Source organism: Adiantum capillus-veneris, chromosome 26 (assembly GCF_014529385.1).
Source record: "Adiantum capillus-veneris isolate H3 chromosome 26, ASM1452938v2, whole genome shotgun sequence".
Taxonomy (NCBI): Eukaryota; Viridiplantae; Streptophyta; class Polypodiopsida; order Polypodiales; family Pteridaceae; genus Adiantum; species Adiantum capillus-veneris.
Genome location: NC_140956.1, coordinates 66,687,689 through 66,795,661, shown reverse-complemented (window position 1 = coordinate 66,795,661; position 107,973 = coordinate 66,687,689). Strand labels below are relative to the sequence as shown.

The following is a 107,973-nucleotide window of genomic DNA, read 5'->3' as shown; positions in this document are numbered from 1 at the left end:
TATCCTTCAATATCCATATTTGTCACCTTGAGGGTGTTTGGTGCTGTGTTGGTGTGACCTTGGCTATCTCTTCTTTGATACCTAAATTTGTTTGGGATGGTTGACTTGAGTAGGCTGTTTTGATGTCCCCGAGTCTCTCATGGTTAATTGAGGATGTGTAGCAGGTAGAATTGTCTCAAGGGTTTGTACTAAAGAGAGTGGATCAACTACAAATGCACAATTATGTTTGTCAATAGATTCTGTAGGTGTCATTTTTGTCATGACAGCTATAATGTATCGTTGTGTGTCTGTTGCATTGAAGATATCCTCTAATTTCTTCTTCCCTTTATCACTATCCTTGAAGAGATACCTGGTATCTTCCATGGAAGCAAATGTTAGTTGTCGTACATGACATCCAATGTAAATAAACTTTGTATTTGCATTGCCATGGTGTTCCCAGTAGTAGCTAATTATTAAGGGAGTGTGAAGGAAGTCCAAAGAAGTTATGGGGACATAGTAATCCTTTGATGTGTAGCATGAGCTCCACATAACTTGGGGCAACACTAATAGACCCATTGAGTTCTATGAACTTCCGTTCCAGTGATTGTAGAACCAAATCTAGCATTCTCTAAAATTTTCAACTAATTGTATTCAAATATGCACCGGAATCTAATAGTGCATGAATAGATAACATGTTGGCTCCTAACTCTGTAGAGATGTAAGGATCTAAACTATCTTCGTCCTCCTCGATACTCGTTAAGTGGTAAATCTGGATAGCTTTTTGCTTTTTGAAATCTTCTTCCTCTTTGAAGTTCGGTGTTTGGCTTCTTGCTATGCGTGTTGAATGGCTTTGTCATGCTTGTCGTTCTTGTTCTTAGTTGCACATGCCCTTTCAAGCATTTTTTGAGTTAATGGCAACTAATACTTTTTTAATCTACAACCATTAATCCACATGGACATTTCTTGTCTATCCAATGTAGCAAGCCTTATAGCCCCACTTGGTGGTATAGACTGAATCACAAATGGTCCCATACCTCGCTTTCTCAATTTCTTTGTCTTTTGTTTAAGAGTAGATAAAAGCACATAATCTCTCAGTGCAAAGTTTCAACTTGATACACTAAGGTCATCTTGTAATACATTGACTTCCATGGCACTCTGTTAAAAAATCCACTGTAAAAACCAAAAGACTCTGAAATCATATCAGACACGTAGTCCTCAATGACAAGTTCTAGGACTTCCATAAGCTCTGCTATAAGTATGTTTTTACGCAATGTTGTATCGAAAACCCAACTCTAGTTTGTTCCTAAGGTCTTCTCTCAGTTGTTCCAAGTGGTCCACATAGAAAAAAAATAAAACTATGTCCAAAACTTTGACCCTTTTCTCCCAAAATTACCAAAAGCTAGCTTTAGACACCCATGATCGAAAATGGCATTTTGAGGCCTTCTAGTTCAAGTTTTATCTAGTTTGGAGTTTTGATTTGGCCACAAGGTCCAATTACCTATTGTTTTCGGTTTGTTCTTGTACTAACATGCACACAACTTGTTAACAAAATGTCAAAATTGATATCTAAAACGACCACTAAGCACAAAATGCAATCAAGAATGAGCACAACAAATTTCACAAGTTTTGTATTTGGAAAACAAAATGCAATTCTCTCTCAAGTTGCTCTCTTTTTAACATTATTCAAAAAAATTCACTTAGGCTAGGTTTCACACCTTATGAATAACCTACTCTCCAATTTTGGTCCAATTTCGAGTTTCAAAAGGTTCCTTCAACTCTGTTTTGGTAGTTTCAAAGTCCCTTTCTGACTCCATTTTGAGCTTAACATGTGATTTTAAAAAGACTAATGAGTTTCACACCCAAGGCCCACGAGCACACCAAGCTTCAACTATTTCTAAGGTCAAGGAAAAAATGCAATTTTCTTCCTAAGATCAACACAGAGGTGTTCAAATACATTTTTTCCCGTTTTGTTAGGTTCCCCAGTCTCTATAGATCTTGCGTAGCAATTTTGGTTCAGTTTTGACCTCTTTCGAGTGTTCTAAGACACTTTTAGTGTTTTCTGGCACTTCTTACTTGGATTTGGTCTAGCATGATGTGTAAATTCCCAATTTTAATTTTTTCCAGTGTGATCCTTGCATCAAGATCCCCCTCTTGTCCAAAGCTTGGTAAAAAATTCTTCTTCTTGCATGTAGCTAGGAAGAAAGTGTGATTTTCTCTCTCTACTCTTTTTTAAATTTTGACTTGATAGGGGTGATCCTTGCTTCAAGGTGTACTACTTATCACCAAGAGAGACTCTGCATAGCATTCCACAAAAACACAACTTGATAGGATAGTCATGCATCACAAACATTCAAAATGTACCAAAACTCTACAACCATTTACCAACATAGATGCAAAAAAAAATAAAATGATTTTCACAATCCCTCAGCTACTACAACTTAAAAGCAAGTGAGAGAAGAAGGGGGGGGAGGGGGGGTCTGTCAGTAGGACCAATAGGACATGTTGGTGAGTAGAGAGGGGGTTGCTACGTCATAGACGAATGTTTCCTCCTCTCTCTGTGTGACACTTCATAAGACGATTCCTTCCCCGCCCACCCTTGTATTGTACCCTCTCCCTCCTTTATTGTTCTTGTATCGTAGCCTCCCCTTATTGTTTGATGCCCCATTGTCACACCAGTTGTATATATCCATTTTCCTTGTTTCTGGGTCATCTTTTATTCACTTTTGTTTCAAACCATGGTATCACATATAATGGTTGTAACTTCTGGTCTCATAGGTCATTTTGGCCTTTTGCAGAAGTTACTAGTCCATTTCATCTCATTTTCTCTCCAGAAAGCAGAGCTGTATTTCTATTAATAGAATTTCCTTAAAAAATGGGCCTTTCGCTATGGACAGGGCAGGTATCAAAACCTGTATACAATCGTCAATGGCCACCAACTGTTGGAAAATATACCGACAAACAATACTTTTCCATGTTCCCTTTACAAGACCAATATACATTACTTACAAATCGATTCTAAATGTCATGGCTGTATGTTGTATGTTATTTAACATTACCACCCACAGCATTTAGGATGTCAATTTAAACTGCTGATTGTTAGAACATAGAGTTCTAGGAAGAGGCAACATCATTTATTTATTAACATCAGAAAACTGCAATAGACCAAATCCTGTATCCAATCCAAATCCAAGGCCAGCAGCAAAGATATCTGAGCATAAACTTGGCATTTCTGCAAAAAAACACTTTTAGCTTTGATCGACTCAAAATAAACTCAAGGATTTTGCACTCATTTCTTTTTTCTTTGAAATTTGAAAACAAGTAGCTTACCTTTTAAACATCACTTGAAAGAGAAAGAAGGGACAAAGCAAGAACTTTTACGCCATTCGAAAGATTTTCTTCAGATGTGAACTCATCTGGCCTATGGCTATAACCTGACCAAGATCCGAAACATTTGAAATGCTCAAGGTTCAAAATATTTAGACAAAACACTTAACACACACTTTCTTTCCCATTGGCATGCTTTTGTCTTCAATCAAATTCTATGAAAAAAAAACTGTGTTTGCGCATACACGCTTGCAAAGCAGATGTGCATGTGTTTTGATGGGGTTTGCTTTCTTTGTGTGCATGTTTTGACAAGGATTTTTTTCTGTGGCTTCCATCTGTTGTTGTTCTTGGTTTACAAATCTCCTACTACACCCAAATTACAAGGGCTTTCATGGTGGCAAATGTATTGTTCTCAATGCTTACTCTTTGCATGGAAGTTTGTCGAACTTGTAATCTTGTAATCTCCTAAGTACGAGTCCATAAAGGACCACAAGGCACACAGATCTCTACTCCTTGTGCGAGCTATGCATGGAAAGCTGTACTGTCGTATCAGAAATACAAGACACCAACCAATGTGTCTAAGAGATTGCCCTCTACGTTGGCAATGTGGTAGGAGCTTCATGAGCCCTTTCTTTAGGCTTTCGTCTTGCCACGTGCAAGACAGATCCTAGGTGGGCATTGCAAAAGAATCCACTCTCTACACTAAAGGAGCTGGGGTCATTAGGCCATGGGATCTATGGTCGACAATAATAAGTGAATTTCTCAAGGCGAACCAAAGGCAGAAAAGAAGGTTAGCAAATGTGCCTCCATGACATGAGCCCAGTACCCTCCGACCTTAGGAGGCTCCCCTGAGCAATCACTTTTCAAAACATGTTCCTAACCACGTGGATTAACCGGAAAGGATAAAGGGCTTAAAAAAGGTGTACATTATATACATAACAGGAAGGTGACAGTTTTAAAAGACACTGTAAATATAGCATGTGTATAGCGCTATTATTAATAATCTCTTTCAACGTATGTGATATAGGGAACTTTTTTTTGAGTGATACCTTAAGGGAGGCTCATGATCTGACCAAACTCAGACCTAGACCCAACACATCAGCCGATGTTGCAATCCTGACTTTTGCACATGAGTTGGCTGCTGTTCATCCCACCACTTGCTCATTATTGGTGGTGGAGATCTGAGTTAGTTCACAGGAGAGTGTGGTTGGCAACTTGTTGCCAACCGGCAACTGGGCTTGGTAAGTTCACATGGAGAAATTCTGAAAACGTGAGTGAGTGGGAGAAATTTCTTTTTAAGAAATATGACAGGAAAAAGTATGTGAGAGAAGAGAGAAGAGCAAAAAAGGTTTGCCTTTTCCTCCAATTAATGAGGAACACTTTTTCCTCTTTGTCTTTACTTGTGGTTGCCATCTTGCTCCCCCTTTGGCATGGAGCCGTTTGGAAACTTGTTGGCAACATGTTGCCAATTTTTTAGTGGAAACATTCCATGTGAACACAAAAAGTTGGCAACATGTTGCAACCCAGGCGTCCATGTGAACTGGCTCTCCCATGCCCCATTGCGGAAGGTTGCTTCCTTTTACATGCCACGAGGACGCATTCCTAAAATTGCAATAACGTGTGCGACAAAAAATCTTCAGGATAAACTCTCGTATAGAATATATGAGATGCAACCAAGAAGTGATCACAATAACATTTGACCTTTTATTTACTAGAGCATGCATTAACGTCCCAGAAACCCTCCAGGCCTGCCACTACAAGACCCAACCCTGGGTGCCTTTCCAATGAGTACAAGCTGCTTGTTAGGGCTGCAGAAGGCCAAGAGACAGAGAAGCGTCCAAAAAATATGTTGTGTAGGTGTGTGAGCACTTGCTGACAGAAGTATATGTAACCAATACATGTGATGAAGAAAACAATCAATAAGAGTGAAAAGCAAATGCAGGTCAAATGCCTGTCCATGTTATGAAGATTATAGCCACTGAATACAGCAACCTACAACAAGTTAGTAAGCATCCAACACGAGCTTATCCTTCCAAAAGCACTAGACAATGTGTATACGAACACACTATTTTTGTCCCAATAGTGCCGTTGCAAGTGTATTGTGCTATGTACTAGACCATTGCAAGTCCACAAGTCTTGCCCGAATAGTAGCTTGTGTACTGTGTGCTGCTCCCACCCCACCTAAAGCCCCTCCCCTGCACTCATGCCCCCCCTCCTCATGCACTCTTGCTACCCTGCCAGCTTCAGCCAGCAGCTTGGCCCTGAACCTCCACATCCCCCATTACCTAGCCCACCTCTTGCTGCACTCGCCTCCCTGCTGCTGTTTTCCTCCACCATCATGATTGCCCCCTTCCCTCTCCTCTCCCGCTCAACCCCCTTATTCCCTCCACTCGCTCACCTGCACCCTCCCCCCACCCCCCCTCCTCATTCCCCTCCATTGCTCACCTGCAGCCTATAAAGCACATGGATAATGGCAGAGCGGAGGTGTGCCACGGCAGGTTACGGATGACATGCGTACTCCGTTTGAGAGAGATCTCTCTGAATCTAAGTTTCTCGATGCACTACGGGCTTTATCTTGCCAGAGCTAATGAAACCGGCCCGTGGGGCGGTAGGCTTTGGCTCTCACCCAAAATTCTTTACTTTAGACAAACACAGAGAGAACGTGTTGTTGGTAAGCACAATCAAGTGGCCGATGCACTTTCACGATGATCAAAAGTTAATGCGGTGTCTATAGCTACTCACAATGATCTATCTTCTATGATAGATGAGTATGCTACTGAACCTGACTTTAGAGATATAACCCTTGCTTTGGAAAAGAAAGAGGAACCATTCACCTTGCAGGATGGTTATCTTCTCCACGGCAATAGGCTATGTGTTACACATTCCCCTCGTGAGAAAGTTATGTATGAATCCCATGCTCCTCCATATGCGGGGCATAGAGGTATTCAACCTACTCTCCGAGGAATAGAGACATACTTCTATTGGCCTACCATGAAAGTGGACATACAAGAGAAACCTGCAACGGGAATTAACACTTAAGCACACACACGGCTCGGAAGCTAGAATATGCTCCGAGCAGACGCCGACAACCTGTAGGCCCCAAAATTGGCGCCTCTTTTGGTATTTCTTTATTCTTTGAGAGGGTAAATTACAAAGTACAATCCTGGGAATTCTTCATCTGTATCCAGCTAGATACCACCTATTTTGGCCAAATTTCGGCAGCATAACAACCCCAAAACTTGCGCGAAACCAATTCCCCTGTTGGAACTCACTTCCACTGGCATAAACCCTCTGATTCCTGCCCAAAAACAGTAAATTCAGCTCGTTGTATTTACTGGTTTTTGCCCTGTTTTCAGCCCTAAACAGTCCCCGAACTGTCCTCTGTCAGTGGAGCACTGTTCCCAATGGTTCTGGCGTCCGTATGGCTGAAAAACAGTCAAAATACATCGCATACACAGCGCTGAAAACGCACCTGTTTGGTGAGGTTATGACCCTCACAGGTGCTTGCTTTGGAGTAGCAATTAGCTACTCATGTTCCTGCTCAAGGAGGTCTTGCCTCAGCACAAAAGCATGAAACCACACAGTTGTACATCAGTCAAATGAAGAGCCCTCTTGTGGGGCATCACATAACTGCACGTAGGAGGCAGAGAGAGCAGTGTGTATTGTCCAGATCATCACTCCTAGCACCACACTATACATAGAGTGGAAAGGAAGCACTCCATAGCTCTTAACCTGTGGACAGGTTCTCAATGAAGCATCCTCCCAGCATAAATCGAGCGCCCCCTCTTCTGCCCTTGACCTGTAATGCATCTGTGAACAAATAAATGCAAAAGGGGAAGATTTTCATGGCTGTCAAAACCTACATATCGCTGAAAACGCAACAAAAACAGCCCTGTAAACACGCATCTGATGCCTTCCAATACTGAAAATGAGCTCCTTGGTCCTAGCTAAAGTCATGGGAAGCCCAAAAATGGAGAGAAATGGATGCTTCCGTTGGACTCCCATTGGTCATCTGACCATCAATGCCCACTAGGACCGCATGCAAAAATGCAATTTAGCCGAGCTGTCGCGTACTTTCCTTTGGTGACCCCACCTTGACATTGTACCTTTATTGAGTTCACTTCCTAGTATCCACCAACTTGCTAAGTGCAACGGGGGGGCCTACATGATCTTGAACTGAGCCTAGACATCCTTTTACTTTACGAGTTCCAGTGCCGACCAACTTCCCGTCTGCGGTAGAAACTACCGTTCCACACAATGTCCAACCATTTGCAACTTCAAAAAGAGGGTCACAAAAATTAAACAAAAATCATTGGAAAGAAACTAACAACTAAGGTTAGCAGTTGCCATGTCCTCGTGACGGCTAACCTAGAGAGAATGAATTGACCTCTGGTTTTTTCTTGAGATAGCGGGAGCTGCTAGCACGTGGCTTATGCAATCAATTTGCAGCATGCATTTGAACACAGGTGTGATACCTCAGAGTGAAACCGGCCCATGGGGCGGTAGGAGTTGGCTTTCACCCAAAATTCTTTACTTTAGACACACACAGAGCACTTTGCAAAGGTAACCGATTAACACCTAAGTACACACACAGCTCGGAAGCTAGAATGCTCCGAGCAAACACCAACAACCTGTACGCCCCAAAATTGGCGCCCCTTTCGGTATTTCTTTATTCTTTAAAAGAGGGAATAAAACCTGTGATCTCCTACGAGCTGCCCCGCACAATCCAGGCTAAGAAACACCTGTTCTGGTCCGATTTCGGCAACATAACTGTACTAGGACGCTTCACAGTCAGTATCCCCACGCAATAGATGACTTTCCCGATGCATACGGACACTTTGCAAAACCTGGCAAGAATCTGCAGCACGCTGAATTCTCTGTTTTCTGCCCCGAAAATGCGCCAGATCACCTGTACAGCAATCCCCTCGCGTCCCGAACTTCATGGGGGTATTAGGGACCGTTTAGGGCCGAAACCCTAAACCTGCAAAAATACACAGCAGGCTGTAATTCCCTGTTTTAGGCTCCGTTTCGCGTGAAGATCACATCTGTAGCAAGACCTCGATTTCCCGCACCTGTAGGGCTACTTGCCCTTTGAATCGGACGAGATTTCTCACGTGAAACCTCTCCGAATTCACATGTACCTACGAGGGATTAGCCACTAGCTAACCCAGTACCTGTGCAAGAGGCTCTTGCCTCGGCAATCGCGCATGAAGCCACACAACTATACATCAGTCAAATGAAAAGCCCTCTTATGGGGCATCACATAACTGCACATAAGGGGGAGAGAGAGCAGTGTGTAGCGTGCAGGGCATCACTCCTGGCACCACGCTATACATAGAGGGAAAGGAAGCACTCCATAGCTCTTAACCTGTGGGGCAGGGAACTTGCAAATGAGCCTCCCAGTTATAAATTCAGCGCCACTTCTTCTTTGCATTAAGCAAGTGCACAAAAATGTGCCACTTGGCGCATTTACAAGCATTTTCCTGTTTCGAGTTTGCTGCTTAAAAATCTCCCGACTCGTTGCTCAGTTGACTTCGCGGCAGAGTTGTAAAATGTTCCCCTAGTCATACCGGAGGTAATGACGCGAACACATTTCACGGCCCAAAATAGCAGTTCCGTAAATTTTAGGAAATGATTCCGTTGGGCTCCCATTGGTCATCTGACCATCTATCCTCATTGGGACCGCATCCAAAAGTGCAATGTGGCCCAACTGTCGGATACTTTCTGTTGGTAGTCACACCTTGACTTTAGGCCTTTATTGAGTTCACTTCCTAGTATCCACCAACTTGCTAAGTGCGACAGGGGGACCTATATGATCTTGCTCTGAGCCTAGACATCCTCTTACTATACGAATTCCAATACCGACCACTTCCCGTCTGCGGGTGAAATTACCGTTCACATTGGCCATACAATGTCCGACCGTTTGCTATTTCAAAAAGAGGGTCTCAAAAATAAAACAAAACCCATTGGAAAGAAACCAACAACTAAAGTTAGCAGTTGCCACGTCCTCGTGACATAGTTAACAGCTGCCACGTCCCCGTGACATACCCCCCTCTTGAAATCGCAAACGTCCTCGATTGCATACCAGAAATACACGCCACTGATGATCTTGTGCTATTAACACTCTTTTATCATCGCATGTATCCTCAAGAAAGGTCGTTACATAGATACAAATGACTTAATGAGACCTTCATACTTTTGTCATTTCCATCTATTAAGCTGAATTCATATGTACATTTGATGTACTAGCTCTATCATTACCCCTCCTTTGCACACGTTGGGTTGAGGCATAAGTAGGCTGTAACCCAAAGGCTTCAAGGTAAAGCTGCGATACATTTGGTGACTCTGACATTTCATGCTCTTCCATCCACTTTGCATCCATAGGCAAATAGTTTTTGAACTTCACCAAATAGCGTCTTGCAACCTGTCCTTTAAACTTTTCTGTCCTTATGTGCCAAAACTTACTCAGGTACCAGATTTCATCAAGTTCCTCAACTTCTGGCTGATCCTCATCTCGCATATCTTCTGGCACATCACCCACGAAGGGTCTTAGAAGACTCATGTGAAACGCATTATGAATCTTCCATGCATCAGGCAATTTCAGCCTGTAAGCCACATCGCTGATCTTGTCAAGCACTTGAAAAGGCCCATGGTAGCGCATACTGAGCTTAGGAAACAGCCGTTCCTTGCCCTTCATTTTCTTTAACCTTGCCTTTTCGAACCTTAACAGAACCCAATCACCAAGTGATAACAGCAATTCACGACGGTGATGATCAACAGCCTTTTTCTGCTTTGCCTGAGTTTTCTCCAAGGCAACTTTAATTTTCTTATACATCTCATCCATGTTCTCAAAATATCGATCTGCCTCAAAGATTTTGTCCTTTGTATGCAAAATGGGAGGAACCTTTTTGCCGCCTTCAGCAATCTCAAAAGATACTTTGCCAGTAGACGAATGCACCGTATTATTGTACGCATACTCAAGCATAGGCAAATACTGCTCCCACTTGCCTTTATTATCTGACACATAGCATTTCAACAGATCTAAGACAGTAGAATTAGCCTCTTCTGACTGTCCATCAGTTTGTGGATGAAACGAAGACGAGAACTTGAGCATAGTGCCCATGTTCTCAAATAATTCTCTTCAGAACAAACTGGTTATGCGAGGATCACGATCATTGATAATCGATTGTGGCATACCATGGTACTTAAACACATTGTACATGAACAAGCGTGCCATCTGATCAGATTTTATCTTCTTCCTGACAGGGATAAAATGGGCCTGCTTGCTGAACCTACAGATAATGGTCCATATACCATCATTCCCTGTTGGCGTTCTTGGAAGATCAAAGATAAAATCCATAGCAATGCTTTCCCATGGCTTATCCGGAATCGGCAGTGGTTCTAACAACCCTGGTGTCTTTTGCCTGTCAAACTTGACCTTTTGGCAAACTATGCATGCTCGCACAAAGGAATCCACATCTCTCCTCAAGGTAGGCCAATAGAAGAATGTCTCTACCGCTTTAACTGTTGCATCAATGCCACGATGCCCTGCATACGGTGGGACATGACTCTCTTCCATGACCTTATGTCGCAGTGGCCTAGTGACACAAAGTCTGCCATGCATCATCATAAAACCATCTCTGAGGAGGTAGTGCTCGTGATGTTTCCCCTCTTGTAATTGTTCAAAGATCCTTGCAAAATCTTCATCAACAGTATACTGTTCCTTCATGTCATCTAGCTCATGATGATGAGGAATTGACACAGCTGAAATTTGTGGCTTTCTTGATAACGCATCAGCCACAACATTCTTCTTGCCTTCCACATGCATAATCTGGAAGTGGAACATGGAAAGAATGTTTGCCCATCGCATATGCTTTTCGGATAACTTTGACTGTGTCAAGAAGTATCGCAAGGTCTGATGATCTGTTTGGACAACAAAATCAGCACCCAAGAGGTAGTGCTTCCAGCTAGAAAGCGCATGAATCACGGCCAAGAGCTCTTTTTCATAGACTTGCATACTCCTCTCTGGCCCTTGCAAAATTCGGCTTGCATAAGCTACTACCCGTCCATCTTGCATTAGCACTGCTTCGATGCTACAGCCACACGCGTCACACTAGACCACAAATGACTTCCAGAGATCTGGCAAAACAATAACCGGATGTGAAGTCAACTTTTCCTTTAAGAGACTAAAAGCTAAAATCTCTTTTTGGGTCCATCTGAAAGTGACCTCTTTCTTTTGCAAAGCGTGAAGAGGCGATGCTATCTCTGCAAGATTTCTGATAAACCTTCTATAGTAGGAACACAATCCCAAGAAGCTTCTGACATCGTGCACAGTCTTCAAGTCTGGCCATGTCTTGATAGCTTCGACCTTTGCGGGATCCATTGTAACACCATCCTGAGACTATGTAGCCAAGAAAGTGGATCTCTTCGAGGAAGAATTCACTTTTCTTAGGATTGACAAGCAACCTGTGTGACTGCGCAGCTCTTCGAACACAATGGTCAAGTGACGCCTATGCTCCTCTTCATTCTTCAAATACACTATCATGTCATCGAAGAACGTCCCAACAAACTGTTGATGCGAGCAGAAAATCCGGTCCATCATTCTGTTGAACGTGGCAGGAGCATTTGTTAGCCCAAACAGCATCACTAGGAACTCATAAAGACCAAATGTCATTCTAAACGCAGTCTTGTGCACATCCTTTGGCCTTATACAAATATGATGGTACCCACTCTTAAGGTCTATCCTGCTGAAAATTGCAGCACCCTCTAAACGATCGAGAATATCATCAATTCTAGGAATAGGAAACCTATTCTTGATGGTATTCTTATTCAACGCACGGTAATCAATAGACATGCGCCATGAGCCAGCCTTCTTTTGCACTAGGAGCACTGGGGAGCAAAAGGGTGAAGAACTAGGCTGAATCAGCCCCTTCTCTAATAACTCCTCAACCTAGCCCATAATCTCTTTCTGCTGCGCCGCACTAACCCGGTAGGGAGGTCTATTTGGTGGGCTACACCCTGGCACCAAATCTATCCGATGGTCCTCAGGTCTCTCTGGCGGTAATTGCGACGGTAATGAATAAGAAAAACGGTCACTAAACTTTTGCAAAAATGCTGACCTTTCTTTATCTAACAGAGATAAATTTGATTGATCACTATCAAAGACATCACGTGCAAAAATCAAGTACACACAAAGATGATTCTTTATTACAGAAATGATAGCAGAAGCAGATACAATAGGGACTGACTCTCCTTTAAGCTTTACATCCAAGATGTGAGTTTTGCCCCTATACAGTACAGTGATCTTTTTGTTGTAGGCATCCAAGACTCCATGGACTCAGAACATCCACGAGATCCCCAACAAGATGTCACATCCTCCCAGAGGCATGATGGAGAACTCTTCTGTGTCCACATACGACTGAATATGCAGACGCAGCTTTCCAATGATGGTAGTAACACACTCTGAGTAGTCAGGACATGCCAACGCTGCCTCTGCTGTGTACCCCATCTCTTCAGCTCTGATGCCCAACTTCATAGCTAACTCTGGTGAGATAAAGTTGGCTTTGGCACCTGGGTCAAAGAAGATGAGTGCCGTCTAATCCCTAACTTTACCCCATGCCCTGCATAACTCACTGGCATCTGTGCTGGGCCTGTCACCCACCATGTCTGGCACTAAACCTGCAGTGGGTTTAGGCTTCTTGCCTTTCTGGTCTTCTTTATCCTTTGAGTCAGCTGGTCTTTTCCTTTGTGGACAATTGGTAGCAAAGTGACCCGGCTGCTCACATATAAAGCATTTGTTCTCAGTCATTAGGACCTTTTCCTCGAGCGACTTGCGCACAAAAGGCTTCCTTTTCTGTTTCTTTGCCTGCGCTCCAGAAGTCCCGGCTGAATCCTTGGCTTTGGTGGCCTTTTTCACAAAGGGCTTCTTTGCTGAATTTTTCTTTTGCTGCTCTCCTTGTCGTTGCTCAGAAATCCACTGTCCTCTCCTTTCAACAAGGCAAGACCAGTGTTCGCAACTTCCATTAGCTGAGTGAGGGTAGCCACTCTGTTCTTGGTACAATAATTGCGAAGCCCTTGAGGCAACCCACAACAGTACTTCTATATCTGCTCTGTCAATGGCACAAATCTATAGGAGGTCACTGAGAGTAACGCTTTACAAAACCTCCTATTGTACTCCAGCAAGCTCTTGCACGAAGCTGAAGTAAGCTGGTGCCAATCTGTCATGACGTCAGCTTCAAATTCATTTGACAGCCAAGCAGATGCAAACATTTGCTTGAAGTAAACCCAAGTGGTGGGTGCCTGTCCTTGCATTAACAATGTCGTCCACCAAGTAAGCGCATCGTCCTTTAAGAAAGTGGCAGCTTTTCTGACTTTCGAGGCCTCTGTAAAATTCCCTCCTGCATATGTTGTATCAAACTGCTGGAGGAAGGTAAGAGCCTTTGTCTTATCCTCGAAACCGCTGAAGGTACTGAACTTTACAGTTGCACCACCTTCTTTGTAAGCCTTCGGCTTCTCTAGTGCCCCCAAGTTGTCATAAGGGATGGTCTGCAACATGGGCATTGTAGTAGGCATGATCGGCACATCTTGGCCATTGACATTTTGCGTCAAAGATGCGATATCTAGCTGCTGTCCACAAAAACCAGCCATGCCAAAATGACCCTGTGGCACCCCAAATTGGCCCTGGTTGCAGTGAAAACCTTGTTGCATGCCGATACTACCATACATGGGGTTTGGCATGATGCCTTGCATACCCCCAAACACTGTTCCTGGCATGTACGGCTGACTTCCAGGTGCATAACCAGCCATACTTTGGAACACTGATCCACCCCCGAAATACCCAGGATGTACCGTGGGTGGTGGAAAAACTAGGTGCATAGCTTGGTATCCAGTTCCCTGTCCATTCAAGACAGCATGCTGGCTCTGAAAGGTGGCGGGACTGAACTGGAATAACCTGTGGAATAGGCGTTCTAGCCACCTATTCAAGGACGGGAGGAACCTGTTTTGGAGCCCCTGACTCCGCAACATGCGAGTGTTCCCTATCCTCGTGAGCCGCATGAAGTATCTGGGCTTGAGCCTCAACAAGCTCCGTACGCGACGTAGGTTGCCTATTTTGCTGTTGCACTGGTGGCGCTTGGAAGAACTCCATAAACCTTGGATTCTGCACCAGTTGCGAAAAGACATTCACCGCGGCAACTAACTGAGTCTTGAACGCATCATCCTCAAGTTGCCCAGTCATAAAGCCCTGTACTACTAGAGGGACATTCACATTGACTGGAGGTACAGATTGACGTGGCCGTGAGCTCTCGCCAATCTCAAAAACCATAGGGATCTCCTTCCCGTCCTTGGAAGAGGAACCCTCTTCCATAATGCCCTTCCCCTTCTCGGCCATAGTGTAATCCCGCGTTCCTGCACTCTGTGTCTTTACCTAAAACAACCGAGGCTCACTCTTAGAGGAAAAACTGATTGATATCTCGGCAATAGAACCTTGAAACCGGCCCGTGGGGCGGTAGGCATTGGTTTTCACCCGAAATTCTTTACTTTAGACACACACAGAGCAGTTTGCAAAGGTAACCTGTAACGGGGATGAACACCTAAGTACATACACAGCTCAGAAGCTAGAATGCTCCGAGCAGACGCCGACAACCTGTACGCCCCAAAATTGGCGCCCCTTTCGGTATTTCTTTATTCTTTAACAGAGGGAATAAAACCTGTGATCTCCTACGAGCTGCCCCGCACAATCCAAGCTAAGAAACACCTGTTCTGGCCCGATTTCGGCAACATAACTGTATTAGGACGCTTTAGAGTCAGTATCCCCACGCAATAGATGACTTTCCTGACGCATACGGCCACTTTGCAAAACCTGGCGAGAATCTGCAGCACGCTGAATTATCTGTTTTCTGCCCCGAAAATGCGCCAGATCACCTGTACAGCGGTCCCCTCGCGTCCCAAACTTCCTGGGGGTATTAGGGACCGTTTAGGGCCGAAACCCTAAACCTGCAAAAATACACAGCAGGCTGTAATTCCCTGTTTTAGGCTTTGTTTCACGTGTCGGTCGCATCTGTAGCAAGACCTCGAGCTCCCGCACCTGCAGGGCTAGTTGCCCTTTGAATCGGACGAGATTTCTCACGTGAAACCTCTCTGAATTCACATGTACCTGCGGGGGATTAGCCACTAGCTAACCCAGTACCTGTGCAAGAGACTCTTGCCTCGGCAATCGTGCATGAAGCCACACAACTGTACATCAGTCAAATGAAAAGCCCTCTTATGGGGCATCAAATAACTGCACGTAAGGGAGAGAGAGAGAGCAGTGTCTAGCGTACAGGGCATTACTTCTGGCACCACACTGTACATAGAGGGAAAGGAAGCACTCCATAGCTCTTAACCTGTGGGGCAGGAAACTTGCAAATGAGCCTCCCAGCTATAAATTCAGCGCCACTTCTTCTTTGCATTAAGCAAGTGCACAGAAATGTGCCACTTGGCGCATTTACAAGCATTTTCCCGTTTCGGATTTGTCGCTTAAAAATCTCCCGACTGGTTGCTCATTTGACTTCGCGGCAGAGTTGTAAAATGTTCCCCTAGTCATACCGGAGGTAATGACGCGAACACATTTCACGGCCCAAAATAGCAGTTCCGTAAATTTTAGGAAATGATTCCGTTGGGCTCCCATTGGTCATCTGACCATCTATCCTCATTGGGACCGCATCCAAAAGTGCAATGTGACCCAACTGTCGGATACTTTCTGTTGGTAGTCACACCTTGACTTTAGGCCTTTATTGAGTTCACTTCCTAGTATCCACCAACTTGCTAAGTGCGACAGGGGGACCTATATGATCTTGCTCTGAGCCTAGACATCCTCTTACTATACGAATTCCAATACCGACCACTTCCCGTCTGCGGGTGAAATTACCGTTCACATTGGCCATAGTACCATATTGGGCAATCGGGCTTCCGAGCGCGTCTGCGTATGATTGCCGCATGATTGCCGTTTATGGACTTGAGCAAGGCGATTTTGACGAGCTGGTAAAATTTCCCCCAAATTGTCAAATGTGCCCCAAAACGTCTCTACGTGAGTTTATTAAAAACTGCAGCGTTGCCGTTTCTACACACAAAGACTCGATTGAGGGTTGAGAATCACGACCGCGAGCCGGGAGCCCTACCCACACACTCCCGCGCGAAGCTGATTCTTCACCTACGCCCTCCGTTACCGGTGGGCCGTGGGCTGCTCTTGAGTCTTGACTCATGAGGCCTCCACTTTGTCAAGGTTTGCAGTGTGCACCTTGCAAGTTTGCAGAATCCAGATGGGCCGAGTGAAGCATCCCGAATGGCAGTATGTAGAACAACTGAAGCCTCAAAAGAAAGCGCAATTTACATGTAAATGCAAGTATCGTGGGCATACTTGGGACGGTGGTCCCTCCCGTATTCGTGCACATTCATTGTCCCTCTCTGGCTGTGGTGTAGGCCCATGTGACGGTGTGCCACAGGACGTCAAAGAGGTGGTCACAAGATTGCATGTAGATGTACAGAATGATGGGAAGAATCCAAATGCATTTGTAGATGCCTTGGTGGATGATTTGGGAGGTAATGCCTCTCTATCTCAAGGAGGTGCCTCACGCTCAACGAGTACACATGCATCAGGGAGTGCTCATGTAAGTTCCACTCGGACTTCGGCTTCCAAATCAAATGTGGGGTCCTCGAGCAAGAAGAGGAAGGTTGCACAAGGGCCTTTGGCAAGTGCATTTAGCTTGCAAGCACGCAAGCAAGCAGATCAAGCCTTGCGCAGGTTTTTTTATGCAGAGGCCATTCCTGAATGGAAAGTGCGGAGTCCTTTCTTTTTGGAAATGGTCACGGCAATTCGACAAGTTGGTCCATCTTATGTACCTCCCACATACAATGCTTTGCGCACCACAGAGTTAAATGATGATGTCAAATGCATTGGTCATGAGATCATGGGTGTGCGAGAGAAATGGAAAAAACATGGATGCACAATTGTATGTTGTCACAAAAATACGGAAGCGTAAACTAACGTTTAATTGCACTTCAAATACTCAAGAGAATTAGAGGGAGAGAGAAAACTTGACACTCCATTGGGGACCAGAAGATGGGTTGGTCCCCCCCCCATAAAGAGAATATTTTTATTACTAAGGGAGAATCTTTACAAGCACAGGAACGGGGCATACGCCCGTCCTCTATTCTTTCTTCTGTTCTGTTCTGACTACTGACTGAGAAAGTGTTTCCACTTTCTTTCTGCTTAGGGGATTTCCCTCTTCTGCGAGACTGGTTGGAAGCTCTCGAAAAGAGAGTCTATCTTCCAAAACAGCTCATCGAAAGCTCTCACAGAGGAGAGTCCATCTTCCCTTATGTGTTGCCTTCATGCTCATTCATTCATGCATCGAACACAAAAGAGAAACAAGCAAAATGCACACGCACATGCTTGCTGTAATTTTCTGCACATAACCTGAAATTCTTACCTGTGCACACCCCTACGCCGAAACAAAGGTCTTCTTCGCGATGGAATCGTGCCAAACTTGATGTAGACTTAGGATAAGGAGAGAGAAGAGAATTTCTATGGCTGACCTGCTGAAAACAGCCCTAATCGAGGTGATTAGGGGCTGAAAACAGAGAATTACAGCAGCCGCACTCTGCTAAGAGAGCGTCTACGACAGCTTCTCGCGATGAAACTTCACCAGAAGGTGTCTATGACTGTGAGATCCCTTGTTCTTGACAATGGGAGCACAAGGCTACCACATATGTCGCAAGGGGCTGCTCTCAAGCTTCAATGGAGGGCTCCACCGCGTAAGCACGCTCACATTAGGGGGGGTAGGTGCACTGCCAGCCCTGAAAATGGGGGAGGGGGGCTCCTAAATAGCCATCAGGGAGAGGGGACGCTAGGACGAGAGAGAGGGTGAGAGTGAGAGTAAGAGAGAGTTAGTTTGCATTGGTAAGTGTGCCACTTGGCACACTTACTTTAAAAACTTAAAAACCATTCAACTTTTGACTTTAAAAACTTCTAGCTCATTAATTAAAAATGTACAACTAACTAACAAATGCTACCAATGATTCTTTTATGAGAACACCAAAGGTCTGCCGTCGCAATGCCGCACTTGCACTGCACCCACCGCCTTTACCTGTTCACACTTGTCCGGCCGTCTGCCCGGGCACGGACCGTTAATTTAATTTAACGAAACTTACCATAAGGCTTTATTAGCTTTAGGGTCACTGTTCTAAGGACCCCATCTCATTCATGTGCTTGTACTGACGCGCGTATTTTTCCTGAGCCTAAAATCTGAGGCTACTGCTTACCCCTTTCTGAAGACCCGATTTCCCAATCACTAGGGCTTCAGGGTAATTTTTGCTAAGGTCCCTCTGAGGTGTTGTGGCCCGCATTTAGGCTCACCTGAGGCCTTAGAACTGCTAGGTCTATTCTGGTGTGCACACAACTAATTAGATAATTCTTTTCTCGTAAATAAATTAATTATTTACAAAGTCTAACTTAGTTACATCCCCATTGGTTCTAAACACTTGACCTCAACTGTAGAGCGTCAACATAACTGTGCAAGATGTCAAGGTAGTCCTTGAGATCGGATTCAGTCATCCACTTTGCATCTAAAGGAGTGTAATTCTTGAACTTGACTAAATACTTTCGATGTAGACTCCTCGACTTGAGTTGTCTCTCCGAGTGGTGTATTATCTGTTCAGGTTGAAGGATTTCCTCAGTCTCTTCGACTTCTGGAGGATCTTCTTGTATGGGCACCACTGGAGGAGGTCCAACATATGGTCGGAGGAGACTGACATGAAAAGCATTGTGGATGCGCCAGTTAGAAGGCAAATCCAATCTGAAAGTCACATCATTGACTTTATCTGTAATTTTGAAAGGGCCGTAAAATCTATGGGAATGTTTGACAACTTTCCCTTTGCCAACCCGCTTTTTCAATCTAGCTTTCTCAAACCGAAGCAGGACATATTGTCCTTTTTCAAGATTGAGATTCCTTCTGTGCTTGTCTGCTTTTCTCTTCTGTTGCTCTTGAGTACGAAGAATCGCTTGCTTTACTTGTTGATGGGCAATATCAATATTGCGCACAAATTCATCTGCGGCGAAGATGTTTTCTTTGGTCACCATAATAGGAAGTAAGAGTGGCTTCCCATAAATAATTTCGAAAGGGGCTTTACCAGTTGAGGAATGTATGGTATTATTATACGCAAACTCAACTATTGGTAAGTATTGTTCCCATTCGGATTGTCGTTCCGAAACATAGCACTTGAGGAGATCTAAAACAGTGGCATTAGCGATTTCGCTTTGACCATATGTTTGAGGGTGATAAGCTGATGAAAAATCAAGCTTAGTTCCCAAGTTTTCAAACAATGCCTGCCAAAATAGACTAGTCATGCGGGGATCTCTATCGCTGACAATAGTCTTTGGCAATCCATGGTGTTTAAAAATCTGAGCTAGAAATATTCTAGCCATGTGATCAGCTTTGATCGTCTTCTTTACTGGAAGAAAATGGGCTTGCTTACTGAATCTGTCTACTATAGTCCAGATTGCATCATTTCCATTCTTGGATCGAGGAAGATCCGTAATAAAATCCATGGTAATACTTTCCCATGGCGTGTTAGGCACAGGGAGCGGCTGAAGCTTGCCATAAACTTTATGTCTGTCATATTTTACCTTTTGGCAGACTAAACACTCACGTACATATTTTTCAATGTCCGCACGGAGTGTTGGCCAAAAGAAATACCTTTCGAGGGCACTAGTGGTGGAAGCAATTCCCCGATGCCCGGCATAAGGAGAATTATGTGCTTCATCCATCACCTTTTGTCGTAAGGGCTGAGCTATGCATATTGCTTGTTGACGATAGAGTGTATTATCCCTGATAGAATAAGGTGGCTTTGAGTGACCAGCTTGAAGATCTGCCCAAATTGTGGCGAAGTCTGGATCTTGAGGATACATCTCGCTGAGAGATTCTAGTTCCTCATGATAAATTGTTGTTAGTGCATTGATCTTTGGACGCCTGGAGAGAGCATCTGCAACTGCATTCTTTGTTCCAGAAGTGTGTAAAATCTGAAAATGAAACATTGAAAGAAAGTTGGCCCATCTCATCTGCTTTTCTGATAACTTTCTCTGTGTGAGAAAGTAGCGAAGACTTTGATGATCTGTCTTGATAATAAAATCAGCTCCTAATAGATAGTGTTTCCAAATGGAAAGAGCATGAATTACTGCCATTAGCTCTTTTTCGTATATGGAGGCATGCAACTCTGCATCTTTAAGGCGCCGACTTTCATAGGCTATCGCGTGACCCTCTTGGTTCAAAACTGCTCCTACACAATCTCCAGATGCATCGCAGTATACCTCGAAAGGTTTGCGACGATCAGGGACGGTGAGAACAGGTCCGTGACTGAGTAGATACTTAAGCTTTTCGAAAGCTTGTTTTGACCCCCAATGGAATGGAATCCGCTTCTTTGTCAGGTCATGGAGGGGACCTGCTATCGCGGCAAAAGCTCGAATGAAACGCCAATAATAAGAACAGAGGCCAAGGAAACTTCGTGCATCATGTACTGTAGTTGGCGTAGGCCATTCTACAACTGCTTGAATCTTATCAGGGTCCATTCTCACCTGGTTGTGAGATACTATATGGCCCAAATAGTGGATTTCTTTTATAAAGAACTCGCTCTTCTTAGCATTCACAAATAATTTGTGTTTGCGTAATCCTTCAAACACTAAGGCAAGATGCTTATAGTGTTCGTCTTCCGTCTCTGAGAAGATTAAGACGTCATCAAAGAAAACGCCTGTAAAGCTTCTGTATGAGTGGAAGATTCTATCCATCATTCTGTTGAATGTAGCTGGTGCATTAGTGAGCCCAAAAGGCATCACTAGAAATTCATACAACCCGAAGGTTGTTCTAAATGAAGTCTTATGCACATCCTGAGAAGCTATGCGCATTTGATGATAACCGCTCTTCAAGTCTATACGACTAAAGACATTGGCTCCTTGTAACTTATCAAGAATGTCGTCAATCCAAGGGATTGGAAATCGATTCTTGATTGTGATCTTGTTTAGAGATCTATAGTCTATGCACATGCGGAATGTGCCATCCTTTTTCTGTACTAGCAAGACAGGTGAACAATATGGAGAAGTACTAGGCCTTATTAAGCCCTTCTCCAAAAGTTCGTTAACCTGCTTGAGAATTTCCTCTTGCTGCATTAGACTAACTCGATAAGGGGGCTGATTTGGAGGAGAACTTCCTGGGATCAAATCAATTGTATGATCCTCAGGTCGCGAAGGTGGGAGTTCATTTGGAAGTTCATCTGCAAAACAATCTTTATATCTTTCTATTAACTTAAGTCTTTTTTGCTCTAAAGAGAAAGAAAGTTGTGAAACAGACACATCTCTCTCTCTTGCAAAAATCAAGTACGCTGAAACACACTTTTTCATTTCTTTCTTGATGGCAATGTTATTGGCGATAGGAATACGCCAATCACCTGCATCTGCAAGTACAAGATACTCCTTTCCTTTATGAGCAAAAGATAAGGTTTTCTGAACATAGTCAGGAATGGGATGCATCTTGTAGTGCCAAGGCATTCCCAAGATAACATCGGATCCTTCAAGTGAAGCTAGTAAGAAAGACTCTTGATCCTTGTAGTCGTCGACCTTTAGATTCAACTTCCCTATGATTGGAGTAGAGTTTGAGTTCTGCCCTTTGAAAGCAGATTGCGCTTGAATAGAGACTCCAAAACGATTGGGCTGCAAGTTCAAGTCGTCAGCTAGCTTGGTAGAGATGAAGTTGTCTGTACTACCAGGGTCAAACAAAATAAGAGCCCACTGGTTGTTGATACTACCCCATGCTTTGAGAAGAGCTCTTTCTTTTCCATCCTTGGTTGTATTTCCCTGTACATCTGGGGCTACATTGGAAGAGGGTGGTTGTGGAGGTTTGGTAGGACAGTCACCCTTCATATGACCAACTTGTCCGCACTTGAAGCATCTTCCTTCACTAATGTATGTTCGCAACTCAGCAGGAGAGAGATATCTCCCTTTCTTGGGCTGATTTGGCTTTGCTTCTGCTTCGGAGGCGGTTCTTTTCTTCTTTTGACAAGAAGTAGAAGAGGTAGGCTGCTCATGGAGAGCCTTCTCCTTAGCATGGTAAGTGCTTTGCTCCATCTTCCTGGGAGTACCCTTGTCATGTATTCCATCAGATATGCGGGCTGATTCCATAAGTATCTGCAAGTTACCTCGAGGGTAAAGCTTCATAGCCTTTTGCAAGGCTTCATGCAAACCTGCTTCAAACTTGCGCATCTTCTCCGAATCGTCAATCTTCTTGAATGGAGTGACTTTCAAGAGAACGTCCCAAAACCTATTCACATAGCGTGGAACAGTTTCGTTCTTTGACTGTGAAAGTCGATCCCATTCTTTCTTTACCTCTTCCTCATGGTCTCGAGGAAGGAACTGTGCGTAGAACTCCTTCTTGAAAGCGGTCCAATCTTGGGGTTTGCGATCTTCCAGGATGAGGGTTAACCACCAATTGCTGGCGGTGCCTTTCAGGTACAAACTAACATGGCGAAGCTTGGATCTTTCTTTAAAATTCCCTTCAGCAAATGCAACTTCAAATTGGCGGATGAAAGCCAAAGCTTTGTCATTATCACGCCGTCCATTGTAGGTGGCAAATTTCACATCTCTATCTCCCGACTTGAATGTTTTCTGCCTGTGGTGCTTCTTCTTATGGTGCTCCTTCTTTCTATGCTTAGACTCCTTGGGGACAGGAGTCCTTTCCCTTGAATGTACTTCTTGCTGCGACGGATCGTCGAGAAACATGTCTTCCGGAGAGAACTGTCTTCCAGATCCTTCATGAAAGAGAACTGAGGGGAATCAGGGGGATCCTGCTCTTGAACTTTTGGATTAAACCGCATATGAAGTTCTCGAGATTTCTTCTGCCTCTCGTGCATGCGGGAAGTTCCAACCAAAGGATCTTTTCTTGGTTGTGGCGCCTTTGGGTTCTGCGGAATTTCTCCCGACCCCATCGGCATTTTCTCCTTCCCTTTTTCAAGAGTATGGAGAATCTTTTGGACTTCTGGATGGGAGAGAGCTTTCTCCAACTCTTCCACCAGCTGTTGAAGGAGAGAGAACTCTATCTCGCGTCCTCCTATTTCTGCAGTCTGCCAAGAGTCGTCAATCCCTTCAGGAAGAGAGAGAGGACCTTGCTCTGATACCACTGTCACAAAAATACGGAAGCGTAAACTGACGTTTAATTGCACTTCAAATACTCAAGAGAATTAGAGGGAGAGAGAAAACTTGACACTCCATTGGGGACCAGAAGATGGGCTGGTCCCCCCCCCCCCATAAAGAGAATATCTTTATTACTAAGGGAGAATCCTTACAAGCACAGGAACGGGGCATACGCCCGTCCTCTATTCTTTCTTCTGTTCTGTTCTGACTACTGACTGAGAAAGTGTTTCCACTTTCTTTCTGCTTAGGGGATTTCCCTCTTCTGCGAGACTGGTTGGAAGCTCTCGAAAAGAGAGTCTATCTTCCAAAACAGCTCATCGAAAGCTCTCACAGAGGAGAGTCCATCTTCCCTTATGTGTTGCCTTCATGCTCATTCATTCATGCATCGAACACAAAAGAGAAACAAGCAAAATGCACACGCACATGCTTGCTGTAATTTTCTGCACATAACCTGAAATTCTTACCTGTGCACACCCCTACGCCGAAACAAAGGTCTTCTTCGCGATGGAATCGCGCCAAACTTGATGTAGACTTAGGATAAGGAGAGAGAAGAGAATTTCTATGGCTGACCTGCTGAAAACAGCCCTAATCGAGGTGATTAGGGGCTGAAAACAGAGAATTACAGCAGCCGCACTCTGCTAAGAGAGCGTCTACGGCAGCTTCTCGCGATGAAACTTCACCAGAAGGTGTCTATGACTGTGAGATCCCTTGTTCTTGACAATGGGAGCACAAGGCTACCACATATGTCGCAAGGGGCTGCTCTCAAGCTTCAATGGAGGGCTCCACCGCGTAGAGCACGCTCACATTAGGGGGGGTAGGTGCACTGCCAGCCCTGAAAATGGGGGAGGGGGGCTCCTAAATAGCCATCAGGGAGAGGGGGCGCTAGGACGAGAGAGAGGGTGAGAGTGAGAGTAAGAGAGAGTTAGTTTGCATTGGTAAGTGTGCCACTTGGCACACTTACTTTAAAAACTTAAAAACCATTCAACTTTTGACTTTAAAAACTTCTAGCTCATTAATTAAAAATGTGCAACTAACTAACAAATGCTACCAATGATTCTTTTATGAGAACACCAAAGGTCTGCCGTCGCAATGCCGCACTTGCACTGCACCCACCGCCTTTACCTGTTCACACTTGTCCGGCCGCCTGCTCGGGCACGGACCGTTAATTTAATTTAACGAAACTTACCATAAGGCTTTATTAGCTTTAGGGTCACTGTTCTAAGGACCCCATCTCATTCATGTGCTTGTACTGACGCGCGTATTTTTCCTGAGCCTAAAATCTGAGGCTACTGCTTACCCCTTTTTGAAGACCCGATTTCCCAATCACTAGGGCTTCAGGGTAATTTCTGCTAAGGTCCCTCTGAGGTGTTGTGGCCCGCATTTAGGCTTACCTGAGGCCTTAGAACTGCTAGGTCTATTCTGGTGTGCACACAACTAATTAGATAATTCTTTTCTCGTAAATAAATTAATTATTTACAAAGTCTAACTTAGTTACATATGTGATGGATGGTCTGACACTAGACGCAGGTCTATCATTAACTTTCTTGCATGCTCTATACATGGTTCTATGTTTTTGAAATCTGTGGACGCATGTGGGGAGACAAAGACATCAGAATTTATTTTCAAGCAGCTTAAGGATGTGATTATTGGGATAGGACCCTCCAATGTTGTGCAGGTATGCATGGACAATGCAACTAATTGTGTTAGGGCCGGGCAAATGGTGGAAGAGAAATGGAAACACATTTTTTTCACGAGATGTGCATGCCATTGCTTGGACCTCTTGTTTGAGGATATTGGGAAGCTCCCTTGGATTGCAAAAATTCTTTAAGATGCAACAAAGGTTGTCACATTTGTCACAAGGAAGTCCACTGTCTTGGCATTGTTTCGAATGCTTAGCAAGAAGGAATTGTTGAAGCCATCGGCCGCTCGATTTGCCTACTACTTCATCATGTTGGCTAGTCTTGTGGATGAGAGATGTATGCAAGGTGTGCGTAGGCTTATGATTGATGCAAAATTTGTGAAAATGAAGGCAGGGTAGTTTTCGTACGACGTACGGAACGAGACATTCCATACTGCGGGTCACAATTGTGAGTGGATTATATTGAGCAGCCCAAAAAATTTTAAATGGTTGTTTATAGCCATTGACAGCTCTTGACTGTTGACCAAGGGCCATCATTGAGGGCAACTTTTGGGGCCGTTTTGGAGCGCCAATTCAAGCACTTAAGCCACATTCAAACATTGGATTCTATGTGCTAGGGCTCCACTTCTCTTATGCTCTCCCTCTCCCCCACGCTCTCCCTCTCTCATCAAGAGTCATCATCCATGCTCTCTCTCTCATGCTCTAGCCTCTTCCTATTTAAGCAATGCCTCTCCCATCTTGTTCTCCAACACTTCCAAGCTCTCAATGCTCATTGCTCTCAAGCTCTCAATGCTCTCACTACTCAATGCTTCCATGTTCTAGCTCTCAAGTGACAAGCTCTAGAGATTAGAGTCTTGCCTCTCCATCTTCTCTCCATTGGGTCTCTCCCTCTCAAGCTCCCATTGAAGATCTCATAACGTCAAGTTTCTTTAAGTGTAAAGTTTAAACCCAAGGGCCTAAGCCTTAGACGTAAGAATTCTTTGTTTTTATGAAGGCATCCAGGACTGCAAAGGCCATAGTGGTCTCGGACATTGTGTTTAATGCATCCTTTTGGCGAGAGGTTAAGTTGATTTTGAAGATTTGTGCTTCCATCTTGAAGATACTTAGTTTGGCTGATAGGGAAGGAGCCACCATGGGGCTTGTGTATGAGCTTACGGATCGCATGGTTGAGCAAATTCAAAACATGCAAGGTATTGCTGCGGCAAGGATGCAAGAGATCAAGGACCTATGCGTTGATAGATGGAATATGATGCACACACCATTGCATGTTGTGGGATACTTGTTGCATCCTATATGGCGAGGAAGAGGGCAATTCAATGATAGTGAGGTTCATGACGGGTGGATGACATTTTTGGACAGGTATACCAAGGGTGATTTGACCATGCAGGATACCCTCATTGATGAGTTGGACACTTTCCTCACTGAAAGAAAGTCATTTGCTCATCCTATTGCAAAGGATCCAAAGAGAATGCAAGAGGGTGTAGAGTGGTGGAAGACTTTTGGGGCTTGCACACCCACATTGCAGACTCTTGCACTTAAGGTGCTTTCTCAAGGGACGTGCCTCTCCATGTGAGAGAAATTGGAGCACCTTCTCTCTCATTCACACCAAGAGAAGAAATAGGCTACTTCCTGCTCATACCAAGAAGCTTGTCTACATACACACCAACTTGAGGCTCTTATGCAAGATCAAAGAGCGCGACTATGAGAGATGGAGGTGACATTGGAGATGCTTAACAAAGAGAAGGATGAGGAGCGCTTGCTTGAGTTGCAGGAGATTCAGGAGGCTATTGCACAGAGCACTGATGATGTTATGGAGTCTCTTCCGATTAGCATGCCCAGTGATATTGGGACTTCATGCTCCGTTGCTGAGGATGAGGATGAGGATGATGAGGGTGATGATGAGGAGGTGGCCTTTGATGAGAGTTAGAGCTCATTGCATTTTGCTCTAGCCTCGGTCCTGACTCCTCTTAGCTCTACTTATGTTTTGGATTCACTATTTAGCATCGAGCGGCTGGACTCCACCCTCTAGGCTCTATTTATGTTTTGTCATTTGAATTTTGGAGTACTCAGTATACAGTCTTGTTGGTTTTGGAGGCTCCATATTTTGCCATCTCCTCTGCTTTGCTATAGCCTCTAGTATGATCATGATTCATTGATGTATCTATCTATTGATCAGAGATCTTGATTTGTTCCTCGGCTCTCGACTCCTTGATTTAGCTAGATTCTACATTTTCTATGATGTTTTAATGCATTATGTGGCTTTGGGCTGCTCTCTAGAGTCTAGTGTTTTAAATTTAATTGCTATTTGTTATGAGATATATATATATATATATATATATACACACACACACACACACACACGCTAATTTTTTAGTGCCGTATGGTATTCCATGTATGGAATCTTCGGGGGGTCTGAATCGGGCTTATATCGGGCTTCCATACCCGCCCGAGTGAGACGCATGGTTGCCGCATGAAAAAACTATGGGCCATACAATGTCCGACCATTTGCTATTTCAAAAAGAAGGTCTCAAAAATAAAACAAAACCCATTGGAAAGAAACCAACAACTAAAGTTAGCAGTTGCCATGTCCTCATGACATAGTTAACAACTGCCACGTCCCCGTGACACAGAGCCTGGTAGAGGGCTTGATATATCTCTCCTCCAACGAGGGTGGTTCTTTAGATGACATCCAGTAGTGGAGGCCCATCAGGATCCTCAACTCAAAATTCTTGCAAAGGCTTTGGTTGAGAACCCAGTAGCATGGTCAGCATCTTCAGGGCCAGCACGTGGATATGAGACCGAGCATGATAGTTTCAGGAGCCTACAGGACGGCCAGGGAGGTTAAGAAGGGCAGTTAAAAAGTCCTATAAATAGGACTTAGGTCTCATTTTTGAGCATCTACACGCAGGGTCGGTTCACATTGGCCGAACATAGCTTAGAAGCCCATCCTGATGTTTGAGGGCGAAGTTGTAACACCTCGGAAGTGCTCGATGCCTGATTTCTTGATAGCAGCTTGGACACGAGTCGGACTGCAGTTGGGAGCTGATCATTAGCCTGGGCTAGGGGTTTCTATGGCGGGTCCACTGCTACAGAGTTTTTGAAAGCAGATAAGAGCCTCCAATAATGCCAAGACTTGCCTTCTGGTTAGAGATTTTGCAAAGTTTTCTGAACCAAAGTTTTAGCAAAAAATAATAATTGTGATTCTTGAGTCGTCGTTAGGGTGAAGTTCAAATTCGCTCTTCCCCCCCTTGCTATACAGAAGCAGACTTCAATTTCATCATTAAGTCGCTCCTCGTTTTATGCTCATGGACAATCACAACAAGTGTATCTTGGACTTGCCCAATATTAGTGCTCCCCAAGAATCTATCATGTACACATGACATGACAAAAGCCAAACACACTCATAAAACAATATTAAGGAATAGACATTTGACTCACCTCCAAGACATGGCTCACCCCCGCGCCTGGGAGCCTGCAACTAGTTCAATGTAGTGCCTCACCTCAAGGACTGGCGTCCCATACCACCAGCCCACACCCTAGCTTGAGTGCTTGAGAAACCATTGCAAAATACACGCATGGTGACCACACAAGATAGCTGACAAAAGAGCTCAAGGTCCTATTCAAAGGAACCGACTCTTCAACAATCTCAATAACCTCAAGTCGCAGCCAACCCATATTTATACTTCCACTTGAGATACTCTGGCAAAAAGGTTGGCAAGACCGCTTTACCCTTTGGTCAAGGACCGACTCTGGATCAAGTGGAAAATTGACACAAAAAAGATTTGCGAACGTAAAGATGGTAGACAAACTCTCCCCAAAAGAGATTTATGTCTATGATAAACTGGTTTACAATTTTCTGAATACCAGAAGAGAAGGCAATTAGTGGAACCTCAATTGTTTTGCATTCCCTTGCCATCAGTTTTGTCCTTCATTAACAGTCAGCTAAAAATAAGTCGATGTACTTCTTCATTTTATGAAGACAACAAAATCTAGGTCAACCCTTTGACCTATGTTTTGGCATGTTGAAGCAGCCCCCCTTCGTCCCTCCTCCCTATCTCCCCTCGTTGACCTCAGTATACCTTCATTAGGTCAGAATAGTTTGAATTTGCGAAGTATAAGAGAGGATAAAACACTCACAAAAATACAAAAGCAAGGAACACAAGAAAACACCAAAGGAAAAACTAAAGTACTATGTTCGTTACTAAACAAAACTAGATGAAAACAAACCATTAATCACTTGAAATGCTTTTAGAAAAGGCATAAGCAAAATAAGTCAAAGAAGCTTACTTGACTAAAACTTGTGTGAGAACATAGGAAATGGCCCCCAGATTCACCACCCAACCTCCCCTATATAGCCACCTTTGGTTATATAAGGCCCCTTTTCCTAGCCGTCGGCTCATAACCCCTGTGTCTGTTGCCCTCGGAGTAGTGTAAGGGCAAGGGACAAGCAACTGTGAGGGCAAGGGACAAGCAAGACACACGGGTTACGAGCCGATGGCCAGGGAAAAGGGCATTATATAGCCAAAGATAGCTATATTAGAGTTCATTCATGATTTGAACGTACTCTACAGAACCAACAAACTAAGTTTCTATCACCCACAAGAGGTGATGGCCATACTCAATCATGATAAAGGCTAGCATTTGTCAACTAAGAGCAAAAATAGTAACTACACTACAATAAGTTAAACAAAAAGTGGGCTTTTGAGCTCCCCACTTTTATTGAATTTACTACCGATTGTTCCAAAGGAAGAGACATTGAAAATAAACTTACTACAATGCAGAAATGAACAAACCATTTTCATTATTCTTTTGAATGTGTATCCTTTCTCAACAAGTAAAGAAAGAAGATAGCACGACTGAGCAACAAAAGCAGATTTACTAGAACAAAGACGAGAAAATCTAAATAGTTTAGGCAAATGACACCATATTTAGCAAAAAGAGAGAAATGCGAGGCATACAATTGATTTTTAGAATGGCATGCTTCTTCAAGGCATTTATCATAGATATCTACTTCCAAACCCAAGGAAGTTTGAAATATCTTACGGTCTGCTCTTGTGGTGTGGGGGAATGTTAGTGGCACTGGCACAAGTCTGCCGGTGTGAAAGCATGGTGTTAAGAATTTAGATTTGTTTGAATGTCAATCTTAATCAGTCAATTATATTGGTTTTTGAGGCTGGTCTCCCCTTTTCCACTAGCTGGTTGTACCTTAGCACTTGGGAGCCTCTTAGATCCTGTTCACAAAGCTCGTGTTCTAGTTAAGTCTTTGAGTTTGTATCCTACATGTGCATGGATTGACCATTGAAATGTGCCTAATGCATGTGCCTAATGGTGATATACCCTAGAAAGTTCAAGAGCAGCTCGGTCTCTTGTATGGGTTCTTTCTCTCTCGTCTATCTAGCGGTTCCAAAAACATTGTTTGCCCTCATTTGGTATAGTTTTCATTACCAATCAGCTCACATGCACGCATGCACCCGCTTTGGGGGAGAAAGGGGGGGGGGGGGGGGGGGGGGGGGAGGGGGGGGTTAGTTAGGTATGTAGAAGTTATATCCTACCTTTGTAACAAGGAATAAAGATCATCCCCATCGGAGATACCCTGAAAGCCAAAAGAACACAAAAACAGTTTCAGTGCTGTTTATATTTACTCACGTTAAATCTGAAACACTAATAAAGATGACAAACCTTGCCATAAACAATGAATCGTGATAGGCTCTGCTCTTCATGTGTCTGAACTTCAGGCCAAGCTGCTGCGAAGAAGATTCAATGGATTTTACAACCCATCCAGAACTCTCTGCGGGTGGATCTTGTGTCAAGATTTCAAAATCTAAATGAACACCGCGTCTTGCAGCAATTTCTGAGGCAGATCCCTTGATATTTTGAATTACAGTGTTCCTTCTTTGTTCATCGATGTCTCTTACATCTGGATTCCGCATATATAAAGTTAAATTAGGAACAAGTTACAACAAACAAGCAAGCAGACCCCTGTGCAGACACATGTTACACGATTTTTCAGACCGAGTTTAAAGAGCAGTTCCTCTTTGTAATTCTAGAATAGAGAGAACTGAAAACACAAAATCAAGGGTTGTCTAGAGTATGTCGACATGCAGCAAGGTCATTTGCAGTTAGATGGCCCCATCAATGAAGACAGAATTTCTAACTTTATTATCTCTTCTTAAGTTTTGTCCACATGCAGTGATGATTAGCTCCCAGCTCCTCATTTGACACAGGGAAAGGGCATCCAAAAAACTTGAAGTGACCTAACTGGTATACCATCGAAAGAATTAAATCAATCTGTTGTGCTAGTCAAATTTGGAGACCTCCCACATCTTAATCATGCATGTAAAATGATGATGAACTATTTTTCCTTTGGTGGGGCAGGGTGCCTTAAGCCCCAAATCCACATGCATTTGATTATATGCAACATCCTTGACCCCAGCTGGCATCAAGACAATGATATCCTCTAGAACCATGTTTTTGAGTCACCAAAGCAATAAGAAAACCTATAAGATGAGCGAGAAAGATCCTCACATTCTTCAGAGATCATTGATTTTAATCTCTTAATACTTTCTTCAAGGAAGGACTCGGAGGCCCCGAATCTTACAGACTTGGACACCCCAAGTCGGAAATCTGGCACGAAACACGTGAGAATCACTAGAAATACTTCATAACTTTATCACACTTTTAAAATAGAGTCGACGCGGCCCGGCATAGTTTCATGCCCAGAGGTATTGGCCCCAAAATCTGTCGCCCCTTTCGGTAGTTATTTTCATATTAATACTTGAGCAAAGTTACTACTCCCGCGGGCCCTCTCTGCTCAGATGCTCGTCAGCACACTGAGAGGGAGAGTGGCCTTGGGTTCAATTTAAGGCCCTTGGCGATCAAGCTCAAAATCTAGTTCATATGAAAAGCTTCTAACTCAAAAGTTGCTGGCCCAAAAGCAACTAGCATGATTCATGGAAATCTGTACACCCTACCACATGGCACAGCGCGAATCGCGGAAGTCCGTACTATTGCCACGTCAGCATGCCAACGCAATTGCGAAGATCTGTATAGCTGTCTACGTCGTCAGCTGGTCCGGATGGTCATGCCACATCATCAGTCTGTGACATACCCCCCTCTTGAAAGAACTATAATCGCCCTCGATTACGCCTGCAAAATCAGACATAAGCCATAAACTAGTTTGGTAGAGACCGACTCTTAAGTACCGACGCACTAGACGACACAAATTCATCACTTGTACAAAGATGACAGTCACGTCACATCACATCACATTCAAATCATATCACATAAAATCGATCCAAATCTAGGACCATGATTCCTGGCAACGCATTTAGTAATCGCATCTATATCCACACCGGACCTCACTTCTGTCGGGTTAACTAATCCTTATTGCTGATCTGCCGCTGTCACTGGATCTCTCATTGTGCCCCTCTTCAAGAGACCCTCTCTGTGTTTGTGAATCTCCAGTAAGTATAATCCGAGGCATCTCTGATCCTGGTATCTCATGACTTTAGAAAGTGGTCCAAAACCCTCTGAGCTCTCTGAATAGGCAGTGAAAGCGGCCTCGTATCTCATAGTATACTGGGCAATGACATATGTAATGTAGCTCTGTCTCGCGCTCTATGTGGCACACCTAACAAATCCTGGACTCAATGGATACTCCTCTAAATCTGCCTGTCTCGATCTCTAGCTGATGTGAGGATGTGCATATCTGACCAATAGCACATCGTATCGCGTGGGATAGTTGAGTATCCATCTATCCTTGTCTGATCTCAAAACCATCCTCTGTAAGCTGAAGAAGATGCTCTCTATAGAAAGCCATCTTCGTACCCAACTCACGTGTAGGTTGTATCCATGTCCTCTTCGTATCTAGCTGAATCAAGTCCTGTATGATGAGCCTGGTAATCTCTACCCTAGTGAGGGAGATGGAGGGCGCATCCAAAGAGTACTGAAATGGGGGTAGCCGATCCATACTAAAGCCATGTAACTGAAACCAAGACGCCATCTCTGCATACCAACATGATCTATCTCTCTACAATGCCAGTTGTCGCGAAGACTCTAGTGCTAATCGAGCATATCTGTCTCTAGGGAGAGCCCAGGTGCTATGCATAAATGAAACTGATCGAGTGAGTGCCTCCACTACCAATGGAGAAGCAACGAGCTCTACCCTAACAATGTCATGTGTGGTGTTGAGGCCTTGGCCCTAATCATCCGAAAAATCATAGACACCAAGGTCCTCTCCATACATCTCCATCCATCAGTACTGCCAGCTCTGCTATGATGATCAACTGAGGGGCCCCATATCTCCATTCCGTACAGCATGGCCGAAGTGACCAGAGTGTCAAAGAGCCAAAGCTTTGTCCGAGGTTCCTGGAACTGAACCTGCGAATATATCCTCTCAAGTCTCCCCAATGCTGCATAGGCTCTAGTCAATCTTGTATTTGTTGCACGCCTCAGGGGAAATACTGGACCATTGAAAACCGCCCCAAGATAAGTATATGCATTTGCATACTCCACAATCTCTCGACCATATGTAAAAGTGGGGGCGAACCTCCTTACCCATTGCACCGTAGTGTTAAAGACCATTACCTTGGTCTCACCAAGGTTCACAAACAATCCACTGTCCTGTGCAAATACATGCAATGCATCCAAATGACGTTGCATCCCCTCTGGAGAATCTGAGATCAGCACAATATCATGAGAGAGAGAGAGAGAGAGAGAGAGATGAAATGAAATAAAATGAAATGAACTGTTATATTAAACGCCTTCAAACGGCCAAAATGATGAGACCAAAAGTTACATCCCAATCGAATGTGATACTTTGTCTGGAAGCTATGAAAATAGAAAATGAATAGAAAATCTAAAATCTAGGTCTATCATACATTGAGTAGGTGGCAGGGGTAACAGAGTAAACATGATGAACAAGGTAGGGGAGGTGTGTGTGTGTGTGTGTGTGTGTGTGTGTGTGTGTGTGTGTGTGTGTGTGTGTGTGTGTGTGTGTGCGCGTGTGAGAGAGAGAGAGAGAGGGACCTATTTCAAGATGTGCAAAACTTGGTATGCTATTCACTGCACCCGGGAACAATTTCAGAACCCCTGTCAGCATAAACTCAAGGGTTTACACCGATCACCAATAAAAAATCAACAAAAAAACACCACAACCTGCACATGCATAAATAGTAACTACTGACACATGCACACACAGTGCAGTCAAACCTGTCGTGCCAACTGTGTCTAAAGAGTTTGTTTCGAGGACGTGATTTTCAACAGCCAAAGCCAACTCTGCAGCTGCTAAGCCTGCGTCATTTCTGGAAACCCAAAATCATACAGACTAATGGTCTTGTTTACTAAAACCTGGCAGCATAAAATTCTGAGAGTTTAAGTTGCACCTGGATGGCATCAGCACTGCTCCAGCATGTCCACCACTGCCCTTGAAATCTACCTTTAAGCTTGCAGGTGCAGCAATGGCTGTCACAATCCCAATCGCTACACCTGCAAAGAAGGTAAAGTGAAACCCAAGAAGGAACTTGATTAATCTCATGTGGACTCAATACGTGTGTAAGAGAGAAGGAACTTGATTAATCTCATGTGGACTCAACATGTGTGTAAGAGAGAAGGTGAGGCTCTATCCGCATTCTCAGGTGCTCTTCTCAGGTTTCAAGTTAAACAATCTCTAGGTGCATTCACAAACTTGACTCAACCTGTTCCACCTCACCAAAGCATAATGTCAACAGCTTACCATAATGAGAACACCACAAGATCTCTTTCACATTCCTCTCACATAAGTTTTATAGCTAGCACCCAATCAAGCACAAATATTTCAAAGCCGGACTAGCACAATCAGTAGAGAAAGTTGGACATCAGCAATTTGTCAAAGAAAGGAGTAGTAATCCTCATAGGTATTCTTTAGCAATTTCACATGCAGATGCTCTGTAAAACTTGCAGCTTGCACAGAGAACAGAATCACAACAGCTCAGAACATTTTTGGGAGAAACATAACAGAAGCATCAAGATAGGGTCACCACCTTTTTCTTCTAGAATGGGACCCTGTTCAATATGAAGTTCGACAAAAGCAGCATATGAATTTTTCTCCAGTGGTACTTCAAGGAGAGTTTCAAGAGCAAACTCGTACCCCGCCACAGCTGCTGCGTCTGAAAAAGAGACATTCTCCTTGTCTACTGCCTTTTCAAGTAAAGCCTTCATATTAGGAACCCCTGCCAGGAGTCGGCTGAAGATACTCAAACTATAAGAAATGGGCAATTGAAATTTCTCGACGAAAGCTTTCAGGAATAGAATCCACCTTCCCAAGCAGCTTATCCCAAATCTTGTAGGCTCCTCTGACGTAAACATAATAATGTCTATGGACCTCTGAGGCTTGAATCCAGTCCTACAAATGGAATTGTTGTCAGAGCCAGTGCAATACCTTTGCTCGTGCCAAAAGAGCAAAGCTAAGAGTGTTATACCTGTTCAAAACATTTATCGCCTCAATGGCCCCCAAAACCCCGACTACTCCATCATATTTTCCTGAGAAAGGAATTGCATCTATGTGCGATCCAGTAGCAATCCCAGCAGCTAGAGCGTCACTCCCTTCCCTGTAGAATAGCACTAAATAATTGACCTACTTGTGACATAAGCATCAAGAGGACAATTAGCAATTCATGCATATTATTGGCATGGGGAAACAAAAGCATCTTATTGGCATGGGGAAACAAAATCTGCACCTATGCTGAGGAAAACAATGCACCAAGCTTCAAGCCAAGGCACCTCATGTAGCTTGACATGTCTCTTACATACAGCATCAAACCTACAAAAAAGGCTCTAAAAAATTGCATATGGTTGCTCTTTTGATTCTTACCAGCGACCAAAAATATTCCCAACTCCATCCTCCCTTACTTTTAGTCCAGAGGCATCCATGAGATTTTTAATATACCTGAGAAATAAACAATTGAGAATCTGAAAGATGAACCTGAAAAGAAAGCATGTTTATTTGAATCTACTTTGAGACCTCACAGCCTCTAAATGATCTGAAGCACATATATGCTATTCAAGCCTCTAAATACAAAAGACATAATAAAAGAAAAGTTTTACTTCAACGAGAACCTTCTGGCAGTAACGTCTGCTTCAGTATACAAAACGCGTGTAACTGATGGAGATGGCGAGTCGGAAAAAGATGCAAGCTCATCAATCTGCAATAAAAGGTAACAGCAAGGCGCTGCCTCAACATGCCAACAGTAACAGACACTCTCTCTCAAAGTAATAGCTGCCTGGCAAGGGAAATTCAAAAGCCTGCAAGCGCAGGTAATCTACACACCATGCATCCTGACCTTGCAACCTGCGCTTAGAGGTGCCCTGAACAGCCCGACTTAATGCCACAAGTCGTGAACCATAAAAGACACATTTCTAAATTCATATGCCTGTTGTTCAACATTTAGTAAACTGCTGTAAGGTATTTCTCACCAAAGTACTAGAAGATGATGTACACAATGCAAATCCTACAGATATTCGGTGCAGAAGTTAAGCATAGAAAAGCAGAGGCAATAAAATTATGCTCTATGAGCAGACCCGACAAGTACGGTATGGACAGCCTGACTTCTTTGCCATGTCAAATGCATATCTGATTCCTGCCAGAAATATGAGAATTCATGAAAGCATGCTTTTCTTTTAATTTTATTTTTGCGAGAAGAAGATCCTTCTATTAGTCAATAAAACTGCCCATAGGGCTACAACCACCTCTACTAGAGAGGGCTACATCAATCATAAGGGGAGACTCTCCCAATGAAAAACAGCATATGTACAATGAGGGCTAAATCAGGAGATGGGAGGAGGGAAAAGCCACACAAGTGGACGGGTAGTGCCATTCAAGCTCAGTGCTCACCCCGGACCATGGTGAAGAAAGGCCCAGGGCGCCATAGTCGAAGGAACGCCTCTCTGCTCTCCCGCATACGGTCCGAGCTGCCCAGAAGTCTCACAAACTGTCCCCTGAGAGTATGGATCAACTCCAACCAAAAATCTCGAACAGTCTCCGCTGGTGGCACAAGCGAGCCTCGAAGACGCGGAAGCAGCGGGCTCACCAAATGAACCAGAGTGTCAAGCCACAGACGAGCTCCCAACACACCTCTCTCACTGCACCTGTGGGGTAAGCTCTGTAGCAGGCTGGAGTGTAGGTCGAGCCCCCTGTATCAATAACATCCTGTCGGTGGAGGATCGCTCAAACTGTAGTGCAGGGCCCGTGAGAGTGGACCAAGCAGCTGCCCCCCAAGTGTACGTGCTGTGGAAAGTGCTGGCATCAGCCGAAGGACACGAAGCCAAACCTGATGTGCCATAGGGCAGTCCCACAGACAATGACGCTGACTCACCAAAGGATGGTCACAAGCTGCGCATGCTATCGAAAGGCCACTATGTACTAGCCAGCTCCCCACTGCTGTAGCTCTATGTGCAACTAGTCACTGAAACAAAGTGATTCGCCGTGGCTGTCTGGCGTCCCACAACCTCGCCCAAAAGGCTGACAAGAACTCAGTTGTGAGACCCTCCTCCTGCCAATGAGGTGCTGCTGCCTGCAGCAGCACGACGAGCCTCTCTCCGTGTTGCCAATATGTGACGTCCCACTCGAACAGTGTACTGAAAGACCCCTGGATGGTCTGCTAAAGAAAAGGGTGCCTCCAAAACCACTCTCCAGGATCCCACTGCACTCGTTCCAGTGGACAGCTCTCCCAAGCCCAAAGCCTCCAATGGCCTGTCTCAAGAGTTGTTGGGTCAGGATCGATGACACAAGTCCTCCCGCAGATACTGTTAGGGAATAAAGGCCTAAGTGCCTTGTACTTATTAACTTATAAGTTAAAAGACTTATAAGTGAGGGGGCCCAAGTGTGAATGGCCCCCTAGTCACTTACTCATATACTCAAAGGTCAAGCCCAAAATGTAACTATCGTGACTTTTCCCAAACTTCTACAAGTTCTCTCTCTCTCTCACGTATTTTTCTCTGCGTGTGCTTCTTCTGCGCCACTCTCCTCTTCTCCTTCACTCTCATTGCATAGAGTAGCAAGTGGGCTCTCTCTCCTGCTCCCCAACACATGGTATCAGAGCTTTAGGGTTTCCAAGAGAGCCATTTTCGCAACACAGATCAGAATTCTGTTCTTGCTCGCTGCGGGAAGGATATTCAACCGTTTTCGATCAACTCTGTCGCGAAGGGATCCTCTCACCGTGTAGAATCGACCTCCGGTGACAGTTTCCCCAAAATTAGGGTTTCAAAAACTGACGAACAGCAGCCTATTTCTGCTAAAATTGACCAATTTCGGGGTCAATTTGATGCAATTTCATTAGGGCAAGTCTCACAGGTCAATCTTACAGGTGTTTCCACCAACGAGGTTCTGAAAATTCAGCAAAACAGGTGTTTACAGGTCTGATTTTTGCCCTAAAACAGGGAATTTCAGCAAGCAAATGATGTATACACCTTGTGGAAACCTTTGGTAAGGGTTTGGCAGTGAATGTACGCCGTTTTGGGGTGATTCGCGTGAAATTTGCTCGCTGTTTTTCTGTAACAGCAAGCTGTTTTTTCCCCGATTGCGCACATTTGGGCGTGTTTAGGTCGGCAAAACAGGGTTTCAGTGTTTGCAATCACTCAGAATGGCTTCTAGCAGTGAAAGTGGCAATTTGTTGCACATTCGCAAGCTTGAAGGTGCCCATAACTTTGCTATATGGAAGAAGCAATGTTATAATGTGATGTTGCAGAAGAAACAGGCGAAACCTATTAAGTTACAGGGTGTGAAACCGGATGATATGGAGGTTGAAGAATGGGAAGAAGTGGACGAGTTGGCTCGCTCTACGATCATGCTTTCGGTGTTTGACAATTTACTCTTCAATGTAGAGAATGAGCAGACAACATGGGGCATGTGGAAGCGTTTAGACGAGTTGTATGCACAGCAGAGTGCTGCCAGTAAAGTGTATTGGCTTAAGAAGCTTATGGATCTCCGCATGAAGGAGGGCACGCACATGTCAGTGCACCTCAATGAATTCAATTCTATTTTCAGCCAACTGACAGAGCTGAAATTCACGATTGATGAGGAGTTCAAAGCTACTTTTCTGCTATGCACATTGCCCGAGAGTTGGGATGTATTCCGGACAGCTCTTAGTAACTCAAGTGCGTCACTTAAGTATGCAGATGTAGAGAGTTCTCTCTTGATGGAAGAGATGAACAGGAAGAACACCACAGGTGGGTCTTTTAATGCATTGCACTTGAGAGGCAGGTCTCAACAGAGGGAGAAATCTGACAGTAAGGACAGGGCACGCAGCAAATCTCGTAGGAAAGATGTTGTGTGTCATCATTGTGGAAAGAAAGGGCATTATAAACGGGAATGCTATGAGTGGAAGAAAGAGAAGAACAAGGGTGCTGAAACTGATGCAAAGGACAAGGGAAATGCCAAGAAGAGCACTGTGTTGATTGAGGAAATCAATGTTGCTAGTAGTTGTGACAGTGACAGCAACACTGATGTACTCAATGCCTCTTCTGTGGATGCACATACCCTTGCTATGGGTTCTGATGTGGACATGCATACTTGGATTCTTGATTCAGGTGCCTCCTTTCATGTAACACCTCATAGGGATTGGTTTACACAGTACTCAGGTGAGGTGCAGGGCACTGTTTATTTGGGAGATAACTATGCATGTGACATTGCAGGTATTGGCAGTGTCCAGTTTTCCTTTGCTGATGGTATGACTTTTGTTTTGCACAAAGTGCGCCATGTGCCACAACTCAAGAAGAGTTTGATTAGTACAGGGCAGCTAGATGATGCAGGCTATCACACCACTTTTGGTGATAGCAAGTGGAAAATTTGTAAAGGGGCCCGGATTGTAGCCAAGGGTTGTAAATCAGACACTTTGTATCCTTTGCATGTATCTAGTGTGCGTGACCATGTTGTCGCCGTAACCGAGCAGCCAAGTGTTTCTTTGTGGCATGGCCGGTTGGGACACATGAGTAAAAGAGGAATGGAAACTCTGTCTCGTTGTGGTTATTTGCCGTGTTTGAGGTATGCTGATTTTTCTCATTGTGAGCACTGTATTTATGGTAAGCACAGTCAAACACCGCACAAGAGGTCTCTTTCTTTGAAGTCTGACAGGTTAGACTTAGTGCATTCCGATGTATGTGAAATGCCACAGTTGTCCTTAGGGGGAAAGAAATATTTTGTCTCGTTTATCGATGATGCTACACGTAAGGTGTGGGTGTATCCAATACGTGCTAAAAGCGATGTTTTGGATACTTTCAAGAAGTTTCTTGCGTTTGTTGAGAATCAAACTGACAAGAAGCTTAGGTCTTTGCGCTCAGACAATGGGGGGGAGTATGATCAAAAGCATTTATTGACTTTTGTGCTACTAAAGGTATTAAAAGAGAGCTCACGGCTCTTTTTAATCCCTCTCAGAATGGAGTTGCAGAGAGGTTGAACCGGACTATCCAAGAGAAAGTTCGGAGTATGCTGTCACATGCTGCATTACCTCATGGTTTTTGGGCAGAAGCTGTGCAAACAGCTACTCACTTGATTAATCGCTCACCTAGCAAGGCTTTGGGTGGAAAGGTGCCTGAGGAGGTGTGGTCTGGCAAGCCACCCTCATATGCACATTTAAGAGTGTTTGGTTGTGAGGCCTATGTTCACATCCGGAGTGAACTGCGCACCAAACTAGAACCAAAGTCTCATAAATGCATTTTCCTAGGATATGGTGAGGATGGTGAAATGGGGTATAGATTATGGGATCCCGCATTACGGAAAATCATACGCAGCAATGATGTCATCTTCAATGAGAATTGCATGCACAAACAGCCCACAAAGGTCGAGGAAGTGCGCCGGGTTGTTTTTCGTGAAGATGTTACATATGGACAGCCAAGAAGGCCCAATGTTCAGCAGCCTTTACATGCTGAAAATGGTGCTGAAAATCAACCATTAGCTGCTGAAAATCAGCCCCAACAAGTTGCCATTGATGCACCACAGGTAGGGGAACAGGTTGATGCTCCTAGACCGCCCGTTGTTGCGATGCAACCGGCTGAACAGCCTGCTGTTTTTGATGGTTTACAGGCTGAAAATCCACCTGTTATGGATCATTGGGTGCGTAGGTCTACTCGGGTGACAAGGCCCCCCGATAGATATGAACCGTCTTTGGACTATGTCATGCTTACTGATTGTGGTGAGCCGTCTTGCTATAAAGAGGCTATGCAACGGGAAGACAGTAAGAAATGGTTCAAAGCAATGGTTTCGGAAATGCAGTCTTTGGAGAAAAACCATACATGGGACTTGGTTGATTTGCCTAAAGGGCATAAGGCTCTGCCATGTAAATGGGTTTACAAGACCAAGGTCACATCTGATGCTTCTTCTAAGTACAAGGCACGTTTGGTTGCTAAAGGGTACAAGCAAAAGCATGGTGTGGATTTTGATGAGATTTTTTCTCCTGTTGTAAAGCTTGCCACATTACGTCTTGTTTTAGGCCTGGTTGCTTCTGAAGATATGGAGTTAAAGCAAATGGATGTCAAAACAGCGTTTTTGCATGGCGATTTGCTTGAGATGATCTATATGATGCAGCCAGAAGGTTTTGTGTCAAAGGGGAAAGAGAAGAAAGTATGTAGACTCTTGAAGAGCTTGTATGGTTTGAAACAGTCTCCCCGTGCATGGTATCACAAGTTTGATACATTCATGAGGTCTCAAGGATACAAAAGAAGTAATTCTGATCACTGTTTGTATATCAAAACGGCAAGTGATGGATCTCTTCTATTGCTGATTTTGTATGTTGATGACATGCTTATTGCGGGTAAAAATGTCACGGAGTTGGATGCATTACAGCAAAGCTTAAAGAATCGCTTTGACATGAAGGATCTTGGTGATGCTAATCATATTTTGGACATGCGTATCTCTCGAGATAGACCCAACAGGCGTCTGTATCTATCTCAACGAGATTATGTTAATAAGGTGCTACATCGTTTTCATATGGATGGGGGAAAGGCACTTGGTACTCCGCTGCCTCCATATGTAAAACTGACTGCACATGACTGCCCAAACACAGATGATATGCGGGCTGAAATGGCCAAGATTCCTTATGCATCAGCCGTTGGCAGTTTGATGTATGCTATGGTTGCTACACGTCCGGACATTGCATTTGCGGTGGGAGTGGTAAGCAGGTACATGAGCAATCCTGGCAAAAAGCATTGGGAAGCAGTGAAGTGTATCTTGAGATACTTGAAAGACACTAAAGACTTGTGCATTTGTTTTGGGAAGAGTGAGACATCTGTGCATGGCTTTACAGATGCAGATTTTGCTGGACATCCAGATTGCAGGAAGTCTACCTCTGGATACGTGTTTACATTCACAGGAGGTGCAGTTTCTTGGATTTCTAGACTGCAAAAATGTGTTGCTTTGTCTACCACTGATGCTGAGTATGTGGCTACCACTGAGGCATGCAAAGAAGCTTTGTGGCTCATGCGTTTGGTAGAAGAGCTTGGCATTAAGTCACCGGTTCCTGTGCTACACTGTGATAGTCAGAGTGCTATTATGCTTGCAAGGAATCCTGTTTTTCATGCCAAGACAAAGCACATAGAGGTGAAGTATCATTTTATCAGGAGTGTGCTTGATGACAAGAGCATTACACTTGTCAAGGTGCACACAAATGACAATCCTGCAGATCTTTTGACCAAGAGTCTTCCAGCAGAGCGGTTTGCATATTGCCGTCAGATGATGGGTGTTGGATGAGTAAGTGCATGATCAGCTGATGTATCATAGTTAGCTGATTCTTTGATCTCCCAAGGTACATTGCCTTTAGGTGGGAGGTTGTTAGGGAATAAAGGCCTAAGTGCCTTGTACTTATTAACTTATAAGTTAAAAGACTTATAAGTGAGGGGGCCCAAGTGTGAATGGCCCCCTAGTCACTTACTCATATACTCAAAGGTCAAGCCCAAAATGTAACTATCGTGACTTTTCCCAAACTTCTACGAGTTCTCTCTCTCTCTCACGTATTTTTCTCTGCGTGTGCTTCTTCTGCGCCACTCTCCTCTTCTCCTTCACTCTCATTGCATAGAGTAGCAAGTGGGCTCTCTCTCCTGCTCCCCAACAGATACCCACTACTTGGATCCTCTGAAAACAACACTTTGCAACTTGTGGAGCCTCGACTGAGACTGTGTAATCAACCCTCGCCCTGTATCTCGAAGAACATGGAGGGTACAGTCTTTGAGCAAGCTTGGACTGCGATGAGGACCTCCAGTCACGTGAAGACCTCCATCCATCTGGGAGCTGATGTCTCTAGAGGTGTGAGCCACTCACACCAGGCCCAAATGCAACTGACCAAAATGTCTCATATCGCCCACGCAAAAGCTGACAACATCGTTAAATGTGGCTCTCACAAAGATGATGCTCCTGCAGCATAAGAAGATCAATCTCTCTGCTCACAAGGCATCGCTGAAGCTCCTCACGCAATTGACCCCGTTGGCACTGAAATTGGGGCCCACCTAATCCATGCACGTTCCATGAGACAATCCTCATGGAAAACGAGAAAGAACTGATGCTGCAACAGCAGCTAACCGTGCTATCTTCGAGGCTGGCTTGGATGGGGAATGATCCGCATCCGAGCGTCCCCGAGATAGGCGTGACTGCAAAGAATGTCTAGCCCGCGCCTAAGAAGAGCATGTCATGCGCAAGGCAACCTCCTCTGTCCACGAGTCCTCATGTATGTATACATAGCATGGTGGGCTCTGCGTGTCAGTAAAGAAGTGTACCACAACGTGTCTACATCCTGCCGAGTCTGGAGGTGTCACTGAGAACTTGGCCAACGGCCACAAAGTCTGTAACAGGTCTCTAACCCCCAGGTCTCCCATGTGGTGCGAGAACTCGAGAACCTGTGCATGCAGCCACTCCATCACTGAGTTCAGAGTCCACTCAGACTGGTCCCTGTCACATAAGGGAAAAGAGAAGCCAACCACTGTGTCCAGGGCCTCCATCCCTCTAGCTGCAAGGAATAGTACATGAACTTTGAAGCAAGTTGTCTCAAAGTCTGGTGAAGGGTCGCCGAGAAACCGTGTGAAGTCGTAGACGAAGAAGTTCCACCTACGACGAATGTCGAAGCTTGACAATCCACAAGGAACGGCTGCAATGGGAGACGTCTGCACCAGAAGGGGGTTTCGCAAGAAAGGTTGTTCCTCTCTCGCCAAGCGACTCGTGGCAAAAGCGCTGCCAAGAGATCTCCTAGCAGTCGAGGAAGGTCCCACCCCATGGGTCGGCTACGAGGTAGGAACGGGAGAAGTGGAAGCAGGGGGGCTAGTGCGGGATGGAGGAGTGGGGGGCGGGGGTGGGAGGGGGGAGGGGGGAGGCGGAGGAGGAAGGAGGCGGGGTGGAGGGGGGGAGGGGGGAGGGGGGAGGCGGAGGAGAACTCGGAGGGAGGAGGGGCTGTCGAAGGTGAGGCTGAGGTGGAGGGTGGAGCTGGAGCCTCGTCCTGTTGAAGAGGGTCAAAACGGTTTCCTGTGGGAACCCACTACTGCTGGCCTAGAGCCTAACGACCACCCGGAGGGCCAGGCTGATGTGGTGGCCCCTGTCGACACCGACCACGAACCTGCTACCAGCCCTCCTCTGCCTGAGTCCCAGGCTCGAAGGGTGAGTCTGCCTGAGTACCCAGTGAAACTTAGTGAAACTGTTTGCTGCTGTTGGCAGCCCTAGGAGTAAGGGCTGAGTTGAGCCTGAGGTGACGGTCGAGGCCTCCCTCGTGGACAGGTCTTCGCAAGATGGCCCATATGTCGACAAATGGAACATTGATTCGGAAGGCCTGAATACTCCACGCTCTGGCGGAGCCAACCACCACTCACCCGAGGTAGTAGAATGACCTTCGGGAGTGTGTGGGTATCCCGAACCAAAACACGTACTGTGGGAATGCCAGCTGCCTTACAGAGGCTGCCGTATGAGGTGTCTCCAGGACGGTGTCACAAGACGGGCACCACGTGCCAATAGAAAAGAGCAAACCGAACAGACTTTTAGCACTTCAATAACAACTAAACTAAAATAGAGAGACGACACGCGACACGGAGTGGCAGAATTCCACCCGAGAGAGTATTGGCCCCAAACCTTGGCGCCCCTTTCGATGTTTCTTTATATTGCATCAACACAGTACAAGCCGGTACTCCAGACTCTACACCTTCTCCAGGAAGCATGCCATAGAATGAGCCCATGGCCTCATATTTGAAGGCTAGGCCCCCAAAGCAGTTTACATGAAAAGCCTTCAAACTCAAAGCTTCTGGTCCAAAACTAATGCCAAAAAGCTGCCAACGTCAATCACGCAATTCTGTACAACTGCCACATCAACAATCAATGCAAAACGCGAAAATCCGTACAGTCTGCCACGTCATCATGTCAGCGGAAAATTCGGAGCGTCCATACGGCTGCCACATCATCAATTGCTACGCAAGCCTTTTGTGTGTGTGTGGGGTCCTGCTTTATTTTAATTCCTTTATGTCTCTTGGGCCCCATCGGACGGGTCCCATAAGTTGGTAGGACTTCTTCTTCTGTTGTTGTGCATGTTCTTCTTAGGGTTTAAGCCCCTCGGCCGTGATCTGAAGGTTGGCTCTGCTCTTTACTGACTTGACACATCACAAACTAGGCACCACGTGTCAATACAAAAGAACAAACTGAACAGACTTTTAGCACTTCAATAACAACTGAACTGAAATAGAGAGACGACACGAGACAGGGAGTGGCGGAATTCCACCCCAGAGAGTATTGGCCCCAAACCTTGGCGCCCCTTTCGGTATTTCTTTATATTACATCAACACAGTACAAGCCGGTAGCCAGTACTCCAAACTCTGTACCTTCTCGAGGAAGCATGCCATAGAATGAGCCCATGGCCTCGATTTTAAAGGCCCTAGGCCCCAAAAGCAATTTACGTGAAAAGCCTTCAAACTCAAAAGGTTCTGGTCCAAAAGCAATGCCAAAAAGCTGCCAACGTAAATCGCGGAATTCCGTACAACTGCCACATCATCAGTCAACGCAATACGCAGAAATTCGTACAGTCTGCCACGTCATGTCACCGAAAAATACGAAGCGTCCGTACGACTGCCGCGTCATCCGTTGCTACGCAAGCCTTTTTTTTGTGTGTGTGTGTGTATGGGTCCTGCTTTATTTTAATTCCTTTATGTCTCTTGGGCCCCATCGGGCGGGGTCCAATAATTTGGTAGGACGACTTCTTCTGTTGTTGCATGTTCTTCTTAGGGTTTGGGCCCCTCAGCCGTGATCTGAAGGTTGGCTTTGCTCTTTACTGACTTGACACGTCAGCAGTTTGTGACATCCCCCCTTCTTGAAAGAGAGTAATCGTCCGCGATTACAGCATATCTGCAAAACAACTCAAGTTAGCTCAAAAATTTCCGAGGGACAATCAGTTTGCTCTTTTTTTTGTTAAGGAGTTAGCTTCTCCTCTCGGCTCTTTTGATCAAGGAGTTGGCTTCTCCTTTCGGCTCTTTTGTTAAGGAGTTGGCTTCTCCTTTCATCCAGATCGGAACTCTTGATATACTAGCGTAGTAAAATTAGCCATCACACCCAGCCGCACTGATTTTCCACGGGTGTTTTGATGCACTAAGATTATATAACCAGGCAATCTCATCCAATTAGGAATATTCAGTAGTTGGCACATCACAATGCAGCACAAATGCTCACATATGCATGTTACAAGACACAAAAAACAGCGCCACTAAGCACTCCCCTGAGACAAACGGTCTGCAATATGAAGCTACTCAACGACTACCTCGTCACTCCCCCCGCAAATAACCTAAAAAAGGTCCGGGCCATGAGCTCAGAGGACTGTAGAAACCAAACGCTCCCCAGATCACACGCCGCGTCGCTTGGAGATTCAAGCATACAACCAAACGCTCCCCAGGCTTCGGCCTGCGTCGTTCGGAGGTTTTCTAGCATACAACGGAACTCTTAGGGTTTAGTCCCTTCGACCGTGATCTGAAGGTTGGCTCTGCTCTTTACTAACTTGACACGTCAGTAGTTTTGTGACAGACGGTCCCAAACTCTGAGCCAATCCTGGACAAGAGCGGAAGGTACTCTCTCCTCAGGCCGTAGAAGCAGACCGAGATGGGAAGGTCTGCCTCCTCGACAAGAACATCGGTAGCTGGGTCGAAACCGTGGCGCCATTAACGAAAATTAGCTCGAATTGTTGGGCTCATCGCAATGACCTTGGACGCCACCTCGGGAATCTCAAACTCTATCTGGTAGTAACCACATCCGAGAAGCTGAACATCGAGAATCTTGCCCACCTCTGCGAGAAGGCGGGCCTGGAGGAGATCACGCACCTCCCCTCTGCTCGGTATGGTGCCGAGAATCTTGCAGATAACAAAGGTGGCCTGAAGGCGCGCCACCCCTGCCTCTAAGCTCACTTGCTCTGTCTCGACGAAAGAGTAAGTCTTCGGATGGTGGGTTCTGCGGGGTCGGGCGAGGGGGCTTCAATGGAGTTTATCTGTGGCGGAGCAGAATCCTCCATCTTTGTCTATTGCCACGAAGGCGAGCGACGGGGAATCAAGGGCGTCGAGGAGAGCGAGGTGAAGGGACAAGGCGAGTCGATGTCGTAGGGAAACAACACCGAAGGATAGCATGAGGAGGGAGTGGGGGAATGGTAGGCATGTTGCGGGCAGCGCAAGGAGAAAGTGTGGGGCGGGCGGGCAGCTTAGGGCAACATTGGGGGCGGGGAGGGGGGGGGGGGGGGGGGAGGGGCGACGGAGAGATGGGGCGGGGGCAGGCAGGTTTAGGGCAGCGCGAGGGGGCGCAGGGAGGAGTGCAGCGATGGCAAGCGCGTGAGAGCAGCAGCAGCGAGCGTTGTTGGATGAAGGATTTTCTTTTCTTTTCTTTTTATTATTTCCTTTTATTCAGAATCTTCATCTATGACTCCCCTCTCTTTCCTTCTTGATCTTGTCTTTCTTTCTAAGATCTTGATCCGACTCCCCCATCTCCACAAATCAATATGTTAAAAAAATGTGTGGACCAGAGTGTAGGCCCCACTTACCTCCCAGCCATTCAATAATTCCATGTTGCAACATACCCCCAAGCCAATAGTTAAGTTCCCATACACACTTTGGTCACTGCTCTCCTAACTTTCCGCATCACTGGAAACCCTGGAGCCTACAGCTGTATGGAGGAGTGGTAGTGTAGCGAGTGTACATTTTTACGAGACTCAACCTATAATCCTATTAGCTCTACTTGGATGCACACTTATGAATCAGCCAACTGCACTTCTCTAGCCAACACTCTATTAGACCCATGTATTTGTGTTGTGCACGGAGGAAAGTGCACAGGCTTTCTCCATTTCGTGTAAGAGCTCTTTTTTGTTCAATCCCTCCTCTTGTAGGAGCTTTTCATTTTATCTTGTTATCATTCATATAAGGCTTATTCTAAGAAATCTATCACAAACACCAAAAATCATTTTCAGTTCATGCAAAAGAGAAGTTAACTCTCAAATCCTTAAAGGATCTAAACCACTGAACACTTTTTCCCGAGCGACTAGTATAAAAATTGGGTGCCCAATTTGGGTAGTTTGGCATGAAGTTGTCTATGGCTAGCATTGCCAATCTGTTTATACCCTAGCCCCAGACACCCCTAGCATTCACTTGACAAACCCCATGCACACCCCAGTTGCACATAGAGACTTTAGTGAGCACATGAAAATCAAGGCTTCCTGTATCTATTTGAAGAGGGAGGCGTCCACAATCACAGGGACCTCACTTACCACTTTCTCACCATCAGCTGATTTAAGCCATCATAGCCCACTAGAGCAATAATTTTCCCATTCAACATGTTCTCCCTCAAGAGCAAAGAATTGATGGGAGGCACTATACTACTACAACTTGCTTCTTTTTCTTTTCTTTTCTAGCTAGGGACTTAATGCTTTCATTTGCTATGATTCTATGATGAGTGATATCATCATCAACGGCAGCCTATTCAAGAATAATGCACCCGTTCCAACATGATATCCCTGAGAGCCAAGAATCGATGAAGTTATTGTGCTACTCTTACAACTTGCCAATTTCTGGGAGCTTTTTCTTTTCTTTTCAAAATGACACTATGATGAGTGACACCATCATCAATGGTACCCTGTTTGGGTATCAAGGACGAGTCTGCTAGCTTTTAAGAGACGCTAACATATGTTTCTTTCATTCTTTCTTACAACAATCATACAAAAAAGTATTGATATATACATGGTTTAGACACCTAAGGCATGCCACCAACTGTGAGGCTAAACTTCAAGGAAACCAGCTAGAAACTTAAACCAGGTAGAAACTCCAGCAAGTACATAACTTTTTCGTGCCAAATTGGCCATACTTTTTTGGTTTCTTAAATGATTTTAAAATCGTATACTAATGTTATAATCACTCTAGTACTTGGGAGGGCAACGAAATACATGGAACGTGATTGTCTAATGTCCGACTTTTAGAACAATTTCGGAAAGGAGAAAGGGGCGGCAAGGCCGCGTGCGGCGTGGGCGGCGGCCCCCGGGGGGGGGGGGGTAAGAGAACGGGGAAACCGCCAAGGATCCGGACTGGGAACGGCACAGTACGGGAGGCATAAAAAACACCTAAATAATACAATTTTTAGCTCTGTATTAGTGTAACGGGATGGCACCACATACCAACGGAAAAGAACCAACTAAACAAACTTTTAAGCACTTCAAAATAGCTGAACCGATAGAGATGCACGGCACACAAGACACGGAGTGGCTGAGTTCCACCCCAAGAGAGCATTGGCCCCAAACCATGGGGCACCTTTTGGTATTTCTTTATATTTCTTCAACTCAATACAACAGCGGCATACCTACTCTGCATCTTCGCGCGGGAGCATGCCAGAGAGAGAGCTCTCAGGATATATTTAAAGGCCCCTTGGCCAAGAGCAGAATACATGAAAAACTTCAAGTTCCAAACGCATTTGGTCCAAAAGCTCACACAATGGGCAGCCAGCGCAAAATCAAGGAATCCGTACAGTTCTGCCATGTCACCTCCTGTCAATGCAATTCGCGGAAGCATACCACATCAGCCGTGTGCGTACAGTCTGCCACGTCATCAGCCAACGCAGTTTTCAAAACATCCGTACAGCAGACAGGTCATCATCTCTTGCGCAATGTTAATTTGTGTGTGTGGGTGCTTTACTCTAGGCCCAATCCGGACGGGGTCCTATAAGTTAGCTCGGAAGACTTTTGATATTTGGCCCACTCAGCGAGGTTGGGAACTTCGTCTTCTTCTGCTTCTTCCAGGGTTTAGGTCCCTCAACCAGGATCTACAAGTTGGCTACGGTTAGGCTCGGGGAGCCCTAACCCGCTAGGTCTTCAACGGGTTGACACGTCAACAATTTGTGACATCTTCCTTCTTGAAAGAAGAGTAATCATCCGCGATTACAGTATATCTGCAAAACGACTCAATTTACGTCAAAAATATTCGATGGTCATTCCAAGGGCCATTCAGTTTTCCTCATTCCAAATCAAAGCTCTTGATATTTCGGCGTAGCAAAATTAGCCATCACACCCTTAAACGAAAGAGGAGAATGGATCTCCCGGCTCCACAGACCGCCTACAGATACGCGTCGGACGAACCACCCGACCATAGCCACCATCCGGCAGCTCCCCGTGCTGGGGCCAGCGTCCGAGGACGTAGGCGTGCACCTGTAACATCGAGCATCCCATACCACCCGGCCTCACCTCCTCGAGGTGACCTCGCGCACTCCTAGCCTCGCGGGAACCACTGGCACTCCAAAAAGCAATGCCAAAAGTTGCCAGCTTTTTGTAAATCGCGCTGGTGTCCGTACAACAGGCCATGTGTCAGCCCGCCACATCAGCAAATCAAGGTTAGGGTTAGGGTTAGGGTTTTTGATTTTAGGGTTAGGGTTTCAACAAAATTAGGGTTTTTGATTTTAGGGTTAGGGTTTCAACAGAATTAGGGTTTCTGATTTTAGGGTTAGGGTTTTAGCAAAATTAGGGTTTCGACACGTCAGCAGTTTGTTACATCTCCCCTTCTTGAAAGAGAGTAATCGTCCGCGATTACAACATATCTGCAAAACAACTCAAGTTAGCTCAAAAATTTCTGAGGGTCATTCCGAGGGACAATCAATTTGCTCTTTTTATTAAGGAGTTAGCTTCTCCTTTCTTCTCTTTTGATCAAGTAGTTAGCTTCTCCTTTCGCCTGTTTTGATCAAGGAGTTAGCTTCTCGTTTTGTCCAGATCGAAACTCTTGATATTCCGGCGTAGTAAAATTAGCCATCACACCCAGACCATACTACTCTTCCACGGGTGTCTTGATGCACTAAAATTACATACCCAGGCAATCTCATCCAATTAGGAATATTCAGTGGTTGGCACATCACAATGCAACACAAATGCTTACATATGCATGTTACAAGACACAACAAACAGCGCCGCTGAGCACTCCCCCAAGACAAACAGTCTGCGGTATGAAGCTACTCAACGACTACCTCTTCACTCCCCCCGCAAATAACCTAAAAAGGTCCGAGCCATGAGCTAAAAAGACTGTACAACCAAACACTCCCCAGACCGCAATCTGCATCGCTTGGAGGTTCAAGCATACAACCAAACGCTCCATAGGCATCGGCCTGCGTCGTTCGGAGGTTTTCTAGCATACAACGGAACGCTCCCCAGGCATCGGCCTGCGTCGTTCCGAGGTTTTCAAACATACAACGAAACGCTCTCCAAGCATCGGCCTGCGTCGTTCCGAGTACCAAAACAATATTTCTCACTACTCCACCCGGGAGTAAAATCACCAATCATTGAAACCAGTATCAAACCAGAGAAACAATTCAAATCGGCACCAAAAGAGGTTCAAAACAGATACCATCCATTTCAAACAAATTCCAAACAGGATCACCAAACAAGTTCTCAAACAGATTTCAAACGTAAAAAGCAATCTCGACATCAATCGAGCTCGAAAAGTCGACTGACTTTCCATCTTGAAACCTGCACCAAAAATTAGGGTTAGGTTCCTTCCATGAGGTCGTAGCCGAGCACAGCATGGTCCATCAGCTCTTGGACACACATCAGCTCTTGGACACACAGTGTTTCTTCGGCGGCGATGGTAGTCCCAAGAGATAGTAATCACACTGAAACTCCAAGGTCATCTGCTCGTGAGGAGACATCTACTGAGAGATGTCGAGGAATTTCAAGTTATAATCTGCTAGGGTTGCCATGGCAAGCATTTCAGAATACCCCACTCTGCCAGAAGTTGCACTCCAAAGGAAGATGTCAGAAACCATATAACTTCGGGCAAAAAAATTTCTTGAAAGCTTGCCAAGTACTTGGAGTATACTGCTTGGTAGCTGTAGACATCAACATCTGCATGGCACTGCTTCTGAGGAAAAAAAACAGTGACTTGAAACAAATCTGGATCCTTTTCTTGCAAGAGATCTTTATTGGCTTATGCCCTGTAAGACACTGCGACGAAGACGGAAGCGTGCCCGATGCGTGATGAAGTAAGGGTGGGAGTGGCTAATAGGTCCGGGTTGGAGGGCCAAGATGCTTCAAATAAAATTCCAAAAGCTTTGCTCTTTTGTAGGAAAGGTATGCTTTCAGATATGCTGTAATCGCGGACGATTACTCTCTTTCAAAAAGGGAAGATGTAACAAACTGCTGACGTGTCAAAGCCTAAACAACGGAGCCAACTTACAGATGCCGGCCGAGGGGCCTGAACCCTAAGAAGAACAAGTAACAGAAGAAGTGTCACATAGTGATGACGTGGTTGCCTGAGAGCAGAAACCCTAACCCTAATTTCTACCAAAAACCCAAACTACTGAAACCCTAATTTTGGAAACCCTAACCCTAAAACCTGCAGAAACCCTAACCCTAAGGGCAAATTTCCGTGTTTTGCGCTGGCTGATGACGTGGCAGGCTGTACGGATTTCCGTGATTTACGCTGGCAGTTTTTGGCTTTGCTTTTGGACCAGAAGCTTTTGAGTTTTAAAGGCTTTTCACTGTAATTGCTTTTTAGGCCAAGGGCCTTTAAATATGAGGTTAGGGCTCATTCTTTGGCATGCTTCAAGGAGAAGGTGCAAAGTCTAGAGTAGTACCGGCTTGAACTGTGTTGATGCAATATAAAGAAATTCCGAAAGGGGCGCCAACATTTGGGACCAATACTCTCTGGGGTGGACTTCCGGTACTCCGTGTCGCGTGTCGTCTCTCTCTTTCAGTTCAATTGTTAATGAAGTGCTAAAAGTCCAGACTCTGCACCTTCTCCAGGAAGCATGCCAGAGAATGAGCCCTAACCTCATATTTAAAGGCCCTGAATGAGTCCTAACCTCATATTTAAAGGCCCTTGGCCTAAAAAGCAATTACAGTGAAAAGCCTTCAAACTTAAAAGCTCCTGGTCCAACAAGCAATGCCAAAAGCAACCAACTTTTCATAAATCGCGTTGGTGTCCATACAGCAGGCCATGTGTCAGCCCGCCACGTCAACAAATCAGGGTTAGGGTTAGGGTTAGGGTTTTTGATTTTAGAGTTACGATTCCAACAAAATTAGGGTTTTTGATTTTAGGGTTAGGGTTTCAACAGAATTAAGGTTTTGGATAGAATTAGCGTTTTTTTTTAGGGTTAGGGTTTCAACAGAATTAGGGTTTCGAGCATAATTAGGGTTTTTGATTTTAGGGTTAGGGTTTCAACAGAATTAGGGTTTCGACACGTCAGCAGTTTGTTACATCTCCCCTTCTAGAAAGAGAGTAATCGTCCGCGATTACAACATATCTGCAAAACAACTCAAGTTAGCTCAAAAAATTCCGAGCGTCATTCCGAGGGACATTCCGAGGGACAATAAGTTTGCTCTTTTTATTAAGGAGTTAGCTTCTCCTTTCTGATCTTTTGATCAAGGAGTTAGCTTCTCCTTTCGGCTGTTTTGATCAAGGAGTTAGCTTCTCCTTTCGTCCAGATCGGAACTATTGATATTCCGGCGTAGTAAAATTAGCCATCACACCCAGACCGTACTACTCTTCCACGAGTGTCTTGATGCACTAAAATTACATACCCAGGCAATCTCATCCAATTAGGAATATTCAGTGGTTGGCACATGTCACCAGCCAGTGGCAATTCCATTTTTGTTTATTTTCTCTTTCTTTGGGGAATTTCGTCTGTTTTACCTTTTGGAAACACCCCTCTGGAAATCTAACTACCCTGCATTGCATAGCCAGTGTGGAACTGTTCAGAGAGAGTCCAGGCCTGAGGGCTAAAGAGCACTAAGGTTGGACAAGGACTATGGTTAGCCAAAGTGGGGTCATTGGCCAGCCAAAGCGGAATCCTTTGCTACATAGGCTACATTTCAGTTCTGGGTGTGGCTGCAGTGTACAAAGAGGGTCAGATGACCTAATGGCAGAAACTCCTAAATTTTAGGGACTGCTATTTTTGGACGGCAAAATATCTTCGCGTCATTACGTGCAGTTTGACACGGGGATCATTTTGTTACTCTGTGGTCAAGTCAACAGAGGCTGCAGGTGAGATATTTTTAGACCCAAGGATCTAAAGCGGGAAAATGCATAAATGAGTGACACTTGGCACTCTGAGGCCAGTTTACTACTAAAAGAGAAGGCAAAAACGCGATTTTCAGGTGTGAGCTCATTTTTGAGTGCTGTCACAGGTGGGAGAGCTTCAATGGAGTGTTGGCTTACCCTCTATGTACAGTGAGGTGCAGGATGTCATGACTTGCACACCTCTCACTGCTCTCTCTCTCCCCTATTCTTTATGGTTATGCCCCTCTAGTGGGCTCATCAGATTGACCAATGTATAGTTGTGTGGAATCATGCGCGATTGCCGAGGCAAGAGCCTCTTGCACAGGTACTAGATTAGCTAGCGGCTAATCCCCCGCAGGTACAGGTGATTCGGAGAGGTTTCACGTGCGAAATCTCGTCCGATTCAAAGGGCAAGTAGCCCTACAGGTGCGTGAGCTCCAGGACTTGCTACGGATGCGACTGGCACGCGAAACGGAGCCCGAAACAGTGAATTACAGCCTGCTGTGTATTTTTGCAGGTTTAGGGTTTTGGCCCTAAACGGACCCTAATATCCCCAGGAGGTTCGGGGACGCAAGGGGACCGCTGTACAGGTGATCTGGCGCATTTTCGGGGCAGAAAACAGAGAATTCAGCATGCTGCAGATTCTCGCCAGGTTTTGCAAAGTGTCCGTATGCGTCGGGAAAGTCATCCAATGCGTAGGAATACTGACTGTGAAGGGTCCTAGTACAGTTATGCTGCCGAAGTCAGGCCAGAACGGTTGAAATTCAGCCAAGATTGTGCGGGGCAGCTTGTAGGGAACCACAGCTTTTATTCCCTCTGTTAAAGAATAAAGAAATACCAAAAGGAGCGCCTAATTTAGGGGCCAGTCTGGTGTCTGACTCACATACAGATGCATTCTAGCATCTGTATCCCATTCCCCTCTCTTGTGTCATTATAGCACAGGTAGAATAGACGACTAATAATGGATGAAAGTTAAATCAAGGTTTGAAGTAAAGTCTACCACCCTTTTTGAAGTTAATAGGCCGGTTACATGGTTCCATCGACGGGATTAAATCACTTTTTCCTCAAAAAGTGAGCCTTGGTCAGTTTGGGTTAAAGACACAGAGAGAGTTTGGGATGACCTTGAAAACACAGAGAGTTTGAAAGTAAATCGAGTGGATTTACAGGTGAGAAAGGCTACGAGAGTCTTTCTTTGGATACAGGTGAGAAAGGCTACGAGTCTTTCTTTGGATTTACAGGTGAGAAAGGCTACGAGAATCTTTCTTTGGATATAGGTGAGAAAGGCTACGAGTCTTTCTTTTGGATACAGGATGGATCGCAACAAGGAAGAGGGTTCCTCTTCAGAGGATAGACAGCCTATTCCAACTGCACATGAAATTGGGCGAGAGTTCACGCCAAGCAGAGAAAGCTTTGCAGGTTGTTACTGCTGACCATGTTCAAGCAATTGATGGAGAATCCAAGATTTATGGAGTTCATACAATCTTCATCAATAGCACATCAAGTTCAAGGCAGTTTTGGCATGCCAGGAACAGTGTTTAGGGGTATGCAAGGCATGGTGCCCAACCCCATGTATGCAAACATTGGTTTGCACCCAGGATTTCAAGGTACACAAGGTCAGTTTAGGGTGTCACAAGGCAACTTGGGTATGGCTCGTTTTTCAATCCCATCAGTGGATATGACACCTAGACATCAACATGTTACTGGCCAGGGAGTACAGATGACTCCCACAGGTGTACCCATTATGCAAACTGCCTCTTTTGACAATTTGGAGTCAATGGATAAGCTAAAGCCATACAAAGAAGATGATCAGTGAGTCCATTGACACATTCAATGGCTTTGATGAGAGGACAGAGGTTTTCTCTTTCCTCGAACAATTTGACAAAGCATTTGTTGGAAGGAGCATTTAAAGTCAGGAAAGCTGTCACTTTTCTATAAAAAAAAATGCAAGTCACTGGTGGAATACACTATTGTTACAAGGACAGACTCCTTCCACTTGGAATGATTTCATACAGGTACCGAATTAGCTAAGGGCTAATTCAAAACAGGTAAAGGATGACTTAACAAGATTTCTTGCGAGAAATCTCGTGTAAATCAAAGGGCAAGTAGTCCTACTGCTGCAAAAGATCAAAGGCTACGAATTGGTGCGATTGGCACGCAAAACAGAGCCCGAAAGAAGAAAATACAGCTTGCTGTATTTTTCTGCAGATTTAGGGTTTTGACCCTATTTGATGCCTTTTTGTCCCAAGAGCTTCGGGGAAGCAAGAGGACAGTAATACAAGTGATCTGGAGCATTTTAGGAGCTAAAAACAGAGAATTCAGCGTGCTGAATTTCCAGGACAGGTTTGCTATTATGCGTGGATAATCACTTGGATATGTGGATTTTTTGTTGTGAAGGTTTCTACTACAGTTATACTGCCACAATTCGGTCAAAAAGAGAATTCTCAGCCCAATAAAAGTGACAGCATAAGGTAGATCACAGGTTAATCTCCAGAGATCAAGATGAAGAGCAGAGAAAGATTGTTTTCGATGCTCAGTATGCAAATCAATGATATTGCATAAAGGCTGAAATTGCCTGAGAGTTGGAAGATTCACAATGCGTTTCACATGAGTCTTCTCCGACCCTACGTTGGTAATGTGCCAGAAGATATGCCAACTGAAGATCAGCCGGAAGTCGAGAAACTTGACGAGATCTTGATCCCGGAACAGATTTTGACACATAAAGAAAGAAAAGAAAAGGCAAGGTTGCAAGGTGCTGTTTGGTAAAGTTCAAAAGCTATTCACCTCTGGATGTCAAGTGGATGGAAAAAAGTGAACTTGCAGAGTCACTAAAAGTATGGGAACTTAAAACCTTGGTTTGCAACCTACCTTGACCCCTTGAGATTCAGAGCTACATGGATTGTCAGTGTGACAATGGCTTCTGAAAGAAATGATATACATGTTACTTACAGTGAGCTCAAATGAAGTGCATGTTACATGAATGTTAGAGCTGTACAGATTGTCAGTTTCTTATGGAATGTCCAAAAGTTTGTTTAGTGCTATAGAAGTGAGTATTTCTTGTCAGTTTGTCAAGGGTACAACAATTATTTCTATTGAAGAGTACATGTGTAACTGCATTCTTAAACTGTCGGTTTGGGTATGCTCGAAAGGTTACTGGATCCAACGTGTACTAAAAGACAGTGGCAAAATGTAACGCTTCCATTTTGTCATTGGAAAGTTATGGACTCAAAGCAATGGCAGAGTGTGACTCTTCCACTGTGTCATTGGGACAAGGTTTACACGCAGGCAATACATGTGTCAACGAGGTGTTGACGGTGAGCATGTATGTGTCGTACATGTGTCGACACGGTGTCCGGACACCCGAGTACTGACTGTAAGCATGCACGTCATAGGTGCAAACGAGGACGTTTGAGATTTCAAGAGGGGGGTATGTCACCAGCCAGTGGCAATTCCATTTTTGTTTATTTTCTCTTTCTTTGCGGAATTTCGTTTGTTTTATCTTTTGAAAACACCCCTCTGGAAATCTAACTGCCCTGCATTGCATAGGTAGTGTGGAACTGTTCACAGGCCTGAGGGCTAAAGAGCACTAAGGTTGGACAAGGACTATGGTTAGCTAAAGTGGGGTCATCGGCCAGCCAAAGCGGAATCCTTTGCTACATAGGCTACATTTCAGTTCTGGGTGTGGCTGCAGTGTACAAAAAAGGTTAGATGACCTAGAAGAATGTAATGGCAGAAACTCCTAAATTTCAGGGACAACTATTTTTGGACGGCAAAATGTCTTTGCGTCATTACGTGCAGTTTGACATGGGGATCATTTTGTTACTCTGTGGTCAAGTCAACAGAGGCTGCAGGTGAGATATTTTTAGACTCGAGGATCTAAAGCGGGAAAATGCACAAATGAGTGACACTTGGCACTCTGAGGCCAGTTTACTACTTAAAGAGAAGGCAAAAACGTGATTTTCAAGTGTGAGCTCGTTTTTGAGTGCTGTCACAGGTGGGAGAGCTTCAATGGAGTGTTGGCTTACCCTCTATGTACAATGAGGTGCAGGATGTCATGACTTGCACACCTCTCACTGCTCTCTCTCTCTCCCCTATTCTTTATGGTTATGCCCCTCTAGTGGGCTCATCAGATTGACCAATGTATAGTTGTGTGGGTTTATGCGCGATTGCCGAGGCAAGAGTCTCTTGCACAGGTACTGGATTAGCTAGCAGCTAATTCCCCGCAGTTACATGTGATTCGGAGAGGTTTCACGTGCGAAATCTCGTCTGATTCAAAGGACAAGTAGCCCTACAGGTGCGAGAGCTCGAGGAATTGCTACGGATGCGACCGGCACGCGAAACGGAGCCCGAAACAGTGAATTACAGCCTGCTGTGTATTTTTGCAGGTTTAGGGTTTTGGCCCTAAACGGACCCTAATACCCCCAGGAGGTTCGGGGACGCAAGGGGACCGCTATACAGGTGATCTAGCGCATTTTCGGGGCAGAAAACAGAGAATTCAGCGTGCTGCAGATTCTCGCCAGGTTTTGCAAAGTGTCCGTATGCGTCGGGAAAGTCATCCAATGCGTGGGAATACTGACTGTGAAGGGTCCTAGTACAGTTATGTTGCCGAAATCAAGCCAGAACAGTTGAAATTCAGCCAAGATTGTGTGGGGCAGCTTGTAGGGAACCACAACTTTTATTCCCTTTGTTAAAGAATAAAGAAATACCAAAAGGGGCGCCTAATTTAGGGGCCAGTCTGGTGTCTGACTCACATACAGATGCATTCTAGCATTTGTATCCCATTCCCCTCTCTTGTGTCATTATAGCACAGGTAGAATAGACGACTAATAATGGGTGAAAGCTAAATCAAGGTTTGAAGCAAAGTCTACCGCCCTTTTTGAAGTTAATAGGCCGGTTACAGCACATCACAATGCAACACAAATGCTTACATATGCATGTTACAAGACACAACAAACAGCACCGCTGAGCACTCCCCCGAGACAAACGGTCTACGGTATGAAGCTACTCAACGACTACCTCGTCACTCCCCCCGCAAATAACCTAAAAAGGTCCGGGCCATGAGCTTAGAGGACTGTACAACCAAACGCTCCCCAGACCGCAGCCTGCGTCGCTTGGAGGTTCAAGCATACAACCAAACACTCCCCAGGCATCGGCCTGCGTCGTTCGGAGGTTTTCTAGCATACAACGGAGCACCCCCCAGGCATCGTCCTGCGTCGTTTCGAGGTTTTCAAACATACAACGAAACGCTCCCCAAGCATCGGCCTGCGTCGTTCCGAGGTTCAAACAATACCAAAACAGTATTTCTCACTTCTCCACCCGGGAGTAAAATCACCAATCATTGAAAATAGTATCAAACCAGAGTCAAACAATTCAAATCGGCACCAAAAGAGGTTCAAAACAGATACCATTCATTTCAAACAATTCCAAACAGGATCACCAAACAAGTTCTCAAACAGATTTCAAATGTAAAAAGAAATCTCGACAACAGTCGAGCTCGAAAAGTCGACCGACTTTCCATCTTGAAACCTGCACCAAAAATTAGGGTTAGGTTCCTTCCATGAGGTCGTAGCCGAGCACAACATGGTCTATCAACTCTTGGACAGACAGTGTTTCTTTGGCGGCGATGGTAGTCCCAAGAGATAGTAACCACACTAAACCTCCAAGGTCATCTGCTCGTGAAGAGACATCTACTGAGAGATGTCGAGAAATTTCAAGTTATAATCTGCTAGGGTTTCCATGGCAAGCATTTCAAGATACCCCACTCTGCCAGACGTTGCACTCCGAAGGAAGATGTCAGAAACCATATAACTTCGAGCAAAAAAAATTCTTGAAAGCTTGCCAAGTACTTGGAGTATGCTGCTTGGTAGCTGTAGACATCAACATCTGCATGGCACTGCTTCTGAGGAAAAAAAAACAGTGACTTGAAACAAATCTGGATCCTTCTTTTGCAAGTGATCTTAATTGGCTTATGCCCTGCAAGACACTGCGATGAAGACAGGAGCGCGCCCGATGCGCGATGAAGGATGGGAGTGGCTATTAGGTCCGGGTTGGAGGGCCAAGATGCTTCAAATAAAATTCCAAAAGCTCTTCTCTTTTGTAGGACTGGTATGCTTTCAGAAAAGCACACGCCTGATGCTCTGATACCACTGTCACAAGATGGGCACCACGTGCCAATAGAAAAGAGCAGACTGAACAGACTTTCAACACTTCAATAACAACTGAACAAAAAGAGAGACGACACGTGACACGGAGTGGTGTGGAATTCCACCCCGGAGAGTATTGGCCCCAAACCTTGGCGCCCCTTTCGGTATTTCTTTATATTGCATCAACACAGTACAAGCCGGTACTCCAGACTCTGCACCTTCTCCAGGAAGCATGCCAAAGAATGAGCCCTAACCTCATATTTAAAGGCCCTTGGCCTAAAAAGCAATTACAGTGAAAAGCCTTCAAACTTAAAAGCTCCTGGTCCAAAAAGCAATGCCAAGCAACTTTTCGTAAATCGCGTTGGTGTCCGTACAACAGGCCATGTGTCAGCCCGCCACGTCAGCAAATCAGGGTTAGTGTTTTTGTTTTTAGGGTTAGGGTTTCAGCAAAATAGGGTTTTTGATTTTAGGGTTAGGGTTTCAACAAAATTAGGGTTTTGGGCAAAATTAGGGTTTCTTATTTTAGGGTTAGGGTTTCAACAAAATTAGGGTTTCGGGTAGAATTAGGGTTTCTGATTTTAGGGTTAGGGTTTTAGCAAAATTAGGGTTTCGACACGTCAACAGTTTGTTACACTGATCTACCTCATTCCCAAGGAGGGTGGCTCCTTGGATGAGATTCGACAATGGCGTCTCGTCACCATCCTCAACTCAGCCTACAAAATTCTTGCCAAAGCTCTGAGTTTGAGGATCCAACCACTTCTTGAGAGCCTTATACATGGGACTCACACAGGTTTTGTCAAGGAGCGCAGTATCCTTGACAACATCTTTACTTTTTGGGAGGCTTCTGTCCTAGCGCGGCTCCGTGGTGAGGATCTGGTGATTCTTCTTCTCGATTTTGAGAAGGCCTATGACAGAGTTGACTGGGACTTTCTAGAGGGCACTCTACGCAGGATGGGCTTCTCAGATGCTTGGATCAGAGGGGTGTCAGCTTTGTACAAACGGACACACAGTCGGGTACTTTTGTCAGGAGGTAGAGGTGATCGTTTCATGCTCACACGTTCGGTCAGACAGAGTTGCCCTCTTGCCCCCTTCCTCTTTCTACTCTATGCTGAGGAGATGAGCAGGTTTTTGGTGTCGCAATGGTTTACGGGGCTTAGCATTCCCTATTCGGGGAGATGAGCTACTGGACGCTGAGTTTGGTGACGACTCAGCCTTGTACTTGGATGGCCAGGAGGCCAACCTTCACAGGTGCGAGCAGGCTCTTGAGACCTTCTGTTGTGCATCTGGCGCACTGATCAACTGGAGAAAGACAGTGGTTTTCTCGGTTGGTAGTGCTCCTATGCCCGACTGGATGCCACGCGAGGGTTTTAGGTGGATTCCCTCAAGGACTGTAGTTCGGTACTTGGGCAGTCAGGTTGGTTTAAACTTGTCTCCCGAGCAGCACATTGCTCCCCTCCTCCTGTCTATCAGGAGGAAGTTATTATATTGGAGCTCCCCATGACTTTCTTTGGCTGGCAGAGTTGTAGTGGCCAACCAGGTGTTGTTGGCTACTATGTGGTACATCACTTCTTGTTGAATCTTCTCAAGTTCTTGTATCATCCGGAATTTCCTTTGGTCAGGGCGAGACACTCTGACAGCCTGGGCCAAAGTGGCTTGGTAGGTCATCATTCTTCCTTGTTCACAGGGAGGGCTTGGGATCATAGACCTAGCACAGCAGAGCAGAGCCCTTCTTGGGAAGTTCATCGTCCGAGGTCTTCTTCCAAGTGAGGAGCCCTGGAAGGAGTTCTTGTTACAACGGCTTCGTGCTAGGGTGCCTCAAGCATGAGGCCCCTGGCAACCTTCGACCAGATGGATAGAGTTGGTTTGAGCAGGAGACTAGAGGATCGCTTCGTTGTGGGGTTGCTTCAATCTTGGGAGCACTTGCGGCGAGGCCTGGAGCAGCGTCAGCCTACTTGCACAGAGGAGCGCCTGCGACAGCCCCTTGTTTGGAACCCCATGGTTAGCACTCAGAGAGGTCACTTGGTTGGTAGTCGGCCTCATGTTTCCTAGGGTTCCATGGCAACGGGTCCAGCACGCTCTTTAGGTGACTGGTTACAGTTTTCAGACTTGTCAGAGGAGCTACAAGGCCTTCAGCTACTACAGGGCATGAGAGGGGTGCAGAGCATGTGCCGGGACATCTCAGAGGCAGTACCAGCTGAGTGGTTCACGCCTCTCAAAGACTTTGGATTATGCTTTCGATGTGGAGAGCAAGGCTACTGGACTTTCGAACATCCGAACAAAGTAATCGATAAGACAATATATGGTCCTCAAGTCTCCTGCTCAAACCAACTCTGCACATCTTTGTAAAGATCCATCTGGTCGAAGGTTGCCAAGGGCCTCCTGACTGAGGCACCCTGGCACGAAGCCTCTGCAGCAAGAACTACTTCCAGGGCTCCTCTCCTGGAAGTCTTCCTCTAACTATGAACTTCCCAAGAAGGGCTCTGCTCTGCTGTGCTTAAAAAATGATCCCAAGCCCTCCCTGAGAACAAGGAAGCGTGATGACCTGCCAAGCCACATTGGCTCGGGCTATCTGAGTGTCACGTCTTGACCAAAGGAAGTTCCTGATCAGCCTCTCTATTTGGCTGATACAAGAACTCCAGAAGATCCAGCACGAAGTGATATACCACATAGTCGCCAACAACACCTGGTTGGCAACTGCTACTCTACCAGCCAAAGAAAGTCGTGTTGAGCTCCAGTGTAACAACTTTCTCCTTATGGATAGGAGGAGGGAAGCAATCTGCTGCTCGGGAGACAAGTCCAGACCAACCTAACAACCCAAGTATCGAACTGCAGTCCCTGGGGAATCCACCTGAAACCCTCTCCTGGCATCCAATCTGGCACAGGAGCACTACCAACCGAGAAAGCTTCTTCAGTTGATCAGTGCGCCCGATGCACAACAGAAGGTCTCCAAAGCCTGCTCACATCTGTGGAGATTGGCCTCCTTGCCATCCAAGTACAAGGCTGAGTCATCGGCAAACTCAGTGTCCAGTAGCTCATCTCCCCGAATAGGGAGTGCTAAGCCCCGTAGACCAACCTGCTGTGACACCAAAAATCTTCTCATCGCCTCCGCATAGAACAGAAAGAGAAAGGGGGCAAGAGGACAGCCCTGTCTGACTGAGCGTGTAAGCATGAAGCGGTCACCTCTACCTCTTGCCAAAAGCACCTGACTGTGAGCCTATCTGTACAGGGCTGACACCCCTCTAATCCAAGCATCTGAGAAGCCCATCCTACGCAGAGTGCCCTCTAGAAAGTCCCAGTCAACTCTGTCGTATGCCTTCTCAAAATTGAGAAGAAGAATCACGAGGTCCTCACCACGGAGCCGTGCCAGGGCAAAAGCCTCCCAGAAAGTAAAGATGTTGTCAAGGATACTGCGTTCCTTGACAAAACCTGTCTGAGTCCCATGTATAAGGCTCTCTAAAAGTGGCTGAATCCTCAAACTCAGAGCCTTGGCAAGAATTTTATAGGCCGAGTTGAGGATGGTGATGGGGCGCCACTGTCGAATCTCATCCAAGGAGCCACCCTCCTTGGGAATGAGGTAGATCAAGCCCTCACTCATGCTGTCAGGCATCACTCCTGTGTGCAAAATGTACTGAAAAGCACTACAGAGATCTGGGCCAAGCAGGTCCCAGTACTCTAAGAAAAAGCTGGGACTCAACCCATCCTCACCTGGACAGCTACCACGGGGAAGGGCCCTAAGAGCCGTGTGCAGCTCCTCAAGCTGGAGTGGCATCTCTAGCCTCTGGCGCATCTCCTCAGTCACAAGACATGGCATCTGTGCCCAAACCTGCTCCCTGCATGCATCCTGCAGCTCTGACTGAGGCTCAGCCGACAGTAACTCACGATAAAAGTCAGTAGCAACTGCACGCATATCCTCGGGCTCACAAGCAACTGACCTATCGGGCCTCCTCAACTGACTAACCTTGGCATGCGCGGGCCAAGGTCCCACTGTCTCAAAAAAAGCACCAGTCACTCTGTCACCCACCTGAGTCCACTGAGATGCCTGTCGGTGGAAGGCAAACTCATGACGCCTCTCCTCTGTGCTAGCAAGCTCCTATCGAGCCTGCTGTAACTGCTCCTCCAACCATGGACTGTCTAGATGCTGCTCCTGCATCCTTTGTAGTGAAGCAATGCCCCGTCTGAGACGCTGCTCCGCCTCTCTCGCTGCAGCCCGGCGAGCCAAAGACTCTTGAAGAAAAAAGTGGCTAAGCTGAGCTAGGCCTGAGGCCACTCTATGTGCAGGTGAATCCTGTCTGTCCATGCCCTCTGTCCAGAGAGCCTCTACATTCTCTCTGAGTGTTGAGTCCAACAAGACCCTCTCTGGGATGCGGAGCATCGTGCTCCCACTCCTCTGCCTATCTGCCACTATGAGGATCACTGGTGCATGGTCCGAGAAGGAGGTCCCTGCCAGGATGCCCACTGATCCCCCCAAGTCACTGAAGTGATCACTAGTGTAGAAGCGATCTATCCGCGATAGATTCACTCCTCCCACTCTGCGGTCCGATCTAGAGAAGGCAAGACTGTCTGGGGGACTCACAAAACCAGAGTGCTGCCATGTATCCGAGACCCTCAAAGTCATACACAACCTCTCCCAGCTGCCAACTCGACTCCATGCACAGTAGCATGGCTACCACCAATCCTGTCAGAAGGGTCCTCCAACATGTTGAGTCCCCTCCTATACACCAATGATCTGCCTGCGGCAAAGACTCAACAATCTATGACCAAAACTCTACACGAGCACTCGCCACATTGGGTGCATAGATGTTCAGGAAACCCACAAGGCCACCCTGAACCTGCATAGTAATCCACTGAGCCCTGCCTGGCACAATAATCCCTCTGCCCACAATGGCCTGCTGCAATGAGTCCGCAATAGTCATACATACCCCACCCTGGATGCCTCCACGTCCAAAAGCAGCTGACCAAAAGGTATCATATCGTCCACGCAAAATCTGACCACATCGTTGAATGCGGCTCACACAGATGGTGCTCCTGAAGCATAAGGAGATCAATCTCTCCTCCCACAAGGCAACGCTGTATCTCCTGACGCAATCGGCCCCGCTGACGCTGAAACTGGGGCCCACCTAGTCCCTGCACGTTCCATGAGACGATCCTCATGGGGAGCGAGAGAGAACAAATGCTGCCGCAGCAGCTAGACGGGCTATCTTCGAGGCTGGCTTGGATGGGGAGTAATCCGCATCCGAGCGTCCTCTAGATAGGCGTGACTGCAGTGAGCGTCTAGCCCAAGCCCAAGCAGAGCGAGCCGTGCGTAAAGCAACCTCCTCTATCCAGGAGTCCTCATGAATGTATACATAGCAAGGCAAACACTGCGTATCAGCAAAGAAGTACACCACAATGTGCCTACATCCTGCTGAGTCTGGGGGTGTCACCACAAACTTGGCCAATGGCCACAAAGTCTGCAGCATATCTGTAACTCCAAGTTCTCCCATGTGGTGAGAGAACTCTACAACCTTTGTATGCAACCATCCCAACACTGAGTCGAGGGACCACTCTGTCTCGGCACTGCCACAGAGGGGGAAGGAGAAACCAATTGCTGAGTCCAAGGCCTCTGTCCCCCTGGCGGCAAGGAACAAAGCATGGACCCTGAAGCATGCTGTCTCATGGTCTGCTGCGGAATCGCCGAGAAAACGAGTGAACCCGTAGTCGAAGAAGTCCCAGCGGCGTCGGATGTCAATGCTCGTCAGACCACGAGAGATAGCTGCAAGGGAAGATGTCTGAATCTACAAAGGGGGCCATAAGAAAGGCTGACCCTCTCTCGCTAGGCGACTCGTGGCAAAGGCGCTGCCAAGAGATCTCCTAGCCGCGCCGGAGAAGGACCTGCCCCCTAAGTCGACTGTGGAGCTAGAGAAGGAGGGGGGGGAGAAGTTGGCGGGAGCGGAGGAGAAGAGGGGCGGGATGGGGCGACGGAGGTAGAGGGGCGAGGTGGCGACGGGAGCAGAAGGCGGGGGGGAGGATGAGGAAAAGGGGGCAAACTCTAGGAGGGGGGAGAGGCTGTCGAGGGTGAAGCGAAGGTGGGGGCTAGTGCAGGGATCTCCTCCTGCTCAAGAGGACCAAAGCGGCTCCCCGTGGAAACCCACTGTTGTTGAGTAGGCGCCTGAGGGCCACTCTGAGTGCCAAGTGTCACAAAAATACGGAAGCGTAAACTAACGTTTAATTGCACTTCAAATACTCAAGAGAATTAGAGAGAGAGAGAACGCTTGACACTTCATTGGGGACCAGAAGATGGGCAGGTCCCCCCCCCATAAAGAGAATATCTTTATTACTAAGGGAGAATCTTTACAAGCACAGCAACGGGGCGAAAGCCCGTCCTCTATTCTTTCTTGGCCTTTTTTCTGCTTCTGACTGAGAGAGAGTAGAAGAACTGCTCTCTGACTACTGAGAGGATCTATCCTCTTCTGCGAGATTTTGGGAAGCTCTCGTAGGGGAGAGTCTACCTTCCACAAAACTCATCGGAAGCTCTCACGAATGAGGGTCTATCTTCCGCTAACTGTGCCACTTTGGACGTAATCATTCCTGCAATTAACCAACCACAGAAACATGCAAAACACACACACACGCTTGCTGTAATTTTCTGCACATAACCAGAAATTGTTAGTTGAGCGTGTTCCAATGCCAAATTGGAGGTCCTTTTCGCAATGGAAATGCTCCAAACTTGGTGTATGTGTAGAGTAGGTAGTGGGGAATGAGATTCTATTAAGACTTTGCTGAAATTCACCCTAATACAAGTGATTAGGGGCTGAAAACAGGGAATTTGTAGCAGCTAGACAAGGGAGAAAGAGAGTTTTCTACTACTTTACGCGATGAAACTTCTCCCAAAGCTGCAAGCAACCATGAGAGGCCTTGTTCTAGGTGATGGGTGCTCAGAGGCTCCACATACACCACAAGGTGCTGCTCTCAAGCTTCAATGGAGAGCTTCACTGCGTAGAGGATGGTCAACTTGGGGAGGGGGGGGGGGGGGGTAGGGCACTGCCAACCTGGCAAGAGGGGGGGGAGCTTCTCTCTTATAGCCTCCCAGAAGAGGGGGCGCTAGCATGAAGAGAGAGAGAGAGAGAGAGAGAGAGAGAGAGAGATTGCATGGGAAAGTGTGCCAAGTGGCACACTTTCTTTAAAACTTTTAAACCATTCAACTTTTGACTTTAAAAATCCTATGCTAGTTAATGAAATGTGCAATTAAGTGCACAACTACACACATAGATGCAACAAATGAAAACTTTATCTGCTCCCTAGCGCATTGCCGTACCAGCAATGCTCTGGCATTACCTGTTCGCACTTGTCCGGCCATTTGGTTCAACGCAAATCATTTAAGAATACTTTTAACTAACTTATCCTAAGGCCGTAAAATAATCAGGCCTTAGGGTTATTATTCTAAGGACCCCATCTCATTCCTATGCTTGCACTAGCGCGCGTAATTTTCTGAGCCTGAAATCTGAGGCTACTATCTACCCCTTCAGTGAAGACCTGATTTCCCAATCGCTAGGGCTTCAGGGTATTTTCTGCTAGGGTCTCTCTGAGGTGCACTGGCCCAAACATGGGCGCACCTGAGCCCCAGAACTGCTAAATCTATTCTGATGTGCACACAACTAATTAGATAATTTTTTTCTCGTAAATAAATTAATTATTTACAAAGTCTCACATAGTTACACCAAGCTGACGTTGTGGGCCTGTGGCCCCTGGTGTCGTCGACCACGGGCCTGCTGCCACCCCTCCTCCGCTGGAGCCCCAAGCTCGGAGGGTGGCTCTGCATGTGTGCTATTTGCCATTGACTGTGGCTGCGGGCCAGCCCTGGCAGGCTGGGGCTGAGGTTATGGTGCAAGTCGCGGCCTCCTCCGTGGACAAGCCTTTGCTAGATGGCCCATCTGTCGACAAATGAAGCACTGGTTCGAGAGGCCCGAGTACTCCACACTCTGTCTAAACCAACCCCCAGTCACCCGAGGCAAAAGGATAACCTTCGGGAGCATGTGGGTATCTCTGACCAAAACTCAAACTGAGGGAATGTCAGCCGCCTTGGCAGCTACTGATGCTGTCGTACGAGGTGTCTCCAGGACAGTCCCAATGGCGGAGCCGATCCTGGAAAGAAGTGGTAAGTACTCCCTCCGTAAACCCGGAAAGCAAACTGAGATGGGGATGTCTGCCTCCTCTACTAGAACATCCGAAGTTGGGTCAAAACCATGTCGCCACTGTCGAAAGTAGGCACGTGATGCTCGGATGGCCAGTGGACTCATAGCTATGACCTTGGACGCCATCTCGGAGGTCTCAAACTCGATCTGATAGTAACCCCGTCCGAGAATCTGAACATCCACGATCTTGCCCACCTCTGCGAGAAGGCGGGCCTGGAGAAGGTCTCGCAGCTCTCCTCTGCTAGGTCGGTTGCCGAGAATATTGCAAATGACCAAAGTCGCCTGCAATCGCTCTACCTCTGCGGCAAGGCTCGCTTGCTCTGTAGGCGAGAGAGCAAGTCGAATGGTGGGCTCAGGGGGGTCCGGCGAGGGGGCTTCTGGCGAGTCCCTCTGTGGCGAAGCTGGAGCCTCGATCTGTGTCTACTGATGTGGCGTAAGAAGAGGGCGACGGGAGGGCACTGCAATTGGGCGCGCAGAGCACTGCCCCAAGGAATGATTCAGTGCCAAATGGGCCGAACTGTAGGAAGCTGTCGGGGTGAAAGAAAAAGAAAACGAGCGGGCAGACGGGCCGAGGGGGGGGGGGCAGCGGGCTGGGGCAAGCAAGATAGGCAGCACAGCTGGCGCAGGGGAGAGGGCAGCGGGCGACGACAGCGGGGGCTTAGAGCATGCGGACGAACAAGGGCAGGGGCAGCACGAGGGGGGGCAGGCGGGGGCTGAGGGCAGGCGGGAGGGGAGGGAGGCAACCAGCGGGGGGGGGGGGACAACGTGGAGGGGATAGGGTGAGGGGAGCGGCATCGGGCAGGGCTGGAGTGAGGGGAAGGAGCGCAGGGGCGGGCAGCCAAGAGGCAACGCAAGGGGAGGGGGCGGGACAGCAACAGCGAGCCAGTTTTCGCTATGTCAACCAGGGTGCCATGGTCTTCAATATAGATCACTAATCTTGAGAAAATACGTTAAGAAAAAAAATTGATTGCATGGTATGCCCAAAAGCATAGTGTCGAACCATGACTCTACATTCATCTCTAATTTTGAAAAGTTACTTTTCAGGCCATAGAAACAGAACTAAGAATGAGCACTTCTTTTCATCCTCAAACGGATGGGGAAACTAAACAAGTAAATCGAGTATTGGAAGACATGCTAAGCATGTATGTGAGTAAGAAACAGACTAATTGGGTAGACTACTTGCCTTTAGTTGAGTTTGCTTATAGAAATTCTTGGCATGCGTCTACTCAAATGGCACCTTTCGAAGCAATGTATGGCTTCAATTGTTCAACTCCCTTAAACTTTTCAGATCCTAAGAACAAGGTAGAAGTCTCTAAGCAAATGCTTGAGAATATGGACTTAGAACTTTCCAGGATTAGGCGTCACATTAAAGAAGCCCAAAGAAAGCAAACATTCTTGTAGGTTGACTGTCACAGAATCCAAGCAAGATGTAATTTTTTCGCGTCACACAACTATTGTTTCTGCTCAATGACACGAACAATTTCATATGAGATAGTCCCAAACAAATTTGGAACCATTTGGGAGCCGTTTCGCACGTGGGGGATAATTTTAGTGCCATTTTTGTGTTCATATGCAGGACGTTTCTTTTCGGCCCTATTTTTGCCTACTTTGCTAAAGACAAGAGTTCGGCTACAAAAATAGCTACTTTTCGGCTATCTTATTTGGGAGACAGTCCCTCTAATCAGTAGAGGCTGCACGTTTGTGAATATGATTGAAAGTGCGAGCATGATTACGATTGCGTGTGTGTGAGATTGAGAGCGTGATTGAGATTGAGACGTAATTGAGAGTAAGATAGTTTGAGGTCGGAAAGTTATGACACGAGCTATGTTTTTCCTGTAATCATTATCTTACATCAATATAGAATTCTCTATTTCATCTATCTATTCTACGTACTCTACATTTTTCATTTATCAATCTACTTTTCTCTCCCATGTCGCGTCACAAAGCATCTCCTTGAATTCTCTCTAATAAAACATTAAGAATGATTGCCCCCCGCTACTCGCTTGATCAAATAGAATAGATAGATGAGGCCCATTTGCTCATAGCTACCCTTTAAAAATTGCCAAATAACTCAAGTGGTGGTAGCTTTCTGGAAGTTTTTGTGTGAGCTCCATTTGAACACTTAACGTCTCAAGCTTTACAAGCTTCGTAAGCGTCATTTACCCCTTGAGGTGCTTTATCTTTGGGTGGTTCAAGCACAAGAGCCGTGCTTGAGATAAGATCTCAAAGCCGGGATAGAGCTTAATTCTCAGCTTCAAGACTTGATAGTTGGTACTAATGCAATCAGACTTATGAGAGACGGCAGAAGTAGATGAGGATGTTGAAAGAGCCATTTCAAGGTCACATAAGAGTAAAGGCTGAGACCAAATAGGAAGATTGAAGCTCTGATACAACCAGGAAACTAATTGCTAATGAAAGTACATTAACAGAATACCAAGAGAGCTGAGAATGCCTCAAAACTTGATTGCACTACAAATAAAATGAAACCGTTATATAGGTTTAGACACAAGAGACGGTACATAAGCACAGCCAACCACGGTGCAATCACCCACACACCGTCTGCAGGGGCGTCGGCTGATGTGGCCACACCTTTTCGGGTGAGGGTTGCTACTCCAGGGACCAGAAAAATCAAGCCTCTGAATTCACAATCAGCCAACTAGCGAGGGTCTTCCTCTTGTTCAACACAAAAACGTCTATTGTGCTTATGTGCTTGTCTTCTTGGGTGGCTAGAGGCAATCTGTGAGCGATTGTCATCATGTGCTCAAACTTGCAAGTTGAACACCCATCAGGCCAGATTTCTTGAACAGCTTTATGTGCTCTAGCTCGCTCTCTCTCTCTCTCTCTCTCTCTCTCTCTCTCTCTCTCTCTCTCTCTCTCTCTCTCGTTGGGGGGGCAGGGGGAAGGGATTTACCTGTTGTTGAAGGCCTGATATGTCAACACTGAGGTCATTCGTCCGAAGAGTGCAGGCAGTGGAATCCTGTGCGTATGCGGGGTATGCAGAATCAGAGCAGAGTGCCTCCTGAATTAGGAGACTCAGAATAAGAAGAAGAAGGGCAATAGTTCTCATATTGTTCTGTGTGCAAGCGTGCGTGCTCTCTCTCTCTGTGTCTGCGCCGTGCGGCCTCTCTTTTCTGTCACCTTCGAAAGGAGCTACGTGGCAAACACCGTATGTACCATGTCATTAATTAAAGGGGGCTGCGTGTATTAAAGGATTTTAACGTCGTAGGAAAACTATCCCAAGAGACCTCAAAGATCTATCCGAGGAGAGTTGAACTCAAGACCTGTTTTCAAGAGGGAGAGAGAGATCTGATTGGCTTTGGGAGCCTTCTTTAAGCTATTATTCTTGGGTTGAACGAAAATAGCCTTGTTGGCTTGCTTGCTCTCGATGGTCTGCTTTGCTTTGGGAGAATAGGTTAATGCCATGGATAGTCAAGTGAAGTTCTCAAAGATAACAAGAGAAATCTTTCCAACTTTGCCCAGGCCCCTCCTAGATCCGTTGGGGAGAAAAAAGACAAGCAAGTTGCCAAATGAAGCTGTTATCTTGAAATGCAAAAGGTCTCTCATACCCCTCCAGGACAAGGAAAATAGCTGATTGGATTAGGAATAATCTCTTTGACTTTGTAATACTCCATGAAGTGTAGACCTTAGGACCTGAGTTGGATAGAGCTCTCTAGGTGATTTTCGCAAATCACCATTGGATTCTGGACTCTCTCACGCATGGCTTAGGTGGATGCGCCATAGGTATCCCTAATCACTTGAAGGAACTAGAGGTGATTATGGTTCGCGGGCATAATCAATGCTCAATTATTCTCCCTTCTCCGTTCAATTCAAGGCTAGTGGGAGTCTATGCTAGCGGCTCTATCTCAAGTAGAATCAAAATCTAGCAAAAATTGCAGTTTATTCAAGGCTCAACTATCATAGAAGGGGATTTTAACATGATAGAGACTCTCTCTGACAAATTTCTTTCTAAAGGGATCACTATCACAAGTGTTGAACTGTCATCTTGGGAAGCTCTTAAGAGCAGGCTTCAACTTTGGGATATAGGAGTAGAGGGTGAGTTTACATGGCAGAATTACTTTTAAGGGAGACTCTGCATGAAAAGCTCTTCTAGAAAGATGTTACGTGGACCTTCCTCGTGTCAATGTCTTTACTTGAGTCAGAGTAAAACCAAGGTACTCTTCCTGTCTCTCTAACCATTACCCGTTGCCCATCACTTTGGATGATGAAGTCTCTAAAGTTAGAAATCAGTGGTTCCACACCAATCCCTCATTGTTCAAGCTCCCAATTATGCAAGAATCCATCCAAGACATTTGGAGCCAATCTTTCACTCACTTTCGGTACCCAGCTAAAGCTTGGAGTCAGGTCGTTAAAGACATTCAAGCTATGCTCATTTAAACAAGGAAAGAGGTATCTATTTTAAGAAAGAAACGTATAGACCACATTCATGATGAGCTAGCAGCTTTGAAAGCATCGCCACCCTCTAACCAAAATAACATTTCATCTCTCAGAACTAAACTCACGCAAGAGGAGGACATGATGATCAAACACTCCACTGCATTCTTCAAGTAGTGGTGGGCAGGGAAGTTCGCCCCTCCAAAGAAATGTTTAAATCTCTCAGAAAGAAAAATGCAAGGGAATGTATTCCTTTCTTCAAGTCTCCCACTCCAATCATATCGGAGGATCACAATCTAGAGTTTGTCAAGAACCACTTTGGGAACCTGTTTAGCCGCAAAGACCAGCTAACATTCGAGATCATAGAGGCCCGCATTGAAGTTATATGTAATTTTGGTTGAATCCCCCCTCTCAACCTCTGACATCTACGAGACCATAGAGAGCATGAAGCTACTAGCAATATGGAAAGAGTCAATCATTATCAAGCTCTCCCTTGTTCCCTCAAGATAGGGGTTATCAAGCTACTACGTAAGCGAGGAGTAGAGGATGACATGTCAAATTGGAGACCACTCACCATACTTAATACACCTTACAAAAATTTTGCCGAAGCAATGTCTAATAGAATTTGTATTCTTCTAATGCAGTGGACTTCTACTGGAGTAAAAGGATTCTTTGATGGCAGAAGGTTGGTTGAGGCAGTTATTACTCTATGGGAAGGATTTGAACATGCCACACATACTGGTCAAGACTTTGTCTTTGTCAAAATTAACTTCGACAAAGCATATGATAGACTGGAATGGTCTTTTATCATCGAGTATTTGGAAGCAACGGGTTTTGGTTCAAGAATGTTTTTGTTCATCAAAACACTGTTTGGTAATGCAAGGGCAAGAGTTTCTCTAAATGGGAAATTATCTAATGTTTTGATTCTCTCCAAATCAGTGAGATAGTGTTATCCTCTTGCTCCTCCTTATTATAGTCGATAGCCTTAATTGCTTTGTTAAAGATAGGATTCAAAGAGGATTGATTCGAGGGGATGCCCTTCCCAACTCTAATAATCAACAATGCATGTCGCAATTCGCAGATGATACCAATGCGAGGCTCACTAATGAAGATAGCACCTTAAGAGAATTTTGGGTTGTCATGAAGCTGCTTTGTTTAGCTTAGGGGTCTTAAGTCAACGACACCAAGACCGACATTTTTTCCTATAATCATCTTCCAGATTGGATTGCTAATTCGGGGTGCAAAGTACTCAAAGTAGGGTAGATCTTTAGGCTTCTAGGTATCTCGATGGGGTTTGGTGTGTCCCTGAAAGTGAGATGGGATTGGGTGTGCAACAACTTCAGGGCCAAGATCTATCGTTGGATTGGGTTTCAACACTCCATAGGAGGGAGGGTAATGGTTATGAACTACTTTCTTAGTGCTTATGTGGTATTCTTCTTTGGCTATTGGCATCTAGCAAACACTCACCTTGAGATAATCTCTAAAGTCAGTCGAAATTTCGTATGGGTTGGAGACCCCTTCACGCAAAAGGCTACAAAGGTCTCTTGGGAGAAATGCACTCTCCCTAAAAGTCGAGGTGGATTAGGGATTAAACATCTCAAGGTCACTTCAAATAAGATGGCTATTAAGCTTTTTCTCTCTGCCATCCTTAGTCCCAATGAGGAATGGTCTCTACTTCTGATCAGAAACATGAACAGGTTCAAATTGCAAGAATTCAAGGGATGGTCTAACCTTCCCTTGTCCACCATCTTATTCAGCAAGGTCAATGTATGTTCTTTAGGGTCAGATCTCTTACTCAAGCTTAGAATAGGCACAAAAACAAACTAAGGCTCAATGAACACTCCAAACACAGGTTCGATATTCTCGCATGTGACTCCATCTGGTGGTCGGCCTTGCCTATCACGCTGATTCTTCCTCCACACGGGTCGAGTGCGAGAAAAAATTGGAAACCAAAATCAGCCACCTAGAGTCTCAGATAGAGGAAGGCAGGGTATTCTTGTCAAAGTTCAGTCCGAGTTGGATGCCCTCTCATGAGGATGGTTGATATTTCCCCTCCTACTTATATGTTGAAGGGTGCCAAGATCATTGTTTATCTACCCCCAATCTGCTTGCTTGTCGTTGTTATTCATCTGCCTTGTTGGTATACCCATGTATCTGGTCTTGACTCCTAGCTGCACTCCTTGCGCCACATGTTGTAATTTTGTTTTCTCTTTCTAATACTAATCCTTGCATTTATGGTGAGAGAGAGAGAGAGAGAGAGAGAGAGAGAGAGAGAGAGAGAGAGGTTGTAGAAGGAAGCAAATTGCAATATCTTTGAGAAGACAAATAGGGTCTTAGGGTCACTATTTGTCTTCTCAAAGATATAGCAATTTGCTTCCTTCTACAACCACTCTCTCTCTCTCTCTCTCTCTCTCTCTCTCTCTCTCTCTCTCTCTCTCTCTCTCTCTCTCTCTCTCTCTCTCTCTCTCTCTCTCTCTCTCTCTCTCTCAACATCTAGAGTCACTAAAGCCTTTCCACATCTATAGTCATGATTTCACTAGTTGAGAGAATTCACAAGGAGGTTGTGAGCTAGGGACTGGTAGAGGAAGGTTTCGTGGATAGGATCACAAGAAATAGTGAGAGCAAGTTTTATACCCAACCTAGAGAAGAACTATGTGGCTTTGTCAACATCAGCTCCCCGTGTGTATTGTTAATATCCCAACACAACCAAACCGAAAAACAACATCTTCAAAAAGTAACTTCCGTATTGCTTTTGTAGTCTTTGTTTCTGTGGATAGGATCACAAGCAATAGTGAGAGCAAGTTTGATACCCAACCTAGAGAAGAACTTCGTGGCTTTGTCAACATCAGCGCGCCCGTGTGTATTGTTAACATCCCAAAACAACCAAATTGGAAAACTACATCTTCAAAGAGTAACTTGCGTATTGCTTTTGTAGTCTTTTTTTTTTAATCTAGACCTTCCACCTGGTTAGACATATATTCTCTTGTAGGCACTATGTATCTCATCTAACATAATCCTAAAGGCATAGTTACCAAATCTAATGTCCATTTTGATAGTGCATGGCTAACGAGTAAGTAGGGTGCAACCCATCACAATGCCTTACATTTGAATACATTTAACAAGTTATGGAAAGATTCTGCATATTGAGATGCATCTTTCAACATTCTTTTCCGACAAAACCTTTCTTTCAGTTTGGCCGCCATTTTGATCTTTTGTTGCATAAAATTAGTCTTTATTGCCATGACGCTTGAAGTAATCATGAAAAGATATGGATCATTATTAGTTTTGTACAAACTCTCACAAAGATACACATCTTAAGATATACTTTGATTTACAAATATATTTTTAATTAATTTAAATTTATATAGAAATCTTTATTTGAAAAGTATTTTTATTTGAGGGTTTGGCTAAGGTGGATATTCTTAGAGGGTCCAGAAAAGACCCCAAAAATCCCCTAATGGCAATAACCTTAAAATTTCATCAAAACAACAAATTAAATCTCACAGAGGGTAGACACGAATCTTCACAAATTTGATAACGAACACACACAAAAGATAGAGCAAGAGGAGCGAAACACAATGCACTTAATGAAATTTGAATTGGATTACCAGATTGCAAGATATGTTGATTACAAAGTAGATCTGTTCACTTATCTTCTTCTCACATGGAGAGACCTCTCTTAAAGCTACATTTCTCACTTACATTTTCTTCAAATTAAGGAAGCCTTTGTGCATAGATGTAAGAATTCAAAAGGATAAGAAGGAAAACATATGGGAACATTTTAGAGAATGGATTTTTGTGGAAGCACCTAGGTGGATTGCCACATAGGATAGTATGTGATAAAGATACTCCAATGAAGCTTACCAACAAGTTTCATAAGAGTGTATAGGCTATCATTGAGGTGTATGGGCAACCGGATAAAGTTGAGAATTGCACTCCAAGATTTTGGCAAGAGCATTCAAGAGGCTTGGTCATCTCATATCTTAACACATTACATGGTATGTTTTTTTTGTAATTTTGAGAGAAATACACAAACCTCATGCCTAATGTAAACATTGATGCAATTCATGTGTCTAACTTTGATGTCCTACTCATTCACAACATATTATCATATTCCATGATTTGCAAAAACATATGGATGTCCTGTAATATGGAGTACACAAGGAATGGAAAAGTCACATTATCAAGCACAAGGAGCTTATTTTTTCCATACACAACATGGAGGTAAAACCACTAGAGCCAACAATTACGAAGAGGTTTTTTATTGGTTTTATAGAAGGATTATTCTTTCAAAACAAAGAAACAAGTTATTAAAAGAAAGACAACAAGCACATGCAATCAAAATATCTCAACAAATTCAAAGATGACATCGCTGAAAGAATTCTTGCATGCAACAAAAGTTAGACTCATGGAGATTGATTAGAACCAGAGATTGTAAATTTTGGGTTCTTAATGATCAGGCAACAAAAAATTGAAGAATAAACTCGGAGGGGTCACTATGTATAAAATGTGTATATCGCGTGCGTTCAAGGACTATTTTTAAAACTCCTTATCTGTAAAATTTTTACAAAGAAAATACCCCCTTTTTTCATTCAATCTGTAATTTTTTTCCCCCAACTCCATTTTATCGTACCCTTCCTTATGTGAAAATGTAAGAAAATACGAAATTTGATACCCCTTCTATTGCACTCACGTGATAGTCACATAATTATTAAGTGACCCTCCTCTCCGCCCCCGAGAATAAGCATGTACATGAGCTATACACTCTCAATGTTTTCTACATAAGTTTCTCAAGTCTTTTATGTCCTCATATTCTCCCAAAGCTTCCTTTGATGTCTTGAAACCCTTCAAACTCACAATGTCATAGCAAGTGTCTTTTTTTAGTAGGTGTTGATACCGGTTTAGCCGCACCGCCCTCTAGCACGGCTAAAGAAACTGAAGTTGACCGAGTTTTCAAGATCAAAACCGCAAAAAATCAACCCATTCAGGAAGCCGGAGGTAAAAACAACAAAAAAATGTTTTTTTGTATCATTATTGCCGTCATCAACTCGTGCGCGTGAAGTAGGCCGCCGCGTCTCCTTTAGGCACCACACTCCCTCTCATCTTTTATTTTCCCTCTCTCTCTTCTACCGAACCCCGTAGGGCGCATAAAACAAGCTGCCTCTGTGTTTTTCTTCCACTGACGGGCCACCATGCTTTTACAAAGTCTCCCTCTCTCTCTTCCATTATTCATATTAGAGCCTTCTCTCTCTCTCTCTCTTACCCTTCCTTTCTCTCTCCTGCCTGGCGGGCCACCATAACCCCCCCCTCACACACTCTCTCACCACCTCACCAACCCCCCCTTGTTTACCTATGGCGGGCCGACCTCTCTCACACACTCATCACTCTCCCAAGCTCCCTACACTCACTCCTTCCCTCTCTCCCTCCTTCGTCCTCTCTCTCTCTCTCTCTCTCTCTCTCTCTCTCTCTCTCTCTCTCTCTCTCTCTCTCTCTCTCTCTCTCTCTCTCTCTCTTGCGTGCGCGCTCTCTCGTCCAGCCTGAAGGCACAACAAACAACGCTACTCTCTCTCTCTCCCTCACCTTCGAACGCCATCATCTCTCTCTCGCTCCCCAGTCGGTTCAGCCCGAAGGCGCAGGAAAACAACGCTACTCTCTCTCTCTCTCTCTCTCATAACCCCCACCACCACACACACCATATCCACACACACTACCCCTCATCCCTTCCCCCCCCTCTCGCCACCACTCGAACGCCATCATCTCTCTCTCCCGCGCTCTCTCCCTCGTCAGGCCACAGGTGCCGCCCGCATTACAAAACCCTCTCTCACCTACACACTTTCACACACACACACACACCCTCTCCCCATCCCCTCACCATTCCCCCCATCTCACTCACGCCATCTCCTCCCCCCCCCCCCCCCCCCCCCATTCTCTGTAAGAAGCTGCACGTAATATATTTTTTAAATTTATTTTTAAAATAAATAAATAAATAAATATATATATATATATATATATAAATTTATAATATAAATCACTCTCTCCCTCGTTCCCACACTCGCACACCCTTGATTGCTTACATAAACACTTTCACACACTCTAGACACACACACAACCCATGGTATATATACGACACTCACACATTACACACACACACGCATGCACGTGCATACGCACTTACGAGAAAAACCCAAATATAAACGCACACATACACATACAAGCACCGACACGCATAAAACGCACATACTCACACTCACGCACTCACATGTATACACACACGCCTACACAAACTCACCCATACACACAGTACACGCATGCATATACGCACACCCACCCAAAAAAAAAAAAAACGAAAGAATCAACATCATAACCAAAGAAGAAGAACACCAAAAGCACGCGATGCTGCCACCAACTCAAGGAAAGACGCCGAAGGCATGCCCTGGCCGGCACCGAGAGGAAGTGACACGTAGCATCTCTGTTTCACGCAACAAAGTACCAATTCTGGGGCAATTTTGGCAACATTAAACCTCACACCGGCCACCCGAACCATCACAAAACCCTTGTAAATGCCCTGAACTCCACTCTTCCCTAATAACCTAGCTAGTGGCTAGTGGATTGTAAAAAAAAACTCTCCCCATCCCACTCTTTCCTCTCTCTCTATCTCTACCTTCTCTCCCTCTCTATCTCTCTTACTAGAGAGGCATCTAGACTCTCTACAACGACCATTGGATATTTGCAAGTACCATTAGGTAAGGACCACCTCTCAAGCCTATATAAAGAGGCCTCCTCGAAGCACAAGAGGGGCACAAGTGAAGGAGGAACACACTAGCTCCATGCACTCTACATTTTCAGCACCACTAAGCACATAATGCACCTCCAAAGCTAGGGAGCTCATGGCATCATGTTTTGTTGCAAGCATGGGTACTTTAGCATTTGGCAATATCAACATTTTCCCCATTCTCCACCACACCATGATTGAGTTACTAGTGTCAACCACTCCATGCACATAAGGCAGTCACTACTCCCCCGCAAGGCAACATGAGTACGCTAGGATGGAATGCATAGACACCATGCTACCCCGGGCCGCTTTCGATGCTGGTGATTGACGTCGTCGGTGGTTGCATCGTCTTGATGTTTTCCCTCAACTAACCTCTTGTGCTAACCTCTCGCTAACTCCATATTTTTCCATGCACCATATGGCTCTAGCATTCCATCATGCATCCCTAGTGCCAAGAGCCAAGTTTGTAACACTCAAGACCACCGTTTGTAAGTATCATCATCACCAATAAAAGTGTGCAATGTTGTCTTGTTCTTTGGGTCCATTCTCTGTTCTCCTTAGCTTTGTTTTCCCACATTCACGGGATGTTTCATCTCTTGTATATCACTCTGCTTGTACTCCATCACATGCGGCCTCTCCAGTCAGTCAGTATGCTCTATTCCAACTTTGTCACATACCTCTCTCATACACACACTCCTGATTGTTGACTAGGCATTTTCTACATGTGGACGTTTGTTGTATCACCATTTCATGTTAGTTACCAAGAGGGCATCTCACTTTTGCTACCCTAGGTCATGTATGTCTGCGTCCTAGCCGCACTTATGCTAGGTGGTGCCCCCTCTCTAGTTATAGGATTACTCCTACCTTGAGATGATGCTTGGGGATGTTCAGGCTATGTGTGGTGTAGAGGCCACCCCATATGGCATGTCCGATTTCCGGTCATCATTTTCTTGGCGCCCCCCACTGAGGATCCTTTCATGAAACCCTCCACTTTACAAAACTGAGACCCCTAAACTTGTGTGGATGGATGAATGGTTAGCAGAGTTTGCTAACTGGATGACACAAGAAGAAGAGCTCCAAGCACAACTAGACGAACTTCGCATCTCCATCGAAGCTCGAGTGCCAGGCGTAACGGTAATCGATTTGCAGTGAGAGAGTCAACCAACAGGCCAGACTCAGTGGATATACATAGGCCGGGTGCCAAGGAGAAGAAGGAGGAAGTTGAGACCATGTCCTCAACCTACAACCAACCCGCAACAACAAGATGGAGGGAGCTCTGCACAATAGAGAATCAACACTATTCTACTTAGAGAATCGGGTAACTCAAGTCACCGAGGTAATTATCACAGTCAGTTTCTAAGTTGCACCTGATGTTGCAGCACAGATAACGGAAGCATATGCTCACACTCTCACTAGAGAGACTAGGGATCTATTGAGCTTGTTTCAGGAAGAACACCACCCTCTCCCGCAAGCTTGGATAGGGACTAAGCACCTCTAAGCTTCACATGAATTAGTACAACTTATCTCAAGGTAGATCACACATTCCGATACAAGTACGCTCAATCAAGGTAATATTGTACTGGAAGGCTCACTATTAGCACGGCATCGACACCATGCTGGGTGGGGAGAGCTTCTTTGAGGTTCTGGCATCAGATCAACCATTTGTCTTACCTTTGGTACAAGGCAATGTACCGTTTGAAATTTTAATCTATGTTCTAGTATAAAAAGGGTATACACGCTTCCTTGTAAAGAAAAAAAAAACTTTTGATTGCAATCCATTAATCTTGGGAAGGCCATGGTTGACGGCCATGGCAGGACTGGGGCACTGGCCTTCTACGCATGAATGGTAAGAAAGGGGAGACAATCTACTACGACATGAAGACTAGCAAGCATAAGCAAATGGACCTAGAGACATCAGCAGATGAAACCACTAGTGAGTCCTCCACTTCTGAGGAGGAGACCACATCCACCGACGAAAGCGACAGTTCCATCGATGTGATGGGTATCATCATGAAGGATCTACAAAGGGTAAGCACAATTGGTGACCCGTCACCAGAAGGGAAAAGCAACGAAGAGGAAAGTAAATCACCTGGCCTAGGAGAAAGTAGATTGAAGAGTATGCTGTCTATGGAGTTAACAATTGAAGAGAAAGATAAATTTTTGCAAACGTTGATGGGATTTCTTGACCTTTTCATTGACAACTATGAAAGAATCACAAGTATTACAGTAGTGTAACATCATATTAAGCTCAAGGAAGGGGTAAAAGCAGTTGTGCAAAAGCTACGACGGTTGGGGGTCATATAAGAAAAGGCATTCCTGGCCGAGGTAAGCAAGCTACTAGAAGTAGGGTTCATATATCCTGTGGAAAACTCAGAGTGGGTGTCACCGTAGTAGTGATGCCTAAGTAGAATGGTAAGTGGAGGGTCTGCATTGACTACAAACCACTAAATGCAGCTACAAAGAGAGACCACTTTCCTCTCCCTTTCTTGGATGAAATTTTGAATGAAGTGGCGGGTTTTGAATGCTACACCGTGTGTGATGGTTATTCCGGGTATTGTCAAATACGCATAGCCTTGGAAGATCAGCTGAAAACCACTTTTGTTACGCCATGGGGTTGTTTTGCATATAGAGTTATGCCATCTCACAAATGCACCTACCACATTCGAAAGATATGTCACATATGTCTTTCAACCATTCTTTGGAACATCCATAAGAGTGTTCATTGATGATTTTTGTATATATAGCCCTCGCATTTCACACTTAGAAAAGGTAAGTGAGGGTTTGGCAAGGTTGCAAAGCCTAGGTGGGCAATTAAATGTAGACAAGCGCCACATTGGGGAAAGTAGAGTCATTCTTTTAGGCCATGAAATTTTAGCAAAAGATATCAACGCCGATCCAAGTAAGGTGTCCGCACTCATAGCCCTACCTTCACCAACAACCGCACGTCAACTGGTCTCTTTTCTACAAAAGGTGATATACTTGAGTAGATTCATACATCTACTATCACAACTTGTTCTACCACTGCAACAGCTCACTCAATGATCAATTTCACCAGGGACGAGGAGAGCGAACATCACTACAACAAGGTAAAGGAGGTCTTAGCCACCCTACCAATTATCTCACCACCTAAGTGGGATGAAAAATTCTATGTCACCTCAAGCGTGGGTGATGACTCCTTGGGGGTAGTGCTACTTCAGAAGGATACAACAACATCTTTCATGAGGCCAATCTACTTCTCCAATCGAATGATGACAGCAGCAGAGAAAGGTTTCACCCATGTGGAACACCTAGTCCTAGCTCTTAGATTTGCAACTACAAAGTTTAGGTCATATTTGTTGCCTAGGCAATTTGTGATTTTAACCATAGATGAGATGTTTCCTTATGTTGTACAACACATGGATGTTTCTGCTAGGATTAGTAAATGGCTAGTTCGTTTGCAAGAGTTACTACACAGTACAGGTAGAAAGCACGACAAGGGCAAGCTTAGGGGGACTCATGACCTACCAAAATTTTGAGAAGAAGGTGAAGCAATCTAAATGGGAAGGAATTCAATCACTTCCAGAGCCACTGGCAGTAGAAAGAGCACACTCTCTCTACTTTGATGGAGCCTACAAGCGAGCATCTGACAAAGAAGCTGTTGGCATAGTGGTTTTTGATGAATCAAGGTATTTTTGCTTGGCCATTTGTTGGAATCACATTCTAACAATGAAGCTGAGTATGCAACACTAACCAAGGGGTTACAATGGTGCATCTCGCAAGGGTAAAATTCCTTAACGTATTTGGGGATGCTCTACTTTTGGTAAGGCAAGTAAATGGAGTATGGACATGTAAGAATCCTAGCTTGAGGACTCACTTAAGCTGTGTAAAAACTTTGTTGGGTTAAGTTTGAAGACGTTCAACTACACCACATCCCAAGGGCTCAAAACCATGAAGCTGATGCCGTAGCAAGAGAAAGACTGTAAGAAGTGGTGGTTGGGACTATAAAACTAAAGCTCCCTCTATTTCAAGGTAGTGACACCTTACCCAACATTAGCATTTTTTGGAAACAGGGGAATGTCCACTGGATATAACAAAAGGACAGAACCAATGGCTTACCTAGAAGGCCATAAGGTATCGGCTTATCAATGACGGTTTGTATTGTAAGGGTAAGGACCAAATAATGAGGAAGGTCCCTCTCTCTAATGAAATTACGGGGGTAATTGCCAGTTGTCATGATGGTGTTTGTGGTGGTCACTTTGCCCTAGATATAACAAGTAGGAAAATCTTGCAGGCTAGTTTTGTATGGCCTAGCCTCAACTGTGATGTACACCACTGGTGTAGAGACATGTAAGTTATGTCAAAAGGCCGGCACCAGATCACTCATGCATGAACCACATACACCTATCCTTTCATATGGACCATTTGAAAAATGGGGTATAGATGCCATAGGATCATTGCCTAGGGCCAACTCAGGGAAGTTCTACATCATCATGGAAGTCGACTATATGACTAGATGGGCGGAAGCTACAACCACAACTAGGATCACAGCTATAGAGGTAGCTAAATTTGTCTATGAGCACATATGTTGCAGGTTTGGCACACCGTTAGAAATCATCTTTGATAGAGGGTCAGGTTTCATAGCAGACTTGGTAGGAGAGTTAATGCAAAAACTTGGCATTACAAGGAGGCACTCCTCACCATATTACCCTCAATGTAATGGCCTAGTTGAGAAAGTGAAAGGAATGGTTTGTAAAATTATCACCAATCCGCAGGTTAACAATCATCCTGGAGATTGGGATAAGTATCTACTCGCAGCTTTGTGGGCCTACAGAACCTCATTTTGTACATCTTTGGGGTTCACCACATATCATTTGGTATTTGGCAAGGAGTCAATCTTACCTATTGAGGTGCAACTAGCAAGTCTCAGAGTGATGGCAAGCCAGCTTCAACGGCCCAACATGCATTTGAGAGATCACATCCTCGACTTGGAAAGACTACAGCTGGACAGAGAAGAAGCAATCAATTATTATGCCGCACAGGCAGAGCACAGACGACTTAGTTTCAACCAGCATCTTCGGTGCAAAGATTTAAAGAAGGGCATGTTGGTGCTCCGCTACGACAATCACTTCGACACAGGCAAAGATAAGAAGCTCCTACTCCGATGGAAAGGCCCTTTCATCATTATGAAAAAGTATGCCAATGGGAGTTACCAGCTTATGGAAGCTGATGGCAAGCTTCATAATACCATAGTAAATGGTTGGCGGCTCAAACCTTACTTTCTACGATTTGATCAGGCTCCACCTATCGACATTCCTGACAAGGATACACCATCAACCTCCACCTCCGATGACAATGATCAAACAAATGACTTAGAGGCATAAATGCCCTAACCTTAGGGGGAGGACTAATGATACCAGTTTAGCCGCACCGCCCTCTAGCACAACTAAAGAAACTGAAGTCGACCGAGTTTTCGAGATCAAAACCGCAAAAAATCAACCCATCCTGTAAGCCGGAGGTTAAAAAAAAAAAAAAAAAGTTTTTTTGTATCATTATCGCCGTCATCAACTCGTGTGCGTGAAGTAGGCCACCGCGTCTCCTTTGGGCACCACACACTCCCTTTCATCTTTTATTTTCCCTCTCTCTCTTCCACCAAACCCCGCAGGGCGCATAAAACAAACTGCCTCTGCTTTTTTCTTCCACTGGCGGGCCGCCATGCTTTTACAAAGTCTCCCTCTCTCTCTTCCATTATTTATATTAGAGCCTTATCTCTCTCTCTCTCTTACCCTTCCTTTCTCTCTCCTGCCTAGCGGGCCGCCATACCCCCCCCCCCCTCCGTCACACACTCTCTCACCACCTCACCAACCCCCCCCTTGTTTACCTATGGCGGACCGACCTCTCTCACACACTCATCACTCTCCCAAGCTCCCTACACTCACTCCTTCCCTCTCTCCCTACTCTTCTCTCTCCCTATTTCGTCCTAACTGTGTGTGTGTGTGTGTGTGTGTGTGTGTGTGTGTGTGTGTGAGAGAGAGAGAGAACGGCCCCCTGGGCGCATGAAGGGTAAATCACTCTCCTTCTCTCATAACCAACACCTCACCCCTCAGCTCACCCCCCCCCCCCCCCCCCTCGGCCCACTACTTCTCCCCACACCGTTGACCTCACCCCCCTCTCCCTCATTTCTGTCGGCCAAGCAATGGTCCCGAGTCCACCTCTCTCTCTCTCTCTCTCTCTCTCTCTCTCTCTCTCTCTCTCTCTCTCTCTCTCTCTCTCTCTCTCTCTCTCTCTCTCTCTCTCTCTCTCTCTCTCTCTCTCTCTCTCGTCCTTTCTCGTCCAGCCCGAAGGCACAGCAAACAGCGCTACTCTCTCTCTCCCTCACCCTCAAACGCCATCATCTCTCTCTTGCTCCCGTGATGGTCAGCCCGAAGGCGCAGGAAAAGGGCCCTACTCTCTCTCTCTCATGACCCCCACTACACACACCATATCCACACACACTACCCCCTCACCCCTTCCCCCCATCTAGGCACCGCTCGAATGCCACCATCTCTCTCTCCTGCGCTCTCTCCCTCGTCAGGCTGTAGGTGCCGCCCGCATTACATAACCCTCTCTCACCTACACACACACACACACACACATCCTCTCCCATCCCCTCACCATTCCCCCCCTCTCACTCACGCCATCTCCTCCCCCCCCCGTTCTCTGTAAGAAGCTGCACGTAATATTTTTTTATTTTATTTTTTAAAATATAAATATAAATAAATAAATATATATATATATAAATCACTCTCTCTCTCTCTCTCTCTCTCTCTCTCTCTCTCTCTCTCTCTCTCTCTCTCTCTTTCCCACACTCACACACCCTTGATTTCTTACATAAACACTTTCACACACTCTAGACACACACACAACCCATGGTATATATTTGACACTCACACATTACACCTACACGCATGCACGTGCATACACATGTACGAGCAAAACCCAAATGTAAATGCACACATACACATACAAGCACCGACACGCATAAAACACACATACTCACACTCATGCACTCACATATATACACACACGCCTACACAAACTCACCCATACATATAGTACACGCACGCATATACGCACATCCGCCAAAAAAACAAAAAAAAAACAAAAGAATCGACATCATCAACAAAGAAGAAGAACACCAAAAGCACACGATGCCGCCGCCAACTCAAGGAAAGACACCGAAGGCACGCCCCGGCTAGCACCGAGAGGAAGTGACACGTAGCATCTCGGCTTCACGCAACAAAGTACCAATTCTGACAGCATTAAACCTCACACCGGCCACCCGAACCATCAACAAAACCCTTGTAAATGCCCCGAACTCCAATCTTCCCTAATAACCTATCCAGTGGCTAGTGGATTCTAAAAAAAAAACTCTCCCCATCCACTCTTTCCTCTCTCTCTATCTCTACCTTCTCTCCCTCTCTATCTCTCTTACTAGAGAGGCATCTAGACTCTCTACAGCGACCATTGGATATTTGCAAGTACCATTAGGTAAGGACCACCTCTCAAGCCTATATAAAGAGGCCTCCGCTAAGCACAAGAGGGGCACAAGTCAAGGAGGAACACACTAGCTCAATGCACTCTACATTTTCAGCACCACTAAGCACGTAATGCACCTCCCAAGCTAGAGAGTTCATGGAATCATGTTTTGTTGCAAGCATGGGCATTTTAGCATTTGGTAATATCACCGTTTTCCCCATTCTGCACCACACCAGGGTTGAGTTACTAGTCCTGACCACTCCATGCACATAAGGCAGTCACTACTCCGCCGCAAGGCAACATGAGCACACTAGGATTGAATGCATCGACACCATGCTACCCCGGGCCGCTTTCGATGCTGGTGATTGACGTCGTCGGTGGCTGCATCGTCTTGATGTTTTCCCTCAACTAACCTCCCGCTAACTCCAGATTTTGCCGTGCACCATATGGTGTTGTATTCCATCATGCATCCCTAGTGCCAAGAGCCAGGTTTGTAACAGTCAAGACCATCGTTTGTAAGTATCATCATCACCAATAAAAGTGTGCAATGTTGTCTTGATCTTTGGGTCCATTCTCTGTTCTCCTTAGCTTTGTTTTCCTACATTCGCGGGATGTTTCATTTCTTGTATATCACTCTTCTTGTGCTCCATCAAGTGCGGCCTCTCCAGTCAGTCAGTATGCTCCATTCCGACCTTGCCACATACCTCTGTCGTACAGACACTCCGTACTGTTGACTAGGCATTTTCTACATGTGGACGTTTGCTGTATCACCATTTCATGTTGGTTACCTAGAGGGCATCTCACTTTTGCTACCCTAGGTCATGTATGTCTGCGTCCTAGCCGCACTTATGCTTGGTGGTGCCCCCTCTGTAGTTATAGGATTACTCCTACCTTGAGATGATGCTTGGGGATGTTGAGGCTATGTGTGGTGTAGAGGCACCCCATATGGCATGTCATTTTCGGTTATCAGTGTCAACCTACTTGGATATTTTTCTCCAATGGAAAGTGCATACCCTATGAATGTTAGATAATGTCAAGCTAAGGATCTTTGGAGACCATGAGTATACCCTAAAATAGTATTTCTTTCAAGAAGAATGACTTTGTTGCTGTTTGTAGGAACTTTATAGCCACCCAGATATCTTGACAATGTCTTCAAAGGAAAAATTGATATGTATGCATCCCTAGAATACTTTGAGTGGAATGTGAAAAGATATGGACTATCTATTTTTCCTATATAAAACTTAAAACCTGCATCTCTACTAAGGTGAAGTGCCCTTTGATCCTCTTGGTCTCTTTAAAAAGTCATTCTTGTGTGCTTGTACCTTCGAAACAAAAATGAGATTAAGATATGACAAATAAATTTAAAAAATACAACAAAATTGTTGGGTTTTAGGTCCATCGCCGATTATGGCCGGGCGGGCGACCCCCCACTTATTCATTTGGTAATAATGAACAATAAGGAGAGTGAGAGGTATTCTCTCACAAGCTCCACCAAAGGAAGTGTGTATGCTCCTGCATCCCCTTCTCCTTCCCTTGCACTCTACAGCACCCTCAATTGGTATCATAGCTCAGGGCACCCAACCCCCAGCCTCGGTATCTCCCGCTCCCTACTCGCATGTGCTCAAACCCCAAGCAAGGGGATCTTGGCAAGACTGTGCAGGAAATCAAGGTTGTGACCAACCGGGTACAGTAGGACGAGGCTTGTAATTCAAGCACTACAAGAGAATTAGGTGCCTTCGACACAGATTTCGACGTCGACCGTCGAAAACTGCGTCGAAATGCACGTCCCTATGAAACAGTCGATATATGCGTCGATATATACGTGGATAAAGTCATTTTTCGACGTATATTACGACGCCTATATCGACGACCATAACCAAAAATTGTTTTCTTTGGCAGAGGACAGGCAGCCTCGCCTGTGGCTCTGCCCAGTGAAAAGATGGACACAGCCACATCCAGGCTGCATGTCCTCTGCCCAAGAAAGCGAGCAGCACCAAAGTTCCCTTCGTTTTAACATAAACTTTTCAAAAAAAAAAACCATATATACGCCTCATATATGATATCCATGTAGGATCTCACATGAGATTTAAGGCACAACTTGATGGAAGAAATGAAAGTAAAAACGAATTGAACTTCATAACAAACTTTGTGCATAATCATAACCATAACCATAACCATAACCATGATCAAAACCATAATGATAACCATAACCAAAACCAAAACCATAACCATAAAGTTCGTTAAATTCCTACATAATTACCATAACCAAAACCATGATCAACACCTGTCCAAAACAATATATAACCATGTCCAAAACCATAATCAAAATCAGCCATAACCATAACCATAACTATAACCAAAACCATGATCAACACCTATATGTGTATGTCTTTACAAAAAAGAAACACAAAGATGTGTGTGTCTCACAAAACATATATACAAAACCACTGATGACTTGCGCGTCACAACCTGCACATAAAGGGACAAGTCAGAAATATTACTTCACATATACTTAATTAATTAAGTCAACTCAGACATATTATTTGTCTCGATCAAACGTCTCACCTCAATCGATCAGCGAGACTCTAAGACCTCCCAGTCTAGAGTCTCTCATGTGGCAGTAAGATCATTCAATACATCATAAATGCCTTTCCGATATCCATCTGTCTCCTCCTAACGTGTCGGGGCTCGATGCATTGCAAGATTCTGTGTTTATTCAAAAACCAAAGTAATTAAGAATACATGATTCATCGCTCTTGAAAAAAAACACCATAGCTAGGATTTGATTGGAAACACACAAACTCATAGCGAAAGGTGTCGAAGCCTCTGCTGTGAAGATGAGATGTGTCCCTCGTCTCCTTACGGCTCGTCGTCACCAGAAGCTGTTGTGTGAACTTCGTGTCTGTTGTCTGCTCCTCCTCCTTGATCTGCTGCCACGACTTGTGTGAGATGCCCGTAGGCTTCATCGATCCCTTCCTGAAAGCCCGACGAGCTGCATCTCGATGATGTTTCACGATGTCCCGTGAAACATTCGTGATCCACCTCCTCAGAACCTCTACTGAACCTGGAGCAGGCCGATACTCTCTCAAGATGGTCTCCACTGTATAATTGATTTTGTCGTGGTCCTGATGAGTCCAAGACGTCATGATGGTGCTAGAAAATTGCACCTCGGCAAGCTGGCAAATCCGCTGTCTCATCTCAGTCTCGACACTATCCATGTCAACCTGTCCATCTGGCCGACCTTGGAGGCACTAGGATCGTGTGCCCCCCAAGGTGTTCGAGGTGTGCTAAGAGGTGTGTCGAGAGGTGTGCCTGTGTTGGACGGGGGTTGTGAGCGAGGAGGGGTCGAAGCATCCGTGGACCCTCCTCCACAGTAACCACCACCTCCACCTGACGATCGCCAAGATCGGTGAGTGCGCCTGTGAAGCGGAGATGCTGACGTACCTGCCTCTGTCGTATCCCTAGGTGTCAAAGCGGTCGTGATGGGAGACCTCGCAGGCGTCGTACCCATAGGCGTCCCCCCCCATAGGCGTCGGACCCTCGGGTGTTTAACCATAGGCGTCCCCCCCCCCCACATAGGCATCGGACCCTCGGGTGTTTACCCATAGGCGTCCCCCCCCCCCCATAGGCGTCGGACCCTCGGGTGCTCACCTAGTTTTTTAGGTGTTTACAACCCAAAAATTTTGTTATTTTTGGTCCTTTTTCCTAACCAAGCCATGGAATATGGTTTGTGATAGCTCAAAACAAGCGTCTTGGCTAGAGGGACGTGCTATGCTTTACAGCCCCCGATTCGATTACGTAAAGCCCTCAAAATCCTAAAAGTAGTTTTTTCTAGGTGGGAAGAGGGCTAGAATTAGTAAGTCCAAAGGGTGAGTGTGAAGGGAATGGTGGAGGACTTGAGGAACTTGTCCCACATTCCCTCCCTTCACTTGAGGTCCTAATTTTTATATATATAAAGTGTGTATACTATATCATAAGACTGAGAACTGAGGCCTGGGTCCTGGTCCTGGGCTTGGTCTTGGTCCTAGTCCTGGTCCTGAGAGAAGATCCCAATCCCAATTCCTTCTTTTTAAAATGAGATTTATTTTGTCTTATTTTTTGTCTTAGATATTTTGAGCATTTTTATTTATTTTTTAAAATATTTTTTCCATAAAAAGTTTTTTCTGTGGATAATGTTGTCGCGTGCATGTCGAGCTCACGTGCACACACAACAGCTTTTAGCAGCTCTGTTTAACCTCCTTGCAGCTAACATAGCTAATTAACACTAATTACCTTTGCTCACACATTGTCTAACACAGTAAGCTACACACTATCTACACTTCCTAACACAGCAACACTGCTCACTCACAGAGTACTCAATCTACTCACCGTCTACTGCACATTACCAATTTACACTAACTAACAGATCTGCTAACACCTGCATATTACAAATCTAATAAATCTAACAAAAACAAGTACATTTTAGCACTTAATAGAGCTTACAAAAACCTGCTAAAACTACCCATTGCAGCCACTTAACAGTTCTCACACAACTCGGCAAAAAACAAGAAATGGCAAAAGTGAAGGCTTCTTGAGGTAGCACTGAGTGCTCCTCAAGCTTAGTGCAAGACAGTCCCCGGCAATGACGCCAAAAATGTGCGCTTTGCCACATGTGTCGGAGGCTGGGAACTTGCCCGTGCACTATGTGTGAGCCTCGAAAGGCTACAAGCACACAACTAGACAGTACTAGCAAGCTCAAAATCACCGCTCAATGCTTCCATCATGAAGGATCATGTGCTGCATGTTAGGAAATAAGACATAGCTAAATAGATAATTGAGTAGATTACTTAATGGAGAGAGAAAGATTTATATACACGAGATTATAGAGTAGAGAGAGAGAGAGAGTACACACGATATACGTGGTTCACCCAATGTGGGCTACGTCCACGGGAAAGCAGCCACTCAATGGCTTTAGTACTTCAAAACAAGAAGTAGTTTACAAAGCGATTATACCCTTAATGGAGCTCCCGTCTTGCTTCACTCTCACCACCTCACACTCACCTTGTTGCATCAACTTCACACTATGAAATGTGTGTAGAAACGGCCTCCTTTTATAGGCCAAAAGGGTTGCCCTCTCTTATGAGAGACAGCCATGTGTAGCCGCCCTTGTGCGAATAAGTCCAAATCGGACCCTCCAATCCGCCCATGTGTGGCCGCCCTTGAGAAGACAAGTCCGCTTTTGAATTCAGCCACCGGCCACCGGCCATTGACTTCCGACCACCGGCCACCGGCCATTGACTTCCGACCACCGGCCATCGGCCATTGACTATCGGCCACCGGCCAACCGATCGGTTGTTTTCCGACCACATCCGGCCGCCGTCCGGCCATAATATTCCGGCGAAAAAGAATATTCCGACGAAGAAAACAGTCTCGGGGGCCTCCGCCCTCGACGCCTTTAAAGTTGCCCCTGATTCTTGTCCCTGAAAATTTTGGTTTCCGGTGAGTGATTTTCCTTCACGCACAATGGCTTCTCCTCATAATGGGGGCCTTACAAATGTGCGCTTTTACCACAGAAAATTACAAGGGTAAATCAGGCTCCATACTTAACAATCTCCCACTTGGAGACTGATCTCCAAACCAAACCTGTGACTGCTTTCCATTCTGGCTTCTTATCCTTGAGTGCCGATTGAAGATGAGCAAAAGCTCAACTTCTCCTTGTTGACCACCTTTGTAAACATGTCTGCAGGATTTTCACTTGTATGCACCTTTCCTAGCTTTAGTTGTCCCTCTTCCAAAAGAGTGCGTATGAAGTGATATCTCACCTCAATGTGCTTTGTCCTTGAATGAAAGGCTGAGTTCTTTGCAAGATGGATAGCGCTTTGGCTATCATTGTACAAGACACAATTGTCTTATTTGAATCCAAGCTCTTCTAAGAATCTGTGAAGCCACAAAATTTCTTTGCTTGCCTCCGTCATTGCTACATACTATGCTTCCGTGGTAGAAAGTGAAACCACTTTCTGCAGCTTTGAAGCCCAGCTTACTGCTGTGCCTCCAACCCTGAACACATAGCCAGTAGTGCTCCTTCGAGTATCTTTGTCACCTGCCATATCTACATCACCATACCCTTCTAGAAAAATATCCTGCTGTGCCTCCAACCGTGAACACATAGCCAGTAGTGCTCCTTCGAGTATCTTTGTCACCTGCCATATCTGCATCAGCATACCCTTCTAGAAAAATATCAATTCCTCCAAAATGCAAACCATTTGTTGTGGTCCCTTTTAGATACCTAAGTATCCACTTCAGAGCTTGCCAATGCTCTTTACCTGGGTTGTCCATGAACCTACTCACAACTCCCACTGCATGTGCAATGTCTAGCCTTGTCCAGACCATAGCATACATTAGAGAACCTACCGCTGCAGCGTATGGAACTTTAGACATATAGGCTATCTCCTCTTGTGTCTTTGGACACATATCCTTCGTTAGTTTAAATGACCAGCCAAAGGTGTAGAAACTGGTTTTGCATTTTGCATTGCAAACCTTTCTAGTACCTTCTTGATGTAATCTTCTTGAGATAGCTTTATTGTCTTCTTCGTCCTGTCCCTTGATATTTTCATACCAAGTATCCTCTTTGCAGTACCTAAATCTTTCATTGAAAAAGATTTGGACAGCTCCTCTTTTAGGTCTTTGATGTCCTGCATGTTAGCACTTGCAATCAACATGTCATCAACATACAACATTAGGATGATGAATTTCCCATCTCCCAAATTCTTCGTGTAGACGCAGTGATCCGAGTTGCATCTTGTGAATCCATGATCCAACATCCATCGATCAAACTTCAAGTACCATTGTCTTGATGCTTGCTTTAAACCATACAAGCTCTTCTTTAATCTGCAAACCATTTTCTACTTACCTTTTACGTCATACCCCTTTGGTTGAAGCATGTAGATTTCCTCCTCTAAGTCACCGTGAGGGAATGCCGTATTTACATCCATTTGCTCGAGATTTAGATCATGAGCATCCACAAGGCTTAAGACAAGCCTAATTGAGTTCATTTTTACAACAGGAGAAAATATTTCATTGAAGTCAATACCTTTCTTTTGAGAAAAACCTTTTACCACAAGCCTAGACTTGTACCTTTTCTTCCCACCTTCTTCTTCCTTCAGCTTGTACACCCATTTGTTTTGAAGTGCCCGCTTACCTTTAGGCAACTCAACCAACTCCCATGTTTGGTTGCGACGTAGTGAGTCCATCTCCACTTGCATGCTCTTCGTCCATTGTTCTTTGGATTCATGTTGCATAGCTTCTTCGTATGATTCCGGCTCTCCAGAATCTGAGATCAAGAGATGGTTGAAGGAAGGAACAAACCTTTTTGGAGGTCTACTTGCTCTTGTAGATCTTCGAGGAATAGGTTGAGGCTCCTCATTTGGTTGACGTTGTTGCACATTGTCACCGTTTGTAGTCCTAGAGTCTTCACCGTCCTCAAGCTCCATGTACTCATCACCTGTTTCTTCTGTTTGTTTTCTTTCCAAGTAATCTTTGTACATATTTTGTTCGTTAAAAATTACATCCCTACTCCTTAAGATTTTACCATCTTCAGGATTCCATAGGCGATACCCAAAGTCTCCTTCTCCATAGCCAATGAAGAAACACTTTTTGGACTTTGCATCTAGCTTTGATCTTAGGCTTCTATCTATGTGCATGAAAGCCTCACACCCAAACACTTTGAGAAATGCATAATTCACCGGTTTACCTGTCCATGCCTCTTCTGGAACTCCCCCATCCAATGCCGTTGAGGGTGAACGATTGATTAAGTACACAGACGTACTTACAGCTTCCGCCCAAAGCTCAAACGGTAGGCCTGCATGTAGCCGCATGCTTCGTGCTCGTTCCATGATTGTCCTGTTCATCCTTTCCGAAATCCCATTTTGTTGAGGTGTCCTTGGGGTTGTCCTTTGCCTCCGAATGCCATTGCTAGCACAAAAGCTTTCAAAAGCTTGGCTGCAATATTCGCCTCCATTGTCGGATCTGAGGCATTGAACCTTGGTACCTGTTTCATTCTCCACAAAGGCTTTTCACCTTTGAAATATGGAAAATACATCGGATTTATTCTTCATGACATAAACCCATGTTTTTCTAGTCGCATCGTCTATGAATGTTACATAGTACAATGAGCCACCAAGTGATGGTGTACTTGCAGGACCCCAAACATCAGAATGAACCAACTCAAGTTTTTTATTTTTTCTTTCATTTCCTGATTTTTGAAATTTGACCCTCTTTTGTTTACCATAAACACAATCTTCACAGAACTCTAAGTCCACTTCTTTCAAACCTGGTAGAAGCTTCTTTGTTTGAAGGATTTGCATTCCTTTGGCACTCATATGCCCAAGTCGGTAGTGCCACACCGCACTGTCAACTTCTGTAGTTGCTGCACAAGCTGAAGGTTGCGTGCTAACAGTACACAAGTAAAGTGTACCGACTTTTTCACCCTTGGCAACCACCAAAGATCCCTTTGAGATCTTCCACCGTTTGTTTCCCAATGCAATGTTGTGACCTTCATCGTCCAATTGTCCTGTAGAGATCAAATTTTTGCGAAGAGAAGGAACATGCCTAACATCTTTAAGCTTCCATTCATTTCCGTTAGCAGTTTTGACAGAAACTGTACCTTTGCCGACAATCTCACAAGCTTCATCATCTCCCAAGTATACATACCCAAAATTACCTTTGGTGTAGTCTTGGAAATGTTGCTTGTGTGGTGTCGCATGGAATGAAGCCCCGGAATCTACTATCCAGGAATTAGACACATTGTCTAATGAGAGAATTAGAGCATCTTGCTCTACTTTACCTGCCACATTGGCCTCCGATGTTGTCTTGTTGTCTTGAGACTCTGTCTCCTTCTTCTTCTTGGACCAGCAATCCTTCTTGACGTGGCCCTTCTTGCCGCAGTTCCAACATTCAAGAACTGACTTTGTGCGTGACTTGCTCCGCCTTGAGCGATCACGACCCTTTTGGTTTTTGAACCTCTCCTTTAGCACTTGATGATTCTCCTGTGCTTCTCCTTCGCATTTCCTCGCTTAGGAGAACACCCACAACATCATCAAACTTAAGAGTATTTGTGCCAGAGATAGAATTACTTACAGCCATCACAAGGCTGTCCCAACTATCCGGTAGAGATGATAGTATAAGGAGAGCTCGCACTTCGTCATCGAAATTGATTTTCACTAATCGAAGTTCACTTATGTTTGTTTTAAAGTCATTTAGGTGTTCTGCAACTGGACCATTCTCTGCCATCTTTAGATTGAACAAGCGCTTCATAAGAAATACCTTATTGGATGCCGATGGTTTCTCGTAGAAGTCGTCAAGTGACTTCATCAAGTCCTCCGTGGTCTTCATCTCCGAAACATTGAAGGCCACCGTTGACGCCAAGCTTAACCGGATTGTTCCCAGTACCTTTCGATCAAGGACAATCCATGCTTCATCTGCCATTGTTGCGGGCTTCTTCGCAAGACCGCCTAGTGGCAAATAGAGGTCCTTCTGGTAGAGATAGTCTTCAATCTGCATCTTCCAATGTTGGTAGTTTTTGCCGTTGAACTTCTCAATCTTGAGCTTCCCTTCCTTCGCCATAACTCCCACTCAATTCAAAGAATCCTTTCCTTGAGATAATTTAGCTACGAGCAAACCTTGCTCTAATACCAGTTGTTAGGAAATAAGACATAGCTAAATAGATAATTGAGTAGATTACTTAATGGAGAGAGACAGATTTATATACACGAAATTATAGAGTAGAGAGAGAGAGAGAGAGAGAGAGAGAGAGAGTACACACGATATACGTGGTTCACCCAATGTGGGCTACGTCCACGGGAAAGCAGCCACTCAATGGCTTTAGTACTTCAAAACAAGAAGTAGTTTACAAAGGGATTATACCCTTAATGGAGCTCCCGCCTTGCTTCACTCTCACCACCTCACACTCACCTTGTTGCATCAACTTCACACTATGAAATGTGTGTAGCAATGGCCTCCTTTTATAGGCCAAAAGGGCTGCCCTCTCTTATGAGAGACAGCCATGTGTAGCCGCCCTTGTGCGAATAAGTCCAAATCGGACCCTCCAATCCGCCCATGTGTGGCCGCCCTTGAGAAGACAAGTCCGCTTTTGAATTCGGCCACTGGCCACCGGCCATTGACTTCCGACCACCGGCCATCGACCATTGACTACCGGCCACTGGCCAACCGACCGGTTGTTTTCCGACCACTTTCCGGCCGCCGTCCGGCCATAATATTCCGGGGAAAAAGAATATTCCGGCAAAGAAAAAAGTCTCGGGGACCTCCGTCCCCGAGGCCTTTAAAGTTGCCCCTGATTCTTGTCCGTGAAAATTTTGGTTTCCGGTGAGTGATTTTCCTTCACGCACGATGGCTTCTCCTCATATTGGGGGCCTTACAAATGTGCGCTTTTACCATAGAAAATTACAAGGGTAAATCAGGCTCCATACTTAACACTGCAAAGAAGAAGGAGTTACCGTCGATGCCGCCGTAATGCTCGATCTCTCTCTCTCTCTCGCTCTCTCTCTCTCTCTCTCTCTCTCTCTCTCTCTCTCTCAAGCATACACACACACACATGTGAGCACACGAAGGAGAAGGAGACAGACATGGAGCAAGAGCACTTCTTAGCTTACATCTCAAAGAATGAGGATTTTAGGCCAAATGGACCTTTTATAAGAGTTTGACCCATTCACACATGAGCGCCCACAGTCGTTGATCGTTGCAAAACTATAGTATAAATAAGACAAGCAGTGCGGCTCTCATCAGCAATCACCTACACACCTATTGGACTGACAAGCCCGGTCCATGACTCAATCAAATAAATAATAGGTGTCCGTCGAAGGTGATAGGGTGTCTGTGAGGGTTAATAGTCCCTTAGATGAAAGTTACATAAAGAAGCTGTTGAAATCATTTAAGTGTGAGTTGACACTGCTGCCCTCTTTCATATTCAAAATCGTGAGTTTTTCCATAAGAAAAACCTTATTCGAGGCACTCTTACCATCCCAAGCTTAGCATAATGACTCCCATAAATCCTTTGCCACACTCTTGTCCATATTTATAAAAAAAATGGACTCAGCAAGGTGCATGCAAACGATCATCATAGTAGGAGCATGAAGCTTCTCCCACTAATTATCAAAGTAAACACCCTCTTTGTGCTCTTTCAATGGCACTGCCAAGCCCTTATTGACCAAGACATCAAGCATATGCTGCTTCCATAAACTGACAAGAGAAAATGCATTGAGGCTAAGAATTTATGGTAAACTTTTTGCAAATTTTTTGACAAAGTCTCCTTTGTATAGAGATCAAAATCGCAACCCAAAAATAAGAAAATCAATGCATAAACAGTAAAAAAGTGCTAATAGGGCATCAAATTCCATATGTTGCTCAAAAAATCATTGTTGAAAGACTACCAATGAGGCATCAAAAGCACTTACACATCTCTATCTATATCCTATGGCGAGGCTAAAAATAGGGGGATCGAGGGGAAATCTCTAACAAAGTGTATCACTGAAGGTGCCTCATAGATCCGAAAACACCCCAACTTGATAATACCTCATGCACGGTTCTCCAAAGGTTCGATAGACTCAATGACTATCCCTTGTCTCAAAAATGGCTCTTCTGAACTGAGTCTCAGAAATAGTTGGGTAATTGTCACAAATCAAGCCAAAATAAGGTCCACAATGTTCTACATAGGCAGTATCACAACACAATTTACTTGAGTCATAAAATTGTTGTCAAGTACAAAATGTGTATAAACAAGTGTTAATAGATATGCAAGAAACAAAACCACTATCCGAATGAGGATCCGCTCGCAAAAGAGCACAACACTGTCAAAGTAGCAAAACTATGCATACATTTGCATAACATCCCACTTGAGTAATTAAACTGTGCATAGAAATGTGAAACCCAATTTATTGCATGTAGAAGACTTGTATCTAGTCTAGAAGCTGCTACCTGTGTCTATCTGAAACTTGAAATGGTTGTTGGTATGAATTAGGGATAATCAACTCATGATAACCACAAGTAAGCATACATAAAATGTAGCAAGACAAAATCTCTCTCAAGTTAAGACACAATTGTGCTCCATTGAAGCACAACCTATATGCATGTATATTTGTGTCCATATCTCCATCTCTGACCTGTAATGAGTCCATAGAGCTATGCTCGCTCTCTCCATGTGTAGACAACCAAAGAGCTACACACTCACTATGTCAAAGTTGTGGATGCTGAAAGCATTCGAGAGTCCAATCCAAATCCTCTCTCCCTCTCTCCCTCTCTCTCTCTCTATTTCCCTCTCACTGCTCGACTGTGTGTGTCCTTGCAACCTTCAATGTTGAAGTTGGAATGAAGCTCTCTCTCTCTCTCTCTCTCTCTCTCTCTCTCTCTCTCTCTCTCTCTCTCTCTCTCTCTCTCTCTCTCTCTATCCTTCTAGAGGATATGAGACTCTTCATCCATCGTGTTATCCTGGGGTTGGGCTCTCTCTCTCTCTCTCTCTCTCTCTCTCTCTCTCTCTCTCTCTCTCTCTCTCTCTCTCTCTCTCTCTCTCTCTCTCTCTCTCTCTCTCTCTCTCTCTCTCTCGGATATGAGACTCTTCATCCATGGTGTTATCCTGGGGTTTGCTTACACCCTTGGCAACCATTGACTACAAAAAATATCTCACATGTTTGAGATCTTGCTCTCATAGAGCTTCCAACCACGGCATTGGTTGAAGTAGCCTTGTAAAGGACTTTTTTTCATTATACTTTTTTTTCATTATTGTTTTTTTAGCTGGTTTACTGTGGCGAGGCGTGCCGGGTGAGACTTGAATGCAATAAAGGTTTGGAATGAAGGGTTTGTCCCCAGTCTGACGTGCGCTATTTGGGGCAAGCTTTAGGTGTAACACCGCCCGAAATTGTGGGGGTATGGTGTAGTTTGATGAAGGCTCTGCCACCGTGGACCTTGTTCCCGGATATAGGCCATCCTGTGTGGGCTTCGGGAATGTGGCGAGGTGGTTTTCTTCCCGGTTTTATTTCGTGCAGCCAGCCAATTGGAGGAAAGGAAAGCTTTATAAGGTGAGCATTAAGCTCAGTTAGTTTTCATTCTGCAAGTGTGTGTGTGTTCTCTCATTCTGTGCATACTCTATTCATCGTCCAAAGCTTCACTTGAGGGTCTCCATAGCATGGCTCCTAGCAAGAAGAACATTGTGGATTCAACAGAGGTAAGGGTGAAAATTTTGTTTGCTTCAAATACTTCTTATCATTTTGGATATGGCATGGTTTTTTTTGGATTTACTTCCACACCATGGGCTGGTGGTGATGAAAATTAAGCATGTACAGATAAAAAATTGAAGGGGTTTCTGACCTCGTACTGCTGCTCTTGGAGATTCTGTTCAGAGTGAGTTGTTATTGCATGAAGTCGTTTTAATGGGGTTAGATTTACCAACCAAGCTGGCGCCGATTACGGTTTGCATAACCTATTAGCTACTACTGTATACAAACCGTTGTAAGGGATTTTTTGGATCTCGGGTCGTATTATGATGTACTATCTGCTAGCATGCATAATTTGAATACTAGGAATTGTTTTGGGGATGGTTCTCAGTGGTTTTGGACAGCTAGTGTCGTGGGTATTGATGAAAAAAGGGTTGGTATGATCGGCTAAAGCTTCTCTTACTGTTCCTATTTGGGTGGATCTAGTTATGGCTTGGCTTGCTGAGCTTGACATTAGGAAATGACGGTGTAAATTCTTGCCAATGCTCTTCTGGTATGAGTCTTCTCAGCAATCTGAGGATTGATTTGCTAGCTGGTCTTTATGGGCAACTAGCTTGCATGGTATAAACATTTTTTTGCCTTTATCTTTATGGTTTGTCTTTCCCACCCTATTTGCTGAGATGAGTAGAACTTGGTACTGATACAATGCTATGGTTGGGAATTGAAACTGTAAGTTGGTTGCATAAGCATCATATGGTTGAAGCTTGTTTTGTTGGTTAATCTATGGATCTCTCACTAATGATTATACTGGTTATGTTCTCTACGGATTAGTACTGGTTATAAAATATCTATTGAACATAAACATTGAGAATTTTTTAGAAATGTTCTCTTATTGCTGCTTCTGGCTTTCTTCGGAAAATTTGAAGCATATGATGGGCTGGTTACGATTGGACATGCCGACCGATTCATTACCGGTTATTGGTATTGGGATGTACGGCCATACGGAGAGGAATGATAACTCCTTTTCTGGTTTCTGATGATTTTAGGAGAAAAGACCAACTAATTTGCATATTCTTTCACTGGCTTGGAAATTGCCTAATTATATCCTATTGCATGCCATGATTGGCTCGAATTACAGGTCAAAATTTAACACGCCTAGCTAATTAAAAGAAATTTTTCATATACATTGGATGGGTTTGCTGTCTATACCGACTGACTAGCCAATCTTGTCACATTATCCCACCTGGTTTTTTAACTGATCAGAATAACACCGCGCTATTTACAGGTACTTGAGAAGGTATGGTCTTTTACTAGTTGGTTTTGGGAAAAGGAATGTGGTGGCATGAATGTACATAGGTAAAATTTGACTTGCCGATTAAATCCGTTGACAAATGCAGATTATATCTCTCATTTATGATATTCTGATACTGTTCCTATTGGAATGAAACTGGTCTTTGACTTTGCTGGATAATCTTGTTGGTATAGGACTTCTATTGTACTGGTACTGGTTCTCTCTTTATCCGTTTACACAATATGGAAAGAATATTGTAGGGATAGTGTGGCTTATGGGAGCAGGTTTATATTCAAAACTGCATCTCAGTTGAGAGTACCCATCACTTACCCTAATCATAGTTGGCTTTCGGTCTGTTTGTCGGGCAGTAGATAAGGGATACTAGTTGCTTTTTTGTATAGGATTGTACAAATTGCTGCTTAGGATACTAATAACAAACACTTTGTTTTGGTTTTGACTACTTTTGGCAATATTGTTGCACTTAGGGCTGATATGCAGTAATCGGCCTTGATTTTATGGACCTAGTATCCAGCTAATTTGGGTGGACTTGACGCAACAATAGGTGGTCGTTGTTCTTTTTTCTGCTCTATGGTGTACAGGAATGTTATAGACCGGATATACATTAGGATTCACCTCTTCTCTATGTAAATATACTGCTGGAGTACTTCTAGTTCGTATATACCGCCTGTATATATCAAAGACATCTTGATTTGGGCTATATGGGCTCGTAATCAACCACGGTTTAATTTCAGACTTTGGTTAAGCTGTTGGGCGTGGCTTTGGTATATCTAACTTGGAATTATGCTAATGGTTGGTGTGTTGCAGACTAGTTGGTTTTATTGACTCACACTACTGATGGTAAAATGCATCTATTGTCTTGGTTTTTCTTGAGAGATTCTCTTAAGGGCTGCTCTTTATTGGGGGATTATGGTTTAATATTTTTTTGCCTGTAGTAATGTATCACCTAGTTCGGGCCTTGTCGACCCTAGGATATGATTGCTAGATACTAAAACTTGAGTGATACAATTCTAAAAATTGATAATTTGTTGAACAATTGCTGTTCTGAGGAAGATTTTGACTTCAATAACTGCATTAAACTTACTTTTTTTGAAAAGCTTGAACCTTTTTTAGATAATGTTAAGGGACAATTGGAAAAACCTTTTTCATACTTTATTTTACACTTCAAATTAATAGAGGGATGTACGATGTAAAAGAGTTGACCTAACACTTTGATAATCTTGTTTCTTTGCATTATGGAAACTATTACACATCACTTATAATTAAAAAGCATAGCTTTCTTCTTAGGCTAGTACCAGGGTGGCATGGATGACAACTAGGTCACCCCAGCTACCTGTTATACGGTCTGAAAACTAACAAATTGTTTGTTTTCTTACTTTGGATGCAGGTAAGGGTGTCCTTTCCTTGGCTGCTATTTGAGAGGATGTAATGTTGTACACTGATACTGTAACACTAATCAGTACCTTCTTTCCCTAATATGGCATGATACTGTGATGTATTTGTTTGGATATTCAGTCAAAAGGAATGCATGGTTTTGTACTATGGATTGTAGACATTGGTCTTTGTAGTTTGTCTCATGTGTTATGTATATTGTAAATAGATTAAACTCTCTCTCCTCAAGCACATGGGTGCTTTGGGTTTTAGACCTACGGCACCATGACCTAATCTGCTGGATTTTTATCCTTAGGAGATGTGGCTTGAAACTAGATTTTCTAGGGTAGGAGGTATCCCACACAAGCATTATGACCTATGTCTTGGTTGGTTTTAGGATGGAATACCTACCAACTCCTCTTTTTAGATCTTACTGATATTGATATTTTTTACTGTACATTGTCCCTGTGTCTGCTGCTCTTGACCTTTCCACCCTTCCCTTCTCCCCGGCATCCCTGCTTGTGATTAAACCTATCCAGGACCCTGTGGCGATTTCTCTACTAAACCAATTCTCAAAGGTTACAGAAACCCATGACTCTATCATGAATCTATTAACCTTTAATGATTGGGTTCTTATCCTCGCCAATATGGTGGCTAAGACGAAAGAAGGAGTACTTCACCTTCAAAAGTTGGCTTCTAACCTTGCTGCAATTGAAATGAGTCATAAACCCGCTCTTCTCCAGTTCTCGACTAAAGGAGCCGACCTTTCTAACTTTATCAGGAAACTTTGTGGCCTTGCTTCTTGTTTTGCCACCACTAAATATTTTGATCGTGCTAAGGCTCCAAAAGGCCTCTTTTGTAGGGATGATGCTGCTCTTGAAGTAGTAAAAAGCTTTCAGCAAGGACTCAGCTCATCTAGTGAAACTTCTTTACTAGATAAGGTTCCAAAAGTCTCAAAGTGTTTTCCCTTCTTACCTCCGAGAGAGATTGCTATCAAAGGAATAGAGCTTGATAATCAGCTTTGGGAGCTTCAAAACAAAGCTTTTGTGGCACCCATCTCGATCGAGACTTGGGTTTTTCTTGCAGCCCTACCTGCCTCCACAAGTGAAGACTCTCGACTGGAGACACTCAAGGGAGTTCAGTTCTTGGATAAAGGTGATGTCATTAAAGCACCTTTTAGTATGCATTCCTTAGATTCAAAAAAACACCCTATCTTATCTGGCATTTATGTCAGAACCAAGGGAACGATGACCTTTTCTAAACAAAGCAGTCAATTCTACTCTAAATCAATCTGGAACATCTACCGCCCTTACATCAAATGTGCTTGCAAAGCTTTGGATGCAAAAGCTGATTGTGAGAGTAACATCCTTTGGTTTGATTATGCAATTTGGTTCCTCCTCAACCATCTGGAGGACCTCTTCCCAACACACACAAAGGATAATTTTCTACCTATTATTTGTTCTTGGCTTTTGGATTAGGCTAAGGAAGCTTTGCGAGCCCAGATCACTTACCTTCACTTCAGGAACTTCATGTACGAGGCTCTGAAAGATCTAAAGTTAGATGCACCAAGTCAGCTGCTCTCTAATTTAAGTGCTTCTAAAGGCATCAAACATATCCTATCCCTTCTCAAACCTTCTCTAGATGCAAAGGATTCCCCTAACCTCAAAAGGCCTTTGTTAACTAGTTCTGCTTCACACTCAATCGCATCTTTTTTATCCCCTACTTCTACACCAGGGTCCTCTGAAGGACGTAATAAAGTTAGAAGCTATGTCAAAGGCAGGGGGAAGAATCTCCCTATCAAGAAAATGTTTAACTCTTGATTGTATTGCTCTTTCAGATCGATCGGACTGCTTGTAGAAAGCTATTTTTATGCAAGGAAGAGAATCAAAAGAAGCGAATTGTTCATTGCTATTTTTCAAATCGTATTTTTGATTTGTTTACTCCAAAAAGTTTGATACAGTATGCTTTTTTACATGTGTTTAACAACATGGACAAGGTGGATGAACTAACCTTTGGTTGGACCTTTGATCCTCCCTTGAAAAACTTTATGTATTCCACTGAATTTCTCACTTCAGGCAAACAACCATCTTGTATGTGCTCTATCTTTGGAAATTTTTGTTCTGACTTCCAGGATTTTGGACAACACGTGTGCACTACGGATCTGTCTCTTATTAGTTCAAAGGAAATCAAGGACCTATCGTGTAAAGGTTTAAATCATATCCCACTCCGACCACTAAATCCACAATTGGCTTTTGCCGCATTACTTACTTGCTTGACTAACATAGTCAAGTTACTGAATTTGGACAGTCTACAACATGCTAGACTTGTTGATTCTATATCCGCTCGCTTTCAAACATGTATTGCGTCAATCCCACCTGCATGGATTAGTCAACAAGCAACATGGATTTCCCCCTCACTATCCTCTCTGATTCATAAACTCAAAAAGGATTGGTTTGTGGTAGGACTTGACAAAGCCCCTCATATACCCACTATTGTTTGTAAACACTTAGCCAGGATGATGGCTCAATCAAGGCTTAAAGGACCGGAATTTTTGCTTTCTGAAATGGGTCTTGAAGAAGCCATTCGTTATCTAGATTTCTCCCTGAGGTACTTTAAAATAGATACTCAAAGTTCGAAACTACCTATACCTTTTCCCACTTACAAAAGTCACAAGCATAAGTTCATATGGATTTCAGATGCCTCCAACTGTATCATGTTACATGCCACTAATGTGATCACTGCTTGCCTCAACCTTATTCTTACCGACTTAATAACATTTGTGAAGAAAAGTTTCTAACGATGAAGACCTTCACTGGACTTATGATTAATAACTTCTGGCTTGTGAAGAACTCTTCTGAGGTATTCATTAATCTACCGCAAAACATTGTTTCAATGTTAGCTGATATGACACAATGCTATGAAAGCATATCCCTCTTTGGGCCTTCTGGGATTTTCTTTGTTCTACAGAAGATTGGCAAAATGGTTTTTGCAAGGAGGAATGAGATGGGACACCAAAATATTTCACTAGCTAGAAGTGCAAGATGGGTAAAAAACATACAAAAAGGACCACCCACCATTATAATCTCTTTAATCTAATGGAGATTATTGAATGGATCTTTTGGAATTGCTTTGTTATGCTAGGTGAGCAATGCTTTCAACAAATCCATGGTATCCCGATGGGCTTCTCATGTTCACCAGTCATGTGCAATCTATACCTGGCTTTTTTTTAGTATAAATGGGTACTTAAACAACTGGAGACAACTAACACTACTATTGATCTTACACAATTTCAACACACTTATACATATATGGATGATCTTCTAATGTAGTTAAGAAGGGCCGCTAACCTTTGCATGAGAGGCATAAAAGGAAAGCACACAGGGGGTCTTAGGCGGTCGTTGATGGTGCGCTATCTACTGTAGTAGGGCTGAGTGCAGGAGGAACAAGCAGGATACGAGGTGCCGGGGGGGGCAACCTGTAGCAACACGGTGCAGGGCCCAAACCAGAGAAGAGGTTAGCACTGCGACGCGCTATTCATAGAGCCAAAAAAAGGATAATTAGTACGCTACAAGGCATGCATGGGAACCCGAGTATTAGAGAAGCTGAGGGCTGGGCCGTGAGCATTAACGTCTAGGCTGCTATTGAGGAGTGCGCAAGAAAGCAGTAAAAGGGATTTGTAAAGGTCGAGCTATTGCAGGGAGTTTTTTTTTTGGTGTGGCAGATCAGGGAATGTTGCAGGAGGCCGCCAAAGGAGAAAGAGCGAGCAAAGTTGCTACAGGTTGGAGGCTGGCAAGGCTAAGCGAAGGAAAAGAACCAGCACTGAAGTAATAGGGTAGTGTTAAAAGAATAATCGGAAGGGGGCTGGTTGCATACAAGAAGAGGGCGGAGAAGGAGCGGCATAGTGGACCGTGGGAAGCTGGAGGGCTGAGAGCTCAAGGGTATGCAAGATCATAGCCCTTTCATGCTTCGTCATTAACCCATATTCAATCTCTCTCTCTCTCTCTCCCTCTCCCTTGTTAATTTGAAGCTCATTAGCTTATTCATGATAATTCCCTAGCTACTCTCTCTCTCTCTCTCTCTCTCTCTCTCTCTCACACACACACACACACACACACACAATAAAGCACCATAACCTCTCTCAATCAAGCCATGATAGCTAATCAAAATTTCTCTCTCGCTCTCCCTTATGCCATATCTTGATCTCCTTTCACCTTCAAACCTAAAGCTCATCCCAATCTCTATTAATTTAATTATTCTCTCTCTCGCTCTCTGATACCTTAGAAAAGGCAAATTTTTAAGCCTTATGGTCGACATATCACCTTATAAATCAACATCAAGCGCTCTAATTGCAGGGCATACAGCCTCTCTCAGTGAAATTTGGAGTGTATAAGCTCTCAAGCTAGCTATTGATGCAGCAAGAGGATAACAAAGAAGAATTATGTGATGTTCAAGAAACCGAAGAAGCTTTGGGTTCAAAGATTCTTACGCAGGGT

At 44.8% G+C, this 107,973-nt stretch overlaps 1 protein-coding gene across 2 annotated transcripts; it reads right to left on the bottom strand.

Annotated features, from left to right (window-relative positions):
• Nucleotides 1-2,928: 2,928 nt before the first annotated feature.
• On the bottom strand, nt 2,929-72,094 carry UAH (ureidoglycolate amidohydrolase). Of its 2 annotated transcripts, XM_086501688.1 has the most exons (13): nt 71,855-72,094; nt 36,249-36,334; nt 36,004-36,078; nt 35,612-35,740; nt 35,449-35,535; nt 35,174-35,376; nt 34,538-34,640; nt 34,365-34,456; nt 34,182-34,244; nt 30,834-31,071; nt 30,707-30,747; nt 3,307-3,410; nt 2,929-3,208 (listed from the first exon to the last, which is right to left on the bottom strand). In XM_086501688.1, the coding sequence occupies exons 1-12, from the start codon at nt 72,008-72,010 to the stop codon at nt 3,310-3,312; spliced, it is 1,374 nt and encodes a 457-aa protein (XP_086357814.1). In that variant the 5' UTR covers nt 72,011-72,094; the 3' UTR covers nt 2,929-3,208; nt 3,307-3,309. The 2 variants fall into 2 exon arrangements, with proteins under 2 accessions (XP_086357814.1, XP_086357815.1); XM_086501689.1 differs by lacking the exon at nt 36,249-36,334 and having other exon boundaries at nt 71,855-72,059.
• Between the last annotated feature and the right edge of the window lie 35,879 nt (nt 72,095-107,973).

Coding starts and splice junctions, on each gene's coding strand:
- UAH (XM_086501688.1), bottom strand. CDS start 72,010: ATGAGAACTATTGCCCTTCTTCTTCTTATTCTGAGTCTCCTAATTCAG. Junction 36,079..36,248: donor GCAGACGTTACTGCCAGAAG/GTTCTCGTTGAA, acceptor TTTATTTCTCAG/GTATATTAAAAATCTCATGG. Junction 3,411..30,706: donor CTTTATTCCTTGTTACAAAG/GTAGGATATAAC, acceptor GATCTTGGTCAG/GTTATAGCCATAGGCCAGAT.